This window comes from Haliotis cracherodii, unplaced genomic scaffold (genome assembly GCF_022045235.1).
Source record: "Haliotis cracherodii isolate W230 unplaced genomic scaffold, xgHalCrac1.p SCAF_5, whole genome shotgun sequence".
NCBI classification, from domain to species: Eukaryota; Metazoa; Mollusca; class Gastropoda; order Lepetellida; family Haliotidae; genus Haliotis; species Haliotis cracherodii.
Window position 1 is genome coordinate 62,188,127 of NW_027266308.1, and position 116,459 is coordinate 62,304,585.

General features: G+C 41.7%; 10 protein-coding genes across 11 annotated transcripts; 7 read left to right on the top strand and 3 right to left on the bottom strand.

The window, feature by feature from the left end:
• Window positions 1–6,041: 6,041 nt before the first annotated feature.
• Window positions 6,042–17,139, bottom strand: LOC139442662 (elongation factor 1-gamma-like). The gene is made up of 11 exons (XM_071223521.1): window positions 17,109–17,139; window positions 16,827–16,976; window positions 14,056–14,119; window positions 13,249–13,391; window positions 12,771–12,914; window positions 11,757–11,886; window positions 10,659–10,774; window positions 10,311–10,366; window positions 8,190–8,362; window positions 7,232–7,356; window positions 6,042–6,292 (listed from the first exon to the last, which is right to left on the bottom strand). The coding sequence occupies exons 1-11, from the start codon at window positions 17,118–17,120 to the stop codon at window positions 6,140–6,142; spliced, it is 1,266 nt and encodes a 421-aa protein (XP_071079622.1). The 5' UTR covers window positions 17,121–17,139; the 3' UTR covers window positions 6,042–6,139.
• A 39-nt stretch (window positions 17,140–17,178) lies between these two features.
• On the top strand, window positions 17,179–28,973 carry LOC139444342 (calcineurin subunit B type 1). Of its 2 annotated transcripts, none has more exons than XM_071225278.1 (6): window positions 17,179–17,266; window positions 18,406–18,445; window positions 20,021–20,197; window positions 21,291–21,356; window positions 25,345–25,529; window positions 25,870–28,973. In XM_071225278.1, the coding sequence occupies exons 1-6, from the start codon at window positions 17,264–17,266 to the stop codon at window positions 25,915–25,917; spliced, it is 519 nt and encodes a 172-aa protein (XP_071081379.1). In that variant the 5' UTR covers window positions 17,179–17,263; the 3' UTR covers window positions 25,918–28,973. The 2 variants fall into 2 exon arrangements, with proteins under 2 accessions (XP_071081379.1, XP_071081380.1); XM_071225279.1 differs by having other exon boundaries at window positions 21,291–21,350.
• A 1,618-nt stretch (window positions 28,974–30,591) lies between these two features.
• On the bottom strand, window positions 30,592–39,362 carry LOC139442608 (JNK1/MAPK8-associated membrane protein-like). The gene is made up of 7 exons (XM_071223465.1): window positions 39,268–39,362; window positions 38,499–38,554; window positions 37,335–37,504; window positions 36,421–36,624; window positions 34,677–34,846; window positions 33,827–33,903; window positions 30,592–32,701 (listed from the first exon to the last, which is right to left on the bottom strand). The coding sequence occupies exons 1-7, from the start codon at window positions 39,317–39,319 to the stop codon at window positions 32,486–32,488; spliced, it is 945 nt and encodes a 314-aa protein (XP_071079566.1). The 5' UTR covers window positions 39,320–39,362; the 3' UTR covers window positions 30,592–32,485.
• Window positions 39,363–46,839: 7,477 nt separating this feature from the next.
• Window positions 46,840–48,408, top strand: LOC139443808 (lysosomal proton-coupled steroid conjugate and bile acid symporter SLC46A3-like). Its single transcript, XM_071224721.1, has one exon. The coding sequence runs from the start codon at window positions 46,840–46,842 to the stop codon at window positions 48,406–48,408; it is 1,569 nt and encodes a 522-aa protein (XP_071080822.1).
• A 4,613-nt stretch (window positions 48,409–53,021) lies between these two features.
• Window positions 53,022–54,143, bottom strand: LOC139443810 (uncharacterized). Its single transcript, XM_071224722.1, has one exon. The coding sequence runs from the start codon at window positions 54,141–54,143 to the stop codon at window positions 53,022–53,024; it is 1,122 nt and encodes a 373-aa protein (XP_071080823.1).
• A 4,891-nt stretch (window positions 54,144–59,034) lies between these two features.
• LOC139444116 (proton-coupled folate transporter-like) lies at window positions 59,035–63,896 on the top strand. Its single transcript, XM_071225019.1, has 4 exons — window positions 59,035–60,532; window positions 61,484–61,567; window positions 62,310–62,466; window positions 62,884–63,896. Exons 1-4 carry the CDS (start codon window positions 59,035–59,037, stop codon window positions 62,999–63,001), a joined length of 1,857 nt encoding a protein of 618 aa, XP_071081120.1. The 3' UTR covers window positions 63,002–63,896.
• A 1,411-nt stretch (window positions 63,897–65,307) lies between these two features.
• Window positions 65,308–70,401, top strand: LOC139442056 (lysosomal proton-coupled steroid conjugate and bile acid symporter SLC46A3-like). Its single transcript, XM_071222841.1, has 5 exons — window positions 65,308–66,829; window positions 67,630–67,713; window positions 68,083–68,239; window positions 69,629–69,751; window positions 70,338–70,401. Exons 1-4 carry the CDS (start codon window positions 65,308–65,310, stop codon window positions 69,747–69,749), a joined length of 1,884 nt encoding a protein of 627 aa, XP_071078942.1. The 3' UTR covers window positions 69,750–69,751; window positions 70,338–70,401.
• Window positions 70,402–77,267: 6,866 nt separating this feature from the next.
• On the top strand, window positions 77,268–83,413 carry LOC139444177 (lysosomal proton-coupled steroid conjugate and bile acid symporter SLC46A3-like). Its single transcript, XM_071225074.1, has 4 exons — window positions 77,268–78,384; window positions 80,649–80,732; window positions 82,194–82,350; window positions 83,229–83,413. Exons 1-4 carry the CDS (start codon window positions 77,268–77,270, stop codon window positions 83,368–83,370), a joined length of 1,500 nt encoding a protein of 499 aa, XP_071081175.1. The 3' UTR covers window positions 83,371–83,413.
• A 15,053-nt stretch (window positions 83,414–98,466) lies between these two features.
• Window positions 98,467–102,526, top strand: LOC139441941 (lysosomal proton-coupled steroid conjugate and bile acid symporter SLC46A3-like). The gene is made up of 4 exons (XM_071222691.1): window positions 98,467–99,964; window positions 100,916–100,999; window positions 101,742–101,898; window positions 102,323–102,526. The coding sequence occupies exons 1-4, from the start codon at window positions 98,467–98,469 to the stop codon at window positions 102,438–102,440; spliced, it is 1,857 nt and encodes a 618-aa protein (XP_071078792.1). The 3' UTR covers window positions 102,441–102,526.
• Window positions 102,527–104,754: 2,228 nt separating this feature from the next.
• LOC139441995 (lysosomal proton-coupled steroid conjugate and bile acid symporter SLC46A3-like) lies at window positions 104,755–109,913 on the top strand. Its single transcript, XM_071222748.1, has 5 exons — window positions 104,755–106,276; window positions 107,184–107,267; window positions 107,636–107,792; window positions 109,141–109,263; window positions 109,850–109,913. The coding sequence occupies exons 1-4, from the start codon at window positions 104,755–104,757 to the stop codon at window positions 109,259–109,261; spliced, it is 1,884 nt and encodes a 627-aa protein (XP_071078849.1). The 3' UTR covers window positions 109,262–109,263; window positions 109,850–109,913.
• The last annotated feature ends 6,546 nt before the right edge of the window (window positions 109,914–116,459 follow it).

Below are 116,459 nucleotides of genomic sequence, written 5' to 3' on the forward strand. Positions count from 1 at the left end.
TTGTCCTAATTTGATTTACTGCCTGGACTGGTTTGCATATTTGTTTTGTTTACTGCAGCACTCAGCAATATTCCAGCTAGATGACAGCGGTCTGTAAATAATCGAGTCAGGACCAGACTATCCAGTGATCGATGTCATGAACAACGGCCCACGCGGTCGAATCACGTGGACAAGCTATCTGCTAAATCACCGAGCGTGACCACGCACCTAACATGCGCCCGATCAGGCAAGTCGATTCGCATGACCAGAATATGTTTCTGGGGACCATTTGTAACCTGCAATCACCAAATCGGGTCCTTGTTCAGGACTTATCCATCAAATAAATATTCACGGAGCAGTTGGAAAACATGCTGTCCTGGAATCCCTACGGGGGAAAAACAAATAAAGTGCTAGTTGTACATATTACAAGATTTTTGTTTGTTGTTTAACGCCGCAGTAAGCAATATTCAAGCTATATGACTGCGGTCTGTTAATAATCGACTCTGGACCAGACAATCCAGTGATTGACATCATGAGCATTGATCCATGCAATTGGGATACGATGACATGCATCAATCAAGTCAGCGAGCCTGACTACCCGAACCCGTTAGTCGCCTCTTACGACAAGCATAGACGCCTTTTACGGAAGGATGGGTTTGCTGAAGACGCACGTATGTTTGATGGTGGATAAAAATAAAACTTTTTTTTTTATACGGGTATATCATAGTTGTGTTGTGGACCTTGAAATGTTTTGGCGACTGTTTTCAGCCTAGTAACGTTTGGACAACGTTTGCAGTTTTGGGGGCAAATCCGAAGCTTATATATATACTTCCTTTCGCCAGCAGTTTCTTGTATTGTTTAGCCACCAGCGGGTATGACGTGGACAAATAATATCCCATATGTTAATCAAATGCTTATTTATCACATCCTCATGTGGTCGAACCAGCTGTGAACAATCTGAATTATCGGAATGCAACGATTAACCGCACGCTAGTTGCTAGCACAGTGTACAGCGACCCTAATGTGTAGTAATTACTAGTGTGCATAATAATTTATTACTTGTAGCGAATTTACTGTTAATGAGTACAGACGTGGATGTGCATATGTTATCAGGAAATGGTAGGCTCTATTCTCCAATATAGTTGTGTTCCAGATACCTATTACTGTTAAACAGAAGCAATCCCCATAATTCCAGTCACGTTGTCAGCCATAATCCAAGTTATATACGACAGGGAAAACGTATCAAGTCTGACCGAGGTCACCGTTTTGGGACGTCGCGAGTCATGATAATAAACTTGAAAATAGCCTTCAGCGAGCCAAGGAGACAACCCAATTAAACAATAATACCACAAAGAAGGCCCAATGTTGTTTTGCGCCGCGTTTGGTAATATCCTAGCCAAACCAAGGCTGGGGACACCAAGAATCGGCCTTACACATGGTTCATGTGCGGAAAGGGGCGGTCTGGTAGCCCAGTGGTTAAAGCGTTCGAAGTCACGCTGAAGACCCGCGTTCTATTCCCGACATGGGTACAATGTGTAAAGCCCATTTCTGGTGTCCCCCTTCGTGATATTTCTGGAATATTGTTAAAAGCGGCGTAAAACACCTCCCTCTCTCTCTCTCTCTCTCTCTCACACACACACACACACATACATACATACATGCATACATACATCTTAACACAGTGCCTGACATCATGAACCTATATACGCTTGACTCACCAAGATGCACGGATTCGCACACGAGTAAGTATGCTAGGGACAAATCACATTTTCTTTCTGAATCGAAAAGGTCAAACGGGCATAGTACTTGAGCGTCATATACAGCAATAGTAGAACTAGGTCATGTTAATCATTTGGATCAGCTGTGATGTATAGCTGCTGGCTGTGACGATAAACAACATTCAATCAGTTATGCATTTGGAACACGCCATGACATACAAAGAAATATACCTTCATGGCTCGATTTAATTAACCTGTTTTAACTTGCACCATCTGCATGTTGACATAAAACCTACTTGCACTAGAAAAGAACAGGTTGCACCCTGTAAAAGTTGAAACATCCATACAGTTTGGTGACGTGTTCAGATTGATTTCGTGTGGACATGTAAGAGTTACACACAAATTGGAATGATTTTGACATGCGCTTGGTGCATGTAGATATAAATATAAGGGTCCGTTTTTCATTAAAGGGTTGCCCTTGTGCATGATTGATGTAGCTAAATCAAGCCAGGACCTTGGATATATATGAAACAACAAAGTAATTTCACTACTCTCCTCGATGATCCACTGTGTTTTTTTTAAATATATACTTCAGTGTGAAAGAGTGAGTTTTCAGAAGTTGAGAAAAGTGATATTTTCATTGCAGTGAACATAACATTTGATATTTCACTGCACTGAACATAACATGGACGGAACTATTGTCATACAAGAGTTACCTCCCCTTAAAATTGTCTCCCTTTGTCGTAAGTAACTAGTCCTTACGCAAACTGTTGACGTTCATATTACGTTAGGTCCACATTGACAAGGCAAAATAATGACAGATGGTCGTTTATGCAGTTAATATCATTCTTGCCGTTTTTTATTCTCTCGAAAATGTTTCCTTATAAACTGTAAATTTCTTCTCATTTAACTAGTCAATCGAGACTGTTCGTTTCGCAAAGCGCCATTTTTGTTACTTGACCAGCATGTATTCTTTCGCTTCCAACAGCTGCCTCCTAGTTTTCGAGAATATTTTTTGTTAAAGTTGATTTTGTTTATAATCATATCTGTATGATAAAGAATGTGTGTGCCCTTAATATTTTTTTATGCTTTTGTTTATATTTTTTAAGATTTTGCAAACGCGAAACTACTTTTAAAGTCGTAAACAAATGGTGGTGAATCGTCCCTGTATGTTAGGTAGTATAAATAAATATAGGGAGAATTTACGTTTCAAGGTTTTACATTAATGTAATGAAATAATTTCATTTTCTGCTAGACAACTACACAAAAAGTATATAATAAATAGTACTCTCGGTCTTGCTTGACAGCGGTATAAGGATCTATACCGAAACGTCGCATTTACAGTAAAAGTTGTTATCCATAAATTGTGTCTACTTTGTAGTACTCTCACCAGAAACACGTACGTAGCATCTCGTTTGACTTCCCGCCACAAGCTGCGCTGTGACAAGGTATCTGATATACAGCGACTGTGTCACAGTGCTGCAACGTGAATCACAGAGACCCGACTGGCGCAGGACACGTGAAACCGAGTGGTAAGCTGTGGACTGTTTGGCATTATCATCGTACGCAGTGTGTAACAATCCTTGTTTAAACTACAATCATGGCTTGGCTCCTTAAAAGTAAAGGCCAATTATCTATCTTAAAGCAAAATAAAACAACGTTTTCACGACATTTGAAGGTTCACCTATGACGAACCAGGTTTGTTCATTAACAACATATACAAGCTCTTTTTTGTAATCTCAAGGAAGTATAAATGAGTGAGTGAGTGAGTTGGGTTTAACGCCACTTTTAACAGTATTCCAGTTATATCACGGCGTGTCAGCTTAATGTGGGAGGAAAGCCCGAAGTGATGCAGGTCTCAGACGTTTACCACTCCGGTGAAACCCACGAGCACGGGTATGGTGCTGACAAACCTAGAAACATAATCGGGGCGAACCGGGATTCGAACCCACAATCATAGGTTTCTGGCGTGCCCAAGGGACGCAACTCTGCACAGCGAATCGCGTCGCCTCGGAAGACTTGGCCACCCATGCCCCCTAAGCATAAATGAAATTAGACATACGATGTTTTGTCTGTTGAACGTTTGTAGTAGCCAAGTGGTGTACAACGCCACGACTGTATTAAGCAGCCAGGTTCCATTGCAGGACCCCCCTCCCACTATCTTTTAATCCACCTCTGTGTTTGTAAGTATTCAACCCAATTGTGTTCCAACAATTCTGGATCTTGGAGACTGTCCCTATCGGAGCTGCACCAAAACCTACCGGAGCCCAGTTAGATATATTTGACATTGCTGGATTTAGGGGAGGGAGACAAATTCTTATTGTCAGCACATGCACGTTTGGCACGTCTGCAAGTTCTTGACATGGCGCATATTTTGCATCAACATGTACGTAATTCCCCGTCATGTCAGTTATCACCAAGCGTGTTCAGTAGACAGCCGCCGGAACCATATCCGAGGTGGCAGTATTATACAGCGAGCGTATCGTGTTGCCAAGTCTCTCCGGCCGTGTTTTATATACGTGTACTTTACGTATTGCGCATATGTGCATGTATTGTATTGAAATGTTTCAACCTTTAAAGTACAGCTGTGTATTCGACTGCGCTGCTTTCAGAATATTAATTGACCACCTTGTTGACCTTTCTTTAATCAACAATACTTTAAGGCATTTTCTTTGAGTTTTATTAGTTGTGGGGGCATTGGAAGCTTCTGGGTCACTCCAGTATGTTTTATGTAGTTCAGCTTACACAGCTTACACATGATTGGTCTAGTTCAAATTCTATTCTAGCGCTCAGCATTTTACCTGCACGCCAGCCATAACATCTTGACCATGTTCACGGACCACAGCCGTCCTCTGTATAGAAACTGTACCCTGTACCATGTACAAAATTCAAAAATTGACATTAAACTTCGCACTGCACCTTTCACAGTTCGAAAAAGAATTATGTAGCAGTTTTGAAGTTACAGGTCGCACAAAATAAATGTCCTCTGACCGACGAAGTCCTTGGTTAACTACATACCCACCACCAATGTCAGCTGACTTGAGACTTCAATCACGATAGTATGGCACAACCACCGGTAAATAAATACATATTTCATTAGACTTATCCTTACATATCTACGAAAGTGTATATTTTTAGGAAGCAGGTTTCTTTGTTCAGACTTCACCACACTACGATAGGCTGTCCGAGGGTTTTGTCCCGTGAGAATACTAAAAGTACCTGCTTGTCTGATTTGGTTTGTTGGTTTGTTGTTTAAGGCCGCAATATTCCAGCTATATGGCTGCGGTCTGTAAATAATCGAGTCTCTAACGGACAATCCAGTGATTAATATCGTGAGCACCGATCCACGCAATACGGGATCGATGACATGCATCAACAAGTCAGCGAGCCTGACCACCCGATCCCGTAAATCGCCTCTTACCACCACAAGCAAAGTCGCCTTTTACGGCAAGCATGAGCTGATTGTCTGAGCGTGAATGATGTTGTTGCACTGCAGTCATATACATACCAAAGGATTTCTCACAATCACATTTTAATACGATAAAGTTTAGTTAGTTAACCGAGCCGTCCCTCCCGAAAGTGAGAGTTTGATTTTACACCGCTTTTAGCAATATTCCAGCAATTTCACGGCTGGGGGGGGGGGGGGGGGGGGGGGGGACACCAGAAATGGGCTTCACACATTGTACCCATGTCGGGAATCGAACCCGGGTCTAGGCGTGACGAGCGAACGCTTTAACCACTGGGCTACCCGACCGCCCCTCCGTCCCGAAAGACAAATAGCCCAGATCTGAAAGGCTCTTATTTGAAAAACTTACATTGATCATGTCCATTTGTGCAACCCCTGGTAGTCCGGTTAGTAGAATGCACATGCATTCTACCCTACTCGGACACTGGTTCAACCAATTCCAGTCAAATCCTGGCCGAGATAAACCCAGCGAGGAGCTTCACACACTGTATCCTTATGTGGAAATCGAACCTGGGCCTTCTCGTGTAATATAGCAACCCATGCTTATCGCAAGAGGCGACTAACGGGTTCTGGTGGTCAGCCTCACCAACGCATGTCATCGTATCCTAATTGCGTAGTTGATGTTCATGTTAATCTCTTCAAGACCGCCATCATATATAGCTGGCATATTGTACTAAACAAACTGACAATTTCGTCAATTAACACATTTTGTAACCATATTTTCCTGAGTGTAAAACAGTTTTTATGTGCAATATCCCAGCTATATCAGGGTAGCCTGTAAATCTTGTAAAGCCTGGGTCAGTTATGTCACAAAGCATGCTCCCCAACAACAACCTTTAGGTATGACACACAGCTTCAAGCTATATAAATCAAACCACTTTCCCTTGACACCTTGTTTATTCATTTTCTTTATCACATTTTTCGATGACAGTAAAACTGTTCAGCACTGATTTCCCAGTGAATGTTTGCAACATAATCACTTGAAGATCTTTCCCTGGTTGAACTTCTTGCCATCAAAGTTGCCCTCCCAGGTGAAGTACTCCTGCACCAAAGTCTTCGTCTTGGCATCATCAGGGTTGAGCTTGGTCCACTTGTAGGACTCAAAGTCTATCTGCCAGTCCTCACTCAGCTAAAACACAAAGCAGATATCGGGTCAAACTAGGGTTTGCAGCCATAGAAAGTAACCATTTTAGTCCACTCGTCCTTATAATATTAACATATAGCAAAAAACTTAATAATGGCAAATTTCTATTAGTCCTTATGATATCTGAACTATTGGGCAGAGCCAATTTCTAAGCTGGTTTGTTGCTTATGCGGCACTTGGCAATATTCCCGTGGCATGTACATAATTAGGACCAGATTGATATCGTGAACGATCCATGCCACGACACCTAAGTCAGTCAGCCTATTCTGACCTGGAATCTCCACAGTCATTCAAAATAGGTAATCAAAACCCATGGTTATGAAAAGAAGACTACGGATAATTAACAAAATACAAGTCTTATAAGGTATTTGACTGTTAAGGATACGTACATACATTTTGTTTGTTGTTTAATGCCACACAATAAAAAAAACACAACCCTGGCAGGGAAATGCTTGAAAAAAATTCAATACTTAAAACAGTACCTAACATTTTTTTACCACATACATGCTTAAACATATGTCTTTATGTTCAGGTATGACCCGTGATGTCGAATTATATGATGTGACATCATAGGGCCTAGTGCCATACACTTTGTGAGGATCCTTATACTGTATATGCATTCATGTTGGTACGCATTCTCACCACTATTTGTCAGCTGATTTTATGACAAATCTTCATTTATATTGAGAGCAAACTATGGGTAATTAATGTTACATTTGTACTTGTAGGTATTTTTTCACATTTGATTTATGTGTATTTATTTCAACAGGGCCTCATTAGGGGTTCACAGGGTTAATTTCTTCAAAATTTCAAAACAGCTGGCATCCAAACATCAACCGTGTTTGTGCAATTGTTTTCACAAAACCACTCTGGTTACAGTGGCAAGAGAAGAATTCTCATATCCAACATTCCACATATGCTTACCTCAAAAGCCAGTTGAGGTCCTCTCCAGAACCAGATGCCAGAGATACTGTTCGTATTGTCTCCACCAAATATAATCATACTTCCAAATGCATTTTTTCTCATCTTGTCAAGACGCTGGAACATGCCTGCAGATTCAGAATTGACATCCACTTGACTAAAAATATTTCTATTGAGAGGAAATATACTGATGCTTTTCGGCACAAACCTGGCTCAAGCCAAAACTTATCATATGAAGTGCCAAACCTTGGACTAATGCTGAAGCAAGGTGAGCCACAAAGTAGGGGTTGCCAAACACAGAAGCAGCCCTGTCACTGCTATTTCTCACAATGACCTCATAGATGTTGTAGGATTTGTTAACGTGCCTGTAGGATTTGTTAACATGCATGCCTGTAGGATTTGTTAACGTGCAATGCCTGTAGGATTTGTTAACGTGCAATGCCTGTAGGATTTGTTAACATGCCTGTAGGATTTGTTAACATGCATGCATGTAGGATTTGTAAACATGCATGCCTGTAGGATTTGTTAACATGCCTGTAGAATTTGTTAACATGCCTGTAGAAGTAACCATGCCTGAGATAATGAAAATGATATAACCATGAGCTGAAGTTTTTGTTTATGTTTAACGCCGCACTCAGCAATATTCCAGCTATATGACGGCGGTCTGTAAATAATAGAGTCTGGATCAGACAATCCAGTGATTGACATCATGAGCATCAATCCACGCAATAGTGATATGATGACATGCATCAACCAAGTCAGCGAACCCGTTAATCGCCTCTTACGACAAGCTTGGGTAGCTGGAAATACCATAGGTTGCACAGAAAGAACTAGAGGTATTTCAAGCTCAAACAACCTTCATTACTAGATTTGCTTGTCGATTGTTCATTTCTTGCTACGTTACACGACCAAAAAGTATGCATGATACAAATGACATATTTGTCAGTGTTCAAATACGCACCTGAAACAAGATTGCACACCATAAAGGTTTTCTTAGAAGACAGGTCTTGTGTGTATTCACAATGCCAAATAGAGTACTTGTCCTTTTCAAACTTGTCCCAGAAGTATGGCAAAGCAACTTTGTCTGTGTCCTCATTGGAGTATGTTCTCTTGAATTCATCGAAGTCAAAGTTCCTGAATTAAAGAAAAGGATAAATCTTAAATTATATTTAATTTAACTTGGCATAGATTCAGTATCATGGCTTGATATGGAAACAGACACCATTACTGCAATAACATTATAGAATTCTGACACAATGAGCGGTAGAATTGTATCTGAAATGATTATTTTATAAGAAATAATTTTTCCCAATATCAATAATCATGTTATTTTATTTGCAGCTTTAATATAAATATATATTGTGCTTTACATATATATATATATAGTAATAATTAAATAAGTGGAGCAAGACTGAACACAGTTTTAATTGGCTAGCGCTTTCAACTCGTACCATGTATGAGTCATCAGGCCATAACTGAATAAATGAAGTAGTAACATAGTTACGTGACGTCATAACATTTAGGAGAACTATGACGTCACAATACCAAGGTGACAATGGACAAATAACTTACGCCTTTACATTTAACTTAGGCGCGTATTTATGAATGAAATGCTCTTTTTGAAACAATGTAGGTTCATGATCAAAATTTAGTTTATATAGCGGGAAAACTAAAAAGTTGCCGCTTCCACATGTATCTTAATGTTCACTGAGTGGAATCGTCGGTTGTGTGGCTGCTTTATTTATGACAGTGAAGATTCATTCTTCTTTTTAATTTAAGTTCTGTCTTTCCGATATACTTTTCATGAACTTTTCAGTTCCCATATACTTTTCATGAAAAGTTCATGAAAAGTATATCGGAAAGACAGAACATATATATATATATACATATGTGAAATATATATGTTAAATGAATTACCATGAGCGTAGCACTTTGGTACAGCTGATACCTATTGCCGGATACTTTTTCGTATGGAAGAATTTGACCAATCACCATCTATGCGCCCGTGATTGCGAAAACCTTTTACTGACATATAATAGTCAAACTACAACAAATATGACTTTCAGCGAGTCAATGTATGGCTTTTATGATATATCCTCTCTCTATCCACTTAAGTTCGTTTCAAGGCATCAATAGTGCTAAAATGACCTTGGTTGCTGTAAATAACAGTGTTTTGCGATCTTCTGATCGCTTCACATACGATTTTGCCGAAATGAATTGAAACAATATTGAATGTGATTTGGAATAAAAATATTAAAAAAGATTACAAACATAAGTGCCGATATAAAATGAACTCTTTTTACAACCAGACAGTGTAAACACATGATTAATTTGTGTACTTCCGTACGGATTTGTTGACATGGCATTTCCGGTGTTACATGCTCACAGTAATGTCATTTTATTGGGGAAAAATACTTCTCTTGAAAGCCCCCTAATTCTAGTTACGAAAAATTTGTCTTATATGCAGCAATATACGGATTTGGATTCCTACCAGTTTGTAATCAACACACCCCTCCCTCCAATAAAAGCTGCCCACCCGCCCGCACAATATTCTCATACGCCCTTACCTGAGAACCAATTCTTTTATTTTTTTAAGCCTTAGTAAAACAATTTCTAACATTGATAATATGTGAACATTTTGGTGCAATGAAATCCCAATTGCATGAGATTAGAGCTATGGTCATGTTGGATGGTTTAGGAGTCCAGTCACAAATACTAGTGATGGACACTCGGCCAACCAATTATTATATCCTCTTTAAACTCACAAGACCAACAGTGAAAGAGCAAGTCTCACAGAGGAATCCTAGACAAGGTAGAAAAGTTTTTCATTATGAAAGTAACAGTTGTTGTCAGGACAGTAGGACTTTCAGACTATGAGAGTGAAAGGTTTTCCTACAGCTTAAAATGGCACGGCATACCAAGAATAAGCTTCACATTGTACTAACATGAGAAATAACCTTAGGCGTGGCGAGCCAATGTATCAATCACTAGGTTAGGTTTCAATGACCCCAGACAAACAGTTTCAATGTAAACAAAAGAATGGCATTGAGGACAGTTTACATAAAACAGAAATGGGTCTCACCCTTTGGGGAACTGTGCAAAGGGGTCTTTCTTCTCAGGTCTTGGTGCCTCCTCTGCCTGGAAATTCAAATGAATATCAAATTTAATGTGGTCGAATTCCATTTCATGAAAGCTTATTCTAACAATATGTTAATAAATGTCAATCTTTGCCCAAAAATAACTAGTGAAAATATAAAAAATAAGAATTTTCTACTTTCCTGAAGGACAGCAGATAATGGGGCAGATAGTCAAGTGCTTAATATTTACTCAGCTTATGTTTGTAGTTTTGAGATAACACTCATTTTACAGTATACCTTCTCTCTTTCAAAAACTTATAATTGATTCATGTAATCCAAGTCATGTGACAAACCTCAGCAGGCTTTTCCTCCTTGGGTTTCTGGGCCGGCTTGGCTTCCTTCTTGCTCTCCTTCTTGCTGTCCTTCTTGCCGTCCTTCTGCCCTCCGTGAAGGTCTGCATACTTCTTGGCTAAAGGAATGACAAGGCTTGAAATTGGTGGTAGGAAGTAGAAAACATATATTTAACTTTTAAAAAATGTCTCAATTAATTGATCAAATTACCTTGGGGTGTATGAGCAATTGGGTTTAACACCACTTTGATGATTATTCCAGTTATATCGCGGCATGTCAGCTTAATGTGGGAGGAAAACCCTAAGTGACACAGGTCTCAAGACGTTTACCACTTTGGTCAGACCCACAAACACGGGTATGGTGCTGACAAACCTAAAAACATAACTGTCAGCATCTTCCTCAAGTGCATTAGACCCGTGAAGATTCAGGGTAGAAATTACGGATCATCACGGGTGCTGGTACCATGAGTGTGTGGGTATGGTTTTACTCGCTATTCCAGCAATATCATGGCGGGGGACACCAGAAATGGGCTTCACACATTGTACCCATGTCGGGAATCGAACCAGGGTCTTCGGCATGATGAGCTAATGCTTTAAGCACTAGGCTACCCGACGGGCCCCTGGTGCTATGAAATCCCACTGGCATGAGATAAGGTTTATGGTCATGTTGGAAGGTTTAGGATTCCAGTCACAAATACTAGTGATGGAAACTCGGCCAACCAATTATTATATCCTCTTTAAACTCACAAGACCAACAGTGAAAGAGCAAGTCTCACAGAGGAATCCCAGATGACGTGCATTGCCGTAACACCTCGGATAACAGCTAATTTCAGGTGACCTCAAAGACTTATCTACTTTTTGCCATACCGTAAAATGTTATTGTTTAAAAACATTGTTGTTCGTCAAATATTCTGTTTGATCATGATAATATTAAATCAGTTTCCCTTAGTGATGATCATGATTTTCATAACAAATGTCCTTATTCCAAATGAAGACATTTATTTTCATTTCCAATTTATTAACAGTAGAGCAAAATTGAAATGTTATCAATAAAAGCCCCAAGACAGATAGGTAAAGGGGAGCACCGGTCAATATACATACCATCAAACTGAGCCATCTTGGTGCAGAGTGCGAAGTTCTTGACGACTGCCTTGAACTCCTTCTGGTTGATCAGTGTTGTGAACCACCGATTGACATTGGGGAAGGACTTGCGGAAGTCAGGGTCCAACACCTACACGACACAGTACAGTACAGAGAGATGCACTATATTTCATAAATTATTGCCACTTTTCATAGTAACAATTTTCTAACAATGATAATATATAACATTTGAACATGGTGTTATGAAATCCCACTGGCATGAGATAAGGCTTATGGTCATGTTGGATGGTTTAGGATTCCGGTCACAAATACTAGTGATGGAAACTCGGCCAACCAATTATTATATCCTCTTTAAACTCGCAAGACCAACAGTGAAAGAACAAGTCTCACAGAGGAATCCTAGATGACGTGCATTGCAGTAACACCTTGGATAACAGCTGATTAGTGACATACAGATCTTATCAATCTGAGCAGCTTCTATTCAGGTGAACCAGCAATGAAAGAGCAAGTCCCACAGAGGAACATCCTACATTGAAGCTACAACTCTTTCAAACGTAGCTACATGCACTAGACAACTTTCCTTTATAATTGTTTCCAAACAACCTTCCATGATGGTGTACAGTCAACCAGTCTGTACATGCATGGTGTACCCTCAACCACATTTAACCACCAATCACTGTCTTGGTTAGCTCTAGTCTTTAAAGTGAGTGAGTGAGTTGGGTTTAACGCCGATTTCAACAGTATTCCAGTCATATCACGGCGTGTCAGCTTAATGTGGGAGGAAAACCCGAAGTGATGCAGGTCTCAGACGTTTACCACTTCGGTGAAACCCACGAGCACGGGTATGGTGCTGACAAACCTAGAAACATAATTGGGGCGAACCGGGATTCGAACCCACAATCATAGGTTTCTGGCATGCCTAAGGGACGCAACTCTGCACAGCGAATCGCGGCGCCTTAGACGACTGGGCCACCCATGCCCCTCTAGTCTTTAAAAGCTCCACGGTGCACTCACATATTGGTAGAGCTGGATGAGGTTGCAGGCGACGCTGATGTCAGCCTGGGAGATCCTCTCACCGACGAGGTATGTGCGAGTCAGAAGAACATTGTTCAACACTTCAAGGGCTGTGCGGATCTGCTCCTTTGCTCTCTCTGTGTCCTGGCAAGAGATGTTGCATTTGATTACAATAACAACAACCATAAAAAGGAAACAATATGATAGAGTAAGTTGGCAACAAACATTCTTTCATGAATTATACATCTCTTACCAAGAAAATAGTTTCTCTTTTCATGTTTCCAACACAGAATGGTGTACATTTCACCACAAACAAAAAAGCAAGGGACTTAACTCAATAGGAAGACAACAAAAAGTCAAGTCCCCTTGCTTAGTCTTATTACAATATCCTAGTTTTGCAGTTATAATGTGCAAATTCAGATCTTAGGAAAAAAAGGAGAGCACCCACTCTGCAGAAGGGGACTGGTCCACCACCCACCTGTTTGTTGTACTGAACAATGCCGAGACAAGGGAATACCCAGGTACAAGCGGCTGGAAGGATCTCATTGTCTGCAAAGCAGGTCCACTGCTGCACCTGGGCGGCGGCCTCGGGGCTGCTCCCTCTCAGCTGGTTGTTACCCACTGAAACATGGAACACACACAATCATGCTTTTCGTCCAAAATCTATTCATGCTTAAGGCAACACAGTTGGCAATGAAATGTAGTCAAGCGGGTTGTTACAAATGCAATAACCTCAGAATGGTCACATCCAACTAGTCACCGGCTATTTGCAGACTTGTGGTTTATGTAAAGTACTGTAAATCGTGAAATTAATGCGTCTTCAAAAGAATGTGACCACTGGCCCCTTGCCAAAAATGTGACTCAATTATGTCAATATGAATGTAACACCCCCCTCCTCTCAAGCATCAGTGGATTTCTATCTAAAGAAAATGTCCTCTGTCAGGTTTAAAGGAGAATCCACACATTAATCCAATCATACACCAAATAGCACCACTTATTAGGGCTGAGTAGAGTACTTCCACTAATACAATACATGCGTGCTGGCTCGTGTCGGCCTTTGACGCAGTCGTAATGACACCTAAGATCTTATTAGCATTAATAATAAAATGTATTGGTTATCATGGTTATGTTTTCACAGGTTTATATCAGAAAAACACTTCATATTATGTATAGATAAATCCGGCTACTAATAAAACCAGTTGGTGCTACAGGTTTTTCACTTGGGAGCCAAATGGCACCCAAGGGAAAAAGTTAACCAAGAAGGCTTGTCATGAAAGATACTTACCATATTGAGCAATAGCATTGCTCTCAAACAAGTTTAATCCATTCTTTGACTGGAATGCTGGGACCTGGAAAAACAAGGTTGACAGAATATGAAAACATTTGTAAGCAGCTGTAAAACAATAACACGAAAGGTTGCCACATGCCTGGAGTGGTAGTGGCTATGATTTAAAAAAAATGTTTGTTTGTTATTTATTGCAGTCTGCAAATAATCATTCTGAACCAGACAATCCAGTGATTAACTTCATGAGCATCGATCCACGCAATTAAGATGATGACCTGCATTAACCAAGTCAGCGAGCTGGACCACCCGATCCCGTTAGTCGCCTTTTACTGCAAGAATGGGTTGTTGAAGACCTATTTAACCCCAGATCTTCTCACGGGTTTAACAAATGTACCGGTAGTGCAATCAACATTTTACATGTTATGTAACACAGGTGCTTCTGCTGGATACAGATAGTATGCTGTGCAATCTAATATGTAATATAACCATTTGCCCATTTGATAGAAAAATAGTTCATTACAAATTTAAAAAATAAAACTAATTTCATGACCCACAGGTGATTTGAAGTTGGTCTAATTGTACACACATTGAACATGTTGAACACAATGTCCCTTAATACTACAAATTACTAAGGCTTTGTCCTAATATGATTTACTGCCTGGACTGGTTTGTAGGAGAAATGTTATGCAAACAGTTGACACTACACCTTCGCAGCCAATTTCATGATGCAGTGTTAGACAGGCAAGAATATGATTATATATAGTTACAAGAACCTTCAAATCCTGCTAATCTCTTTATGTTCCTCCAGGTCTTACACTTGGGTCACAGAAGTACACAAGTGCCTTTGAAGGAGGGTGTTTCGTGGCTGACTCAGGCTAAATACTCATGCAACTGTCACGTAATACCACCTACATAATACCATGGTTAGAAACAAACAGTTTTTGTCCACTAGTCCTTATAATGATAACATATAGCAAAACCCTTAAAATGGGCCAATTTCTACTAGTCCTTAGGATACCTTTACTATTGGGCAGTTTGGTAAGGACTACAGGACTAGTGCCAATTTCTTACGCTGAATACAACTGAACTGTCAGTCATTTCACCAGCAGAGGGTGGAGCTTGCTACCAGTTGTGGGCCAGTCAACAGTTTGGTCTTAAGTGTACATAAAATAGTTTGCATGTCTGTCCTTTTCCGTACTACCCAGTAAACACAGGTTATTTCTTTGTTAATCTTTCCATTCCAACCTTTTAGCATTGTATAAAATAATATCAAGATAAATATACATTTCTTATCAATTCATGCACCATAACACTAAGGTTAAGTGGGGTTCTAAAAAAGATGAAGCCATTAAATAAATTTGTCTGATAATCATAATAAAGTGTCCTTGTGTCAGTGCACAAACAAACGATATCAACACAAGTTCCTAGTTGACTATCACTAAAGTCATCATGATCTTTAATGTTTTGAATTGACTAGAGAAAAACTATGCATTGTTATTAATATAAATCAGACATGTTGATGTTGGACCCATCAGCTTCCTGCGAGCAGCAGCTGGCAAGGTATGACACGTCCTCCAGTATATATCCTCCAGCACTTACATTCACATCACAAACGTACATGAATGCCTTTGTAGAGGAATATTAACATGCAGGAAAAACAGAAGGCACTTGTCTGAAATAGTCCTCCCACGTCTACGAGGTTAAACATATTCTAATAGTTGACAGTTTGCCCAGATACTCTATATATACAGGATATAATTTATGGGCAAGAGTTAAAAAACACAAACTCTAGTAAGCTGTATCTGCCTTTAACCCGTCATCAGCAAGACCTTATTTTCAATTAATTGGATAATGAAAACAACTGTCCAAAATTCAAACATGTTAGAAAAAGCACTACAAAAATACAATATTTCCAAATAAACTTCCTTTAATATTGTTTAACAACTATCAATGAACAAAAAGAAATAGACCAACTTCAACTTGGCAGGTCTTAGTGCGTCGGTAGCATTCTAGTTGAGTTTCATAAAATCCTGTCATCTTTGTACTCTCACAAACGTGCAAATGTTAATTGTGTTGATCAGGGTATTGATGGTTAAGTCCAAAGTGTGTCGTTTCCCTGGGCTGTCCTGTATATGAATAGAGACAAGTCACTAGAGTGGCCGTGTGTTGTAATAACTTTCCTCTGCACCATGTGTAATCATTTACCGTATTGTGAAATGCTGAACATACATCTTGACACTGTGTCCCTAAATACCATAATTAATGACTGACTGGACTATTTTAGTACTCATATATTCAAAGTACTGTAGGAGAAATATTGTTAGACTGGCAAGAATATGGTTACATGTTGTCAAGAACCTTCAAATCCTGCTAATCTCTTTTTGTTCCTCCATGTCTTACACTTGTGTCACAGAAGTACACGAGTGCCTTTGAAGGAGGGTGTAACTTTATTATGTTGTACTTTGTCCCCCTCACCACCCAGATATATGTTGATTACCAACTGATCACTATTAACACATCCTCTCACGATTTCCATTTGACCAAAACTGACCAAAGAATGGCATGGGTGTCTATCATCAAGTGAAGGACAACCGTTGCCGGTACAATTTCTTTATTTCATTTGCCTGTCGAACGTGCTGTGGACAGTGGACAGTTGACTAACCCCAAATGTCAGGTTACTTCCAATTCCTGGTCCTCGGATAGTAGTGACCGTATCAAGTCTGACTGGTAGTCTGTATCCTTAGTTATCACGAGATTGTGCATTTTCATACCTTTCCCAGTGGGAACTTGCTAAGAAAGTCGCTGGATTTATTTGTTTCTCCGAGTTTAAACCCGTCGGCAACTTTCACGTCAGCACCACTGTACTGAGCGGCTACAAGAATCTTGTAGGCTCTGAAGTTTCCTGCGTATGTGTATAGAGTCTGGAATGAAAATAAAGATATTTAATGGAAAAGTCACTATTCGAGAGTATAATTTTACTTCAAACCAAGCGCAAAACTCGCAGATTATCGAGATTTCAGACTGATTGAGCTCGTGAAAAGCAGAAGACTCACGCCGGCCGCCATGTCATCGATTCAAAGGAAGTGACGTACCGGGGTTTTCCAGATTATGCGCAAAGAGTAATGAAATTGCTGAGTGCCCGGATGACATTCGGCGACGAAGTAGATATTAGTGACACTATATATTTGGGGGTCTTCGATCTATTAATATGGTACGTATATGCATATATTTTCCCGATTGAGCGTAGCGTTCGAATGAGTAGTGATTCTAATGTTTTTATTTAATACCATACCGACTGGGAAAAGCGAAATCATATCAAGAGCCGGTCGAATACAGTTTGGATAATGGATCGTGAATGCAGTTCTCTTTGCTGCCAATGGGCAGTAGTCAATGCCATAAGCATCTGTGGTACTATCATATACTATGGAATATTTGAGATTATCGGTTTGATCTTTATTACGTGGTAGCATATTAATATGAGAATTAATAACTCCCATGTGCTACACAGAACCAATATGATGTCCGACACAGGTTTTATTCCGACACAATTAGCACTAGTCTAGTGGGAGCTCATTTAGCCTCTAGCCTACATGTTCAAGTCTGCTTGTGATCGTATCTTCAGTTTCTGTTAAACAAATGGCAGGGGACACAATCGACCAAGAACAAGTCTTGATAATACTAGCTCCACCTGAGTATCACAATACTGTCGATTTATTCCCAGGGTTTTGTAGAAATTCACTCGAAAATGTGTATTTATTTGTCAGTGATGCTCATTATATTACATGTCTATAGTGGACCTAAACATATATTAGTCTAATTATAACTCTTCTTTGTGTCCTGAAGGTATATTTGTAATTTATCTCATTGAAATGCATTAAATATCACTGTTGAACTCCTTAAATTGACTCAAATACAGTGTGGCTAATTGATGAAACTTTTAACAAATGTCAAGCATTAAAATAATGATATTTTAAAATTGTTGATTTTTCTTTACAATCTCTCTTACCGCAGCAGGTAATGCTACGAAAATCTCTGCCTTCACATTGACATGAAAACATTGCTGAGAATAAGTAGGAACAGGGTATTATATGGACACAGAAAAAATTGAACTGAAGAGATATGGACAATTACTTCTTTTGATATAGTGTACAATGATTATGCACTTAATTAAACAACTTTCCTTGAATTGGGATTCTCATTATGTCCTGGTTCAAACACACCTTCCCATCGGACATAATCTTTCTTTAATGTGGTGCCAGTGATATGGAAAAATGTAGAACATAATGTAAACCATGCAGTCTAGGATGAAACATGAATCATCATTATAATAATTTTCTGGTTCTTTTTCAGGGAAATGAAAACAGTTTGCCAATGGAGCTTTGCTCCAACTGTAAGTATATTCAGTGAAGTGTCGGAACGAAATATGTTTTTCACTTCTGCAATACATTGCCACAGGATTGGTTCCTGCATCCGACATATGCCAAAGGTCTAAGAGCATAGCTCAGTCTACAGTTTTTCAGGGTTACTCGTGATGAAGGAATTCTGCATATATGACACAAATTCCTTCCTAAATACTCCTTATTACATTTTCAGCGAGTTATTTGAAGCAACATATTTTATCTGTCAGTACAACTTCAGTCAAACACAACCAGTCTGCGACTTCAGCCAATGCTGCGAAGCCTGAGTGTAGTTAAATTTTTTTCAGTCTGTTAATGGTCTAATAATAACATAAAACAATGCTTTAAGCTAAGTTTGAGCTACTGGACTCAAAAGATGGCACAGACTGCTCATCAAATGGTCTGTAATAGAAATTGTTTTAGTTATAACATCCTTTATAACATTCATCGTACGGTGGGGTAGCCTAGTGGTTAAAGGGTTCGCCTGTCACATCTGATGACCCAGGTTTGATTCCCCACATGGGTACAATGTGTGAACACATGGTGAAGCCCATTTCTGGTGTCCCCCAATATTACTGGAATATTGCTAAACACAGCATAAAACCATATTTACTCACTATAACATTCATCAGATTTTAAGTTTTCGTTGATATCTTATGAGGTAAAATTCTGAACTCAAGCAAGACTCTCTAAGGTGTGCTGTTGACTGTCAAGTTATGCATAGGCTAGTTTAAAGTTGAATCCCAGGGCGTTTTCTAGTGTTTACAGTATTTCTAAGCTGTGTATACTTTCATATTACCTTAATTTGGTTTGATAAATGAAATGATTTTCCAGAGTAAGGTGAGTAATGGCCTCTTGCACTTATGACTATTGGATAGCAACTCTCTATGGTCTCCATGTGGTATTTATCATGCAATAAAACAGATTAATTAAACACTGTACTGCACTGTTGTATGCATATGTTATTGCTACAATACAGATTTGTCTGTTTGCAAGTTGCAATTCAGGCCAGGAGATTGAAGTTAGGAAAGTGTATTTGGTCTACTAAATGATGTTCCCCTTAGAATAGGGTTCACCACTAATTGATATGCATGAATGCAGCTTTGAAAATACATATCATTTATCTCTGTGACTAAATTCCAGATTAGATAGCTCCCTAGCAGTAGTAACTGACAGATAGGTGACCATGATTCGGTAGTCAGACTCAGTGACTTGGTTGGCCATCATGCCCCGGTGGTGTGGATTGTTGTTCACAATCAATCACTCAGTTATCTTGTGTAAGACATGATTATTTACAGGCAGTCGTCTATAAGCTGAAATATTGCTGAGTGATCTTGGAGATCAATACTGTATTTCAAAATCCCATAGGGGGCATTCGGTAGCCTACTGGGTAAGCCCTTTTCTTTGTGTGACCCCCCGTGATTTTGCTGGAATATTGCTTAAAGCAGCGTAAAACCATACACACTCACTCACAATCCCATAGGGATAGCCTTCATGCTGATTATGCAAAATATGTGTCACAACTGACACCATGTTACCTTTGGTTTGGTTGTGTCATCTCCCTACAGTTGACCTGGACGAAATCAAGAGGCTTGGAAAGCGCTTCCGCAAGCTTGACTTGGACAATTCCGGATCTTTGAGCGTGGAGGAGTTCATGTCCCTACCGGAGTTGCAGCAAAACCCACTGGTGCAGAGAGTTATAGATATATTTGACACTGATGGAAATGGGGAGGTAGATTTTAAAGGTACAGTGATATTGAGTAACAGACTGTCGATAGGTCTTTCAACAACTGCTTCATCTACAGCTACAAGTGGGGATCTAGGTTAGAGTAGGTCCCCAGCACACCATTGCTGGTTGTATTATGAGGCAATGTGAGTACTTGTGTGCCATATTGCATGGATTGTTGCACATGCTTTCATGCACTGGATTGCCTGGTCCAGACTTTACAAGCAGCAGTGATATAGCTTTACTATTGCTGACTGAGATGTGAAAAACTTTCATTGACTCACCCACACGTGCAGCTATTTAGCTTACCAGTAACAAAAGTTCATGCCCGGACCTAGAGGTATTCCAGCATTGACTTTGTTCTGATTATGAGCAAACATCCTCCATCTTCCCGAAGCAATGGAGTTACCTGACAATAAAAGTCCAGTTTCCACCCTTGCCAAACTATTTTGACTGGACATAGTCCATTAACGAAATCAGCACCTGGTTCATTAACAGCTGTGAAATTTCGCTCTATTGCAGGATTTGCAAAGCATGTGTTCTGTCAATAAATATTTTCCAAATCTTTTCATGTTTTTAATCAAGGTGATCACATGATTTGATACACTTCGTAAAGTAAAAAGTTTTGTTACATTATAGATCTTGATTATTGAACAGATCATCTTCGCTAGGCACTGTCATTTTGTTTGAAGCAAATGCAAGTGATATGAGTGTTGGAATCTGATTGGTAAATAGGAGGGACATAGAAGGGACATAATTGGTAATAGCCTATGGTGGTGCTACCATTGAGACCAGAAATTCCAGCCTAGTTTGGCAAGGGTGGAAACTGGAGTTTTTCAGTCAGTTAACCCCTTTGCCTCTGGAAGGCACAGTTACCACAATCGACTTTAGATATGTCAACTTCTGTGCTTTGGCATACAGCATGACACAATTTCTAAAAAGTTGTAATTTGAAAATCATATGATCAATGTTAATGATTGGTTGAAGTAAACTCAATAAGACTCGGACCATTTGTTAAATCCCAATACAAATAAGTCCTAACTGATCACTGTTTTTTATCCCAAATGATAATTGCAGAAAATCAGTTAATCATCCATTTGTTTCATTTCCAGAATTCATCGAAGGTATTTCACAGTTCAGTGTTCGTGGCGACAAGGAGTCCAAGTTAAGATGTATGTGTAAGCATTTTACCTAGATGTTCAAGACGACATCATCATGATCACCCCCACCTACTCCCACTAAGCAGTTAACACCTCTTTCCTCATCTGCTACGGCAGATCAGTGACGTACTCTCTGTGGCTAATCTCATCAGGCAGCGAGGCTGCTGCCCCAGGGCTGTATCTAGGATTCCCCCCAGGATCCCCCCTAACACACTCACACACGTCATCCAGGATGATCATTCGCTGCGTCTAACAGTCCTTGGGTAATGGAGGACTAGTGTGACTTTAGTGGCATCTTACCATAGCACAACTCTGCAGTTCAGTGTGGTTTCTTGACATATAAATTTGATAACTCTGTGTTTATGGAGCTCTTTATACTCACATTATGCTTCTCTGCAAGTCAGAGCTTGTAAAGTTTTTAAAGAATGATGTTTTATGATGATTATACAATGCTTGTTATGTTTCTCTATGATTTTCTTTATTGTTATATGTTATATTTAATTGTAACTGTAAATTTGAAAAGTACAAGAGCTCTGATGGTAGTTTTTATCAATAACTGTACAAGTACTAGAGTCGCTAGGGTTAGACAGTGAAATGTGTGGGGAATGATTCAGCACGAAGCGCATGTTATGAGGAGCAAGATAGGAGAAGGTAACTATGTTCCGGGATGCTGCTGTCCTCACACACATGCTTCATCCTGTCATTCCCCCATGTTGCCCATAGATGCTAAAAAGTGACAGGATCTGGGCCCAACTTGCCCAGTATCTTGTCCTTCGAAACCCAAACTGAATCCTAGATACAGCTCTGACAAAAAGGTGTGTGAACTGAAATCAGAAGGGTATGGTTTTTGTTCATTAGAAATGTGATTAAATGAATTAATGCATCTATAGGATCAGGTAAGAGTTTTAATTAAAGTTCAAAATTTGCATGTTTGTGCATACATTTTGACCCATCTTTTTACTCTGAAATTTCAAGGTTACCATTTCCAATGCATACAGTGTTATGTGAACTCTGTGACACTCCTTCACTGGACTGCACCCTTGTCTCTAGCTTTTGTGCACGCATCTTGCACTCAGAGCCACCTCCCACCCTTTGTATTGAACTGATGATGTTTAACAGTTATTTGCCAGGGAATGGTCAAATATGAGGCATTGAGTGATTCATGTATGTTTTAACATGCTAAAAACGTTTTAAAATCTCTTGTGAGGAATTGCTGCAAGTTTGGTTCACTTGCTATGTGATGGGCCCTTTATGTGACAAATGTCAATGAACTGGTTGGAGACCTAAATGCTTGGGCAGTGAAGGAAGGTATAGCTCGTGTGTGAGCACTGTCACAGATGTTATATCTGTTAACACATGCTGGGAGAAAAGGAACTATTTCTTTGTTTAGGCCTGTTGGCTAATGTCAGTTGTCAGGTTACATATGACATTTTCTTTATTTTCATGTTCCTGCTCTTTAAGATATGGTAGTTTTTTTGGTATTTCATTATGTAAATTATTTTCTTGGGTATTACATTGATGATGATTAATTTTTTTTTGTGTATTTCATTTAAGTTAAATTGCATTTCATTATCATTCTAATTTTTTGTGGGAATGATATCTGAAACCTTTACATCCGATTAGTTTTTCCAAGTTTCTTCTTACTCTCTATCGACTTACCTTGGTTTTTTTACAGCCTGTTATCACTCATACTAATTACATATGCTGTAAATCTTGAAATTAATGGGTCTCCAAATTAACACGAATGCTGACACCTAGCCAAAATGCGGCTCAATACCAATGCGACTCCCCCACCCCATCCCCAGTGGAATGATACATATCCTTCCTTAATCCAATCAAACACAAATAGCACCGCTTATTAGCGCTCAGTAGAGCACTTCCGTAAAAACAATAAACAGTGTTTTCTTGAAAAAAACAACACACAGTTTATATGTTTATTCTGTCGACTGGCATTAAGGAAGTTCAAAGGCAAAGAAATAATTTAACGAACAACAGTTAACTGATTGGTTTGCGGAGAAGGTGTCAACAAACTTGAAAGCGGATGACAAGACAAAGGCTGTAGACCGATCGGTGCGCGTTTGGTCGTGTCAGCCTTTGATGAAGTGTTGCATTGGTGGCGTCTGTCTGGACTGCTGGAGTGGTCAATGATGCTTAGTTTGACACAAGAGGGTAGAACTCTTAACCTCAACAGTGATAACTGACCAGATGCCTTTTGTGTAATTCCTATTCTTTGAATGACATTGTTATATACTTGTTACAACTGCTGCTCAATAAACCGTGTTTGTGTTTTTGTTCAAATTGGTATTTCCGCTAGCCAAAGTGTGCAGTGAGGCCATCTAATTGTTGATAGTCATTTTGGAGACATAAATGCGAAGTATCATTAATGAGAACAAAGACCACTTGCATTTTTCACATTTAATTCACGCTCACGTTAATGTCAAGATTTACAGTATCCATGTTAAGAAATCTGTAATAATATGTAATCACTTCCATAAGGGATTTTTGTACTCATCCTGGGCAGAGGCTTAAAGAGCAGTCATCAGACATATATATCCTTCACTGAATACAAGTATTCAAGTTGAATTTGTCCATACATGTTAAACATGTTGAAAGTAGCATTTGGGTTTATCTTTAATTCTTTTTGAATGTGAATAGGCGTGGTTTAGCAGGTTATATTTTATTGGTCCTTTGACTGATCTAGTTCGGCCCAGCCAGGCCCAATAAGTGTAATATGCCTTATGTGGAGATGAGCTACAGATCCTTTGTCTATATCATGTGTCTCACTGTGTGAACCACTGTATTTATCACTAACTGATCAGTCTATAGTATCGAGACTGAGGAACAAGTATTGTCTAATATAGATTTATGAATTGTAATCTTTTTACTGACAACATCTCTGTTTGTGTTTCATAGGATTGTTCTGTAATTTCCTATTTCTAAGGCTTGTCTGTTTTTGACTTTACATGTAACCTTCACATTTTTCTCACTCAATCTAATAGCAACCAAATTATTCTTCTTAAAGTCCTAAAGTATTGGTATATGATACATATTCAACTACATTAATAAGTTCAAAAGCCATAATTGATATTGCATGGGCAAAGTGCTTAAAGGTAACTGAGATTTCAATTAAAGGATCATTTGTTTAATATGGTTAGGCTGCAACCTGGTATAATTTAGAAATGTTTTTATTCATGTTATTTATTTCCAGCACTCAAAATATCTTTATTACACAAGTATCATTTTGTAGGGCACTATCTTACTGCAAGTTAACATGTATTTTCACTATTTGTAAATCCCAGAATTACTCTCCTTATTTGCCATAATTCTGTTGGCCTTTTTATGAAAATGAGTTCTCCCCTCCTAGATAGATATGTGTAGTACTGCATACAACGTCTAACCACTATAACTGGCACTATCACAGCAACACCACACTTGTGGAAATCACTAGGGTTCATATCAAGTAAATAACGAGCTACACATGTAATTTGAATATGAATTAGTTGGTTCTTGAATGTATCAATGAGTAGATATGAATGTACAACCTACAATCTCCATACAAGCCATATACAATGATAAGGATAGTGCCAGTTACAGTCTAGAAGTATTGTCTCAATCACAGTGGTCAGCCCGGCTTTCCTGCTAAGATAAATCTATCGGTATAAAATAATAAAAGGAACTGATTCTCAAAATGTTACTTTGAAGATGTTCTATCAATACTCTTTGATTTTGCTGGAGATAAATGGTTTTATGATATTATGATTGTTACAATTTTAAGTGGGCTTTACATGCTCTTGGTACCTTCAGAAAAGAATTTGTTAATGTCCTGAAAGATGGACCAAGCTGATTAACCCTGATTACAATGTTTGACCACTGTTATGGATGCAATAATTTTGTTTTAAATAATATATTCGTTCACTTTTCAAATTCCATGTTTGAAAATGATATGTGGTCAAGTGCTATATATAAGTGTACTAATTCCGTTTTTTCTTTTAAACTCCAATTTCAGTTGCATTCAAGATATACGACATGGACAAGGACGGGTACATCTCAAATGGAGAGTTGTTCCAAGTCCTTAAAATGATGGTGGGCAACAACTTGAAGGACACACAGCTCCAGCAGATTGTGGACAAGACGATTATCCATGCAGACACTGATGGCGATGGCAAAATCTCATTTGAAGAATTCTGTGCTGTAAGTGGAGGCTGTTACTACCCAACGTAACAAAGTATGGATCGATATAAACATACACTGGAACCTTGTTCAAGTCTGTGGCAGAATGGGTCCCTAGAAATCTATTGCTTATGTAACAATTGGATCAGGTGGACAGACTGGGTGACCTTGTTTGCCTGCCTTGAACATCCTGAAATAACATGCATGATATTGCAAGAATATTACTCTAAAATACACTAAAAGTGGCGTAAAACCATACTCACTCACTCACTCATATTGAACCCAGAAGTAAACTTTCTTCTGGTGTCACATCTTCCCTTACTTTTTCGCTTCAGTATATTTTGTCTCTTTCTCTTTCCAGGTTGTAGGAACTATGGATGTTCATAAGAAAATGGTGGTTGACGTATAGAAGAAAACCTCACATCACTACAAAAAGACTTTACTTTACTATTTTAAATGATGATCTTTTTCCATGACAGCTTGCTGGTGTCCACCCTACAGGTGTTATGGTACTTTGATGTTTAGCTGTGTACCACATGGCAGTTCATGTGCTCGTCGCCGATGGCGCCGATGCTGCCGATGTTGCACAACAACCAACTACCCAGTTATGGAGGGCAGAATTTCCCTTGTGCCTGCGTCTCTCAGTGTCGAAACTATTCAAACTGTTCATAGGAATTTTGTGCTCTTTAGAAAATCTTGGTATTGAAAGCATGACTTCAGCTGGAGCTCTGTGTATCGGCTCAGTAGAGAAGCCAGTTAAGTTCCCCCTATGTTTTTGGACTGACGATATAAGTTGTGTTGTATTATTTCAATGAAAGGTGTACCTGTAACTCAGGGTTGTGTGTATTGTGTGTACAGTGTTCAGTGTAATCCTGTTTCCCAGTGGTTGTGAGACTAGACCAACACCTAGTCCAGGACTACATTCAGCTCATTCACACATCCTTTAAATCGGTAGGAAAGATCATTATTTCAAACGTTTATCCCATTTTTTAGATCGGTAGTAATTATGAATCTCCTAGCCTGACTGAAGTCTTGCTTCAAACCAACCTACATGCTCTGGTAACAGTGCAGAGAAGACCTGTCTACTTTAGTTACAAATGTTCATGACAATAATACTTACCATATGCTTTGTGGTAGGGTGTGTTTGTCATCATTAATATGTGCAGCTAGACTGACCAGTGATCTCAGCTACTTTCAAGGGAACATCAAAGTAGATGGGCAAAATCATGTCTTGCATAACTTTTTCACAACAAAAGATGGAAAACAGTTGTTCTTGTTGCATAATCCGGCACAGTAATGGGAATGCTTTATGTGTTTGTTGATATTGTTTGTTGACCCAAAGTAGTGTTCTTTTGTTGATTGTGTTGGTGGGTAGTGTATACACATCCCTGCAGTAAAAATCTTTATTTCTTGTTTGACAGTTTTTTACACAAGTCACTTATAGGATGATGAAAGAGAGTTTAAGTTCTATGTTATGCACATCAGACAGTACACAATACTCACATGTATTTGTAGTGTCACTGGTTCAAAATTTGTATTGAAAATAATGTTATTGCTGTGTACACGAGTTATCTCCCCTGCTCGCTCAGCCGTTTGTAACTAGGGTTGATCTAGAGACTTAATATATTCCAGAACTGTTTCTTAAAGAACAAAACTAATTTAATGAAGGTCAACATTCATTGTTGAGATACCAAAGACTTATTGAAAGTTATGCAGATATTTTCCCTGATTGCTTAGATATGCACAGATTTGCTTGTCGTCTAGTCTGACAGAAGAAACACTGACCTATGTTCAAAGTTTTGCTTGTAGTGGGTATGTTCTATCAGGAACAAATAAGTACATATGCACTCTAAATCAAGCATAAAACGGTGCATAATAATGTATGGTGTCACTTCACTGACAAATATTTATCATGGAGCAATTTGTAATGTTATGTAAGCATAAGAATGTTTTGTGCAAAGGAAGGAAAACAGAAAAGAGATTTTATATAAGGTTTGATAACTCTGCTTGCAAACATTGCAGTGAGTCTGTGAAAAGGTATTTCAAGTCTGAGCCTGAATCAGTACATTTTAATTATTACATGTGGGCTTTCATAAATTAAGCTTGCTAGACTGACAAAGTTTATTATACTTGCCTAGAGGCTTATTCATATTTACTTGGAAATAGTGCTATTTGAAGAATTTTCCTGCTTTCTTTCCACATGAGAGATCCAGTGCACTGTCTCCACATCTCAGCATCTGTCCATCACTGTCTGACTGCTGTCATCTCTTTTCATTTGTCATACATCACACGTGGACAGAGTCCTATGCCAAACCCAGGGTGTTCCCATCTCTCGTAATCTGTTCTAACTGATCATATGAAACAACTGAATGGCTTGAAGCTACTTATAATTGTGTGTAAATCGCTGCCTCTCCATTGCATGTTGTTTAACCTCCAACATCTCTGCTGATGACCCATTGTTATAGATCTGGCTTGCCGCACAAAGTCGGTTGAACCCTGAAATGTCAGTGTGGGTTATACATGCCTGTTGACCTCTGACACAAGGTTGGAGTGTAAGCAAGCACTGGCTCACCGGTGCTGGTCAAATGAGGAAATAAAAATACCTTGGGGTGAAGGTCGATTTGAATGTAGACCGACTTCAGGTAACGGCATGAACACACATTTCTCAGGTTGTTGATTTAAACATAATGTCTCAAGATATAAAATTTAAATTAATCTAAAGGGTTTGGTTACTCAAGCTGTAATAACACTCATAATTTCTTACTAATTTATGACATAATAATGTTTGTTTGTTTGTAGTAAGCAATTATGACATTCCTCTATTTTGATATTTGATAAAGTTCTTCCAATATTACAGATATGATTTTCGACAAAATTGATTATGGTCTCTGGGAGTCTGTGATTATAGGAGACAGTAAGGTATAAGAAGTTATCTCATTGCTGCACACTATGCAGTGTCGGGCATTTAGTCAGTCTTGTAACCCTGGTGTTTTTTGCCAATTCAGTCCTTTGGGGACCTGTTTTAATTTATAGTCAAAATTTATCCATCACTTTTTGTTAAATTAAATTTTTACCTTCGTTTCAGATCTTATCATTTCACCCCGTACTTGTGATACCTGTTTGCCCCTTTTGTATTGTTTTGTGTGGAATGAATCATTTGCATGTAATTTGGTGTGTACATTAAATTAATTATAATTATACTATCATCAGCTTGTGTATATTGAATCCCTGTATATTTTTGCAATAATTTGAATATGGTCTATCATCTGACCGTTTTTTATTATTGTAAGATGTTCCAACTTTTTTCTGTAAATTTGAACCATTTATATGTTGTAAAATGTCGAATCACCTTCAGGTGTTTTTATCCTCCCTGTTAACACCTTCACATTGAGCTTATCTAACCTTGTTCATTTTATCTTTTCACACAATTGCTAAGATTTCTCTTAAATAAATTTTGCAAATATCCACTATGCTTTTGTTCTTTGTTGATCAACATTGTCTTACAAGCCTAATTGGGGCTCTCTGGCACTGGCAGCATGTGTTTGGGATTTCTTGTTATGGTCCTCGTTACTTGCAATAGAATCACACAATATGATTAAATGACGGAGATAGCTGTATGGCTGCTAATACTTACAAAGTGAAAACAAGCCAATAAGGAATATTACTTACAGCAGTGAAACATTTCAAAGTGCACTTTCAAGAAATGTCAATTTTCTTAGCAATAAAAAAAGTTTTGATCACATGGTTTCAATCCAGGTATAAATCAACAGGTGACTGCAAGAGGTTATATTAAGCAAAGGCCTTGGTCGTTTGAACTATAGATAGATCTGCACGTGGTTTTCTTTTAGTTTGTGGTAATGTACGTACACTGCGTACACTGCTAAATGTATCTGCACACGGTCACCCGACTGCTGATCCTCTGTCGGATTCGGATTGTGAGGTGATCAAAACTCAATGTTTATCGCTAAGAAAACTGACATTTCTTGAAAAGTGCACCTTGCAATTTAGGTCATTCTTGTAAGAAATATTCCTTATCAGCAGAAAGTCTTATAAAGTAAAAACAAGCCAAAGTAATGGCACACAAGCAGCTATCTTCATTGATTAATGAGCGCGACATTTTCTGATTCTATTTCAAGTGACGAGGGCTGTGTTTCACACTGGAGTTAAAGTGCAACAATAGCATAAATTACTTACCTCCTTGTCAGAATGTTGAGTTCTGATTGGTTCATGTGATTTTAATAAAATACTATGCATTCTGCCTAGGATAGAAATATATTTCTGAGCCAGAGAAAATATCCCTTATACCCTGATACAAACTGCACATCAATAAAGTCAATAAAAGTCACATGATACATCACAAGTTAACCTCAAACAGATGTTTTCTATCAATTTTGAATTTATTTAAATTCTTGTAAATGGCAGATTAAAAAATGTCATAAAGATAAATTCATTGTGGCAGTATCACTCGGGGTACATGTGGTTTTATACCATGAGCCAGAGGTACCCCTTGTGATACTGCCACAGCTTAGAACAGACATAATTTAAGAATTTATGGGTAAACAATATGGATTGTGTGAACACATTGTTGATATTGAAGCAGGGCAAAAGTTTTGTCATATAATAATAATAGTCAATTTGTATGATGCATATATCCATGAACAGTGCATGCTCAAGGCGCATAATAATGTCTTTTGGAGACTGTCTAAAGTCTAAAGAGATAGGATTTAAGTTGTGAGCGGAAAGTTGACCGTTCACTGCAGTCACAGAGGTGTTCTGGTAGACTGTTCAAGGCAATGGCCGCTGAGTATGCAAAGGAACGTTTGCCATAGTGTGATGTCTAAACATTTGGTTTGATAAGCAAATTCTCTGAGCAGGGCATCTTTCTGGGACATATATATGAAGGAGATCAGCAAGATGGGATGGTGCGTGTCCCACGAGACATCTTAAGACATAACAGAGAATCTTGAATGTTAACCTGTGTTCAACTGTTAATGGTAGTACATGTATTCCTGATAATGGTCAACTACTGAAATAAATCAAAACACCATTTCAATTTTGTTTTATTTACAATCAATGGTACAATTCTGGGCTTTCTCTGAAATACAAATCACATTTCATTGTAACAATTAGAACATGAGATTCCTGAGCATGTAATTAATACAGACTGTCACAGCAAATCTTATTTCTGTATCTCGAAACATAAACTGTCAGTTCTGAATGGAAACAATAGTGGCCACACGATAATATTGTGGTTATATTATTCATCCTGTTATTTCTGAGCACAATGGCATTACACTGAAAAGGAAGTACTATGAATATTTCTATATTGAGTAAAACTTTTGAAATAAAGTGCCAAAAAAAAAGCCGAATCATCTTGGAGGCTTGATGTCCGATTGGTTCTGATCGAACCCACAGATCCTTCGTTTACACGATTTAGACTAGGCGGTCAACATCCACTCAGGGTTCACTGGACGCGACCTCTGGAGAGTTTGTCAGATCTTCAGGCAGGCAGGTTTCGTAATGGAGTAAAAGATCTGATTTTATGGAGATTGATATACTTCTTGATATGTAACCAGTGCCCTATAAGTTTAGTACATACACCACTGTACTTACGCCTGACAAAGTGGAGATAATGTATGGATAACAACTTCTTTTTTAACTGTAAAGGCGACGTTTCGGTATAGATCCTAATACTGTTATCAAGCAAGGACAACGGTATAAGGATCTATACCGAAACATTGCCTTTACAGTATATAAAGAAATTGTCATCCATACATAATCTCTACTTTGTCATCTGTCAACTTCAATTTGTTTCCGTTGTTCAAATGTTAACACTTTTCACTGGGATCAGTGTGTCTTACGAAAACTTACACAGGGATGTTCAGAAATGCCCCAACCATGTGATACACATTCACTATATTCACCGGATGATTTGCAAATGTTATCACTTAGATAGTCTAGCCTTACAACACTGTCTTACACTTAACCTTCACTTTATGATACTTTCTATTACCCATAAGGTTCGAAATAACCGAGGCCATCGTATGTGCATTAGTGCAATATCACGTCACTCGCACCAGTGTATTGTTTACGTCATGTGGACAGCATTGTTGACTTCCTCGAATATTATCATGACGTTAGGTCGGAATGACGTAAGGTTGGAATGACATCACACTAGAAACGACATCATAGCTGAAGATTGTTGACGTCATTCAACTATTGTGTTTTTCTAAGACTGCAGTTGTGATCAGAGCATTTTTCTAAAGGGGAGCTCAAAGATTAGGAATTATGGGAAATAAGGACATTATTATACGAGCATAAGTGTCATACTGTTTTTATGAAATAAGTGTCAGAATCTTGTATTACCGCAGCGAGAGTGAGGGCAATGCATGAATTCTTGTACATCTTTCTGAAAATCAGTGTAACACACATACCATTATAATGCTTTATAACACTGAAAACATCAAAACCCTCATTTGACATAAATAATGATATGCATTATCACAGTTTGAGAATAAGTATTTTCACAGACTAGTTCTGACTGCATGATGAGTGAGGACGGTCACAGAGTGAATGAGTCAGATCAAGGATCATAATTGGGCATTCAGCCCAGATAAGCAGATCCTGGCAACTGCACAGCAAAGTGCAACTTCTTAGACCGAGCAACTTTTGCGTTCAGGTTTGACGTTCTGCCTTCACAGCCAGCATTACAAAACCACCACTTAGCTACATGGAATGACAAATTTATGGCGATCTGTAACTATGGTAACCCTTGCAGACGTAGATTGGTAAGTTTCAAGGCAAACCCAGCAATATCATTCTGGACCATAAGCTGTTGCCTTCTCTGCTGTTGCCATAGTTACTCACAGAAGGCCGACATCTTGTTCCTCTTTGCACACACCACGTGGCTGTATTCAATGTTAACTGTGACCTGGAACACACAACCATAACACCCAAACACCAAGGTGGTGTGGCACTCAAGTCCTTCCAAGGTTATCTGGATTGGAGAACCTGACCGTTAACACATAGAAAATAGCTGGGAATGGCACCAGGGCTATGAGAGGGGCTTGGAAGCCGGGTTGTTTCAGCAGTGTCAGAGATATGATTCCATACGCATGTAGAAGCCAGTGTCCGATCAGAATAGTTGCATTTCTGCCATTGGTGAAACTGTCAACTATAAGATCCCTCATTTTCTGAAAAGAAATAAATAAAATCCCAATGATAACTGACCAAAATACTTCTTCAAGCTAACCATCTTGTAATCAAATAACCTGTATGATATTCCTAGTCTACTGTACATAGTATGAGATACTGTTGATATTATCATCTGCTAGACCCACTGTGCATGTCGGAAGTCATCTTCCCGAGGCAAGAGAGTTAACTGACTATAAAAGTCCAGTTTCCACCCTTGCCGAACTAGGCTGGTATTATGGAGTTACATTTTGGCTGGACAAAAGAGTCTATGCCTAGTCCAATCAAAATCACGCACCGAAATCGAAATCCGGTTCGTAAACTGTCGTGCAGATTTCGGTCGATTGCAGGATTTGCAAAGCATGTGCACCGCCAACTCGTTGTCAGCAGATATTTTCCGAATCTTATCATGTTTTTAATTAAGGTGCTCATGCGATTTGATGCATTTCGCAATGTAAGACACATTTTATCACAATATAGATCTTGATTATCGATCAGATCCTCCTGACTGGCGCCACCATTTTGTGTGAAGCAAATGCAAGATACAAGAGGTGGAATCTGATTGGTCCATAGGAGAGGCTTAGAAGGGACATAACTGGTAATAGCCAATGCTGGCGCTACAATCAAGCCCAGTAATTCCAGCCTAGTTCGGCAAGGGCGGAAACTGGACTTTTAATGTCAGTTAACTCTCTTGCCTCGGGAAGATGGTCGAAAGTGGGGCTGCTGGGTAAATCTTGTGTTGCGATGAGTTGCGAACATGTGCCGACTGGCATGACAAGTTGGCTGTTTTAAGTATGAGCGTACACGAAGCTAAAGAAGAATATATAAGTGAAGTGTCTGCTGTGGTTGGTTGATTGGCATTATCAATTACCAGTTTTACTTTCCTCCACTGCTGTGTACAGTGAAGCAATAGGTCATGCTTTACTAATATGAGCATATATTATATATATTGATATCACGATAATCTGAGTCTAGTTTTACATCAATAGCAACATTTCAGCCATAAAAAGGCTTCACATGTTGTACCCAGTGGGGATTTGAACCCAGGTCAGTGGTGGGACAAGCCAGTGCTTTAACCACCGTGCTACATGAGTCTCCTGACTGCTACAGACAATGGTTATGCGTACCTGTTCCTTCATGGAGGCAAGATGAACAGCACTGGTCACCACCGAGACTACCAGGACAATGAACGGGAAGGCATAGTCTGAAACAAATAATCCTAATCAGTCTTCTTGTGGTGAACCAGGACAGTCATCACTACAGAACCTCACTGGGTGATGTAACTCTTTCATGATATTTGACAGCATTGTTTGCCAACAACTTTCAGATGCAACAGTTTTACCTTGAACCCTGTGAAGACGGAACCCAATCTTCAGGACAGTCTAGTTGGGGATGTGTTTATTATACAAAGGAACATCAGTCTGTACCAAGGATTCGTTAATCTGGGAAATTGTTAATCTGGATGATTACTTTAGTATATTTCCTATTAAAACAAATTACTGTATACTGGAAACATTATTTTAAAAAAAATATCCTGAATTCTTTGCCATTCATCATATTAATAGAAGTTTACCTCCTGTACCTCGTATTTGGCAAACAGTGAGAGTGAGTGAGTGAGTTTGGTTTTACCACTGCTTGACCAATAGTTCAGTTATATCACAGTGTGTCAGCTTGATGTGAATGATAAAAAGGTGATGCAGGTCTTCCAAATTCTAAAAGCCTTAGGTCTTCTTCAGGTCTTACCAATTACGTTAAATATTATCAGATGTTTACCAATTAGGTCAACGAGCACAGACAGTGCTGACATTGTAACAAACCTAGAAACAACTAGGGATACCTGGCAATCAAATCCGCATTCATTTATATTTTAGAAGCAACTCGGTGAATTAGAATTCAGGTGTTTGTCCCATCCGTGCTTCTGATGCGGCCTATGAAGTCTGTAAACCCGAATCTGTATCTAAAAGGTGTGTGACTTACACAGGAGTCCTCCGAACACGGCCTGCAGCACGATGAGGATGGGGAGGAAGTACAAGGCCGCATATATGGACTTGGTGCCGCGGCCTTCAACCAGCTTGTAGGAGATGACGGGTCGGATGAGCATCAGTAGAACCAGTGATATGGCATAATACACCATCACCATTGTGTACCTGGCAGAACAAACCGACACTGTAAACCCTGCAGACATGTTAGTGGTGGGTATCAGCCTGACTGTTTACTTGCAATAATGATTTATGTATTGTGACACATACCACAATATATTGCTTGTGTTCTTTCATCTGTAATTTGTATGAAGCCATGCTTTTACGCGACGTACAAATGTGCGTCTAGTACGCACAAATATAGAGAACGGACGCAGAAAAATATATATCCTGCATCCCTTGGGATGCACAATTACATTCATAGTACCTTCAGTGCATCAAGATCAGTAATGGGTGTCTGTTATTTCATCCATCAATCATGACCACTGTCCACATGATCACTGATTCATTCCAGGCTCTACAGTAATTATCTGAATGAACAGCACACTACACCATTTCATTACTTCACAGGACCCTCATACTCTACTCAGTGCTCATAAGTGATGCTATTTGGTGTGTGATTGGCTTAATGTAAGGTTGTATTAAGGTGAAGATTCTCCTGTAAACCTGACAGGGGACATTTTGTTAAGACATATTGAGTCACATTTTTGGCTAGGGGCCAGCGGTCGCATTCTTTTGGAGACGCATTAATTTCACGTTTTACAGTAATTGATATTCACAACAAAATCACAATAATTGTTTTCACCTTACTTGCCGATTCCATCAAGAAAGAACGGCGTAATTTATTTGGACGTCTATTTTCAGTAGTGTGTCATTCAAAGCGTCTTCAAACAAAGTCGAGGGGGCAAATGGGTACATGGTTTATGTCCTAATATGATGGAGAGACGATGGCAGGTACTGGAGGATCACGTTAGTACTGATAGAGAGTTTGCGTGAAGGATACTTACAGTGGCTATAGGTCCTAACAGGATGGAGACACGATGGCAGGTACTGGAGGATCACGTTAGTACTGATAGAGAGTTTGCGTGAAGGACACTTACAGTGGCTATAGGTCCTAACAGGATGGAGACACGATGGCAGGTACTGGAGGATCACGTTAGTACTGATAGAGAGTTTATGTGAAGGATACTTACAGTGGCAGTAGGTCCTAGGATGGAGACACGATGGCAGGTACTGGAGGATCATGTTAGTACTGATAGAGAGTTTGCGTGAAGGATACTTACAGTGGCTATATGTCCTAGGATGGAGACACGATGGCAGGTACTGGAGGATCATGTTAGTACTGATAGAGAGTTTGCGTGAAGGATACCTACAGTGGCTATAGGTCCTAACAGGAGGGAGACACGATGGCAGGTACTGGAGGATCATGTTAGCACTGATAGAGAGTTTATGTGAAGGATACTTACAGTGGCTATAGGTCCTAACAGGATGGAGACATGATGGCAGGTACTGGAGGATCATGTTAGTACTGATAGAGAGTTTGCGTGAAGGATACTTACAGAGGCTATATGTCTTAACAGGAGGGAGACACGATGGCAGGTACTGGAGGATCATGTTAGCACTGATAGAGAGTTTATGTGAAGGATACTTACAGAGGCTATATGTCCTAGAATGGAGACACGATGGCAGGTACTGGAGGATCATGTTAGTACTGATAGAGAGTTTGTGTGAAGGATACTTACAGTGGGTAGACCAACTCCTGTGTACAATGTAGAGTGAATGTGTAGTTGGGGCTGGGGTTGTACAGCATGGTGTACCAGTCGGACAACTTGTTCACGTTACAGGATCGGATGTGCATGGATCCCAGCGGGTCGGCCATCAACAGGGTGAGAACTGCAGCAATGGCGCTCTCCATCAAGGCCGACAGATGCAACACTAACACAGCCCTGGGAAAGCAAGCCAACACGTTAGGAGACGTTTACAAATATCTCCATGTATGGTGGCGTTACCCCACAATTTAGGAAAATATTACTCATGATTCATATCATCCGACCAACCCATTGTTTCACTTGCTGGAAACAGCTGTTCATAAAGCCATGTGTTGTATTCGTAAAGAAAAGGGATGTTTGTGTATATTATTGTTGCTGTACTTGTTACTGAAAGACAAGTTCAGTGAAACATTGTTAATCTGGACTGTTCCATCACAGTGAAGTCATCTGAATAAACCAATTTCCGAATTACAAATCACAGACATTTCTCCATGTTTGGCTAGCAGCTGTTCTAATCCGATCAAGGTCCAGATTGACGTCATCCAGATTCACAAGGGTTCACTGTATTTTATGTTTTGCCTTAATGATAATGAAAAGCCATAGCCTGGACCTGTTTCCTTTTTTCGTGGGTGCGCCCAGACAAAGTTTGTAATTGCGAACAAATGCTGCATGGTTTCTCAGAGAGCAACATTTTGTCCATGAAACCAGGTCTACTTATAAAAACACTTCAAGAAAATAATTCAGCATAAATCTTTAACATTTCATCTTAACAATCTGATCTGAGTTGGCCTTGCACAATAATCCAGCAATATCACTGGTGGTGATGCCAGAAATGGGCTTCACACATTGGACAAGTAAACCAGACTATCCTACTGCCCACATCTCACCTGAATCGTTTGCCTCGAGTTTTGAAGTCGATGAAGAACCAGTGCAGCACAAGAGACAGCAGCGCCATGAAGCCGAGATACAGCCAGTCATGCAGGGCCAGGCTGCCGTCACATTCAGTACACTGTGACCAGGGAGACTTGCTGTTGGGCTGGAACCCCCGGGGACAGGCCTGCAACACAGCAACATTATATAACAGTGTTAAACAGGCCTGCAACACAGCAACATTATATAACAGTGTTCAACAGGCCTGCAACACAGCAACATTATATAACAGTGTTCAACAGGCCTGCAACACAGCAACATTATATACAGTGTTCAACAGGCCTGCAACACAGCAACATTATATAACAGTGTTAAACAGGCCTGCAACACAGCAACATTATATAACAGTGTTCAACAGGCCTGCAACACAGCAACATTATATACAGTGTTCAACAGGCCTGCAACACAGCAACATTATATAACAGTGTTCAACAGGCCTGCAACACAGCAACATTATATAACAGTGTTCAACAGGCCTGCAACACAGCAACATTATATAACAGTGTTCAACAGGCCTGCAACACAGCAACATTATATAACAGTGTTCAACATTGAGGGTTGCTGTTGGGGTGGTACCCCGGGGACAGGCCTGCAACACAACAACATTATATAACAGTGTTCAAACATTGAGGGTTGCTGTTAACCAGGTACCCCGGGGACAGGCCTGCAACACAGCAACATTATATAACAGTGGTCAAACATTGAGGGTTGCTGTTGGGGTGGTACCCCGGGGACAGGCCTGCAACACGGCAACATTATATAACAGTGTTCAACATTGAGGGTTGCTGCCAATATATACCACCAAATAAATATTTCTTGTCGTTATTAGAAAATATGAGGTGCCATTCTTGCTTGACAATTAGTAGCAGTTTTAGTGAAAGTGGTGTTATTTTTTCCAGAGGAAATCGGTAACGTTTTGCTGAGGTGCTGGTATAGCCTGCACCTGTATACCAGTGGTCCATTTGTATCCCAGTGGTAAATCTGCATGACAGTGGTACGTCTGAGTAACCGTGGTACGTCTGCATGACAGTGGTACGTCTGCGTCACAGTGGTACGTCTGTATCACATTGGTAAGTCTGTATTACAATGGTACGTCTGCATGACAGTGTAACCAATATTACCCCACAATCAGCATCTATAGTCTCTCTTCCACAGTACTCCCCAGGACAACTCTTCGCTGAAAATATATAATCATAACAGTAAATAAACACATCAGATATCAATCTTTAAACAGTACAATCAGCTATATGTTTATTCCAGCTATATGACGGTGTTCTGTAAATAATCGAGACTGGACCAGACAATCCAGTGATTGACAATCGGTATTGGATGCTATATTCATATATCGTTGGATCATAGGTTTTTGGACATCACATGTTTTTGGACCGCCATGGTTATCGCGATTACTCTTTCTATAAGTGGGGGTGGAATGTAGCATCGCACAGACATTGTAAATATTCAGATGATGGCCTGTTTTTAAGAGAAAGTTGTTTTTTATAAGTGAATGAGATGTTATACAGTTGTTCATGTGATTAGAGAGAAAACTAGGAATGTTTCTAAAGCGTCCGAAAACCCATAACACGGGGATAGTAAATAGAGTGATATGTCAAATATTACGTTCGACGGTTAGGCAAACTAAAACACTGACACTGAGCCTAACAGCTACAGGATAGTCTGGAATTAACGTACATACACCTGTCAAACATATGGGTTTCACCGAACAAGCGATAAAACGCTAATTTCTTTAGCTTCTAATGTAGGCTAAAGCCCGATTTAGTCTCGTACAAGTTTGGAGAGCAGTCGTACTTCACTTGTTCATTACTGACACTGGGTTAAAGACTATTCTGATCGATCACTCAAAATGTTACCAGTTTCTTTTGCGAGTCTTACCTATATTCATTTCCACAATAACGTCCGACGAGACGCTGGGTAAGGGCAACATCCGAATGTGATCTTAGAACACAACATCAAAAGATGTGACAACAGGAAGTAAGACGGGCTGACATGCGCGGCACTGTTTGAGCTCATTGTGTTGATAGAGTTTTCTCCTCTTTGCCAAAACACGACCGTTTTGCCGTTAGGTGGCGCTTTGATTTTCGCCACCGTAAACTGGCTCCGTCTAGCCTTTCCGAAGTCTGGTGACAGACAACGTTTAATAGCTTAGAGATTATTTATTATACGAGGTTATGTGTCATACTGATTTTACGAAATGTGTGTCAGCATTCTTGTATACCGGAGCGAGGGTAATACATGAATTCTGACACGAGTTTCGTAAAATCAGTATGGCACAAAAATGTCATGCGACTGTTCTAATTTCTTTATTGTCCATTATTTATTCATCCTTTCGAGGTTCTTGAAAACCACAATTGTCGAATGACGTCAACAATCTTCATTTATAACGTCGTTTCTTGTGTGACATCATTCGACCTTACGTCACATTAAGATTCGAATGACGTGAACAATGCCGCCCGGATGACGTCAGCAATACACCGCTGCGCGTATAGTGATATTTGCACTACTGTACATACGGTTTTTATGTACCCGGGTATTTCTAACACTATGTGTAATAAACCATTATATCAACCGTTCAGTTTGATGCAGGTACAGACGGAGGTGGGCAGTAGCTTTCCTCATGCAAACAATCGAATTTCTTCGACACTTTCATTTCATCGAGTTAAGAGTTAATTTTAAATGATTTCCCCATTTCGCTAAAAGTTGCACGTGTACAAAAATGAACAATGTATGCCATATCAAATATTCGATTGAAAGATTGACTTTCATTATTTTCAAACACTATACATATGCACATTCGTTTGGGTACCATGTCATTTGTGCTTCCTTACAGTGGTGGGTTGATTTTGGAACTGAGATATAGAGGATATTCAATGTGTCTTGTGAAATATCATGTTTCCCTCATCGAGTGACCGAAGGAAGAAACATGATATTTCACAAGACACTTGGAAAATCTTATTTATGTCATACTATATGTGTAGTTTATATTTGCGACTAAAAAGTAGTTTCGTGTTTGCAAAATCTTAAAAAATAGAAACAAAAGTAAAAAAAAATATTTAGGGTCACAAACATTCTGTATCATTCATATAGATATGATTATTTACAAAATCAACTTTAACAAAACATATTCTTTAAAACTACGAAAGAATACTCGCTGGTCAAGTAACAAAAGTGAAAACTTTGCGAAACGAACAGTCTCGATTGACGAGTTAAATGAGAATTTTACAGTTTATAACGAAACCTTTTCAAGAGAATAACAAACGACATGAAGCGATATTAACTCCATAAAAGACAATCAGTCATTATTTTGCCTTGTCAAGGTGGAACTAACGTAAAATGGAAGTCAACAGTTTCTGTCCGGACCAAACACTTACGACAAAGGGAGACAATTTGAGAGGATGACCATAGTTCCGTCAAAGTGTTATGTTCAGAGCAGTGAAATATCAAGTGTTATGTAATGAAAATATCACTTTTCTCAACTTTCACACTGAAGTATACAATGAAATATTACCTGACGTTCATTATTTGAAGATATTTAATTTAATTCTGTTGTTGTATTTGTAATTGCGATTACTTCCTACGTTATGTTTATTTGCAGTTTGCTTTGAAATGGTAACACCAGGGACTTCACAAGCGGTCTGTAAATAATCGATTCTGGACTAGACAATCCAGTGATTGACATCATTAGCAGCGATCCACGCAATTGGGATCGATGACATGCATCAACCAGGTCAGCGAGCCTTACCACCCGATCCGTTAGTCGCCTCTTACGACAAGCATAGTCGCCTCTTCTGACAAACATAGTCGCCTCTTCTGACAAACATAGTCGCCTCTTATGACAAACATAGTCGCCTCTTATCTCTTATGACAAACATAGTCACCTCTTATGACAAACATAATCGCCTCTTATGACAAACATAGTCGCCTCTTATGAAAAACATAATCGCCTCTTATGACAAACATAGTCGCCTCTTATGACAAACATAATCGCCTCTTATGACAAACTTAGTCGCCTCTTATGACAAACATAATCGCCTCTTATGACAAACATAGTCGCCTCTTATGACAAACATAGTCGCCTCTTATGACAAACATAATCACCTCTTATGACAAACATAGTCGCCTCTTATGACAAACATAATCGCCTCTTATGACAAACATAGTCGCCTCTTATGACAAACATAGTCGCCTCTTATGACAAACATAATCGCCTCTTGTGACAAACATAGTCGCCTCTTATGACAAACATAGTCGCCTCTTATGACAAACATCGGGGAGGGACTTTTTTGTAGGACAAAGGAATGTATATAGAAGGACGTTTTTGTAGTTGTGCACTTGTTATTTATTAAATTCATTTAGTAAATATACTATTTTGAAGATTATGGTGGAAATGGTGGTTTTGTAAAAAAAACCTGTATGTGGTAGTTTTTGTGCCTGCTGTTACTTTGTATCCTCCCTGTTGTCGCCCCATTCCCCCGGTTACCGAGAACAACAGTTTGTAATAAACAAAATTTAATTACTCCTTATGAATTGTCCTGTGTCAACATGTCATTTTAAACATTAGAATAATTGTGGAATTTATGTTGTGGAATACTTGGTAACTGTTGTAAGACAAATGATTCCCCAATATTTAATGTTACATCAACAATGAGCATTATTATGACTGCGGTGTATGCTTGTGGTTAGAGGCGACTAAATGGATGATGATCCGCCTGGCTGGATAACTCGGTTGATGCATGTCATCGTATCCCAATTGAATGGGTCGATGCTCATGATGTCAGTCACTGGTTTGCCTGATCGTGTTTCGATCACTATCTTCTTCTTACTATCAACAGTATCAAATCAACAGCTTTGAACAGTATTACAGTTACATCACGGCGTGTCAGCTGAATGTGGGAGGAAAGCTTGAGGTGATGCAGATCTTAGTCGTTTACCCACGGGCACGGGTATGGTGCTGACAAATAATTGGGGCGAACCGGGATTCAAACCCACAATCATAGGTTTCTGGCGTGCCCAAGACAGGCAACTCTGCACAGTGAATTGTGGCGCCTTAGACGACTGGGCCACACGTGTACCCACATATTATGTAAGCTGCATTGCAAGTTGTGCGTCGCCGTATCCCAATGGTGTAGCTCTACGCTCATGCTGGTAATCACAGGTCTGTGTACCCCAGATCCTATCTGGATTGTTCTCAGCATCCCGTGATACAGCAGTAGTGTCGCTGCTGACCTCGAGTCCACAACATTCAATCACAACGATGACACCAGGCGTCCCGTGAGTATCTTTGTCCGGGACGTTTGATACCGACCTTCGCTTGGTTCTAGTATCATAGTTATGGTTATTGCCACCAAAAGGATGTATTATATAAAGATAGAGCTGATAATCACACCTCGTTGTGTGCCACGCGCCTGGAGATTACAAGCAAAGTCGATGGTTTTCCTATTTGATATTTCTCAATAAAACGTTTTGAACTACAAATGTGACCGATGCAGAAAGTCGACTATCTGTTCATGTAGTTCTTTTTGAAAAAGACATTCAGGGTGTTAAAGAAGCAGTTATCCAGTTATTTGGTGTACGTGTATTCTCAAAACTTACATTTTCAACCCTTTATGTCATAAATGATGACTTACAGTCAAAATGAATTAGAATCAAGTCGCCCAACATTTTAGTGATAGGGGAACTTTTAATTCTCAAGATTAATCTCAATTAAAATTTAAACGGCACATATGCTCCTGGAATATGTATTTTAAATAATTATTTCCATAATAAGTATAATTATCGAAATGATTTATTAATCGAATTGGTACTCAAACATAAAACCACCAATCTTGCGTCATCAGTGTATTCATGTGTGTATGGTGTGACAGGTGTTATCAGTTGTAAACACCAGTTTCCGATAGCTCCCTGCTGCCTACAGACTCATTTAGTGTCGGTACTTTATCTCTCGGCCGACAACTGGGTGACCCCTGTCTGTACGTCTCTTGCATTCACTAGACACGCTTTAAAGCACCTGTTCCCGTTAGTTTATATCCATACTAAATCATTTTCATCTAAAGTCGTCTATTTTGAAACATGTCTTTTTTTTGGAAGTTATCGTTGTTCCGACCCAGTTAAGAAATGCGTATGCCTTCACCCCAAACTCCGTCATGTCAGCACAGACAAAGTGTGAACCGATTGAAATATGTTTTTTACTGGAAGGTGTGGTGATTTCGACCTCACCCGATCAACAAATACGTATGGCTTCACCCCAAAACTCCGTTATGTCCGCACAGACAAAGTGTGAACCGATTGAAACATGTTTTTTACTGTAAGGTGTGGTGATTTCGACCTCACCCGATCAACAAAGACGTATGCCTTCACCCCAAAACTCCGTTATGTCGAGATGGTGCTGACAAACCAGAATTATTAAATCAGTGTGAATCTTGGATTCGAACCCACGAACATACAGGATACTCACGCGCCTAAGAGGCGCAACCCTGTGCACAACAAATTCCGGCACCTTGCATGACTGGGGCCACCTAGTTTTAACCCAGGGGTTTGATTGCGTTGAATTCAGTGCGCGCTGATGGCACGCACGCTAGTACATGCTATCGTGTGTATCTCCATTGTGCTCTGGGAGCAATAACCTTTAGAGTGAGAGATATGCAGTTCAGTCAACTAAAAGTTGCTTGTCAAACGACGTGGCTAAAGTATATACTTTGCCCAGTGATGTAGTTACTGTATGTATTCGGTCTTCATTGTTTCAAATGTTTAATTGTAGCTTGAATTTATCACGAAAAAGTACAGATCAATTATAATATCCATTTTATTTTATATTCTTTTGGCTTGTTTGTGGTTTAACGCCGCACTCAGCAATATTCCAGCTATATGACGGCGGTCTGTAAATGGTCTGGACCAGACAATCCAGTCATTGACATCATGAGCATCGATCCACGTATTTAGGATACGATGACATGCATCAACCAAGTCAGTGAGCCAGACCATCCGATCCCATTAGTCGTCTCTTACGACGAGCACAGTCGCCTTTTACGGCAAACATGGCTTGCTGAAGACTATTCTAACCCAGGATCTTCACGGGTGTTTGGTTTGGTTTGGTTTAGTGACGAATCCGGTTTCCATCATCGAAGGACATCTGTGCGGATCTGTGTGTATCGGCTACAGAATAAGCGCTATACCGGATGTTGCGTACCGGAAGTCGTCAGATGTGGCATGATGTAAGGGAGGAATGTCTCATGGGCGACAAACAGATCTGGTTCATACCCCGAACCACTTAACAGGTTGCGTTACCGTGATGACGTCCTCACGCTGACTTAACCCTGCAAGAATAAAGCGCCATTTTTCAGTATGACAAAACGTATCCGCATGTACTACGACCTTGTACTGTTCATCAACATGCTGCATTGACCGTCAAGGTCACCGGATCTCAACCCAACATGCAGTATCTTAGGGATGAGCTAGACCTACGTTTACATCAACGCCAATCAGGGTCACAGAATCTGCAACAATTACGCCAAGCTCTTCAGGAATAGTGAGTGAGTTGGGTTTAACGCCGCTTTTAACAGTATCCCAGTTACTAGTATATCACGGCATGTCAACTTAATGTGGGAGGAAATCCCGAAGTTATGCAGGTCTCAGACGGTTACTACTTCGGTGAAACCCACGTTTGTGCTGACAAACCTAGAAACATAATCGTGACGAACCGGGATTCGAACCAACAATCTGGCGTGCCCAAGGGACACAACTCTGCACAGCGAATCGCGGCGCCTTAGACGAGTGGGCCACCCGTGCCCCCTGACATGTCTAGAAGTCATCCAGGTCAACGGTGGAAATACACAGTACCATGGTTTGAGATTGTCACATAACCGGCAAATGACAAGACTTCTCTGTCAACGTTAAATGGACTTGTCTCACTTTGTAATTTTCCAAATACAGGCATGTTGTTCGTATCGCTTACACAGGTTGTCGAGGTCAAAGAATGAATCTGTTGAAAACCACACATGCCTTCATGTTTTGGGGGATTATATTTATAATGGAATCAGGATGTGCAATGTTTATTATTTCAATCACAAATTAAATGGTAAAAAGACGTTTAAGATGGTGAACAAGTACGGTTTTTAAGAATGTGAATTTCACTATTATGTGGATTGGGTGGTAACATTGGAGGACCATGCGTAATCATACCCTGGCGTATTTGAAAGGAAGTTCATGCTATCAACCGGTTTAATGACTTATATATTTACAGGTTGCCAATGACATAGCTGGAATATTACGAACAGTGGCATGAAAAAGCATTTACTGTTTTTATGCATAGACAATGCCTTTCAGAAAATGGTCAGATACAACATGTGTTATATTTGGGGTTTCACTTTCTTATTAAAGTTCAAATTCGAGTACTTTTCTGGTTTCAGTCCCATCCGGGATTCGAACATACATTTTCAGAGTAAAAAGGCACCTAATCGACAGTCAGCTGTGCCAACTTACACTAACCAGAGGGGAACACAAAGTGGGTGATCTAGACAACAGTTGTTGGATTTCCATTCTTTGAGGCCTCGCTGACTTAGTGTGCTCACGATAAAGTGCTTCACACTGGCAGTGTGGGTTCGAATCCCGGATGCGACTCAAGCCCGAAAAAGTCCAAGACTCTGTACGTCACAAAGAAAGTGTCATCCCAAATATAACATTTGTTACATTTGACCACCTTTATAAATGGCATTGTGTGGTCATAGCTTTCGGCCATGGGAGTCGTGCCAATTTACACTTGTCAGAGGGGTACACAAAGTACGTGATCTAGACTACCTGTTGCCGAACATGTACACTCTGAGAGAGTGGCATTTGTACTTTATTAATAAGTGTAATCCCAAATACAACATATGTTACATTAACTGTATAGTATGAGTCAAGACTGGAGTAGTTACAGTGAGTGAGTGAGTATGGTTTTACGCCGCTTTTAGCAATATCCCAGCAACATCCCGGCGGGGGACACCAGAAATGGGCTTCACACATTGTACCCATGTCGGGAATCGAACCCGGGTCTTCAACGTGACGAGCGAACGCTTTAACCACTAGGCTACCCGACCGCCCCGGAGTAGTGTACCCCAACAACGACTCACTTCCCGGACTCACAGACGTGTTTATGAAGCCAACATTGACCAAATTGATATGATGTATCATATTTGAGAACAATTTATGCTCATTTACATTATCTCAGATGCTCTAACATGTGACGTTGGTGACATAGAAACGAGGGACCATTTGCAAGGCGGTGACCCGTACATATTACAGTGATAAAACAGATAAGATAATTCTGACATTTAGCATGAATGACTCATGAAGATTGTCCAGGGGCTAGCTGCACAAGACATCTCACAATAATTCTATTAGCAATAATGATTCTTGCTTAAGAGCAGCACATATTTTCGTTCTTTGACTTGATCTGTTTCTTTCATAAGAATGGATGAAAGAACGCCACTTCTTAGTGGGTCTGCAAATAGGCCTGATGTAAGGGATATCCTACAGGATGGGGAGGGTGATCCCCTTTTGATCAGGGCGTCCACTGATGCTGAATTCGAAGGACATATCATTGCTGATGTTAAAGTGAGGGTGAATGCAAGACCAAAGTCTGCTCCTCCTTTGAGACGAACCCTCATTGTGAACGACGATGAAGACACAACGTCTGCACAGAGACATAGACCAAAGACAAGTCTAGGCGACCAAGAGGAGATGGATGACGATGGTTGGGTAGGCTGGGCCCTCAACAGGCAGAAGAGTAGGAACAATGAGGATGAGGAGTTCCTCAACAAAGACACCAATAGGAAGGAGGATTCTCCCAAGACTCAGGTTGTAAACCTGATTCTAATGAACATCATCCTTATCATCTGGTCTATAGCCATCCATATCCACGGCCCGGCATGGAGTCAGTATTTCTTCCATAGGTTGGAAGAAGAAGTGTTTGGGAATACGTCGCGTTCTTCTGACGGCAACAATTCGAGCTACGACGCGTCCTACTGTGAAAACCCATCACTCAACGCTTCAGATTCAAACGGGACAAACTCCCTACAAGAAAAGGCCGAACAGCTCCAGACGACATGGAGCATGTGGTTTACATTCACAGGATGTCCTATTGCTCTAGTGAGTACGGTCATCTTTAGTGCCTATTCCGATTACTTTGGTCGAAAAGTGTTGTTTTTAATTCCAATGATTGGCACTCTACTCAATTATGCCCTGATAACCGCCATCATTCATTGGTCATTAAATCTTGATCTGTTATTCATAAACTGTGTAATATCATCAATTTGTAGTACTGAAATATTCACTATTGCATGCTTGGCTTACATCGCTGACAACACGCCCCCTGAGGGTTCACGGACCACTGGATTAGTTGTAATGGGAATAACACAGACTTTAACCAATGCAGCCTTGTCCACTGGTGTTGGGTACTACATACAACTTGAAGGCTATTTCCTCCCAAGTGTGACTGCGGTTGCAATTCTCCTGCTAGCAGTGTTGGCTGTTGTGGTCATCCTGCCAGAAAGTAAAAAGACGCCATCGTCTTCAGTGTTGAGGAAACAGAAGAAGAAGGAGAGGAAGTTACTTACTCCGTTAGGAGCCATAAAAAATGTTTTTGGCTTTTACTTTACCGAAGGTACTGTGAAAACTAGAATAATGTACTCAATTCTTTTGTTGGCAATGGCTTTTCACAAAATTGCATTGAAAACTGGTAGCATCGGTACGTTATGGGAGATGACCTGGCCTTTATGTTGGAGTCCGGAGATGATGGGTTACTATGGGACCGGAGCCTCCATCTTTTCTCAACTGATTAAAATCCCTCTTCTGAAGCTGTATCAGTGCTGCTTCAACGACGTGCTCATCGCCATCTGGAGCAACCTCGCCGTAGTTGGAGCCAATATTCTGAAGGCATTTGCTACCAACAACTTCTTGATGTACGGGGGTAAGCAGCACATTTCTTGGATTTATCTAGCTTTCCAGACTTGTTATAGATTCCCGAACAGACTCAGTTGATTCTGTTACCTGCATATGGCAGTGTTGTGTAACTGCATTATTTGTTAGTGTAAAGCGCACACCTCCTGTGTAGATACCTAGATCGGCCGATGTTTAAGTTAACAGAAATTAGGTATACAATCATATATCGCGCAATATCGTATTGAATGGTCACGACTTGTGGAACGTGATTGTCACGTGGACTTGTGAGATTTATTCCAGCTGCAATATGGATGTTCCCAATGCTGACCGAGATAGATAGATGGGATTGTGATGAGCCGAGTTAATTCCGGGACAAAAGAGCTCCTTCGTACAAATCCATGCAGTAATTTCTGCTATTGTGCATACCAAGCGATTGTCCGTTGCTTTCGTTTGTAGTCAAACGCGATATACTGAAATCGGTGCAGTCCTTGAAAGTGGATGGCTTTCCATATTATTTTAGATTGTTATATATATTATATTTATTAAGACGTCTTGTTACACACGCGACAGTAACTGATAGTTACTGCTATTTGAAACACATCAAAATGACATGTCGGGATAGAATAGGTCTTCAGAAACCCATTGATGCCGTAAAAGGAGACTATGCTTGTCGTAAGAGGCGACTAACGGGATCGGTTGGGCCATCTTCCCGAGGCATGAGAGTTAACTGACTTTAAAAGTTCAGTTTCCACCCTTGCCGAACTAGACTGGAATTCCTGGGCTCGATCGTAGCGCCACCAGTGGCTATTACTACTTATGTCCCTTCTAAGCCTCTCCTATGGACCAATCAGATTCATCCTCTCGTATCACTTGTGTTTGCTTCACACAAAATGTTGGCGCCCAGTCAGAACGATCTGATCGATGATCAAGTTCTATATCGTGATAAAACGGGTCTTACATCGCGAAATGCATCAAATCACGTGAGCACCAAACATGAAAAGATTTGGAAAATATCTGCTGACAACGAGTTGGCGATGCACATGCTTTGCAAATCCTGCAATCGACCGAAATCTGCACGACAGTTTACGAACCGAATTTCGATTTCGGTGCGCGATTTTGATTGGACTATGCATAGACTCGTTAGTCCAGCCAAAATGTAACTCCATAATACCAGCCTAGTTCAGTTTACTCTCTTGCTTCGGGAAGATGCGGTTGGTCAGACTCGCTGACTTGGTTGATGCATGCCATCGTTTCCCAATTGCGTGGGTTGATGCTCATGATATCAATCACTAGATTGTCTGGTTCACGCGCGATTATTTTCAGAATACTGCCATATAGTTGGAATAATGCTGAGTGCGGCGTTAAACAACATGAAACAAAAACAAAAACAAAAAAGACAACGTTCTACGTTATTCGATTTTTTACACGGTTACGTAAACAAAGAATAAATGCTCAACAAGAAACGTTTTGTCACATTTCGTCAATTAATGACAACATTTTATCTGTGCAACAATCGAAACATATCTTAAAGATATTCTATTGGCTAAATAGATCGTGTGAGATTTGATGCTACCTTCTATCTGGCTTGTTTGTGTCAGGTGCACTGTAGATACTTGGTGGTTTGTAATCTCAAGGAGAGTATTTTATTGTACCTTTTGCTCGTCCTAAAATTAGCTGTTGTTATTCTTGGTAACCACATGGCATCTTGTGATTGTATGTTATCGTACGCCGTGGAACGATGCTCACGCTGTCCAGGCAGGTTTCTTCTTGCCTGACTTGACAGACTGACCCTCAATTGAGAAACTAATGGACGTAAACTATTCCTGGATAGTTCCTCCAACTCAATGCAAAATTGTGCATTAGGGAGGTACATTGTGATGTTACACAGCTATGCACTGAGACCCAATCTCATTAAAACCCACGAGCACGAGTATAGTGCTTACAGCCAAGAATATTAAAATCAGGGTGAATATATAGGATATAGGATTCTGACACGCATTAAGGACGCAACCCTGTGTACAGCATATTCCGGCAGGGGTGGCTGTTTAATTGCGTTGAATTCACTGCGCGCTGATGGCACGCACGCTAGTACATACTATCTTCTGTATCTCCATGTGCTCAGAGAGCTATACCTTTAGGGTGGGATATACGCAGCGCAGTCAACTGAGATTCTTTTGTCGTGGCTGAAATTTGCTCAGAAGTTAAAAACAACTTGGCACTACTAGGAACCGTCCAAGACACGGGCCACCATGCATGTCCAAAACAACCTATGGTTGCTACGCCCGGGTTCTTCACCTTCTAAACAGGACACTCACTGCAACGTACATGGCAAAATAAATTCGTACAAACCTGTAGAGGTTGTGGATTCTCTGATGAAATCCTCCTTGGGGCACTTATTGCATTTTCCTTGCTCAAGAAAATCTACATGACATAGTTGCAACCATTTTCCTTAATAAAAATGTTACCACACAAAAAACAACGTTTTTGTATGATATATGACCACCCCAACGGGGCCTCACCCTCTACCGGCGACACACGGCAAGGGGAGCGACTCTCACCCAAATCACTTTTCCAATGTCTCATAGCAGACGGAATGTGGGGAGGAGGGCGGACGTGCCCCAAGGAGGATTTCATCAGAGAATCCATAACCTCTACAGGTTTGTACGATTCTCTTTCAGATTAAATCCTCCTTGGGGCACTTATTGCATCAAGATAGACTCCTAAAGACAATAAAGGAAGTGGCATCCGTCTGCAACAAGCGTAAACACATCGTTTAACATGATGATAGAGAATTAAAAAAATGGAACCCACCTTATGGTTTATCATAAAGCGAGTGAAAACTCCCCCCCCCCCCCCCCCCACACACACACACACTTTTGTACAAGTGATAACGGGGACAACAATCACGAGGGACAATACGCCTGCTAGCTAGGCAGGCTTTAGGGTCCCGTAGGATCGAGCGAGTGACGTGCCAAGAAAACCGGAGGACAGTCTAAAATCTCGAAGACTCAATCGGCTAGAGATGTAGAACTCTGCCCAGTGCAGAGAACTGACTGACCGAAACGAGCACGCTCCCTAGAGTGTTTATCGATTTGGTAATGTTTGATGAACGTACTCGGCCGGCTCCAAATAGCCACAGAGCAGATCTCCTCAATGGGGAGAGCTGCGGCATACGCTTTTGACGTAGCCACTGCCCTAACCGAATGAGCCTTCAACCCCTCAGGGGTGTCCCTCCCTTTGTTCCTACAAGCCGAACAAATAATAGAAACAATCCACAGCGAAATAGATTGTTTGCTCGCAGGGGAGCCAGCCTTCCCACCGCAATAAGAGCAGAATAATTGGTTATCCTTACGGATATCCTTAGTCTTGCTGATATAGACCTTGAGAATCTTGCGGACATCCAAGACATAAGCATGTCTTGCAGAGGTCCCCGACGAGGAAGGCTGTGAAAGAGCAGGTAGCTCGATAGCAGCCGTCACGTGGAAAGCGTGTGCGACCTTGGGACGGTAAGAGTCCGGTAGCCGAATACTGACTCTGTCCAGGTGAAAGACGGTCAGCTCGGGATCGGCGGACATTGCGTGAATGTCGCCTACCCGTCTACCTGACGTCACTGCCACAAGGAACGCCGCCTTCCAGCTAAACAGCTGAAGGGAGAGAGACGACAGCCAATCAAGATCGATTGACAAGTCCCAAGGAAGACTGATCCGCCGGACAGGCGGTCGAATCCTGTCCACGCCTGCCAAAAAGCGTTGCACTAAAGGGTACGCACCCAGAAGTGCCCTGTTGATAGGGACGTGAAAGACCACAATGGCTGTTGAGTACCCCCTGACTGTCGATGCGGCCAGGCCGGCATCAAGTCGTCATTGGAGGAACTCTAACACCACGACTAGATCTGCAGAAAAGGGATCTGCAAGCCCTTTATCGACACACCACCGCGCATTGCAGGCCCATCTATCCTCATACTGAACGTTTGTTGAATCCCTCCGCGAAGCCAGTATTGTGTCTGCAACTTGCGCAGGAATACCGCTCTTCTGGAGGCGATTCCGGACAGTGGCCAAGCCACCCACTGAATCCTGGAATTCAGGTGGAGTGCCCCGTTCTTGGATTGGGGGTCCGGTCATAAAGGTAATAGAACAGGAGGCTGAGCCAGAAACCTGAGTATTACGGGAAACCAACTCTGCGTTGACCAAAGAGGTGCCAGTAGCACAAGAAGCCGTGCAGGCTGAGTGGCTAGCTGAGAAAGGACCCTGGGAATCAGAGGAACTGGTGGGAAGGCCCACAGAACTCTGTCCGTCCAATCTAGCTGTAAGGCGTCCGGTGCCGCCGACCTCGGGTCGGGGACTTGGGAGCAGAACACTGGTGTCTGGTGGTTCACCACAGACGCAAACAGATCCACCTGGAACGACCCGTATAATCGGGAGATAATCCCGAATATCCCCGCGTCGAGCCTCCACTTGTGAGGAGCGAGGATCCGGCGAGACAGAGCGTCTGCATGGACCTTCTCCATCCCTGGGAGATAAACAGGTTTCTTGGAGAAGCGACGGAGACACCGTTCCCCCCTGCTTCCGGATGTAAGTCATCGCCGTTTGGTTGTCCATTTCTACACGAATCACCTGGCCAAGAAGCAGATCCAAGAAGCGTTAGAACACCAACGTGACCGCTCTCAGTTCCAGCACATTGATGTGCAGCTCGATCTCCTGCTGGGACCACAGTCACGAGGCAGTGTGATCGTTCAGAACACCTCCCCAGCCAGAGAGTGACGCGTCTGTCTGAACTGTGAGAGACGGAACGGCAGTGTCGAGGGGGAGCCCCCGGGACAGATTCCCGTCCTCAGTCCACCACTGAAGGTGTGGAATGAGCCACGCTGTGGTCTCGAGAACCTTCTCGAGATCCTCCGAGTTCGCCCATAACCGACGTAACGCCTGCTGAATGGGTCTCATTCGCAAACGTGCTCGCCAAACCACATCCACTGTCGCCGACATGTTACCCAGTAGCTGGAGCCATGTGCGAGCAGTGTGTCTCGTGGAAAGAAGGAACAGTGAAGTTACACTCTTGACCCTGACAATGCGGTCTTGTGAGAGGGAGACAAGCCCGCTCTCTGTGTTCAAATTCGCTCCTAAGAAGACCAGGGTCTGAGCAGGGTTCAGATCTGACTTCTTTAGGTTGACTATCCACCCTAGAGATACCAGAATGTCTAACACCTCTTGTGTAGCAATCTGACTCATATGGTGAGATAGTGCTCGTAGCAGCCAGTCGTTGAGGTACGGATGACAGAACCGACCTTTCGACCTGGCCACTTGGGCAGGAATCAACATCAGCTTGGTGAACACCCTCGGGGCCGGGGAGATCCTGAAGGGTAGAATCCGGAACTGATAACACCTCGCGTCGAAAGAAAACCACAGGTATTTCTTGAACTCGCTGTGTATAGGTTCATGGAGATAGGCGTCTTTGAGGTCTATTGACGTCAGCCATTCCCCAGACTCTACAGCAGAGATCACTGAGCGCAGTGTCTCCATCCTGAAGGACGGTACCTCTATGAGTTTGTTCAGTTTTCTCAGGTTGAGAAAAGGTCTGAACCCTCCGTCTTTCTTTTTGTGACGAGGAAATAAGTGGAGTAATAGCCCTCGCTTTCCTGTCCCATTGGAACCGGCTCGATAGCAGGTTTGTCTAGCAGTGCTACGATCTCGTCCCGAAGTATGTCCGCCTTCTCTCGGGTAGCGTGCACCGGAGTGGGCCTTATCCCGAAGAAGGGTGGCGGAAAACGTTTCCACTGAGGCAAGTGGCCTTCCCTGAGTGTGGACATGACCCAGGGATTGGATGACACCTTCTCCCATTTCGACAGAAAGAGAGAGAGTCGGTAACTGTGGGGCCACCTGGGGCCGAGCAGGAGCTATTGGGAACCCGCTTGGTGCACGTGGCGGCCAAGTTACCACAATTAAGAAACCATAGAATGCGAGGAATTACGCCTTTGCAAGGAAGAAAAGGGAAATATACCACACATACACTGTCAGCCATGTCTTCAAGTTTCAACGTATAAGTTGGGTGAAGGTTTCTCTGAGTCTTAACGCACGTCTGGTCTGCCAGATGACATAAGGAAAAGTGATTTGGGTGAGAGTCGCTCCCATTGCCGTGTGTCGCCTGTAGAGGGTGAGGCCCCGTTGGGGTGGTCATATATCATACAAAAACGTTGTTTTTTGTGTGGTAATATTTTTATTAAGGAAAATGGTGACAACTATGTCATGTAGATTTTCTTGAGCAAGGAAAATGCAATAAGTGCCCCAAGGAGGATTTAATCTGAAAGAGAATCCTGGTTTAGGTTCCACAGATGCGCAGACTTCAGTAACTGTTTACGAGCTCCCGGGAATCCAGAAAAGAAGACCCTACGTTGGCGTTATTTTATCTCAACGTGATCGAGTTCAGTGGCTACAAAGGTGTGGTATTTTGTGAGGAACCAGCTTCCTTCTTCAAAGGAGATATTTGCGGATCTGTATGTATCGGCTGCAGAAGGAGTGTTATACCGGATGTTGCGTACAGGAAGTCGAGAGATGTGGAGGATATGTTATGATGTTGGGGAGTAATCTCCTATGGGCGATGAACAGAAATGTGGTTCTTATTCAGAACAACTTAACAGGTTGTGTTACCATGACGGTATCCTCACGTTGTCTCGACTCTGCAAGCATCAAGCGCTATTTTCTTCATGACAATGCTTGTCCACACATCGCATGTGTCTGTATTGTACATACCTTGGTTGTAAAGGTCGCCGGATCTCAACCGCATCTGAGGAAATCTTTAGCAATGACGCCAAGCTCTTCAACGCATTTACCCAATGGGTCATTCATACCCCCGGTGGTAAATTTGCAGAGGTAGGGCAAATTTACCACTGGGGGCATGTGTTTAACCCACGGATAGATGTACCCTCGGGGAGTATTATGTGCATATAAAAGATAGCTACGCGATAAATCACAAAGAACAATGAAGAACGAAGCGTTGTTTATTTCACGATAAAACATTGTTCTATCTTAAGGTCATTTCTGGAGATTCTAATATGCGCTCGCAACTTGATGACGTCACATACTGAATGACGTTATTTTCTAGAGAGAGATATAGCTACTCAGATAAACGCAGTGGCGGGACGATTGCATCCCAAAGTGAGTAAGATATGACAATCGCTATTAGGAGAAAAGGTACAGATAATCGACGTTAGGGTTGTGAGAATATTCGGGAAATACCAAACGTAACCCACCTGTTCGTAAAATGGACTTGTCCGACATATCCGAGTCGGATTCTATTCAGGGAGTCATCATTATTAAAATTTGTTTTATCAACTCCTTAATGAGGCTGTGTATAATGTTGATATCTCATAAGAAACAGACTCTATTATAATATTATAATAAAACACTGCAGGCTGTGCTCCTCATGGTTTATTCTCCCTGCAATGTTTTATTGTACCTTAACCAACACCCAGTGTGTGTGTTTGTGTGTGTGAGTGTTTGAGTGTGTGTGTGAGTGAGTGTGTTTGAGTGATGTGCGAATGTGAGTGTGTGTGAGTGTGTATGTGATTGTTTGTGTGAGTGAATGTGTGTGAGAATGTGTGAATGTGTGTGTATGAGTGTGTGTATTTGTGAGTGAGTGTGCGAATGTGTGTGTGTGGGTGAATGAGTGTGTGTGTGAGTGAGTGTGTGTGAGTGAATGTGTGTGTGTGAGTGTGTATGTGAGTGTGTGAATGTGTGTGCGACTGCGTGAGTGTGAGAGTGTAAGTGTGAATATGCGAGTGCGAGTGTGTGTGTGTGTATGTGAGTGTGTGAATGTGTGTGTGTGTGCGACTGCGTGAGTGTTAGTGTGAATGTGCGAGTGCGAGTGTGTATGTGAGTGTGTCGTATGTGTGTGTGTGTTACGTATGGCTGTTATTTTATGTACCTGTGAACACTGTTTCATGTAAGGAAAATTCCTTCTTTGTATTATCTGATCTTATCTTATCTTACTATTTATATTGTTTCAATAACATATTAAATGGTACAACTACAAGACTTGTGGTATAAGTATGGATTTGATTGATGATATGTATTAACCTGGGGTATGTGTAATTATTATTTTTCGTTTTAAATGAAATACTGTGTTTGATCGAATTTCTTAACTAATATTAACTCATCTATTTCATTCCAAAATCTTTAATCACAGTTCTGCACCAAGAACAGCTTGTTCTGAATCGAGTATTGTCCACAGGACGTATTCGTGGAATGTTGCTAAAAGAGACACAAGAATCTTACTCCCGGGACGTATTTGCCATAAGTGATTTGTTGCAAAATTGTAATCTTATTACCAACTGTAGTCACTAAGGTCTCATCCATGGGGATCCGGGTCCGATTCTGTAATCTGATGATTAAGATGATCGGGTGGTTACAATTTTTCACCGTGCATGTTTATACCCGACACCGTTCAATCGTAGCTCATGCTAGCAAGCCCTGGTTTGATGATTTGATCATTTAAAGGTTGCCATGATATATATATATATATATAAATATACGTATGTATATATATATATATATATAATATTATATATTTATATATATATATATATATATTTATATATACACACACACACACATATATATATATATATATATATATATATATATATATATATATATACTCACACACAAAAGAAACGCAAGTCGAGTATGCAGTATACATGTTATATATTTTCAACAATAAAGACAAGAAATACTAATAGGGCAAGATTGACAATTTTTTTACTAAAGACAGTTTAATGGGTTAAAAGGCAGGTGACATAATTGTTAAGGGCTTACACAGTTTCAGGTCAATACCCAAAATGTCAGTCAATACCTGGTGTGACCACCATTAGTATTGATCACTGCCACACATCTCCTGTACATTGAGTGGATCAGACGATTTGTGAAGGCCCTAGGGGTCCTCCTGCACACATCCAGAGCAGCTGTGCGTAGTTCATCGGCAGTTGTAGGGACTGGGCGCACATTGTGCAGACGCCTTTGAACCTCATCCCACAAGTGTTCGATGGGGTTCAGACCAGGGCTGAGGGCTGGCCACGGTAGAACGCGGATGTTGTGTTGTTGCAGAAAGGCCACGGTAGCTCTGGCAACATGGGGACGAGTGTCGTCCTGCTAGAAAATGTGTTGTTGATTTTGCGCAAAAAATGCAACAACGTGGGGTCTGATCACTTGGTCGATATACCGCTGAGCAGTGACGCCGTGTCCCCGACCTTGAACAACATTCAGAAAGCACATGGGTCCAAGTCTCGCATTAAGTCCAATCCCTGCCCATATCATGACGCTAGGTCCACCCCATGGACCCCTTTCCACAACGTTTCTGTCAGCGAAACGATCACCTCGACGCCGCCAAATTCTGACTCTTCCGTCTGCATGGGAGACACAAAAGCGACTTTCATCAGAGAAGATGACGCGCCTCCACTCATGATGACGCCAATTGCTATGACCCTGTGCCCAATGAAGTCGTGCTTGTCGATGCCGTGGTTGGAGAACAGGACGACGTGCTGGTCGGCGACATCTGAGGTTGTTGGAACGGAGACGTCGGATCACAGTGTCCCAGCTAATGTGTCGATTATGTGTTCCTATGGTCTGTCGAGCACTTTCACTTGCAGTTAGGAACGGATGTCGCTGGTGTTGACGGGTAATCTGCCGATCTTGTCGAGGTGTGGTGACCCTAGGACGACCGCTCCGAGTAAGGTCATCTGTGGTCTGTGTAGCATTGTATCGATGCAGGAGGCGGTAAATTGTGATTATGTTAACGTTGAAATGACGGGCAAGATCTTGGACAGACTCTCCAGCTTCCAAACGTCCGATTTCTCTGAATTTGAGTTAGGCGTGGCATTGTTGTCCAAGGAGTGTTAGGTCCAAGAATCGGCCACAGTTTTATACCCACTACAGTTCGTGACAGTTCGTGCATTTACGATTTCGCGAGAAAAGGGTGCATGATAGCCACATATTCATTGAAATGGTGCGTTTTTGCGATTCGTTTTTTTATGTTGCGTTTTTACTCGGGGTTTCCAAAATGCAACCAAAAATATTGATAACACCATAAGGCTTCACTAAATCCTAAAACTCGTATCAATTTATGTTTCCGTGTTTGTTACCTATTTGCTTAAAACCACTTGTGTTTCTTTCGCGTTTGAGTATATATATCCGGGATTCGAACCCACACTCTCAGAGCGAGGCACCTTATCGCTAACACACAATGGCAGCGAGTGCCAGAGTTTGTACTTTACTAAAAAGTGTAAACCCTAAATACAACTTATTTTACATCAACTGTAGAGTATTAATTACGTTGGTCCAGGCTGGAGTATTTACAGACTGTCGTGATACGGCTCAACAATGACTCTTTCATCAGTACAAACGCATTTATGAAGCCAAAATTGACAAAACTAATATGATGTATCATATGTGAGAACAATTTACGTGTGCTTACATTATCTTCGACTCAGATGATCTAACATGTGACGTTGGTGACATTGATACCTTTTTTTACCTTTGGTTACCTCACATATTACAGCGATAAAACTGATAAGGGTGAGGGTAAGATAATGCTGACATTTAGCATGAATGACTCACGAGGACTGTCCAGGGGCTAGCTGCACAAGATACGTTGCAATAGTTCTATTAGCAAAAATGATTCTGGCGTGAGAGCTGCACACATTTTCGTTCTTTGACTTGAACTGTTTCTTTCATAACAATGGATGAAAGAACGCCACTTCTTGATGGGTCTGCAAACAGGCCTGATGTAAGGGGTATCCTACAGGATGGGGAGGGTGATCCCCTTTTGATCAGGGCGTCCACTGATGCTGAATTCGAAGGACATATCATTGCTGATGTTGAAGTGAGGGTGAATGCAAGACCAAAGTCTGCTCCACCTTTGAGACGAACCCTCATTGTTAACGACGATGAAGACACAAAATCTGCACAGAGACATAGACCAAAGACAAGTCTAGGCGACCAAGAGGAGATGGATGACGATGATTGGGTAGGCTGGGCCCTCAACAGGCAGAAGAGTAGGAACAATGAGGATGAGGAGTTCCTCAACAAAGACACCAATAGGAAGGAGGATTCTCCCAAGACTCAGGTTGTAAACCTGATTCTTATGAACATCATCCTTATCATCTGGTATATAGCCATCCATATCCACGGTCCGGCATGGAGTCAGTATTTCTTCCATAGGTTGGAAGAAGAAGTGTTTGGGAATACGTCGCGTTCTTCTGACGGCAACAATTCGAGCTACGACGCATCTTACTGTGAAAACCCATCACTCAACGCTTCAGGTTCAAACGGGACAAACTCCCTACAAGAAAAGGCCGAACAGCTCCAGACGACATGGAGCATAAGATTTACAGTCACAGGATGTCCTATTAGTCTTGTGAGTACGGTCCTCTTTAGTGCCTATTCGGATTACTTTGGTCGAAAAGTGTTGTTTTTAATTCCAATGATTGGCACGCTACTCAATTTTGCCCTGACAACCGCCGTCATTCATTGGTCATTAAGCTTTTACATTTTATTCATAGGCTCTGTAATAGGCTCGATTTGTAGTTATGAAGTATTCACTATTGCATGCTTGGCTTACATCGCTGACAATACGTCCCCTGAGGGTTCACGGACCACTGGCTTAGTTGTAATGGGAATAACACAGACTTTGACCAATGCAGCCTTGTCGACTGGTGTTGGGTACTACATACAACTTGAAGGCTATTTCCTCCCATGTGTGACTTCGATCGCAATTGTGCTGCTTGCAGTGTTGGCTGTTGTGGTCATCCTGCCAGAAAGTAAAAAGACGCCATCGTCTTCAGTGTTGAGGAAACAGAAGAAGAAGGAGAGGAAGTTACTTACTCCGTTAGGAGCCATAAAAAATGTTTTCGGTTTTTACTTTACCGAAGGTACTGTGAAAACTAGAATAATGTACTCAATTCTTTTGTTGGCAATGGCTTTTCACAAAATTGCATCGAAAACTGGTAGCATCGGTTCGTTATGGGAGATGACCTGGCCTTTATGTTGGAGTCCGGAGATGATGGGTTACTATGGGACCGGAGCCTCCATCTTTTCTCAACTGATAAAAATCCCTCTTCTGAAGCTGTATCAGTGCTGCTTCAACGACGTGCTCATCGCCATCTGGAGCAACCTCGCCGTAGTTGGAGCCAATATTCTGAAGGCATTTGCTACCAACAACTTCTTGATGTACGGGGGTAAGCAGCACATTTCTTGGATTTAACTAGCTTTCCAGACTCCTTATAGATTCCCGAACATTCGAACAGACTCGGTTTAGCTTGAGAAGTGAAGTGTTATTTGATCGACCGATTTTCATGGTTATTAAAAATCAGGTGTACAATCTGATATTTAAGGTTCTTATTGACTGTGTTTTGGAACGTGATTGTCACGTGTACTTGTGCGAGTTATTTTTTTATAAGGAAAGAAAGTCTGACTGCATGCTCGTCCACGAATACCCTCGCTGCGACTCATAATAGTGAAGAACAAAGAAATCCACTTGCAAATTGGGCATACATACGCTCATGTCACCTCTCCTTTTGAGGAACTATTTTATTCCGCGATACAGGTTGTTGTTGTGTGGCTGTCAGAGTACACATTAATGTACACATACTAAATACAATTGTGTGTACATTCTTCGAGGTACAAAATAGTGAGTTAATTGGCACTTTCATAGATTGAGGACCAAACTTTAGCATGTGATCCAAAGTGAAATAAAGCGACAAAACCCCTTCCATATCCAATAATAATTTCTGTATAAAACAAAGTCCTCGATTGCACGATTCCGACTATATCATGAGCATGTGTTTATGAATCACTATCAAACAGTAATGATACCAGGTGTCCGCGAAAAGGTGAGCGTATCCTGCCCCGGTGGCACCTGTTACAAACACATGCAAAGGCACGTCAACTGTTCACCTAAAAGAAACACGGGAACATATAGTACAAATCAAATTAGGGGAAAAGGGACTAACATTTTTTAATAAACATTTGTATTTCCTGAATGTGAACTGACGAAAAACTTCGTTAAATTCTTCGAGTGAGTTCTCCGTCTGATGTGTATTGTATAGTTTCCATTGCAAAACTATATGCGCACATTTGACAGTAATCTCATATAATAGGATGTTTATTAAATGTTAGTTACTTTTCAGTTGCAGCCGTCGGATCTTTTGATGTAGCTCTAATCTCCGCAATCCAGTCTATCATGTCAGCAATGGCCGGTCCTGACCGTCAAGGTAAAACTTGGATATTTTATCACACGCTAGGGCAAACTAGGTATTTAGATCACACGTCAGTGTGGCGCTAGATTGGTTGATCACATGCCAGGGTAAGGCTAGATTGGTTGATCATTTGGATTGGTTGATCACTTGTCTGGGCTACACGTAAATTGTTTTATCACATGTTAGAATAACACTGATGAGTTTTCCCACGTGATGTCACGCTTAGGAACGTTATGACATTTGTTTCCTTACGACAACCTGTATAACCGTACTTGACAATATACTTTGCATTGAACTAACACTTGTGAAATATTTAAGCTAGTTTTGGACCGCTTCATAAATTATTTCATATTTCCCCTCTTCCCAAACCTTCTGTGTATAAATAATGCCTAAATGACGGACCGCCTCTGTGGTCTAATGGTAGAGCGTCCGCCCGGAGAGCGGAAGGTCCGGGTTTCGATCCCCAGCCGCGTCATACCAAAAGACGTTAAAAGATGGTACTTGTTGTTACCCTGTCTGGCGCTCGGCATTAAGTTGCTAAAACAAGGACTGGTCGGCTCGGACTGGGGTATTCATGTTAAACTGCGGCATGGTATCTCAGTGCGCTAGGACTATAAATCGACATCAGTCCGGACTAGTACAAGCAGCCACACATACACGTGCATGCACATCGCTATATAAGGGCAATAATCTTGGACGCGACGTTAAACCCCATTTCACCTCACCTCACGTAAATGACGTCATTGTCTTCCAACAGGTGCTTTATTTGGAAGTCTATCCATTATTGACATTATCTGCAGTCTGGTAGGGACGCCTGTCTTCAGTGAAATCTACCAGTACACTTTAAACATATTCAAGGGTGTGTCCTATCTGGTCGTGGCAGGATTTCAAGCTGTTGCCACCATCATGATTGTGTAAGTATTGTGGACTTGAACAGGCACCGACTATTATTTTCAAATGGAAATTCGTTTCCGTCAGTGAGGTTTGACCAGCAACATTTCAGTCAGTTATACCCTGACGTGTCAGCACAATGTGGGAGGAAATCCCAAAGTGATGCAGATCTAAGAGGTACACCCTTGGTGAAACCCATGAACAAGAGTATGATTCTGAAGAATATTATTCGGTATGGTACCCTATCAGTTGGAGTCAGGATGGACATGTCATGCCATCTCCATCCACATTATTGGCAAAGTAGTTGAAGCCTTTGCTCCCTACTCTGGTTCCCATGCCTGCCTCAGTCCAATGCGAATCGGGCTCGTTCGCCGTGAATTTAATAGATTATTGCTAACAGTGGCCTTAAAATCATACTTATTGACTCATCTTTATTGCAGAATATATGCTGTTCTGAGTCGGATGGGATACCACACTAAGGTGGAACACATCAGTATCCATGACAACCAGACGGAGCCGAAGAGCACGACCCCAACGGAGGACGACGACCAGGTGTGATGACGTGTGATGAGGTTGCCCTCGGATCTCTTTCGTACACCTGATGACAAGCCATTCATCTAATCAGTCATCAAACCTCACAGACTCACAGACTTCCTTATATAGATATATATTTATTCCTTATTCCGGAAGTTAACTGACTTCATCACAACTCTGCTGCCAAACTGGGGAATGGTTCCTATTGTGGCGTGTTAGCTTAATATATGTCGTAGACTGTACCCATGCTTGCTGTAAAAGGCGACCATGATTGTCGTAAGAGGCGACTAAGGGGATCGGGTGGTCAGGCTCGCTGACTTGGTTGATGAATGTCATCGCATCCCAATTTCATTGATCGATCCTCATGATGGCAATCTCTGGATTGTCTGTTCCAGAGTCGATTATTTACAGACCGCAGTCATACAGCTGGAATATTGCTGAGTGCGGCGTAAAACAACAAACAAACAAACCACTGTTCATCTCAGCGAGCTTGGATATGATGATGGCACAATCTGGGATTTGAACCCAAGATCAGCGGGTCTAAATAAGTAGTTAAACGCCTCCTTTAGCAATAATATAAGGAAGTGATCGGATAATCAGGATCCGCTGATCAGAATCGTTGCTCGTACTTTCAGTCACTGGATTACCTGGATCAGTATTTACAGGCATCGTCAATGTAGCTGGGGTATTGCTTAACTCTTAACATTTGACTGTGAACATGAGCCAAAATATAGATTGACACAGTGTGATCAATACTGTCATTGAATTATTTGTTTATGATATGATTTTATGACACTCGGATATGATTTTGCGGTGGAAATACTATATACATGTACATATTTCACGTATTTGTTTTCTTTGAGTAATATTGGTATCAAACGTTTCTATTTTATTTGAGAAGAATACTGCCAAGGCCTATCAGCGGGTCGTTGAGGCGCCGTCGCTTTGTATCACATAATTTTAGCTCGACACCACATATGTTATCTCTGTATTATCACTACTTGGAACGTGGTTATCTAACCTTTATATTTAACCATAAATATTATCTACTTTTCCTTCGTTTATTTTCTTTTGTTACAAGGAACCTCAGTGAAAGAATTTAGCAAGGGTTTTGCGGCTCGGCTTTCCCCACTTGGCAGAAAAGAGTTCATTTCACCTACTCGGGACAAACCATTTGGTAATCCTTAGTGGTTTGATGGTGGTTTGATGGTGGGTGGATGGTGGGCGGGTGGGTTGTGGTTTGATGGTCGGTGGGTGGGCGGGTGGTTGGTGGTTTGATGGTCTGTGGGTGGATGGTGGGTGGACAGTGGGCGGGTGGGTGGATGGTGGGCGTGTGGGTGGGTGGATGGTGGTTTGATGGTAGGTGGATGGTGGGTGGGCGGTGGGGGGTATTGGATTTCTTCACTGAAACCGATTGATCCAGAGAATACTGGAGAATGCACACGTACACACATGCCCAATCATGAGCACATACGCACGCACACGCACAAACACGTGCACGCACGCACAAACACTATGGATTTAAAATGGTCTGTCCCTAATTCTTTTCATTCAGTGAACATATTTTCAGAAGGTCCAAGTGAATAAGGTTTCACGCCCTTTTGAACAATAATTCATTTACCACTAGGCATAAATAGTAATGGGTTACACAAATACCGAATGAGTCATCAGTTCCGGGTTTTCAACCTTGAAATTGAAAGTTATCTCTACATATATCTTGACATATAACGAGCTGCAGATGACATACTTTTGTAGTGGTCGTGCACAAGGATCCTTAAGATTCACCTGATTAAAAACCTTTGGCTGCCAGCACCCGAACGTATTTGTGTCACACAACTTGTCAACACCCACTCACATGACCTATTATCTTTGTGTGAATCAAGGAAGGAGTAAAGTCATACCTGAAGTGGGTTATGTGTCACAATACCTGTCTTATCATGAGGAAACTCATAAATTTGCTTGACATGTCATATGACCAACCTCAGATTACCATTGGTCTGACCTATCGCATGACCGGCAAGGTATTATTTCAGGACAAAGCTTACACTTCCTTCAAAATCAAAGTTTAAATTATCATGAAAACACGAGTCGTGTAATAGGTGGCACAAAATATGTGATTTTATATTTCACGTTTACCATGATGCAAATGTTCTTCGACTTGAAGTCTTTAACCATGGTTAACAAGAGATAACGCGGTCAGTTACACACACGGAGAGATCACTGGACATGTGACGTATATGACATATCATATCAGCTATATGATACCTGACATAAACAGAACAACACATCTGTAGTAGATGTAACACATACCCACATCAGCAGCAGCAAAGATGGGCGAGAGGACACCCCTACTGGGAAGAGATCTAGAAAGGACTCCTGGCGGTAAAATCCAATTCTCCGAGTCCACAGAAGACTGCGATCCACTCAGTCGTAGACAGATATCCTGGGACGATAGCATCGCCAGTGTAGGAGCAAGGGATGTCGCGGATGTCTATGTTAGAGTCAGACCAAAGTCGGCACCACCGCTCCGACATTCGGCAGAATCAGATGATAGTGATGATGGATGGACTCAGACCTGGAAACGCCGAAGACCCCAAACAAGCCTTGATGAAAGGACTGCGATAGACCCAGATGAGATCTGTAGGATCCTCAATAGACAAAGGAGCGGTGGAAGTGAGGATGAGGTTTTCCTGGACAAAGAGGCGAACAAAGGCAAGGTCACTGCCAAGGTACAGGTAATGAATTTGGTGTTGCTGAACATTATTCAGATCATCTGGACCATTGCTAACCACATGCACGCTCCTGTATATTCACAATACCTTTATCGACGAATCCTGGATGAAGTGCTAGGTAACAGCACACTACCGTCAGGGCACAATTCAAGTACCTTAAACGCCACTGAGTGCTATAGACCCTCCAGTAATGAGAGCGACTCTAATAGCAACAGCGGCTACTCTCTTCAAGAAGAAGCACAAAAACTTGCATCTCAGATGAACATGTACTTTTCCTTGGTCGGCTGTGCGTTTTCCCTGGTCAGCACCATTCTATTCGGTGCCTACTCGGATTATTTTGGAAGAAAGATGCTGTTCCTGCTGCCCTTGATAGGACATTTGATAGATTATATTCTAGTGACAATAACCATACAATGGTCTCTTGACATCAGAATATTTTTTCTAACAGCAGTTCTAACTGGTGTTTGCACATCTGAGATTTTCGCCATTGCATGCAGCGCATTCGTTGCTGACAACACGCCACCTGAAGGGTCTCGAACCGTTGCTCTTCTTGTGACAGCCATTACCGAGTCACTGACGGGGGCCGCATTGTCCACCGGCGTGGGCTACTACATACAACTTCAAGGATTCGTCCTTCCTTCCCTCACTGCAGCAGCCATCCTACTGCTCAACATACTGGCTGTTGTTTTCATCCTCCCGGGGAAGAGAAAGGTAGCCGCCGCATCCAAACTACGGAAGAAGAAACTCGAGGAGAGAAAAATTCTTACTCCTCTTAAAGCTGTGCGGAACGTGTTCAGCTTTTACTTTTTCGAAGGTACAGTCAAACTGCGAGTAATGTTTTCATTGGCATTGGTTGCATATTTCCTCCACGAAATTGCAGGAAAAACTGGCAACATTGGTACACTATGGGAGATGAATTACCCTTTCTGTTGGAGCCCAGAGATGATGGGGTACTATAGCACGGCATCCTCCATATTCGCTGAGGTTATAAAACTCCCTCTCTTGAAGCTGTTTCAATGCTGCTTCAACGATCGGTTCATCGCAATTTGGAGCAACATCGCCTACACAGGAGGAATTGTTTTGAAGGCATTTGCCTATAACAACTTCATGATGTATGGAGGTGAGCATGACAAACTATTGGCCACTCCGTTGGGAGAACAGGGTTATTACTTGCCTTTATAGGGTTTTAGCAAAGTTGAAACATGTTCATATATAAACCATCTAAGAGTTAATTGTTTACCTAATTACATAGATACAATGTGTAAGTTCCATAGAACACATACCACGACATCCAGACCTAAACTGAATTAGGCACAATGTCGCTACCCCCCCCCCCCCTCCACCCCACCCCCCCCCAAAAAAAAAACCCAACAAAAACAAAGAACAACAACAACAACACACACACACACACACACACACACACACACACACACACACACACACACACACACACACACACACACAAAACAAAAACCTACTGAAAGTAATCAAGTATATAAGGGGTACACCTCTCTTTCATCACAGAGACACGGGTGGTCCAGTCGTCTAAGGCGCCCAGATTCGCTGTGTAGAGTTGCGTACCTCGGGCACACCAGAAAACCTATGATTGTGGGTTCGAATCCCGGTTCGCACGGATTTTGTTTCTGGGTTTGTCAGCACCATACCCGTGTTCGTGGTTTTCACCGAAGTGGTAAACGTCTGAGACCTGCATCACTTCGGGCTTTCCTCCCACATTAAGCTGACACACCGCGATATAACTGGAATACTGTTAAAAGCGGCATTTAACCTAGCTCATTCACACACTGTTTCATGACAAAGCAACGGACACATTATTGTTGACACTGAAAATAACATCTATTACAGCAAGGACATTTTACTTTATCATTCTTTTTGACAATATATTATATTTGTTTATTTCAGTGGCCTTCATTTCGGCATTTGATTTGTCAGTTTCGACGATAATTAAATCCATGGTATCGAGCATGGCCGGGGCTGATCGACAAGGTATGTATCTCTTTTTGGCCAGTTGAAGACCATTCTAAGCATGCGTTTTCAAATATGGTTGGCAAAGAACATGCAATATATTTGAGCTTAATTCCTTTCAGGTGCGACCCTTGAAGATCCGGGATAGAATAGGTTTTCACCAACCCATGCTTGCCGCAAAAGGCGACTATGCTTGTCGAAAGAGGCGGGATCGGGTGGTCAGGCTCGTTGACTTGGTTGATGCATGTCATCGTATCCCAGTTGCTTGGATCGATGTTCATGATGTCAATGACTGGATTGTCTGGTCCAGATTCGATATCTTACATAGCGCCGTAATAAAACTGGAATATTGCGGTGTTAAATAACGAACAAACAAACAAACTTTTTCAGGTGCTGTGTTCTCAAGCTTAGCCATTGCCAACATCATTACCTCGATAACTGGGACGCCCATGTTTAGCGAGATCTACAAGTATACGTTGGACATCTTTAAGGGAGTTACCTACCTTGTTTCTGCGGGACTTCAGTGCACGGCCACCATCTGTCTGATGTATGTAGAAGCATTTCCTCTGCTGTATAAGTACATCATATCATGGAAGATATGTATTAACATATCAAGAAACCCCAATAGTCTAGAAGCCCCGCTTTTCGACGGGTACTGTTGCGTGAGTGAGTGAGTGAGTGAGTGAGTGAATTGGGTTTAACGCCGTTTTTAACAGTATTACAGTTATATCGCGGCGTGTCAGCTCAATGTGGGAGGAAAGCCTGAAGTGATGCGGGTCTCAGACGTCTACCACTACGGTGAAACCCTGGAGCACGGGTATGGTGCTGACAAACCTAGAAACATAATCGGGGGGAACCGGGATTCGAACCCACAATCATAGGTTTCTGGCGTGCCCAAGAGACGCAACTCTGCACAGCGAAACACGGCGCTTTAGACGACTGGGCCACCCGTGATCCCTACTCTTGCGTGAATGTTTACATGCATGTATATACAAAGGGACAAATATATACAAATACTCCATTCTAAATCTGTAAACAAGGGGCGATAGGGTAGACCTGTGGCTAAAGCGTTCGCTCATCGGCATGGGTTTGATTCCACACATGGATACCTTGTGTGAAGTATACTCCTTATTACCCCTGTCATTTAATGGCGCAAATTCTTTAAAAGCAGCGTTCAGCTTCAACGACTGATTACATTGTTCTGAACGAGTTCCCGGTGAAGGGTTTCCATGTATGTGGTAACAGCTGTTGTGTGTCGTAAATAATTTATTCCATATTCTGTACACAGTTAAACCGGTACAAGCTAAAATAAATAAACAATAACAGTCATAAGTAAAATGTAAACAAACAAACAAAACAATAAAAAGTAAAACTAAATTTTGAAATAAATAAATAACAAAATAAAAACTTACAAATACTGTGGACATTCCACTCCCATAATAAATCCTTAGCGATTCCTTTTAAATGTTCAATGATTTCCTTTGAATCCTTTCAACATGTCTGTCTTGGAAGAACATGCGGAATTGAATGACAGAAAGTAACTATAAAATCAGGAAGATACTCTGAGCATTCTGACACGGATTTTTTTAACCAGGAAAAAAACAAAAATACCAAAAATGTCGTAAAAAGGAACAAAAGTTAAATATTTAAAATACCAAGCTGAACTGAATGAATTTCTTTGAATAAAAGAATAATATACCAGAAAAATAAAATGTTAAAGTACAGTGAACTACGGTTATAACGAACACGCTTATAACGAACTAACGGATATAACGAACTAACTTTTTAGTCCCGACTATATGCTGTAGTTATGCTGTATATATGCTTATAACGAACTACGGTTATAACGAACTAAAATTAGTAGTCCCTTTGAGTTCGTTATAACCGTAGTTTACTGTAGAAGTAACAGAGTGATGATCGTCAATTCTGGTTGCAGTGGGTTCGCTGTGCTCGGCAAGATGGGGTACATGCAACAGACGGAGATCATCAACATACAGGACAACAAGGAGCCCACACCAAGCACATCCACAGCAGCAGAAGAAGATTCGAAAGTTTAGAGGTAAAAATACCCGTTGGTTTGAGACGAAACGTTAAATGCATTTCAAATGATTTACACAAACGCTGTCTTGTCAATATTTTTTTGTAACATGTTAAACACAGGCAGCATGGGTTGTATACTCCCTGGGGAGCTGAGAATGAAAATCGAGTGCACACTGATCCATTGACCAGGGTAATAAAAATGTAGCGCTTTGAGCATGCCCCTGTGTTGTGTGGAGTGAGTGAGTGAGCTGGGTTTAACGCCGCTTTTAAAAGTATTCCAGTAATATCACGGCGTGTCAGATTAATGTGGGAGGAAAGCCCGAAGTGATGCAGGTCTCAGATGTTTACCACTTAAGTGGTGAAAACCACGAGCATTGGTATGATGCTGACAAACCTAGAAACATAATCGGGGCCAACCGGATTCGAACCCACAATCATAGGCTTCTGGCGTGCCCAAGGGACGCAAATCTGCACAGCGAATCGCAACGACTGGGCCACCCGTGCCCCCGAGTTGTATGGAAATACAGCGAAATATGAACTGAAAAGTAACTCTTGACATCATAGACCCGTACCGACTTGATTCTAATATTTTTTCTTTATTCCAGAATGACTCTACTTGTTCCAGTTCAAGGAATGCCTTGTGTCTGTACAGTTAAAACTATGGGAACGGAGCTTCCAGTACAACATTTAAGCAACGGAGGATGAACCCCATGGCCATGTCCGCCAACATCCCTGAGAATGAGTCATGGGCAGCGCCGTGAGAACAATGTTTTGAGGTCAATGTATTTTGTGTTGAATGTCTTCCGATTATAACTTGCACTAAAAAGTTGTAACTGGACATTGATAGCCCAATATAAGACAGCTACGCGATAAATCGAAAAGGACCATGAAGAACAATGTGGTATATTTCATGATAAAACATTGTCATGACGTCCTTTCTGGAGATTCTAACATGCGCTCGCAACTTCATGACGTCGTAAGTTTGACGACGTAATTTTGGAGAGGGAAGTGTATTGTGAATTGTTCCGCATAGATGAAGCAAGGCAACACAAAGAAACGCAATGATCGCATCCAAAAGTGGGAGAGATATGACAATCGATATTGCGAGAAAAGGAACAGATAATCGAAAATTGTGAGAATTTCACGGAAGCACCAAACTTAATCCCCCTGTATTCAGAGGGTCGTCATTTTTTAAATACGGGTACATGTTTTAAAGCTTGTGTATTTTATTAACATTCTTAAAGATGTTGTACATAGTGTTGATATATTGAAGGAATATGAGCAAGTCAAGATTGGGGGTTGAGGGTGGTAGTGAGGGGGGACGGTGGATGGATGAAGGAATATGAGCAAGAACAAAATTGGGGTTTGAGGGTGGAAGTGATCAGGGGGGACGGTGGATGGATGAAGGAATATGAGCAAGACGATATTGGGGTTTGAGGGTGGAAGTGACGGTGGAGGGATGAAGGAATAGGGACAGGAAACGATTTAGGTATTATTGTGAGGAATGGGAGGTACCAGGTTGGTTGTCGACGTTGGGGAATAAGTCGGTATGTTATGACCACGATGAGTTTGACGACGTAAAACATAGTATATACAAGAATGCATCCTTTTTAGCAACCACAGGGCGATTCTAGGACTACCGCACAAATAGAAACACTGCAGCATACTGTCACTAGCATTTGCTTTACTGGCACCAATGTCCATACATCTCATCGCCCGTACATATCAACATAACACATGTTAAACATCACATTTAGGTGCCATTCCTGACAATCATGTTTTCAATGTTACCACGCAAAATGAAGGGGAGTGAGTGAGTGAGGTTTTATGCCGCTTTTAGCAATATTCCAGCAATATCGCGGCGGGGGACAGCAGAAATGGGCTTCACACATTGTACCCATGTCGGGAATCGAAACCGGGGCTTCGGCGTGACGAGCGAACGCTTTAACCACCAGGCTACCGCACCAGCCCGACAATGAAAGGATGCGACAGAAGCTTCGATATTTTTTGTTACATGAACGTGTCTGTACAGGGGTTCTATTTTCTTTTGTATTCATGTGTTTCTAAGAGTGACGTCTTTACCGACACAGGCCAATGAGGGAGAGGGTGACCAAAACAGATTTACAAGTTTACACACTTTATTGAAAGATGATAAATGACATGAACAGTGTATTTAGTTGTGATATTGATATGTATTGTCTGTGCGTCAAAATCACTTAGGGAATTTAGCTGCAGGAACAAGGAAATGCATGACACGTATCTTAGTCATGACGTGAATACCGAGTGCGACGTTAAACAATATAGGACATTATATTGTATACTAACAGTGGTAACTGAGGTCAAAGTATCTCCTCTAATCTTAGGGGGCACGGGTGGCCCAGTCGTCTAAGGCACCGCGATTCGCTGTGCAGAGTTGCGTCCCTTGGGCACGCCAGAAACCTATGATTGTGGGTTCGAATCCCGGTTCCCCTGCGATTATGTTTCTGGGTTTGTCAACACCATACCCGTGCTCGTGGGTTTCACCAAACTGGTAGACGTCTGAGACCTGCATCACTTCGGGCTTTCCTCCCACATTAAGCTGACACGCCGTTATATAACTGTAATACTGTTAAAAGCGGCGTTAAACCCAACTCACTCACTCACTTTAATCCTTATACAAGAACATGTCTAGGCTATTTGACATGGTTTCAAACGGTCAACACTGTTCGTTGATGATGTAAACACTGTTCCTTGAACTCGATGGTCGTTATCCGTATTATCAAGTTCTTGACATGACTCGCGAGACACTGTATCACACTTGACATGCCACAATTGATGCACTTGGTAATTGAGGACCAAAGTGCAGAATGGGGCACACAGTGGCTAACATAAAAACATTTTGCTGACGTGATAACACAAATCCTCTGATATGAAAAATGTCGCTTGGTCACGTCTGTTTAATAAATGTCATAGTCATTAGACTTGATCAGCATATTTCCTAAATACAGTAAACTACGGTTATAACGAACTCAAAGGGACCACTAATTTTAGTTCGTAATAACCGCAGTTCGTTATATGCATATATACAGCAAATGGCCGGGACCAAAAAATATGTTCGTCATAAGCTTGTTTGTTATAAACGTAGTTTACTGTAATAAACAAAGATTTCAAATGCTTTATAATGCCCCGTGTTTGTATTGAATTGATCCGCCTTCTAAATTGTGCCGTGTGTTTGTTTATGGGTTTATGGTGTTGTCCTAATCTTTGACACAAGCACGCGGATAAACCTATTTGTACACAAATTGACATAAGAGACGTCAGTGCAAAAGGAAGTCATCCAGACTGATTTATTGAATGCTATGCATAATGCAAACAGAGGCAACTCGATAAAGTAAATGCATACGTTTCCTCATGATAAGACAGGTATGCCACGCCCACATAAGTTTCCTCATGGTAAGACAGGTATGCAACATAACCCATGTCTTCATTCAACCCTGATTCTCATTGTCGTGCATGAGTTGGGTTAGCGCTACTCTGAAAAGAATTTCAGTTCTATCACGTAGTGTAGGCTTGAAGTGGCAGGAACGCTGTGAGTGATGAAGTTGTAAGACGTTCCAGATAAGCGAAACACATTGCTGACCTGTATGTTGCTGACACAGCAAGACTAAAACCACGTTCTATCCAGGAGGTGGTCCAGCCCTATTTAGAGGCACCTGGCCATGATAGACATCATTCGATTTCAGCTGAACCCTCGTGTATGGCTATGCACATTAGCATAATTCTTTAAGTTCAATGTGATGATAACAGATTAAATAGCTTTCAGATAACATACGATATGATTGGGACAAGACAGTATGACAAGAAGTATGACGTCAACTTCCAATAGTCGTCTTTCCCTTTATGTCTAACGGAGATAGTATGAACTTATCAGTAAGTTTCAAACAGAGATGAAACCAGGTTTTCACGAAATGACACTCGCCACACACACATTTCATTGGACATCATTTTAGTCACTGATAAGTCAAATGCGGATGTGTTTTTTTATTTCCTTGTATACAAACCATGTATTAACAGCAATGTCACCTTCAATTGATTTAAAGAAAACAAGAAAAATAAACACTTCCTATTCCAGAGTATTAAAATTTAAGTCTACATACCATTTTAATTTTAACATTATTATCAACTTGAGGTGATGATGCAGTATGTGATTAACTGAACTATTGGTTTTAAATTCTCACAATTACTCTGATCTTATAGCCACCATGTGTAGACCCTATTGTTCGTGATAACCTTCATTAATGCAGTTTGGAAGGTCTGTAACAGTAACCCTGCAAACTGAAACACATGATATATATCAATCTCATTCAAATCAGATCTATGTTCTCGCTGCCACTAAACATAGATCTGAGGACATACCATTACGAGTCACGTCAGAACGACCACACACGTGCATGCACGTCGCTATATAAGTGCAATAATCTTCGACGCGACGTTAAACCCCATTTCACCTCACCTCAACTCACCAAATGCATGTACACTCGTCAAAAAAAGAAACGCACAGGTAGTATGTAGTTCGTTGAACCTGACTACACAAAACATCCGTTATATAAATTGGATATATGTTTTTTGAAAATGTTGGTGGCCTGATATTCGACAAACGGTGCGTCAAAACGCTGCCCTTGTCGATTTTCAATGTCTTAAACGACATTGTTTTCACCTGTGTTAAAAAATGTCATGGAGGTTAAACAGTAAAGCAAAATGCACGTGCAAGTTATGGCATTCGTAACTCTTGGTAATGGCTATAAACAGGCTAGCATGAGCCAATAATTTGTGATTCAATTGTCAACATTTTTCAAGTTCGAAAATGCCGAGATTCAGCGCTGCCGATCGGAACATCGCCATACGACGTATCCAAAAAGGGGAATCGCAGTCTTCGTTTGTCAACGTCCACTACAGCACCATTTGCCGCTTTTGGGACCGATACACACAGTTCAATTCCATTGCAGACCGTCCGAGAACCGACCGACCAAGAGTTACCACCCCTGTACAGGATCGCTACATTCGACTGTTCCACCTACGTTATGGCAATGCCGCAGCCACGGAGACTGCAGGACGCATTCCTGGTTTGAGGAGGGTATGGGACAAGACTATCAGGAACCATCTTTGCGAGGCTTCAATCCGACCAAGAAGACCAGTTATGTGACTGTTTTGCAACTGATCCATCGACAGCGACGCTTGTGTTGGTGCCATATTTTACAGCCTTGGAATTTGAGAAACTGGAGACGAGTGTGGTTCAGCGATGAATCAAGATTTCTTCTTCACCGGCGAGATGGAAGACAACGTGTTTATCGTCATCGAAATGAGCGTTTTTCCCCACATTGTGTACGTGAATTCGACAAATTCGGTGACAGTAGTGTCAAGGTGTGGTGGGCCTTATCCTACACCACGAGATCTGACTTGGTTGTGGTTCAGGGAAATTTGACAGCAAATCGCTACATGAATCAAATTCTTCAACCTCCCCTTCTTCCAAACATTGACCGCCAGAGGGAGCTGTTTCAACAGGACAACGCCCCACCGCACACAGCCCGGGACGGTCACACGAGATAAAGAGTTCAGCGCTACCTTGTGACCTTATGTGACATGACAATGAACAGTTTCCAATGCCTTTGTATAACGACAACATGTGACTATCGAAATCCAAAATTTCATATTTGTATCTATGATATTAAATTAAATATCTACAATAAATTTACTAAAAATCTAACTGCCACTATGGAGATACTCCGTGGTTTCGCCTTCTTCGTCTGTGCGGGATTCCAACTGGTGTCTGCAATTATCATAATGTTTTTTTCTGTTCCAGCTATATGACGAGGTCTGTAAATAATTGAGTCAATTTCAGTGATTGACATCATGAGCACAGATCCACGAAATTGGAATACGATGACATGCATTAACCAAGTCAGCCAGCCTGACCACCCGATCCCGTTGGTCGCCCTCTTACAACAGTCATAGTCGCCTTTTACGGCAAGCATGGGTTGCTGAAGACCTCCACGGGTCAATCATAATGTGAGTGCATGTCTAGGTGGCGGTATTAAAATAATATATATTTTGAAGCTGTTATATATAGTTTATTCATATTCTTTCATAGATAGAAAACCATGTCACGTTCTTTTCTATCACACAATTCACATAGACTTACATTAAGTCTTTGAAATCTTATATTACACAAAATCCTTCTTGACTAACATTTTAAAAAAAAATGTTAATGCTGATTTCATAGACTGTGGAATAGAGCTAGCCAGAGCTGACTAGACTTGCTTTCGTATGCGTTTCTAGATTGTTGTTTTTCTCATAAAATAAATATATTCCACAGTCATGGTGCAGGACTAACGTTACCACCACAATGTAACAAGTTGAAAGTATAAACGTGACAAGAACCTGGTTCGTTGGATAAACAAAGGTAAGAAGAAAGAAGAAAACCCAAAATGAGCAGAACTATTTCCAGAATTAGGTAAGGAGCCCGCATAAGACGTTCCCTACGGATGTAGACACGGCCATTGTCCGCCATTGTCGGCCATTGTCCCTGCAGCAACCTGATATCATAAGTAGCATCAGTGGACAGCTGTGACAGACAAACAAGCTTGCCTCTAAAAGTAAGTGTGTGTGTGTGTGAGTAAGTGTGAGTGTGTTTCTTTGTTTTTGCGGTGTGTGTGTGCACGCGCGTGCGTGCGGTGTGTGTGTGTGTGCGGTGTGTGTGTGTGTGTGTGTGTGTGTGCGTGCGTGCGTGCGTGCGTGCGTGCGTGCGTGCGTGCGTGCGTGCGTGCGTGCGTGCGCGTGTGTGTATGTGCGTGTGGTGTGGGTGTTTGTGCGGCGTGTGTATGTATGTCTGGCGTGTGTGTTTGTACTTGTGGTGTGGTGTGTGTTTATTTTTGGTGTGTGTATGTTTGGTGTGTGTATGTTTTATGCACTAAATCACCATCCATCGTTTACGATCTCTAAAACTTGAGTTAAGTGATTGAATGAGTGAGAGTTGTTTAACGTCAGCAATATTACCGTTATATCCGGACAATCTGTAAATAATATAGTCCTCACGGGGCACGGCCGTAGGTTGCATGTGCAATAATACAATCCATCGGGTCACGTGACAACCAGGACATAAACTGCATCCACATGGACCACACAGTTGTTGCTTACCACCAGTAAGTTGTACTGTACTGAAGTCCATGGGAGGAATACCTTAGCGCAGAAAACCTCATTTGTGCCAATACTGACTAGATGGTCTGTCTGGTCCAGATTCGAATCCTCACAAGCTGCATTAACATAACCGCAATATTGTAAAGTGCGTTGTTCAACGTTCACTCACTAGCTCACTCACGAATGATTGCGAGCGTATAAGCATAGTTGTCCATTACTCATCCCGACCTAGTAACTTTGATATCTGTATCTATCCATACACGTAACTGTGTAGGCACAGATTACAGACAAAACGATAACCTATGGTCATTTCCCACACAGAGAAGTGGTTGGTTGTGTGAATAACCTTGCCTGCTGTCAGTATGGAGTCAACGCCGCTGCTTCATCTTAGGAAAGAGTCAGAAGACAGATCCAAGTTGGGAAATCTCCTCAAGGCTAACATAGTGTTCCTGACCTATCACTTGTCTGTTAATATGAGGAGTCCTGTTCTCACCCAGTATCTATATCAGCGTTATTTAAGCGAGCTAGTGGACAATGGGACAGATACTTCCTCCAACAACGTAACGTCAAAATGTCTTGTCAACAAATCAGATCCTGCATACCTGATTCATGTTCAAGCTGAAGAAATGAGCAACAACATAACGGTAATGTTTGGCTACATCAGCACACCGATGTGTATCATAAGCTGCATACTGCTTGGTTCGCACTCCGATTATATCGGGCGACGAATACTGTTTGTGATTCCATTGATGGGCGAAGGTATTCGCAATGCGCTGTGTACAGCTGTCATGTGCTGGGACATGGACCTGCGATACATGTATATTGGAGAAGCCATCACCGGAATCACGGGCGGATATAATGGTGTAAGTCTGGCCAGCTATGTATATACCGCGGACAACACACCACCTAAAGCATCCAGGACGATTGGAATGGCTGCTGTTGACTTTACTACATACTTCGCTGCTGCTCTTTCTCAAGCCGGAACTGGATACTTTATCCAATATATGGGCTTTGCATGGCCATCCTTTGTGACAGCAGCTCTTGTATTTCTCACAGTCTTCTTCGTTATTGTTATACTTCCTGAGACCGTTCCTCTTGAAAAGAAACAGTCGCCTTGCATTGCACCAACTAAAGCTATTAAGAACGTATTTGGATTCTATTTCTCCAAAGATTTTGGCAGGAAGAGGTCATTGTTTTGGATAGCGTTCATAGCGTTCTTCATCACATATGTAGGTAATTCTGGCACCGGATCCATAGATTATATGCTGCTTCTTAATCAACCGTTTTGCTGGGGGCCAGAGATGATTGGCTACGTCAATATGGCGGCTATGCTACTGTATCAGTTCCTGACTGTTGGTGTGATCAAGCTGTTTCACATGTGCACAGGGGACGAGATGATCGCCATTTTGTCGGCACTGGTGAGAGGGGGATCCGACGTTCTTCACGGCCTCGCCTACACTGATTACATGATATATGCACGTGAGTACTCTGTGTTTTTAAGTTCCAGCAACGTATTAGTGCTAGTTGCTTTCAGCAAAGCTGTTAACATTCAGGTGACACGTAGTCATGTGAACCCGTGGAGAACCGCGTTTAAAGAGGTCTTCAGCATACCATGCTTGCCGTAAAAGGTGATTATGCTTGTCGTAAGAGGCAACTAACGGGATTGGGTGGTCAGGCTCGCTGACTTGGTTGATGCATGTCAGTAGGTATAGCCCGTACCCTGGTAAGCAAGCAGGAGTAATTTTCCCCTACCGGAAGTGCCGTCATCTTGGATTGGCGAAGAGGGGCATGCTGGGTCATGCGTGCGCTTCCAAGATGGCGTCATGGCCGATTCCGGGAGGGCGTCACGTCCGGTTCCGGGGAGGCGTGCGCCTCCAAGAGGGCGCCACATCCGGCCCTGGGGAGTAGGAGGACATCAGAAGCGCTAGTAAAATACTCCACTTCAAATTAAAAGAAGCGCACGAAAAATCCTCCACTTCCATTAGAATAGCGCAAAAAAAGGAGGTGGTGGTGGTGGTGGTGGTGGTAGTTGTGGAGGGGGGGAGGGAGGAGGAGGGAGGGAGGAGGAGGAAAAGGAGGGAGGGAGGGAGGGAGGAGGGAGGAGGAGGAGCAGGAGGAGGAGGGGGAGGAGGAGAAGGAGAGAGGGAGGAAAGGGAGGAGGAGGAGGAGGGAGGGAGGGAGGGAGGGAGGGGAGGGAGGAGGAGGAGGAGGGGCCCACTCTCCCTAAAGAACACTTTCATCATTGCTTTGCCTACCAACCACAACAAAACTCATCCTCCTCTAACTCCTCCTCCTCCTCCCCCCCTCCCTCCTCCCTCCCTCCCCTCCCTCCCCCTCCTCCTCCTTCTCCTCCTCCCTCACTCCCTCTCCCCTCCCTCCTCTTCTTCCTCCTCCCTCCCTCCTCCTCCTCCTCCTCCTTCTCCTCCCTCTCCCCCTCCTCCTCCTCCCTCCCTCCCCCTCCCTCCCCCTCCCTCCTCCTCCCTCCCTCCCCCTCCCTCCTCCTCCCTCCTCCTCCCTCCCTCCTCCCTCCCTCCTCCCTCCCTCTCTCTCCCCTCCCTCCCTCCTCTTCCTCCTCCCTCCCTCCTCCTCCCTCCCTCCCTCACCACCTCCTTTTTTTTGCGCTTTTTTAATGGAAGTACAGGATTTTACTTGCGCTTATTTTAATATTGAAGTGGAGGATTTTACGAGTACTTCTCATGTCCTCCTCCTCCCCGGAACCGGATGTGGCGCACGCCTCTCCGGAACCGGACGTGACGGCATCTTGAAGGCATGCGCACGCCCTCCCGGAAACGGACGTGCCATCTTGGATGCGCAAGCATGACCCAGCATGCCCCTCTTGCCAATCCAAGATGGCGGTCTTTCCGGTAGGGGAGATAACTCCTGCTGGCTTGGTTACCAGGGTACGGGCTATAACTACTCATGTCATCGATCCCAATTACATGAATCGATGCTCATGACGTCAGTCACTGGATTGTTTGGTCCAAACTCGATTATTTACAGATCGCCGTCATATAGCTGGAATATTGCTGTGTGCGGTGTTAAACAACAAACAACAAACGCAGTTCCATTGACCGAATAAGTGGTCAATGTGTCTTGAAATGTTCAGGTGTAATGGTTATGTTGATGTCATCCGTGATGCCTTAGAACATCTCATTCCGATTTTGTTAAAAACATAGTATGGAATCTTTTTACATTGTTACAAATACCATTTATACATAGCTGTATAGTTCTTCCTTATACTCGTGCTACTTTAAACATGACCTGAAGTTTCATTAAATGATGTTTCTCCCAAAGCGAGTAAAGCGTGAGTGATAGCTTCGTGGAAAGCACCCTACAACTGCCCTATTTTTTTTTTTGTATCCTGTTAGGGCTGGGACGGGTAACTCGGGTCGGGTGGTTCCTGTGTAGGACCCGGATATCCACACGACTACACGGACCCGTGGTTAGTCACGTGATATATTGTTTAGTGGCAAAAATTATTCGCATTCCTTTCTGACTTTATAAATGTGAACAGAGATAAAACTTCAGTCAACTTCAGTGTATGCATGACCAGATCGTTTTAAACGTGTATCTAAATACATTTTGCCAGGGCTATGGTTAAACTGTTCCATTGGGACATTTGTACCCATTACTTCAGACCTACAGCGGGTACTTAGGTAGGGTCGGGTAATAGTGGGGTGGGTACCCGGGTAGTAAATTTGGACTCGTTCCAGCCCTAATGCGTGTGTCCTTGTGCCTTACAGAAACTGTTCTGGCAGCAGTAGCCGCTCCCTTGTCGCCAGTTCTCAGGGGGATTGTGTCCAGGATGGCCCCAGCAGACATTCAGGGTAAGGACTCACCATTCCCTTCATGGCTAAAGTGTACATGATGCGCCATAATATGGTTGGAATATTGCTTTTTGTGGTGTAATACCATACTACGTAAGTGAGTCAGTGAGTATGGTTTTACACCGCTTTTAGCAATATTCCAGCAATATCACGGCGGGGGACACCACAAATGGGCTTCACACATTGTACCCATGTGGGGAATCGAACCCGGGTCTTCGGCCTGACGAGCGAACGCTTTAACCACTAGGCTACCCGATCGCCCCCATGCTACGTAAATTTCACTATACAGTGCTCATCATTTTTCATTAACGTTGTGATAGCTTATGTGATTTAGATAGGTCCTGGCTTTATCATTGCCGGGGCGACTGAAGGGATCGAGTGGTCAGGTTCGCCGACTTGGTTGATGCATGTCATCGTATCCCAAATGGGTAGTTCGACGTTCATGATGTCAATCACTGGATTGTCTGATCAAGATTCGCTTATTTACAGACCACCGTCATAAAGCTGGAATATTGCTGAGCGCGACGTTAAAAACAAACAGACAAAGCCTGGCTTTATCCAGTGCACAGTGATATTGTAGTATCCGTCGTTTAATCCCGAGTACTTCAGGAGCTTGTGATTGTGAATCACTATGAAAAAGTGATGATACCATGTGTTCCTGTCCCATCGTTGGCACCCTCAGAAACACATGCAAAGGCAAGTCAAATGTTCACCTGAAAGAAACACGGGAACATAATTATGTTACAATTCCAAATATGGAATTGCATCGAACATAAGTATAATCATTGATGTGTCAAATTTGGAAATGTCATCCACGTGTCTGCCAAAAAACTTTTTGAAATTTTTACTAAGGTTTTGAATGTTGCAACCCTGATCCTTGGTACGTCAACAGTTGTGAAATGTAGACAACAAAGGCTGCTGGAATAGTGCTCGACATAAAAGGGAAACTTGACTGTTTGAATGTTTAAGTTATTCCTCAACTACGGTTATGACGAACACGCTTATAACGAACTGTATGATATAACAAACTTATTTTTTAGTCCGGCCATTTGTTGTATATATGCTGTATATATGCTTATAAAGAACTACGGTTATAACGAACTAAAATAAGTGGTCCCTTTGAGTTCGTTATAACCGTAGTTTACTGTGTATCATTCATAATTATTTCAATTTCATTATCGACCTTGTTGAAGTTGTGTGAGTATTTACTTATCATATTTCTAATATTCACAATCACCCTTCTTGTGTTTGTTGTGATTGGTATTTGTTGCTCCCGATTTGAGAATCGGAATAATACTATTGATGACCAATCGGTTGATACTGGAGTTATGTCTTACACTCTTGTGTTTGTTGTGATTGGTATTTGTGGCTCCTGATTTGAGAATCAGGATAATACTATTGATAACCAATCGGTTGATACTGGAGTTATGTGTTACACTGATATAAGTTTCATTCGTCCAGGTTCTTTGTTTGCGGGACTGACTGTGGCGGGAGTGGTGGCGAGTACGACGGGGCTGGCAATTTACGGAGCGGTGTATGATGCAACCGTGGAGACGATGCGCGGTTTCGTCTATTTCACGTGTGGTGGAACACGTGTCCTGACAGCCATCATACTTGTGTTAGTACATTATACACTTTATAACATTATACTTACTTAGTACATGTACAAACATTATTAAACTCTCTGACGTTGATCCAGAGGTTGTGTGTATGGACGCGCATCCCCCTTTCATAATAATAAACATTAATGCATTGTAAGCACTATTTCATTTTGTGACACAGTTTCATAAAAATATCACTTGTAAGGAAAAGAAACAGAGGGCACTATCCTGTAACAGTTACACTTGAGATCAGAACCTGCACGCCTCCTTTTCCAAGAAGTTCTTTCCATGCTTGGGATGCCTATTTCAGTGGGGTATATTGCATGAAAGTGTGAAACATGTTGATTGCTTGAAAGTGTTAACGTATAGCAATACTGTTAGAGGGTGCTGAATAGCTTGACACTCTGACAAATGTTAACGTATAGCAATACTGTTACAAGGTGTTGCATTGCTTGACAAATCTTGACGTATAACACTACTGTTACAGGGTGTTGCATTGCTTGACAAAAGTTAACGTATAGCAATACTGTCACAGGGTGTTGCATTGCTTGACAGTGTGACAAATGTTAACGTATAGCAATACTGTTACAGGGTGTTGCATTGCATGACAAATGTTGACGTATAACAATACTGTTACAGGGCGTTTTATTGCTTGACAAAAGTTAACGTATAGCAATACTGTTACCGGGTGTTGCATTGCTTGAAAGTGTGACAAATGTTAACGTATAGCAATACTGTTACAGGGTGTTGCATTGCATGACAAATGTTGACGTATAACAATACTGTTACAGGGCGTTTTATTGCTTGACAAAAGTTAACGTATAGCAATACTGTTACCGGGTGTTGCATTGCTTGACAGTGTGACAAATGTTAACGTATAGCAATACTGTTACAGGGTGTTTTACTGCGTGGCGCCAGGTATACTGCGCCAGATCAAAACGGAGGCTGTCATCATTAACGACCAGGACGAGAGGGATCACGTTGTCACACTGCCCCAGAAGCCAGTTGTGGACTCGGAGGTGAAATGTCGGATCTAGGACACTTTCTAAATCATTCCTACATGGACACTGAAATTTTTATCTTGTGGAAATAAAACTTTTCTTTGGTACTGAATTTTAGTTTATTAGATACAGATGCTCGATCTTATTACAGAACAGTTACACTGAATGATAGCATGTTCAGATTATGTTATATATACCAGTTTGCTTACTGAGATCAAGCACTGCTTTTTGAATCGACTGGTGCAGCAGATTAGGCTCCAGCGATGATATACGGTTTACCTCCCTTTGACTTCAGCAGGCATGCTGATATCAATATCAACATTTGAGAGTCGATCCATGTTGTACCGCAGATCTACAGTATTTGTCGAACAGTATATTTGTACCATTTCATCAGCTCTTACACGAAATACACACCATTGCCGTATGTTACGATCAGTTCACGACTTGTAAATAGCGTTTGTACAAGTTCGCAGATGACTTGCTGTTTGCGTATTGTGGACAATTAGCTGCTTTTTAACGTTTTTTCTAGCTTTTGGGGACCGTTCATGTTAGATTCTTTTTGTAACAAATATTGGTAATGTTTTATGATATATTTATATTATTATTATGTTTCACCAATACATTTTCGACTTTCATTCAAAAAACTATGATGACAAATTACATTTGAACATTAAAAAGAATCGATTATATTACTTTTATGTGTTTTTACATGTTCATTCGTAGTATGTGATGGTTATTCATTTTTTCATATCTTAACGCGAGCCGACCTATCATCATACTGAAAATAATTGTGTGAGCGCGGTTTGCTTACGCCACAAATCGTCTACCACTAAAATCCTAAAGTGCGTAAAGATTCTAATTTTCAAGTTAGACAATAAATAAACAGGGCGGGAAAAGAAAGTATAGGTCGAGTTCCATGATCGATAAAAAAACAAAACAAGAAGAGGTTTTGTTGTGAATTATAATATAATATAGGCGAGGGGTAACAAATGATTGATCAACCACAGTTTGAATGAAATTGTGCCATCACAGGTAATGTAAGCTCAAGGTAAACAATGGTGGAGTAGGAAATTTCATTTTCAAAAGTTGTATGAAATGTCACCAAAAAATTGTCAGACACTCTTCAAGTTCATTGTCGACACAGTTTCCTTCAATAGCGTGTATGACGTCCAGCTGCCCCAATGCATGCTGTGATACGCCGCCTCATCAATGACGTCAGTCTTCTGATGACGTGGACTGGAATCCGTTGCCACTCGTCTCTCAGGGCCTGGTGCAATTCTTGTCTGTTGACGGGAGGCTGATGGCGTGCTCTAATCTGTCTGTCAAGATGGTCCCACAGATGTTCAATAGGATTCATATCGGGTGAGTGGGCAGGCCAGGGCAAAACGTCAACGTTCTGCTGGTTTAGAAGGTTCCGAGTCAGTCTTGCAGGAGTGAGTGAGCGAGTTAAAATTTAAGTCACATCGGCAATATTTCAGCCATATCGTGACTATCAAAATTTAAATATAATACATATAATGAAACGTATGTAAAAACCTGCCAACGAGGGACAGTAAAACAACTAGACGTATCACAGCAATAAAATTTAAAACTAGTATGTAATAATAAAATCAATAGCACTACACATATACATTACATTTTAAAAACAGGCTATAGATCACCAACAACTGAAGGTAGATCACCACGCTAGGGTCCATGGGGACTTACAGTACTTTTGCTACCTGCATGGACCCCAGCAGGATTTACACCATCCCTTCAGTGGTTGGCGATTATTGTCAATTTAGCCGAATTAAAAGAACATATAATCAGCAATTAAAACCATAGTAGTAATAAATACACTGTGAATGCGTACCATCTCCGGGCGACAATCATTTTACACTACTTCAACCCCCTTCGAAGTACAGCCACTGAAAATCTTAGTTATCCAATTTATTCGACCAGTATTAAAAGATCATTTATTAATTACAAAACACGTTTATCAAAATTTATGTACAAGTTCTATTTCTTTTAAAAAGTTAATTATTAAATGGGACGAAACATTATTAAAAAGATCCATTATTGAAGTTGCACTGAAATATTTATCCCTTGTGATGGCAAAATCAATACAGTCAAGCAGGACATGCTTGACCGTGATTCTCTCATCACAAGGGATACAAAATGGAGGATCCTCACCTTTTAAAATATATTCGTGTGTATACCTGCTATGGCCAATACGACATCGTCGCATAATGACCTCTTCAAATCTGGACAGACAGCCCAAGTAGGTATAACCAATATTTGGTTTAATTACATGTAATTTATTGATACCGACTTGGGATTCCCACTTCTTTTGCATAAGATCACAAATATAAGATCTGATTACAGGTTTAAAATCAGTGTATGGGATAAGAAGTGGTGTCACAGATTTGTTGAGTGCTGCTTTAGCATCAGCATCAGCAATTGAGTTGCCTTTGATGCCCACATGACTGGGCAACCAACAAAAGACGATGTCGGATTGGCCAGTAGCAAGTTCATTAAATAATTCAATAATTTTGATTAAAAGTGGATGTTGACAGGATACGTTATGGATAGCCTGCAGGCAAGAAAGAGAATCGGAAAATATGATAAATTTCTTATATTTTGACTGTTTACTGATATACTGTAAAGCTGTTAAAATGGCATTGGCCTCTGCTGTGAAAATAGAACTATTATCGGGTAATCTGGAGGAGATAGTCCTGGATCCAATGACAGTGGCGCTGGCAACAGCGCCACTATCCTTGGATCCATCAGTAAATATAGATTTGTAAGTATTATATGTGTTTCTTAATTCATTGTATTTTTGTTGATAAATAAGTGGATTTGTTTCCGATTTCTTTAATTTAGTTAATGTCCGATCCACCTCTGGCTTTAATAACTGCCAAGGTGGAGAAGACAAAAGCTGCGTGGGGGCTATATCGTCAAGATTAATTTGAGCAGCTGAAATATCAGATTTGAAGTCTTATTCCAAGTAGGGGAAGAACCGATGATTTTTTATTATAGAGATTTTCATAAAGGGGGTGAAAAACACAGTCATATGCTGGATTTGAGTTATTAGAGCGTAATTTAGTGACATGTTGTAAGGATAATTTAATTCGGCGTTGTTTGAGGGATGGTTCGTCAGCCTCAACGTACAAACTGTTAATAGGAGAAGTTCGGAAAGATCCAAGACAGAGTCTCAGACATTGATGGTGGATAGAATCCAAAAGTTTAAGATTACTTTTGCAGGATCCACCATAGATGATGGAGCCATAATCAAGTTTAGAGCGAATAAGTGCTCTGTACAGTTGAAGGAGGGTTTTCTGATCCCCTCCCCACTTGGAATTAGAGACAACTTTTAACAAATCTAGGGCTTTCAGACATTTGTTCTTTAAGTATTTGATATGAGGTAAAAAGGTTAAATGATGATCAAAAATTATACCCAAAAACTTCGCTTCTTTTACAACTTTAGTGGGGGTGTTATCTACAGTTAGTTTTAGATTTGGAAAATTTAAAGCCATTTTCTAAACACCATTTTTGGATTTTATTTAAACAGAGTTGCATTTGCCTCTCAATCGTATGCATGTTCCTACCACGGCAAGAAACATTAAAGTCATCCACAAACAACGATCCATCAATTGAATCGTTTAAAACCTTTGCTAAACTGTTGATTTTAATACTAAACAAAGTGACAGACAAAATACTGCCTTGTGGGACACCCTGATCCTGATTATAATGATCAGACAGGGTTGAACCCACGCGGACTTGAAATTGCCTGTCAGTTAAAAACTTGGATATAAATTGAGGCAAACGGCCTCGCAATCCAAAATCATGTAAATCTTTTAAAATACCGTATTTCCATGTAGTGTCATATGCTTTTTCTAGATCGAAAAAGATAGACACTGCATGTTGTTTGTTTATAAGGGCATTCTTAACGAATGACTCCAATCGAACTAAATGGTCAATGGTACTGCGATTTTTACGGAAGCCACATTGAATATTTGTGATTAAGTTATTGGATTCCAAGTACCATGTTAATCTATTATTGACCATGCGTTCCATGGTTTTGCAAACGCAGCTAGTCAATGAAATGGGTCGATAATTGGAAGGAACTGTATGGTCACGTCCATGTTTAGGTATTGGAACAATGATAGCTTCACGCCACGAAGAAGGAAATTCTCCTGACGTCCAGATTTTATCAAATAATATCAAAAGGGTTTCTAAACAGGATTGCGGTAAATGTTTTAACAGTTGATGATAGATAGTATCAGTTCCTGCAGCAGTGTCATGAGCCTGTCCAAGTGCTGTATTGAGCTCATGAATGGAAAAGACTTCATTGTAATCTTCCCCGTTATCTGAATTAAAAGGTAAAGGTTTCTTTTCCTGCAGCTTTTTGAATTTTTGAAATTGAGGGACATAATTAGACGAGGAAGAATGTTGAGCCAGAGTTTCACCAAGTTTATTTGCAATATCTGATGTATCAGTTAATAATTGATCCTCATCTTTGAGATGGTGGATGCTTGACTTAGAACCCTTACCTTTTATTTTCTGAATCAAGCTCCATACCTTGGACATTGGCGTCCATGAATTTATCTTGGATACATAATTTTGCCAAGATTGACGTTTGTTTTGTTTGAAAGTGCGCCGGGTTTTAGCATTTACAATTTTAAATTTATTGAGATTATGGACCATTGGATGGCGTCGAAAATATTTTTCAGCCTTTTTCCGTGCCTTCCTAGCTTGTTCGCAATCAATGTTGAACCATGGTTTACGTATGTGGGGATTTGAGGAGGACTTCCGAATACATTCATCAGCTATTTTAGTGAGTTCATCGGAGAACAGTCGTATAGAGTCGGGAACATCAAGAAATACGTCAGGGTTTAGTTTGTTAGAACAAAGGACTTCATATAATGCCCAGTTGGCTTTAGTAAAATTCCAACGTGAAGATGGGGGAACATCAGATGGAGTCACAGATTCTAAAATGGTTGGAAAATGGTCACTTCCACAGAGGTCATCGTGGACTGAGCATTCAAATTCACTTAGTAAGTTAGAATCTACAACTGATAAATCCAGACAAGAGTAAGTACCAGTTGCTGGATGTAGATAAGTGGTTGAACCGTCATTAAAAATGCATAAATCATTATCAGTCTTGCAGGATGGGGCCTGGCATTGTCGTGTTGAAACAATGTCCCCTGCTGTTGGTTTTGTGGGGATTGAACCGAATGCTCTGAAACTTGCGTGTTTTGTGTTAATTTTCAACGTTAGGGTGTGTTATATTTGGAGTTTGGGATTTGTCGCGTGTGCTGTAATACTTTGCTTAGCTGGTGTTTCTTGTCACCTGAGAGGACCTACTGTATTACCAGCTTCATTTCTGTGCTCCGTCACTCCTCATGTGCCGCCACTCCACGACCTAGATTGCACGGAGACTGTCGGCAAGCTCAGAAACCGTAATAGTAGATTTCTGATTCCGTCTACGAATATTTTCTCGTCTCCGATGACCAATCGGTAAAACAGGTAGGCAAGTTGTTTTTTTTGTTTTTTGTTTTTAAAATTTATGTTTTATAGTTTCTCAAAATCCTAGATTTTTTGCCCGATACAATAGTGAATCGGTTTTAGTTTGAGATTGATCAGGAGCAGTCGCGTTTTCTCTATGTCAGCGGCCACATCTGAGTAGGGTACTACATTGTTTTCATTTTTGCTAGATTCCTGTCATTTCCGAAAACAAGGCATCAAAGTTAATATATCAATTTCGTTCACCTCAGTAATTTTAGAGAATTTATTCTCTTTATTTGCGTTATTAGTATTGAAAGATAGCCATTCCATATCTAAATCACCGTATGGACAATCCATTTTGTTTCATGTAGCAGCTAGATGACATCAAACACCAGAACCAAGCATTTATGTACTTATAAGTCAGATGAAATGTTACAAGACCAGGCAAAAATACTAAATTAATTATACTGCTGATAAATGCATCGAGTTCATCGTAAACACTGATCGAGAATTCGGGGAAAACCCGGAAAGTAGTTTTGGCAAATGTTCACACATCAATTTCACAAAAAATTGTTCACATCGTGTGAACTTTTTTTTCCGTTCACAGGTGTGTGAACTCCAAATATCAGACCACGAAATGAAATTATAATCATATATCCCGCACTATTGTATTGAATGGTCACGACTTCCACCAGTGTGTGCTGTGGAACGTGATTGTCACGTGGACTTGTGAGACTTATTCCAGCTGCAATATGGATGTTCCCAATGTTGACCGAGATAGGTAGATGGGATTGTGATGAGCCGAGTAAATTCCGAGACAAAGGAGCTCCTTTGTACCAATCCATGCAGTAATGTCAGCTAATGTGCATACCAAGCGATTGTCTGTTGCTCTCGTTAATAGTCAAACACGATAAACTGAAATCCGTGCAGTCCTTGAAAGTGGATGGCTTTCAATATTATTTTAGATTGTATATTATATTTATTGAGACGTATTGTTACACATGCGACAGTAACCTATAGTTACTGCTATTTGAAACACATCAAAATGATGTGTCGTTACCTTATTCTAGACCCGTGAAGATCCAGGGTAGAATAGGTCTTCAGCTACCCATGGATGTTGTAAAAGGCGACTATGCTTGTTGTAAGAGGCGACTAACGGGATCGGATGGTCTGGCTCGCTGACTTGGTTGATACATGTCATCGTATCCCAATTGCATGGGTCGATGCTCATGATGTCAATCACTAGATTGTTTGGTTCACGAGCGATTATTTTCAGACCACAGTCATATAGTTCGAATAATGCTGAGTGCGGTGTTAAACAACATGAAACAAACAAACAACGTCCTACGTTATTCGATACACGGTAACGTAAACAAAGAATAAATGCTCAACAAGAAATATTTTGTCACGTTGCGTCAATTAATGACAACGTTTTTACTGTGCAACAAGCGAAAATTGATATTAATCTTAAACATATTTTATTGGCTAAATAGATCGTGTGAGATTTGATGCTACCTTATATCTGGCTTGTCTCTGTCTGATTCACTGTAGATACTTGGTAGTTTTTAATCTCAATGAGAGTATCATATTGTACCTTATGTTCGTCCTAAAATGAGCTGTTGTTATTCTTGGTAACCACATGGCATGTCTTGTGATTGTATGTTATCGTACGCCATGGAACGATGCTCATGCTGTCCAGGTAGGTTTCTTCTTGCCTGCCTAGGGGCGGTCGGGTAGCCTAGTGGTTAAAGCGTTCGCTCGTCACACCTAAGACCCGGGTTCGAATCCTGACATGGGTACAATGCGTGAAGCCCATTTCTGGTGTACCCCGCCGTGATATTGCTGGAATATTGCTAAAAGCGCCGTAAAATCAAACTCACTCACTCACTCACTCACTCACTCTTGCCTGACTTGACAACAGACTGCCCCTCAGTTGAGAAAATGATGGATGTAAACATATTTCCTGGATAGTTTCTCCAACGCAATGCAAAATTGTACGACATTAGACGAGATACATTGTGAAATTACACAGCTATGCACCTAGACCCAATCTCATTAAAATCAGATCTTAGTTCTCGCTACCGCCAAACAAAGATCTGAGGACATGTCATTACGTGTCACGCCAGACCGACCTTTTGCGAACTTTGACCGACCAATTGAATGAATGACGTCGACATTAGCCAATCAGAAGGCAGCTTTACGACATGAGTTTTAAACTGGCGACTATGCTTCGAAACATATTTTGACGTTCATTTAAAAGCATAAAATTAAAAACTGAAGAAAAAAAATTCTGGAATGGCTAAAAGATGGCCTAGATTGTATGAATACAGCCATTAAGCTCATAACTGTCGTTCGGATTACAGGGTATGTTTGTTTTTTTGAGGTTGCACGATCTAAAATCATACTGTCACTTTCATGATCTGATAAGCGACGCTCTGATTGGTCAGATGAAAGGTCGTTTTGGCATGAACCGTAATGGGATATCCTCAGATCTTTGTTTAGCGGTAGCGAGAACTAAGATCTGATTTTAATGAGATTGACTGGAAACGCGTCAGGAAATTTCTTTCGATATCAGATTGTTGATAGGCTACCAGGTATAACCTCATATAATGTTTAAATGTTAAATTTACATGGCACATACGGGTGGCCGGTCACATGACCGCGAAACTGACTTTCATAAGTGTATGAACGACTCATTTGACATTTTTACGTTTTTCACGACAATCTGTTCTTGAAATGACGTTCAAACTCCTGGCACATTAGAAAGTTGGGTTATTTCAGTTCGATGTGTCAGCTGAACGTGGATGTTTTTTGTTAGACCTTCACTTTGGTAAAATCCGCGAGCACTAGTATTGTGCTTACAACCAAGAATAATAAAAACATTACTATCTTTACTTATCATTACTTATCTCTATGTGCTCAGTACGATGAGGGACATGGAGTCTGTTTTTCAATATTTTGATATTTCACTTACTTTTATCGTAACCTTTTGCAAATTAACACAATTTGTCATACAAATATGTGATAAAAAGGAGGGAGGGATGGAGGAGGAGGGAGGGAGGAGGGAGGAGGGAGGGAGGAGGGAGGAGGGAGGAGGCAGGAGGGGGAGGGTGTGGCAGGGTGTGTGTCGATTGCGTGTGGAGATGATAGATCACTGAGACGGATTATACACAGTCGATGACCGAGCAACTTGTGTTGCTAGGTTGACGTCACATCTCCGAAGGATCTTGCATCTTGCGGGTATTATGACGTGTTTGTAAACTTTGAGGGGCAAGGTCTCGTTCCACAAGGCGATCGTATTGTAGCACAATGACAGTCGTTCGTCTAAGTTAAAGTATGTGAGTGGCGATCACCTCAGCGCTACGATCATGTTGTGGAACGGACGCCTGAATTCTAAAGGTGAATCAACATACACAGACATGGACGTGGTGTAGGAATGCAGGAAGCGGTCAGATGTCGATCTTGTTTGTTGTTTTTTTCTCTCCGGGGTGTGCATGTCGATTCCCATCCAAAAAAAGACAACACAACACTTCTTTTTTTTCCAACGTTTTAATCTCCCGTTCACATGAACCAACACAACAAAACAAAAGCCACAGGAATAGGGGCGTCCCTGTGATTTTTGTGAACATGAACTTTTTTTTTCTTTTTTTACCACTAAGTTGTGAACGTATGTACACTCCTAAAACACAGTGAAAAGGAACTTTGTCACTTGGGGGTGTGAACGTATGTACATTTCTACCACGCAGTGAACGTATGTACACTCCTCAAACAGGAACGTTGAGAGTCAGGTGCTCGTAGGTTCAGTGAACAAGTGTCAGGTCAATAAGGGCAGAAAGGTCGGTTCTTTTGATGTAGGGTATGCGTCTGGACACTCAGTCGAAAGGCTGGCATCTCATCCACAGGAACAGAGGTAGACACCTTGGTATGAAACCATGCTAATACCTTGGCATCATTCTTGGCGGTGTCCTTCCAGTCAAACGTATCTAACACTTGATTAAATGTCCACCCACGCACGCGATAGGTCAGCATGTAGAGACACAACGTGCTATATCCATGTTGTAAGGGTGGTGTAATCCATCGTTGTTACATTACTTTTCCTTGATCTCGATACTAGATGAAAATACAACCTTTCTTTGATCTCGATACTGGATAATAATACGGACCACCCCAACAGTCAAGGACGTCAACTCCGCGTTGTATAGCTTGTTGAAATGCTGCAATAGCCTCAGACTTGTTCTTAAACCAGCGTGGGCTCTGCGATAGGATCGTCTCCGATTCACCAGGTGGGTAGGCCACTATTGTCCACGAATAGACCTTTAGTCATCCACGGACATTGCTGACTGTTGGTCTGGCACTTCATACATCTGTGTCGAGACGACATCGTTGATCTCTCTTTTAGTGCTAGGACTGTGACGGTGTGCGTGGCTTCGCTCTTTTTATTGGAAAGGCACTGAAACCCTGCTTCCTGATTGGTCGACCACGCAGCACGCTGATGGGTCGGTTCCAGCGCCTGGTCTGAGCCCCGGTTTTCGAAACTGGACAGACCGTTGTGTTTCTTTTCCATAGGAAATTGTATGGGTCATGGGAGAGAAAGCACAACCCACAGTTCGACCCAAACAGAAAAGAAAAAGTAAAGAAAAAATAGATAAAAGAGAAAGGCCATGCTTGAAAGATCAGTTGCCTTGAAGGACTTCATGGAGTCCACATGGTGTTCAGACTGTGGGAAACAGTTCACTAGACATGATAATATGGAGAGACATAGGAGACGATTCCATAAACATCTGCGACCATGACAGGAAAACACTTCTCCTCCAGGAAGATACTCTCCTCCACCAGCACCGTCACCGCCGCTGCCGTGTGTCAGTCAGCCAGAACACAGGATGACGTCATGTGATGAGGATGATGACTTCCCCTTTGACCCTACACCATACTTTTACGGTGTTCATTGCGGGACCCACAGAATCAGGAAAAAGTTCATTTGTGAAATCATGTATGGAGCAGATGCATCACCCCGAGGTGTTGGATACACCACCCCATCGCATCGTGTGGGTGTACAGCGAATGGCAACCGCTTCATCATGAGTTGGAAGAGATGGAAGATCACTTAGTGATCGCTCTTGAGTTTGTGCAGAGCATGAAAGAAGCGGATCGTGCCTTGCCCGAAAAAGGGGTGTCCCCGCACTGACTCGTCATCGATTTGCTGGGCAACAATACGAAAGTAATGGAAGTGCTGAGATGGTTCACCAAGAAAAGTCATCACCGAAACACATCCGTGCTGTACCTCAATCAGAACTTGTTTGCCCAATCGCCGCAACATCGTACCATAAGTCTGAATGCTCACTACATGGTCCTCTTTAAAAATCCGAGAGATGCATCGCAGATCGACAGTCTGGCTCGCCAGGTGTTTCAAGGCAAAGTTACTTTTCTGCGTGAAACCTATGAAGACGCCACCCGAGGGCCTCACACTTACCTGTTCTTGGACTTGAAACCCAACACGTTGCAAGACCATCGAGTACGCGTCCGCCTGTTTTCGAGATCCGAGATGCCCATCGTGTATGTGCTGAACCTATGAGATGTAGAGATGTCTCGGTACCTCAGGAAACAGAAACACGCTCTGTGTCATTTGTGTGCTGCCGCTCCAGCGATGCGCAAAGCCATTCTCAAACATGCTCCTACCATCTCATCCGTGCCTTTTTTTAATGTGTGGTGAACTTGTATGCAGGCAATATTCCCATGACCACGACTCAACGTCAAAACTTGCAATGACACGGTAAAGTCTTGAAAACGCTCATAAAAAAAAAGTAATAAATGGTCTGACACCAGGAAGGTTGGGATCAGTGAGTGGTGTGCCACCATGAAGTACACACGCAAGATGGTGTTGGTGCCTGAAGACACATTGCAAAGAAACGTCTCCAAAATTTGGAAGAGATGGACGCGTTGATGCAGAGGTCACAGCAGCCTTTTCACATGCGGGAACAAGAATACAACCAACTGTTGCAATGCATGCTAGAGTTGCAGCGCCAACAGCACAACAACAACAACAACAATACCATCAAACCACTACAACCCAAAGTGACACCACCACCAACACCGCCATCACCATCAATGATGGTCACCACAGGAAGACCTGTCCCTCCTCAACAAGTGATCAACGAAGTGGTCATGAGTGTCCCTAAAGCCACGTCCAGTTAAGCCATGAATTTGATGACAAGTTTTCAAAACAATCCCGACTTGAGTTGGACTCTAGAGGGAACCCTGACCGTGGAAGGGAAACCCATCCCTGGCACACACATGGTGGACTTGATCAACGATTTAGTGCGTCACTGGAAAACCAAAGAGGGGCTTGCAGGTTGGACCATTTTGAGTCACCATTTGGCCAAATTGGATTGGAAATCCTCAACGATGGCAATGGATGCAGAAGCAGCAGCAGCAGCAACACCATCCTCACGCCACACCAAAAACACCCAATACCCCGTTCCCCCTTCCCAAGTTCTCCCCGCAAAGTCACAAAGAGAGAAGAAGAAGGACGCGGTGGCAGCTGGATCCACAGGCGGAAGAAGAAGAAGAAGATGAGATGCCATCCCCACCTCCTTCTCGACAGCTGGATCCACAAGCGGAAGAAGAAAAAGATGAGATGCCAACCCCATGGTTTATGACCCCACCTCCGTCTGATACCAAACAGGACAGATTCATCAACAGGCGAGGTTCATGGATACCCTTTAGCACCACATAAGAAAAAAATATCTCTCCCCTCTCTATAAAAAGGTCATTCATGTACCTAGTGGCATCAGTCTGGAAGAAATGAAGCAACAGACCAAGACGCGACAGCGCATTCTTCCCTCTGCTGCTGAAGAGAAACAAAACAAAGGATTTCCTACTTCCCTTTGGACGGCCTGGTTGGAAAAAACCTACTTTCATCCTAAACATCCGGCAAATTTTGGAGGCTGGCGACCTTTGTGGAAAGCAGCACGCATCCACGCTCAAGATGCAAGAACCAGTAAAAGCAAGAAGAAAACCATGCCATCGCAAAGTCAAATCAAGCGGTGGTACCCAAAGTACCTACACCTTGCACAAACCAGCCAGACGCTCCTTTCCGAGAGACCACTATCGTGTAGGAGGCGTCGATGAATTGTGGCAAGCAGACTTGAGTGACATGATTGCCTTTCAAGACGACAACCAAGGATTCAAATATCTGCTGTGCATGATCGATGTGTTTTCAAAGATGGCATGGGTGCAACACCTGAAGGACAAGAGCAGACTCCCTGCTCAATTGCGAACAGACAAAGTCAGAGAATTTGTCAGCCGCCCTTTCCAGGCTCTCATGACGAAGCATAGCATTCATTTCTACACCAGTCAAAATCCTGAAACGATAGCAGCCGTAGTGGAACGGTTTCAAAGGACTCTGAAAAATAAAATGTGGCGATACTTTACACAGCATGGGACCAGACACTATTTGAAAGTCTTACCCCAGTTGGTCAAGTCGTACAACTGCCGTGTGCATTGGTCAGCGATCTGTGGACGTCCTCCCAGGAGATCCTCAGTCAGAAATTCGAATGTTAGACTACATGGAGGAACAACAACAACGGCAGCAGCGGAAAAGAAAGCTGAGGATTTTACGTGCGCTTCTGTTAATTCTTTCTCATTTACGAGCGCTTCGTATGTCCTCCCTCCTCCTCCTCCTCCCTCCCCCCCCCCCTCCTCCTCCCTCCCCCTCCTCCTCCCTCCCCCTCCTCCTCCCTCCCCCTCCTCCTCCTCCCTCCTCCTCCCTCTCCTCCCTCCTCCGGGCGGGCGTTGTCATGTTGAAAGGTAATGCCTGGGCCATGACGACGCAAAAACGGTAGAACAACAGGGCTGATGATCTCGTCTCGGTAGCGCTGTCCATTGAGATTTCCCTCTACCACTATCAAACGGGTCCTCTGTCTTGCTGTAATCCCATCCCATACCATAACGCTGCCGCACCCGAATCGACCTTCTTCCATGAAACAATGATTGACATAACGTTCACCTCGACGTCGGTACACTCGAATCCGTCCATCGCTGTGGCTGAGGTGAAAACGAGACTCGTCAGTGAATAGAACTAGTCCCCACTGCATGGCCGTCCAGCGTAGACGCTGTCTGCACCACTGTAGACGTGCTTGACGGTGGTTTCCTGTCAAAATGGGACGTCTGGCGGGTCTTCTGGCGACAATCCCTGCACATCTGAGGCGACGACGTACAGTTTGTGAAGATATTCGTCAAAGGCCAGGGATGCTTCTTGCAGTCACTGTTGCTGGCTGGAATCGAATCGATTACGCGTGGCCTGCCACTCCGAGGATGGTCTCTGACTGCATTCGTCTGTTGCCAACGTTGCCATAAACACCAAATGGTGTTTCTGTGGACGTTAAATTGTCTTGCAACATAACGTTGACTTGATCCTGCTTCAAGCATACCAATGGCTCGCAGACGCTCATTTTTGGACAGGCGTGGCATTTCGTAATGTTGAATATTTGCGTAATTTTGTTGTTTTTCTGAGTGGTTGTTTTCAGTACGATGCTAAACAATGCATATGGAATCCCATTAACGCACATGTTTTTATACCCATTCTTTGGTAGTGAAATGTATGGGACTTGCATAAAAGTCAACTTTTGCATGGAATGCATGCTTTTCTGTAGCAGTTGCGTTTTTGTGACTTGATTCTATACATGTACTACACTATTGAAAACCAAACTTTACTTGTTTGAAAAATACACTAAAATATTGGTGTCACAGGAACTTTTGTTGTTGAGTATACTGTATATATACTCAACAACAAAAGTTCCTGAGACAGCTCGTATATATATATATATATATATATATATATATATATATATATATCATGGCTATATATATATATGTGGTCAGATGTAACATATGTTATATTAAGATTACACCTTCCTCGTAAAATACAAATTCGAGTACTTCTTCGGATTGAGTCCCATCCAGGATTCGAACCCACACTCTCAGAGTGAGGCACCTTATTGCTAAGACTCAATGACAGCGACCAAACCTACTCATGGGATCCTAGCCAAGTTACACTTCTCAGAAGGGAAGACAAGTACGCTATCTGGACGACAGTGGTGGGTTTCAATTCAGTGGAAGGTTCGGTGGCTGAAAGTGTTGGGTCGGTGACTTTAAGTGCTGTCGATTAGGTGCCTTTTTATTCTGATGTGACTCAAACCCCCAACATGTGCCAGAGTTTGCACTTTACTAAAACGTGTAAATCCTAAATACAACTTATTTTACATCAACTGTAGATTATTAATTCAGTTTTCCAGACTGGAGTATTTAGAGACTGTCGTGATACGGCTCAACAATGACTCATTCATCATTACAGACGAATATATGAAGCCAACATTGACAAAACTAATATGATGTATCATATGTGAGAACAATTTACGTGTGCTTACATTATCTTCGACTCAGATGATCTAACATGTGACGTTGGTGACATAGAAAGCCCCTTTTTTAACCTTTGGTTATCTCACATGTTACAGTGATAAAACTGATTAGAGTGAGGGTAAGATAATGCTGGCATTTAGGATGAATGACTCATGAGGACTGTCCAGGGGCTAGCTGCACAAGATACGTTGCAATAATGATTCTGACTTGAACTGTTTCTTCCATAACAATGGATGAAAGAACGCCACTTCTTGATGGGTCTGCAAATAGGCCTGATGTAAGGGGTATCCTACAGGATGGGGAGGGTGATCCCCTTTTGATCAGGGCGTACACTGATACTGAATTCAAAGGCAATATCATTGCTGATGTTGAAGTGAGGGTGAACGCAAGACCAAAGTCTGCTCCACCTTTGAGACGAATCCTCATTGTTAATGACGATGAAGACACAACGTCTGCACAGAGACATAGACCTAAGACAAGCCTAGGCGACCAAGAGGAGATGGATGACGATGATTGGGTAGGCTGGGCCCTCAACAGGCAGAAGAGTAGGAACAATGAGGATGAGGAGTTCCTCAACAAAGACACCAATAGGAAGGAGGATTCTCCCAAGACTCAGGTTGTAAACCTGATTCTTATGAACATCATCCTTATCATCTGGTATATAGCCATCCATATCCACGGTCCGGCATGGAGTCAGTATTTCTTCCATAGGTTGGAAGAAGAAGTGTTTGGGAATACGTCGCGTTCTTCTGACGGCAACAATTCGAGCTACGACGCATCTTACTGTGAAAACCCATCACTCAACGCTTCAGATTCAAACGGGACAAACTCCTTACAAGAAAAGGCCGAACAGCTCCAGACGACATGGAGCATAAGATTTACAGTCACAGGATGTCCTATTAGTCTTGTGAGTACGGTCATCTTTAGTGCCTATTCCGATTACTTTGGTCGAAAAGTGTTGTTTTTAATTCCAATGATTGGCACGCTACTCAATTTTGCCCTGACAACCGCCGTCATTCATTGGTCATTAAGCTTTTACATTTTATTCATAGGCTCTGTAATAGGCTCGATTTGTAGTTATGAAGTATTCACTATTGCATGCTTGGCTTACATCGCTGACAATACGTCCCCTGAGGGTTCACGGACCACTGGATTAGTTGTAATGGGAATAACACAGACTTTGACCAATGCAGCCTTGTCCACTGGTGTTGGGTACTACATACAACTTGAAGGCTATTTCCTCCCATGTGTGACTTCGATCGCAATTGTGCTGCTAGCAGTGTTGGCTGTTGTGGTCATCCTGCCAGAAACTAAAAAGACGCCATCGTCTTCAGTGTTGAGGAAACAGAAGAAGAAGGAGAGGAAGTTACTTACTCCGTTAGGAGCCATAAAAAATGTTTTCGGTTTTTACTTTACCGAAGGTACTGTGAAAACTAGAATAATGTACTCAATTCTTTTGTTGGCAATGGCTTTTCACAAAATTGCATCGAAAACTGGTAGCATCGGTACGTTATGGGAGATGACCTGGCCTTTATGTTGGAGTCCGGAGATGATGGGTTACTATGGGACCGGAGCCTCCATCTTTTCTCAACTGATAAAAATCCCTCTTCTGAAGCTGTATCAGTGCTGCTTCAACGACGTGCTCATCGCCATCTGGAGCAACCTCGCCGTAGTTGGAGCCAATATTCTGAAGGCATTTGCTACCAACAACTTCTTGATGTACGGGGGTAAGCAGCACATTTCTTGGATTTAACTAGCTTTCCAGACTCCTTATAGATTCCCGATCATTCGAACAGACTCGGTTTAGCTTGAGAAGTGAAGTGTTATTTGATCGACCGATTTTCATGGTTATTAAAAATCAGGTGTACAATCTGATATTTAAGGTTCTTATTGACTGTGTTTTGGAACGTGATTGTCACGTGTACTTGTGCGAGTTATTTTTTTATAAGGAAAGAAAGTCTGACTGCATGCTCGTCCACGAATACCCTCGCTGCGACTCATAATAGTGAAGAACAAAGAAATCCACTTGCAAATTGGGCATACATACGCTCATGTCACCTCTCCTTTTGAGGAACTATTTTTTTCCGCGATACAGGTTGTTGTTGTGTGGCTGTCAGAGTACACATTAATGTACACATACTAAATACAATTGTGTGTACATTCTTCGAGGTACAAAATAGTGAGTTAATTGGCACTTTCATAGATTGAGGACCAAACTTTAGCATGTGATCCAAAGTGAAATAAAGCGACAAAACCCCTTCCATATCCAATAATAATTTCTGTATAAAACAAAGTCCTCGATTGCACGATTCCGACTATATCATGAGCATGTGTTTATGAATCACTATCAAACAGTAATGATACCAGGTGTCCGCGAAAAGGTGAGCGTATCCTGCCCCGGTGGCACCTGTTACAAACACATGCAAAGGCACGTCAACTGTTCACCTAAAAGAAACACGGGAACATATAGTACAAATCAAATTAGGGGAAAAGGGACTAACATTTTTTAATAAACATTTGTATTTCCTGAATGTGAACTGACGAAAAACTTCGTTAAATTCTTCGAGTGAGTTCTCCGTCTGATGTGTATTGTATAGTTTCCATTGCAAAACTATATGCGCACATTTGACAGTAATCTCATATAATAGGATGTTTATTAAATGTTAGTTACTTTTCAGTTGCAGCCGTCGGATCTTTTGATGTAGCTCTAATCTCCGCAATCCAGTCTATCATGTCAGCAATGGCCGGTCCTGACCGTCAAGGTAAAACTTGGATATTTTATCACACGCCAGGGCAAACTAGGTATTTAGATCACACGTCAGTGTGGCGCTAGATTGGTTGATCACATGCCAGGGTAAGGCTAGATTGGTTGATCATTTGGATTGGTTGATCACTTGTCTGGGCTACACGTAAATTGTTTTATCACATGTTAGAATAACACTGATGAGTTTTCCCACGTGATGTCACGCTTAGGAACGTTATGACATTTGTTTCCTTACGACAACCTGTATAACCGTACTTGACAATATACTTTGCATTGAACTAACACTTGTGAAATAGTTAAGCTAGTTTTGGACCGCTTCATAAATTATTTCATATTTCCCCTCTTCCCAAACCTTCTGTGTATAAATAATACCTAAATGACGGACCGCCTCCGTGGTCTAATGGTAGAGCGTCCGCCCGGAGAGCGGAAGGTCCGGGTTTCGATCCCCAGCTGCGTCATACCAAAAGACGTTAAAAGATGGTACTTGTAGTTACCCTGTCTGGCGCTCGGCATTAAGTTGCTAAAACAAGGACTGGTCGGCTCGGACTGGGGTATTCATGTTAAACTGCGGCATGGTATCTCAGTGTGCTAGGACTATAAATCGACATCAGTCCGGACTAGTACAAGCAGCCACACACACACGTGCATGCACATCGCTATATAAGTGCAATAATCTTGGACGCGACGTTAAACCCCATTTCACCTCACCTCACCTAAATGACGTCATTGTCTTCCAACAGGTGCTTTATTTGGAAGTCTATCCATTATTGACATTATCTGCAGTCTGGTAGGGACGCCTGTCTTCAGTGAAATCTACCAGTACACTTTAAACATATTCAAGGGTGTGTCCTATCTGGTCGTGGCAGGATTTCAAGCTGTTGCCACCATCATGATTGTGTAAGTATTGTGGACTTGAACAGGCACGGACTATTATTTTCAAATGGAAATTCGTTTCCGTCAGTGAGGTTTGACCAGCAACATTTCAGTCAGTTATACCCTGACGTGTCAGCACAATGTGGGAGGAAATCCCAAAGTGATGCAGATCTAAGAGGTACACCCTTGGTGAAACCCATGAACAAGAGTATGATTCTGAAGAATATTATTCGGTATGGTACCCTATCAGTTGGAATCAGGATGGACATGTCATGCCATCTCCATCAACATTATTGGCAAAGTAGTTGAAGCCTTTGCTCCCTACTCTGGTTCCCATGCCTGCCTCAGTCCAATGCGAATCGGGCTCGTTCGCCGTGAATTTAATAGTTTATTGCTAACAGTGGCCTTAAAATCATACTTATTGACTTTATACTTATCTTTATTGCAGAATATATGCTGTTCTGAGTCGGATGGGATACCACACTAAGGTGGAACACATCAGTATCCATGACAACCAGACGGAGCCGAAGAGCACGACCCCAACGGAGGATGACGACCAGGTGTGATGACGTGTGATGAGGTTGCCCTCGGATCTCTATCGTACACCTGATGACAAGCCATGCATGAATTCATTTAATCACTCATCAAACCTCACAGACTCACAGACTTCCTTATATATATATATATTTATTCCTTATTCCGGAAGTTAACTGACTTCATCACAACTCTGCTGCCAAACTGGGGAATTGTTCCTATTGTGGCGTGTTAGCTTAACATATGTCGTAGACTGTACCCATGCTTGCTGTAAAAGGCGATCATGATTGTCGTAAGAGGCGACTAAGGGGATCGGGTGGTCAGGCTCGCTGACTTGGTTGATGAATGTCATCGCATCCCAATTTCATTGATCGATCCTCATGATGGCAATCTCTGGATTGTCTGTTCCAGAGTCGATTATTTACAGACCGCAGTCATACAGCTGGAATATTGCTGAGTGCGGCGTAAAACAACAAACAAACAAACCACTGTTCATCTCAGCGAGCTTGGATATGATGATGGCACAATCTGGGATTTGAACCCAAGATCAGCGGGTCTAAATAAGTAGTTTAACGCCTCCTTTAGCAATAATATAAGGAAGTGATCGGATAATCAGGATCCGCTGATCAGAATCGTTGCTCGTACTTTCAGTCACTGGATTACCTGGATCAGTATTTACAGGCCATCGTCAATATAGCTGGGGTATTGCTTAACTCTTAACATTTGCCAAAATATAGATTGACACAGTGTGATCAATACTGTCATTGAATTATTTGTTTATGATATGATTTTATGACACTCGGATATGCTTTTGCGATGGAAATACTATATACATGTACATATTTCACGTATTCGTTTTCTTTGAGTAATATTGGTATCAAACGTTTCTATTATACTTGAGAAGAATACTGCCAAGGCCTATCAGCGGGTCGTTGAGGCGCCGTCGCTTTGTATCACATAATTTTAGCTCGACACCACATATGTTATCTCTGTATTATCACTACTTGGAACGTGGTTATCTAACCTTTATATTTAACCATAAATATTATCTACTTTTCCTTCGTTTATTTTCTTTTGTTACAAGGAACCTCAGTGAAAGAATTTAGCAAGGGTTTTGCGGCTCGGCTTTCCCCACTTGGCAGAAAAGAGTTCATTTCACCTACTCGGGACAAACCATTTGGTAATCCTTAGTGGTTTGATGGTGGTTTGATGGTGGGTGGATGGTGGGCGGGTGGGTTGTGGTTTGATGGTCGGTGGGTGGGCGGGTGGTTGGTGGTTTGATGGTCTGTGGGTGGATGGTGGGTGGACAGTGGGCGGGTGGGTGGATGGTGGGCGTGTGGGTGGGTGGATGGTGGTTTGATGGTAGGTGGATGGTGGGTGGGCGGTGGGGGGTATTGGATTTCTTCACTGAAACCGATTGATCCAGAGAATACTGGAGAATGCACACGTACACACATGCCCAATCATGAGCACATACGCACGCACACGCACAAACACGTGCACGCACGCACGCACGCACAAACACTATGGATTTAAAATGGTCTGTCCCTAATTCTTTTCATTCAGTGAACATATTTTCAGAAGGTCCAAGTGAATAAGGTTTCACGCCCTTTTGAACAATAATTCATTTACCACTAGGCATAAATAGTAATGGGTTACACAAATACCGAATGAGTCATCAGTTCCGGGTTTTCAACCTTGAAATTGAAAGTTATCTCTACATATATCTTGACATATAACGAGCTGCAGATGACATACTTTTGTAGTGGTCGTGCACAAGGATCCTTAAGATTCACCTGATTAAAAACCTTTGGCTGCCAGCACCCGAACGTATTTGTGTCACACAACTTGTCAACACCCACTCACATGACCTATTATCTTTGAGTGAATCAAGGAAGGAGTAAAGTCATACCTGAAGTGGGTTATGTGTCACAATACCTGTCTTATCATGAGGAAACTCATAAATTTGCTTGGCTCGAGATGTCATATGACCAACCTCAGATTATCATTGGTCTGACCAATCGCATGACCGGCAAGGTATTATTTCAGGACAAAGCTTACACTTCCTTCAAAATCAAAGTTTAAATTATCATGAAAACACGAGTCGTGTAATAGGTGGCACAAAATATGTGATTTTATATTTCACGTTTACCATGATGCAAATGTTCTTCGACTTGAAGTCTTTAACCATGGTTAACAAGAGATAACGCGGTCAGTTACACACACGGAGAGATCACTGGACATGTGACGTATATGACATATCATATCAGCTATATGATACCTGACATAAACAGAACAACACATCTGTAGTAGATGTAACACATACCCACATCAGCAGCAGCAAAGATGGGCGAGAGGACACCCCTACTGGGAAGAGATCTAGAAAGGACTCCTGGCGGTAAAATCCAATTCTCCGAGTCCACAGAAGACTGCAATCCACTCAGTCGTAGACAGATATCCTGGGACGATAGCATCGCCAGTGTAGGAGCAAGGGATGTCAAGGATGTCTATGTTAGAGTCAGACCAAAGTCGGCACCACCGCTCCGACATTCGGCAGAATCAGATGATAGTGATGATGGATGGACTCAGAGCTGGAAACGCCGAAGACCCCAAACAAGCCTTGATGAAAGGACTGCGATAGACCCAGATGAGATCTGTAGGATCCTCAATAGACAAAAGAGCGGTGGAAGTGAGGATGAGGTTTTCCTGGACAAAGAGGCGAACAAAGGCAAGGTCACTGCCAAGGTACAGGTAATGAATTTGGTGTTGCTGAACATTATTCAGATCATCTGGACCATTGCTAACCACATGCACGCTCCTGTATATTCACAATACCTTTATCGACGAATCCTGGATGAAGTGCTAGGTAACAGCACACTACCGTCAGGGCACAATTCAAGTACCTTAAACGCCACTGAGTGCTATAGACCCTCCAGTAATGAGAACGACTCTAATAGCAACAGCGGGTACTCTCTTCAAGAAGAAGCACAAAAACTTGCATCTCAGATGAACATGTACTTTTCCTTGGTCGGCTGTGCGTTTTCCCTAGTCAGCACCATTCTATTCGGTGCCTACTCGGATTATTTTGGAAGAAAGATGCTGTTCCTGCTGCCCTTGATAGGACATTTGATAGATTATATTCTAGTGACAATAACCATACAATGGTCTCTGGACATCAGAATATTTTTTCTTACAGCAGTTCTAACTGGCGTTTGCACATCTGAGATTTTCGCCATTGCATGCAGCGCATTCGTTGCTGACAACACGCCACCTGAAGGGTCTCGAACCGTTGCTCTTCTTGTGACAGCCATTACCGAGTCACTGACGGGGGCCACATTGTCCACCGGCGTGGGCTACTACATACAACTTCAAGGATTCGTCCTTCCTTCCCTCACTGCAGCAGCCATCCTACTGCTCAACATACTGGCTGTTGTTTTCATCCTACCGGGGAAGAGAAAGGTAGCCGCCGCATCCAAACTACGGAAGAAGAAACTCGAGGAGAGAAAAATTCTTACTCCTCTTAAAGCTGTGCGGAACGTGTTCAGCTTTTACTTTTTCGAAGGTACAGTCAAACTGCGAGTAATGTTTTCATTGGCATTGGTTGCATATTTCCTCCACGAAATTGCAGGAAAAACTGGCAACATTGGTACACTATGGGAGATGAACTACCCTTTCTGTTGGAGCCCAGAGATGATGGGGTACTATAGCACGGCATCCTCCATATTCGCTGAGGTTATAAAACTCCCTCTCTTGAAGCTGTTTCAATGCTGCTTCAACGATCGGTTCATCGCCATTTGGAGCAACATCGCCTACACAGGAGGAATTGTTTTGAAGGCATTTGCCTATGACAACTTCATGATGTATGGAGGTGAGCATGACAAACTATCGGCCACTCCGTTGGGAGAACAGGGTTATTACTTGCCTTTATAGGGTTTTAGCAAAGTTGAAACATGTTCATATATAATTTTTTTGACAGTTAAGTCACATTATACCATCTAAGAGTTAATTGTTTACCTAATAACATAGATACAATGTGTAAGTTCCATAGAACACATACCACGACATCCAGACCTAAACTGAATTGGGCACAATGTCGCTACCCCCACCCCCCCCCCCCCCCCCCACCCCCACCCCCCCCCAAAAAAAACAAAAAAACAAACAAACCCCAACAAAAACAAAGAACAACACACACACACAAACACACACACACACACACACACACACACACACACACACACACACACACACACACACACACACACACACACACACACACACACAAACACACACACACACACACACACACACACACACACACAAAACAAAAACCTACTGAAAGTAATCAAGTATATAAGGGGTACACCTCTCTTTCATCACAGAGACACGGGTGGTCCAGTCGTCTAAGGCGCCCAGATTCGCTGTGTAGAGTTGCGTCCCTCGGGCACGCCAGAAAACCTATGATTGTGGGTTCGAATCCCGGTTCGCACGGATTTTGTTTCTGGGTTTGTCAGCACCATACCCGTGCTCGTGGGTTTCACCTAAGTGGTAAACGTCTGAGACCTGCATCACTTCGGGCTTTCCTCCCATATTAAGCTGACACACCGCGATATAACTGGAATACTGTTAAAAGCGGCATTTAACCTAGCTCATTCACACACTGTTTCATGACAAAGCAACGGACACATTATTGTTGACGTTGAAAATAACATTTATTACAGCAAGGACATGTTACTTTATCATTCTTTTTGACAATATATCATATTTGTTTATTTCAGTGGCCTTCATATCGGCATTTGATTTGTCAGTTTCGACGATAATTAAATCCATGGTATCGAGCATGGCCGGGGCTGATCGACAAGGTATGTATCTCTTTTTGGCCAGTTGAAGACCATTCTAAGCATGCGTTTTCAAATATGGTTGGCAAAGAACATGCAATATATTTGAGCTTAATTCCTTTCAGGTGCGACCCGTGAAGATCCAGGGTAGAATAGGTTTTCAGCAACCCATGCTTGCCGTAAAAGGCGACTATGCTTGTCGAAAGAGGCGGGATCGGGTGGTCAGGCTCGCTGACTTGGTTGATGCATGTTATCGTATCCCAGTTGCTTGGATCGATGTTCATGATGTCAATGACTGGATTGTCTGGTCCAGATTCGATATCTTACATAGCGCCGTAATAAAACTGGAATATTGCGGTGTTAAATAACGAACAAACAAACAACTTTTTCAGGTGCTGTGTTCTCAAGCTTAGCCATTGCCAACATCATTACCTCGATAACTGGGACGCCCATGTTTAGCGAGATCTACAAGTATACGTTGGACATCTTTAAGGGAGTTACCTACCTTGTTTCTGCGGGACTTCAGTGTACGGCCACCATCTGTCTGATGTATGTAGAAGCATTTCCTCTGCTGTATAAGTACATCATTTCATGGAAGATATGTATTAACATATCAAGAAACCCCAATAGTCTAGAACCCCCGCTTTTCGACGGGTACTGTTGCGTGAGTGAGTGAGTGAATTGAGTTTAACGCCGCTTTTAACAGTATTACAGTTATATCACGGCGTGTCAGCTTAATGTGGGAGGAAAACCTGAAGTGATGCGGGTCTCAGACGTTTACCACTACGGGTATGGTGCAGACAAACCTAGAAATATAATCGGGGCGAACTGGGATACGAACTCACAATTATAGGTTTCGGGCGTGCCCAAGGGACGCTACTCTGCATGGCGAATCGCGGGGCTTTAGACGACTGGGCCACCCGTGATCCCTACTCTTTACATGCATGTATATACAAAGGGACAAATATATACAACTGCTCCCTTTTAAATCCGTAAACAAGGGGCGATGGGGTAGACCTGTGGCTAAAGCATTCGCTCATCGGCATGGGTTTGATTCCACACATGGATACCTTGTGTGAGGTATACTCCTTATTACCCCTGTCATTTAATGGCGCAAATTCTTTAAAAGCAGCGTTCAACTTCAACGACTGATTACGTTGTTCTGAACGAGTTCCCGGTGAAGGGTTTCCATGTATGTGGTAACAGCTGTTGTGTGTCGTAAATAATTTATTCCATATTCTGTACACAGTTAAACCGGTACAAGCTAAAATAAATAAACAATAACAGTCATAAGTAAAATGTAAACAAACAAACAAAACAATAAAAAGTAAAACTAAATTTTGAAATATATAAATAACAAAATAAAAACTTACAAATACTGTGGACATTCCACTCCCATAATAAATCCTTAGCGATTCCTTTTAAATGTTCAATGATTTCCTTTGAATCCTTTCAACATGTCTGTCTTGGAAGAACATGCGGAATTGAATGACAGAAAGTAACTATAAAATCAGGAAGATACTCTGAGCATTCTGACACGGATTTTTTTAACCAGGAAAAAAACAAAAATACCAAAAATGTCGTAAAAAGGAACAAAAGTTAAATATTTAAAATACCAAGCTGAACTGAATGAATTTCTTTGAATAAAAGAATAATATACCAGAAAAATAAAAAGTTAAAGTACAGTGAACTACGGTTATAACGAACACGCTTATAACGAACTAACGGATATAACGAACTAACTTTTTAGTCCCGACTATATGCTGTAGTTATGCTGTATATATGCTTATAACGAACTACGGTTATAACGAACTAAAATTAGTAGTCCCTTTGAGTTCGTTATAACCGTAGTTTACTGTAGAAGTAACAGAGTGATGATCGTCAATTCTGGTTGCAGTGGGTTCGCTGTGCTCGGCAAGATGGGGTACATGCAACAGACGGAGATCATCAACATACAGGACAACAAGGAGCCCACACCAAGCACATCCACAGCAGCAGAAGAAGATTCGAAAGTTTAGAGGTAAAAATACCCGTTGGTTTGAGACGAAACGTTAAATGCATTTCAAATGATTTACACAAACGCTGTCTTGTCAATATTTTTTTGTAACATGTTAAACACAGGCAGCATGGGTTGTATACTCCCTGGGGAGCTGAGAATGAAAATCGAGTGCACACTGATCCATTGACCAGGGTAATAAAAATGTAGCGCTTTGAGCATGCCCCTGTGTTGTGTGGAGTGAGTGAGTGAGCTGGGTTTAACGCCGCTTTTAAAAGTATTCCAGTAATATCACGGCGTGTCAGATTAATGTGGGAGGAAAGCCCGAAGTGATGCAGGTCTCAGATGTTTACCACTTAAGTGGTGAAAACCACGAGCATTGGTATGATGCTGACAAACCTAGAAACATAATCGGGGCCAACCGGATTCGAACCCACAATCATAGGCTTCTGGCGTGCCCAAGGGACGCAAATCTGCACAGCGAATCGCAACGACTGGGCCACCCGTGCCCCCGAGTTGTATGGAAATACAGCGAAATATGAACTGAAAAGTAACTCTTGACATCATAGACCCGTACCGACTTGATTCTAATATTTTTTCTTTATTCCAGAATGACTCTACTTGTTCCAGTTCAAGGAATGCCTTGTGTCTGTACAGTTAAAACTATGGGAACGGAGCTTCCAGTACAACATTTAAGCAACGGAGGATGAACCCCATGGCCATGTCCGCCAACATCCCTGAGAATGAGTCATGGGCAGCGCCGTGAGAACAATGTTTTGAGGTCAATGTATTTTGTGTTGAATGTCTTCCGATTATAACTTGCACTAAAAAGTTGTAACTGGACATTGATAGCCCAATATAAGACAGCTACGCGATAAATCGAAAAGGACCATGAAGAACAATGTGGTATATTTCATGATAAAACATTGTCATGACGTCCTTTCTGGAGATTCTAACATGCGCTCGCAACTTCATGACGTCGTAAGTTTGACGACGTAATTTTGGAGAGGGAAGTGTATTGTGAATTGTTCCGCATAGATGAAGCAAGGCAACACAAAGAAACGCAATGATCGCATCCAAAAGTGGGAGAGATATGACAATCGATATTGCGAGAAAAGGAACAGATAATCGAAAATTGTGAGAATTTCACGGAAGCACCAAACTTAATCCCCCTGTATTCAGAGGGTCGTCATTTTTTAAATACGGGTACATGTTTTAAAGCTTGTGTATTTTATTAACATTCTTAAAGATGTTGTACATAGTGTTGATATATTGAAGGAATATGAGCAAGTCAAGATTGGGGGTTGAGGGTGGTAGTGAGGGGGGACGGTGGATGGATGAAGGAATATGAGCAAGAACAAAATTGGGGTTTGAGGGTGGAAGTGATCAGGGGGGACGGTGGATGGATGAAGGAATATGAGCAAGACGATATTGGGGTTTGAGGGTGGAAGTGACGGTGGAGGGATGAAGGAATAGGGACAGGAAACGATTTAGGTATTATTGTGAGGAATGGGAGGTACCAGGTTGGTTGTCGACGTTGGGGAATAAGTCGGTATGTTATGACCACGATGAGTTTGACGACGTAAAACATAGTATATACAAGAATGCATCCTTTTTAGCAACCACAGGGCGATTCTAGGACTACCGCACAAATAGAAACACTGCAGCATACTGTCACTAGCATTTGCTTTACTGGCACCAATGTCCATACATCTCATCGCCCGTACATATCAACATAACACATGTTAAACATCACATTTAGGTGCCATTCCTGACAATCATGTTTTCAATGTTACCACGCAAAATGAAGGGGAGTGAGTGAGTGAGGTTTTATGCCGCTTTTAGCAATATTCCAGCAATATCGCGGCGGGGGACAGCAGAAATGGGCAGAAGCTTCGATATTTTTTGTTACATGAACGTGTCTGTACAGGGGTTCTATTTTCTTTTGTATTCATGTGTTTCTAAGAGTGACGTCTTTACCGACACAGGCCAATGAGGGAGAGGGTGACCAAAACAGATTTACAAGTTTACACACTTTATTGAAAGATGATAAATGACATGAACAGTGTATTTAGTTGTGATATTGATATGTATTGTCTGTGCGTCAAAATCACTTAGGGAATTTAGCTGCAGGAACAAGGAAATGCATGACACGTATCTTAGTCATGACGTGAATACCGAGTGCGACGTTAAACAATATAGGACATTATATTGTATACTAACAGTGGTAACTGAGGTCAAAGTATCTCCTCTAATCTTAGGGGGCACGGGTGGCCCAGTCGTCTAAGGCACCGCGATTCGCTGTGCAGAGTTGCGTCCCTTGGGCACGCCAGAAACCTATGATTGTGGGTTCGAATCCCGGTTCCCCTGCGATTATGTTTCTGGGTTTGTCAACACCATACCCGTGCTCGTGGGTTTCACCAAACTGGTAGACGTCTGAGACCTGCATCACTTCGGGCTTTCCTCCCACATTAAGCTGACACGCCGTTATATAACTGTAATACTGTTAAAAGCGGCGTTAAACCCAACTCACTCACTCACTTTAATCCTTATACAAGAACATGTCTAGGCTATTTGACATGGTTTCAAACGGTCAACACTGTTCGTTGATGATGTAAACACTGTTCCTTGAACTCGATGGTCGTTATCCGTATTATCAAGTTCTTGACATGACTCGCGAGACACTGTATCACACTTGACATGCCACAATTGATGCACTTGGTAATTGAGGACCAAAGTGCAGAATGGGGCACACAGTGGCTAACATAAAAACATTTTGCTGACGTGATAACACAAATCCTCTGATATGAAAAATGTCGCTTGGTCACGTCTGTTTAATAAATGTCATAGTCATTAGACTTGATCAGCATATTTCCTAAATACAGTAAACTACGGTTATAACGAACTCAAAGGGACCACTAATTTTAGTTCGTAATAACCGCAGTTCGTTATATGCATATATACAGCAAATGGCCGGGACCAAAAAATATGTTCGTCATAAGCTTGTTTGTTATAAACGTAGTTTACTGTAATAAACAAAGATTTCAAATGCTTTATAATGCCCCGTGTTTGTATTGAATTGATCCGCCTTCTAAATTGTGCCGTGTGTTTGTTTATGGGTTTATGGTGTTGTCCTAATCTTTGACACAAGCACGCGGATAAACCTATTTGTACACAAATTGACATAAGAGACGTCAGTGCAAAAGGAAGTCATCCAGACTGATTTATTGAATGCTATGCATAATGCAAACAGAGGCAACTCGATAAAGTAAATGCATACGTTTCCTCATGATAAGACTGGTATGCCACGCCCACATAAGTTTCCTCATGGTAAGACAGGTATGCCACATAACCCATGTCTTCATTCAACCCTGATTCTCATTGTCGTGCATGAGTTGGGTTAGCGCTACTCTGAAAAGAATTTCAGTTCTATCACGTAGTGTAGGCTTGAAGTGGCAGGAACGCTGTGAGTGTAAGACGTTCCAGATCAGCGAAACACATTGGTGACCTGTATGTTGCTGACACAGCAAGACTAAAACCACGTTCTATCCACGGAGGTGGTCCAGCCCTATTTAGAGGCACCTGGCCATGATAGACATCATTCGATTTCAGCTGAACCCTCGTGTATGGCTATGCACATTAGAATAATTCTTTAAGTTCAATGTGATGATAACAGATTAAATAGCTTTCAGATAACATACGATATGATTGTGACAAGACAGTATGACAAGAAGTATGACGTCAACTTCCAATAGTCGTCTTTCCCTTTATGTCTAGCGGAGATAGTATGAACTTATCAGTAAGTTTCAAACAGAGATGATAAAAGGTGTTCACGAAATGACACTCGCCACACACACATTTCATTGGACATCATTTTAGTCACTGATAAGTCAAATGTGGTTGTGTTTTTTTATTTCCTTGTATACAAACCATGTATTAACAGCAATGTCGCCTTCAATTGATTTAAAGACAACAAGAAAAATAAACACTTCCTATTCCAGAGTATTAAAATTTAAGTCTACATGCCATTTTAATTTTAACATTATTATCAACTTGAGGTGATGATGCAGTATGTGATTAACTGAACTATTGGTTTTAAATTCTCACAATTACTCTGATCTTATATCCACCATGTGTAGACCCTATTGTTCGTGATAACCTTCATTAATGCAGTTTGGAAGGTCTGTAACAGTAACCCTGCCAACTGAAACACATGATATATATCAATCTCATTCAAATCAGATCTAAATTCTCGCTGCCACTAAACAAAGATCTGAGGACATCCCATTACGAGTCACGTCAGAACGACCACACACGTGCATGCACGTCGCTATATAAGTGCAATAATCTTGGAAGCGACGTTAAAACCCCATTTCACCTCACCTCAACTCACCAAATGCATGTACACTCGTCAAAAAAAGAAACGCACAGGTAGTATGTAGTTCGTTGAACCTGACTACACAAAACATCCGTTATATAAATTGGATATATGTTTTTTTGAAAATGTTGGTGGCCTGATATTCGACAAACGGTGCGTCAAAACGCTGCCCTTGTCGATTTTCAATGTCTTAAGCGGCATTGTTTTCACCTGTGTTAAAAAATGTCATGGAGGTTAAACAGTAAAGCAAAATGCACGTGCAAGTTATGGCATTCGTAACTTGTGGTAATGGCTATAAACAGGCTAGCATGAGCCAATAATTTGTCATTCAATTGTCAACATTTTTCAAGTTCGAAAATGACGAGATTCAGCGGTGCCGATCGGAACATCGCCATACGACGTATCCAAAGAGGGGAATCGCAGTCTTCGTTTGTCAACGTCCACTACAGCACCATTTGCCGCCTTTGTGACCGATACACACAGTTCAATACCATTGCAGACCGTCAGAGAACCGGCCGACCAAGAGTTACCACCCCTGTACAGGATCGCTACATTCGACTGTTCCACATACGTCATGGCAATGCCACAGCCACGGAGACTGCAGGACGCATTCCTGGTTTGAGGAGGGTATGGGACAAGACTATCAGGAACCATCTTTGCGAGGCTTCAATCCGACCAAGAAGACCAGTTATGTGACTGTTTTGCAACAGATCCATCGACAGCGATGCTTGTGTTGGTGCCATATTTTACAGCCTTGGAATTTGAGAAACTGGAGACGAGTGTGGTTCAGCGATGAATCAAGATTTCTTCTTCACCGGCGAGATGGAAGACAACGTGTTTATCGTCATCGAAATGAGCGTTTTTCCCCACATTGTGTACGTGAATTCGACAAATTCGGTGACAGTAGTGTCAAGGTGTGGTGGGCCATATCCTACACCACGAGATCTGACTTGGTTGTGGTTCAGGGAAATTTGACAGCAAATCGCTACATGAATCAACCTCCCCTTCTTCCAAACATTGACCGCCAGAGGGAGCTGTTTCAACAGGACAACGCCCCACCGCACACAGCTCGGGGCGGTCACACGAGATAAAGAGTTCAGCGCTACCTTGTGGCCTTATGTGACATGACAATGAACAGTTTCCAATGCCTTTGCATAACGACAACATGTGACTATCGAAATCCAAAATTTCATATTTGTATCTATGATATTAAATTAAATATATCTACAATAAATTTACTAAAAATCTAACTGTGCGTTTCTTTTTCTTTAAGAATGTACATTGGACTAGTGAACATCATCTGAGAAGGGTTTGAGGTAGCCGTTTTCAACGAGTTGTATGATGCCACTTTGGAGATACTCCGTGGTTTCGCCTTCTTCGTCTGTGCGGGATTCCAACTGGTGTCTGCAGTTATCAAAATGTTTTTTCTGTTCCAGCTATATGACGAGGTCTGTTAATAATTGAGTCAATTTCAGTGATTGACATCATGAGCACAGATCCACGAAATTGGAATACGATGACATGCATTAACCAAGTCAGCCAGCCTGACCACCCGATCCCGTTGGTCGCCTCTTACAACAATCATAGTCGCCTTTTACGGCAAGCATGGGTTGCTGAAGACCTCCACGGGTCAATCATGATGTGAGTACATGTCTAGGTGGCGGTATTAAAAAAATATATTTTTTGAAGCTGTTATATATAGTTTATTCATATTCTTTCAAAGATAGAAAACCATTTCACGTTCTTTTCTATCACACAATTCACATAGACTTACATTTAGTCTTTGAAATCTTATATTACACAATATCCTTCTTGACTAACATTTTAAAAAGAAATGTTAATGCTGATTTCATAGACTGTGGAATAGAGCTAGCCAGAGCTGACTAGACTTGCTTTCGTATGCGTTTCTAGATTGTTGTTTTTCTCATAAAATAAATATATTCCACAGTCATGGTGCAGGACTAACGTTACCGCCACAATGTAACAAGTTGAAAGTATAAACGTGACAAGAACCTGGTTCGTTGGATAAACAAAGGTAAGAAAGAAGAAAACCCAAAATGAGCAGAACTATTTCCAGAAATGGGTAAGGAGCCCGCATAAGACGTTCCCTACGGATGTAGACACCGCCATTGTCCGCCATTGTCGGCCATTGTCCCTGCAGCAACCTGATATCATGAGTAGCATCAGTGGACAGCTGTGACAGACAAACAAGCTTGTCTCTAAAAGTAAGTGTGTGTTTGTGTGAGTAAGTGTGAGTGTGTTTGTTTGTTTGTGCGGTGTGTGTGTGCGCGCGCGTGCGTGCGTGCGTGCGTGCGTGCGGTGTGTGTGTGTGCGGTGTGTGTGTGTGTGTGTGTGTGTGTGTGTGTGTGTGTGTGTGTGTGTGTGTGTGTGTGTGTGTGTGTGCGTGCGTGTGTGCGTGCGCGTGTGCTTATGTGCGTGTGGTGTGGGTGTTTGTGCGGCGTGTGTATATATGTCTGGCGTGTGTGTTTGTACTTGTGGTGTGGTGTGTGTTTATTTTTGGTGTGTGTATGTTTGGGTGTGTGTATGTTTTATGCACTAAACCACCATCCATCGTTTACGATCTCTAAAACTGGAGTTAAGTGATTGAATGAGTGAGAGTTGTTTAACGTCAGCAATATTACCGTTATATCCGGGCAGTCTGGAAATAATATAGTCCTCACGGGGCACGGCCGTAGGTTGCATGTGCAATAATACAATCCATCGGGTCACGTGACAACCAGGACATAAACTGCATCCACATGGACCACACAGTTGTTGCTTACCACCAGTAAGTTGTACTGTACTGAAGTCCATGGGAGGAATACCTTAGCGCAGAAAACCT

Bases quoted from the DNA above. Each gene is read 5' to 3' on its own strand.
- LOC139442662 (XM_071223521.1), bottom strand. The intron at 14,120-16,826 runs GTATGAAAATGC...TTGTTTTTCCAG, and splicing joins GCAAGTTCCCACTGGGAAAG to GTCCCAGCATTCCAGTCAAA. The intron at 11,887-12,770 runs GTGAGTGCACCG...TGTGTCGTGTAG, and splicing joins TCATCCAGCTCTACCAATAT to GTGTTGGACCCTGACTTCCG.
- LOC139441995 (XM_071222748.1), top strand. From the start codon at position 104,755: ATGGGCGAGAGGACACCCCTACTGGGAAGAGATCTAGAAAGGACTCCT. The intron at 107,268-107,635 runs GTATGTATCTCT...CAACTTTTTCAG, and splicing joins GGCCGGGGCTGATCGACAAG to GTGCTGTGTTCTCAAGCTTA. The intron at 107,793-109,140 runs GTATGTAGAAGC...TTCTGGTTGCAG, and splicing joins ACGGCCACCATCTGTCTGAT to TGGGTTCGCTGTGCTCGGCA.
- LOC139443810 (XM_071224722.1), bottom strand. From the start codon at position 54,143: ATGGGAGAAGGTGTCATCCAATCCCTGGGTCATGTCCACACTCAGGGA.
- LOC139444116 (XM_071225019.1), top strand. From the start codon at position 59,035: ATGGATGAAAGAACGCCACTTCTTGATGGGTCTGCAAACAGGCCTGAT. The intron at 61,568-62,309 runs GTAAAACTTGGA...GTCTTCCAACAG, and splicing joins GGCCGGTCCTGACCGTCAAG to GTGCTTTATTTGGAAGTCTA. The intron at 62,467-62,883 runs GTAAGTATTGTG...TCTTTATTGCAG, and splicing joins GTTGCCACCATCATGATTGT to AATATATGCTGTTCTGAGTC.
- LOC139444342 (XM_071225278.1), top strand. The intron at 18,446-20,020 runs GTAAGTATATTC...ATCTCCCTACAG, and splicing joins AATGGAGCTTTGCTCCAACT to TTGACCTGGACGAAATCAAG. The intron at 21,357-25,344 runs GTAAGCATTTTA...CTCCAATTTCAG, and splicing joins GTCCAAGTTAAGATGTATGT to TTGCATTCAAGATATACGAC.
- LOC139442056 (XM_071222841.1), top strand. From the start codon at position 65,308: ATGGGCGAGAGGACACCCCTACTGGGAAGAGATCTAGAAAGGACTCCT. The intron at 66,830-67,629 runs GTGAGCATGACA...TGTTTATTTCAG, and splicing joins CAACTTCATGATGTATGGAG to TGGCCTTCATTTCGGCATTT. The intron at 68,240-69,628 runs GTATGTAGAAGC...TTCTGGTTGCAG, and splicing joins ACGGCCACCATCTGTCTGAT to TGGGTTCGCTGTGCTCGGCA.
- LOC139441941 (XM_071222691.1), top strand. From the start codon at position 98,467: ATGGATGAAAGAACGCCACTTCTTGATGGGTCTGCAAATAGGCCTGAT. The intron at 99,965-100,915 runs GTAAGCAGCACA...GTTACTTTTCAG, and splicing joins CAACTTCTTGATGTACGGGG to TTGCAGCCGTCGGATCTTTT. The intron at 101,000-101,741 runs GTAAAACTTGGA...GTCTTCCAACAG, and splicing joins GGCCGGTCCTGACCGTCAAG to GTGCTTTATTTGGAAGTCTA.
- LOC139444177 (XM_071225074.1), top strand. From the start codon at position 77,268: ATGGAGTCAACGCCGCTGCTTCATCTTAGGAAAGAGTCAGAAGACAGA. The intron at 78,385-80,648 runs GTGAGTACTCTG...TGTGCCTTACAG, and splicing joins TGATTACATGATATATGCAC to AAACTGTTCTGGCAGCAGTA. The intron at 80,733-82,193 runs GTAAGGACTCAC...TCATTCGTCCAG, and splicing joins GGCCCCAGCAGACATTCAGG to GTTCTTTGTTTGCGGGACTG.
- LOC139442608 (XM_071223465.1), bottom strand. From the start codon at position 39,319: ATGTTGCCCTTACCCAGCGTCTCGTCGGACGTTATTGTGGAAATGAAT. The intron at 38,555-39,267 runs GTAAGACTCGCA...ATATATTTTCAG, and splicing joins TATTGTGGAAATGAATATAG to CGAAGAGTTGTCCTGGGGAG. The intron at 36,625-37,334 runs GTGAGATGTGGG...TTGCTTTCCCAG, and splicing joins ACTCGAGGCAAACGATTCAG to GGCTGTGTTAGTGTTGCATC.
- LOC139443808 (XM_071224721.1), top strand. From the start codon at position 46,840: ATGGATGAAAGAACGCCACTTCTTAGTGGGTCTGCAAATAGGCCTGAT.